At 58.5% G+C, this 119,848-nt stretch overlaps 2 protein-coding genes across 12 annotated transcripts; both read right to left on the bottom strand.

Annotated features, from left to right (window-relative positions):
• Positions 1-31,428: 31,428 nt before the first annotated feature.
• On the bottom strand, positions 31,429-76,764 carry CEP152 (centrosomal protein 152). Of its 4 annotated transcripts, XM_029070856.2 has the most exons (28): positions 76,709-76,764; positions 74,048-74,140; positions 64,424-64,527; positions 64,081-64,144; positions 63,718-63,984; positions 62,315-62,486; positions 60,902-61,042; positions 59,223-59,362; positions 58,885-59,085; positions 57,398-57,545; positions 54,552-54,643; positions 52,161-52,324; positions 48,562-48,766; positions 48,010-48,132; positions 47,493-47,602; positions 46,961-47,089; positions 45,528-45,663; positions 44,326-44,502; positions 42,732-42,974; positions 41,482-42,126; positions 39,635-39,800; positions 38,738-38,917; positions 37,883-38,134; positions 35,503-35,587; positions 35,005-35,108; positions 33,007-33,163; positions 32,693-32,796; positions 31,429-32,459 (listed from the first exon to the last, which is right to left on the bottom strand). In XM_029070856.2, exons 2-28 carry the CDS (start codon positions 74,132-74,134, stop codon positions 31,705-31,707), a joined length of 5,151 nt encoding a protein of 1,716 aa, XP_028926689.1. In that variant the 5' UTR covers positions 74,135-74,140; positions 76,709-76,764; the 3' UTR covers positions 31,429-31,704. The 4 variants fall into 4 exon arrangements, with proteins under 4 accessions (XP_028926689.1, XP_039768795.1, XP_039768794.1 ...); XM_039912861.1 differs by lacking the exons at positions 37,883-38,134; positions 76,709-76,764 and having other exon boundaries at positions 45,543-45,663; positions 74,048-74,632; XM_039912860.1 differs by lacking the exons at positions 37,883-38,134; positions 76,709-76,764 and having other exon boundaries at positions 74,048-74,631.
• A 7,732-nt stretch (positions 76,765-84,496) lies between these two features.
• On the bottom strand, positions 84,497-119,546 carry SECISBP2L (SECIS binding protein 2 like). 8 transcript variants are annotated; one of them, XM_029070480.2, is made up of 19 exons: positions 119,497-119,546; positions 108,834-109,033; positions 108,361-108,513; positions 106,835-107,162; positions 105,374-105,506; positions 103,116-103,348; positions 102,427-102,451; positions 101,780-101,895; positions 98,428-98,562; positions 97,269-97,352; positions 96,061-96,228; positions 95,726-95,867; positions 93,432-93,601; positions 92,521-92,638; positions 90,360-90,522; positions 89,600-89,820; positions 89,070-89,224; positions 88,496-88,715; positions 84,497-87,921 (listed from the first exon to the last, which is right to left on the bottom strand). In XM_029070480.2, exons 1-19 carry the CDS (start codon positions 119,533-119,535, stop codon positions 87,188-87,190), a joined length of 3,537 nt encoding a protein of 1,178 aa, XP_028926313.1. In that variant the 5' UTR covers positions 119,536-119,546; the 3' UTR covers positions 84,497-87,187. The 8 variants fall into 8 exon arrangements, with proteins under 8 accessions (XP_028926313.1, XP_028926312.1, XP_039768767.1 ...); XM_029070479.2 differs by lacking the exon at positions 119,497-119,546 and adding an exon at positions 112,097-112,245; XM_039912833.1 differs by lacking the exon at positions 119,497-119,546 and adding an exon at positions 112,097-112,245 and having other exon boundaries at positions 101,780-101,892.
• Positions 119,547-119,848: the final 302 nt, after the last annotated feature.

Raw genomic sequence — 119,848 nt, 5'->3', positions numbered from 1 at the left:
GCTCAGCCTCTGTCTGCCCCACCCCCGGCCCCGGGCCAACCGCTGTCCGGCCGCTGCCCCGGCCCCTGCCCGGCCCCTGCCCGGCCCCTGCCCCTGCCCGGCCCCTGCCCCTGCCCGGCCCCTGCCCGGCCGCTGGAGCTGCGCCGCCCGCGACCCCGCTACCCACCGTCCGGCCCGGCCCGGCCCGGCCCGGCCCGGTCCCGCCCGCCCGGTCCTGCCCGCCCGGCCCCGGGCTGCCGCCGCCGCCGCCGCCGCCGCCGCCGGTCCAGCTGTTGCAGCTGCGGCCGCCGCTCCGGCTGGCGCACCCAGGCTCTGCCGCCGATGCCGCCGCCCCCTCCTCTCCCCCCTCTTCAAGTATCGTCCGCGCAGACGTTTCTCGCGAGAGAAATATTAAAAAAAAGTAACAGAAAATGACACCCGCCCCTCCCCGGGTCTGCCCCCCCAACCCCCACCCCGCCCCCAGCCCCCCGCTCCCCTCCCCTTCCCTGCCCTCCCTTCCCTTCTCCTCCGCCCCCCGGTCTTCCCTGCTTGCCCTGCCTCTCGGCCTCCCCGGCCTCCCCGGCCTCCCCGGCCTCCCCTGCCCCAAGCCCCTAGCCCCGCTCGGCAGCCCGGCCCGAGAGAGGGGGCGGCCGGAAGGGAGGGGCCGGGGGCGCGGGGGGCCAGGGCCCGGCTCTTGCCCCGGGGAGGGACCTGGGCAGTGTAGACGGACATGACCCACCCGGGACCCCCGCCTTGTTGGCCCGAGCCCCCCGCGCCCGGGGATGGGGACACGGGGTCCGCAGAGGGGCGACTTGGGCCTCGCTCCTCCCTCCCTCCCGGCCGCACCGCTGGAAGAGGGGAGGGGCGGCCAGATGTGCGGGCGGGGGAGGAGCGGGAGGTCGGGCTGGGGGCTGGGGGCCGGGGACGCCGCCGCCTCCAGACCCAGCGCCCCCGGCCGCTCATTCCCGCACCTCTGTCTGGAAGCACTTCACTCCGCCCAGCTACCTGTGTATCTGCGTGGCAACCGAATAGGCTTCTGAGGCCACCTTGGGCGGGATGGGGCGGTGGGGGGGGGGTCGCTTGCTTGGGTTTGCCTAGCGGGGTTGCCTCTGACCCCTGCCCTCCTGCGCTTCTGACCAAAGTGGATGGAGGAATTGGTGCCTCCCCCCACTCTCCGCCCAAAAATACGCTCCTGAGGTCGATTACCCAAGCAGCACCCTAGCTTCTGGGCACCAGCGGACGGCGAGGTAGCACACCAGATCGAGAAGGTCGATGGGAGACAGAGGATGGAGTGTGGCGGTTGCGGGGTGCCCGGCTTCAAGTCAAACAGGAGGGCGGGCCTTCTGGAGGGCGGTAAGGCTGGATCCGCTGTAGAAGACATTCGGTCTCTTGAACAATTGCGGCACCGTCGTTTTAGTGCGGTGGTCCAAGTTGGGCCGTTGGGAGGATCACTGACGGAGAGGGGAGAGTCAGGGCTGTCGGATGGTCCACGCTGGGTCACTGAGGGAGAGTCAGGGATGAGAAGAGGAGAGCCGGGAGTGTTGGGTAGTTCGTGGAGGGTCACTGCGGTCAGGGATGGATAGGGGAGTCAGGGATGAGGGACAGTCCATCCCTTACACGGGGGTGAGTGTCCAGAAGGGAAACCAGCACACGGTTCCTCCTATCGTACTGGGTCCCCAGATGGAGACGAATCCCGGGCCGGGCGGACCGTGGCGGTGGCCCAGGGGGCACGGGCCGGAGGCTGATATCCTAATAATAATAATGTTGGCATTTGTTAAGCGCTTACTATGTGCCGAGCACTGTTCTAAGCGCTGGGGTAGACACAGGGGAATCAGGTTGTCCCACGTGGGGCTCACAGTCTTAATCCCCATTTTACAGATGAGGGAACTGAGGCCCAGAGAAGTTAAGTGACTTGCCCACAGTCACACAGCTGACAAGTGGCAGAGCTGGGATTCGAACTCATGAGCCCTGACTCCAAAGCCCGTGCTCTTTCCACTGAGCCACGCTGCTTCTATCCGATGGCCGGACGGGATCACCAACAACAAGGACTTGGACTGAAGTCAGCTCTCCAGCGCTGAGTCAATGGTCACGGCCACACGGCTCCATCGAGCTGCACGTGGGAGGAGGATCTGCACAGGAGGATACCCAAGCGTCTGCTGTGTGGAATACTGAAAGGAGACATGCCGGCAGGGAAGGCACAATAGACATGCTACAGAGCCAGGGATACCCAGCTGTGGTACAGTAGCAGATGGCTGGGAGACCGTGGTAGGAGGCAGATCAGTCTGGCCTGAGGCAATCAGGTCCGGGATCACTGGCCAGCAGCAGAGAGACCAGTCTGGAGCGCTGCAGTCAGCACTGGGGTTACTCTCCTTGAAAGGAGACTGTGGGGAGAGGTTGGGACTGGGGATCCCTCTTGATCATGCACTTTCCCCCAGTAAATCTTCACCGTCTCTGGACTCAAATGACAGTCGGCTTGATTCAAACACACAATCGCACATTGGGTCACAGTCATGCAGTCACCCAGAGAAATACAAATACACACAGGACAGATGCACAAATATATTTAGACACTCATAGACCAGGCACTTACATATACACATTCTCATGCTATTTACACACTATTTGCACACTCTCATACATGTGGTGTGAGTTACTTTACCACAGCATCCCAGGAAGTAGGCAGCCCCACTGGCTGACCTCTTCCTCTTCCTCCTCTTCCTCTCCCTCCTTTTATTCTCCCACCCGGCAGCCCAGAAGCCCAGAGAACTCTGAAGTTTGGAAACGGCTCGGGTGGAAGGGGCTCAGGGAGATGCAGAGAACTTCAGAATCTCCATCTGGCCCCTCGGTAGGGTGCAAGCCCGGTGACAGGATGACTGGCCAAAGAAGTGAGAGGGAAGGGAGATGGGAATGAGAGGGAAGTTGAGGGGCACAGGAAGTGGGATGAAGCAGAAGGGAATGGGAGGAAGCAGAACAAAGTAGGAGGGAGGTGGGAGGAAGCAGGAGGGAGTGGGAAGAAGGAGGAAGGAGCAGTGGGGACTGCTGTAGGGCAGCCTGGTCTGAGACAGACCCAGTGGCCTGGGGACGTGGGGTGGAGATTGGGGCAGCTCAAAAGAAGGGAAAGAGAGAAAGTCATGACTGTGACCATGGAAACCAAACAGCAGGGAGGGGAGAGGGGGGTGGCTTCATCCCCACAGTTGGGACGCAGGACGCCGGCCCCATCACCCCCACAGCTGGAACCCATGGATATTGGCTCTATCACCCCATCAAATGGAAAAACCACGGACACTGGCCCTATCACTCCCTTAGCTGGAACCTAGGGACAGTGGTGCCATTATCCCCTAGAGCCTGGGCCCCACACCCTATCACCTCCACAGCTGAAACTTGGGGAAACCGGCCCCTATCACTCCCACAGCTGGAACCCGGGGACACCGGCCCCATCGCCCCCACAGCTGGAACCTAGGGAAACTGGCACCATTATCCCCTAGAGCCTGGGCCTAGAGACACGAGCCCCAGCACCCCCACGGATAATAATGATAATAATGTTTGTATTTGTTAAGCGCTTACTATGTGCAGAGCACTGTTCTAAGCGCTGGGGTAGAGACAGGGTAATCAGGTTGTCCCACGTGAGGCTCACAGTCTTCATCCCCATTTTACCGAAGAGGTATCTGAGGCCCAGAGAAGTGAAGTGACTTGACCACGGTCACACAGCCGACAAGTGGCAGAGCCGGGATTCGAACCCATGACCTCTGACTCCCAAGCCCGGGCTCTTTCCACTGAGCCACGGATGCGACTTCGGCTCTTTGGCTCTGAGACCGTGTGCTTGTGGGGCTGGGAGACCCCGCCTGTCCGCCTTCCCATCCTCCCATCCTCTCACCCGCCCATCTGCGAGGCCGCAGAGCGGAGTGCTGGGCGAGGTTTGAGGGACTCTCGCTGTGAAATCCTGTCCATTACCTCAGGCCCCAGAGCACACGGTTCCCGCCCAGAACCACCCCGAAGCCCTCTGCCAGACCCACCCTGAGGGGTTCAGCTCCAGTCCCAGCCACCAAGAGGGTGTGGCCCGGGAGCCCGAGGGTCTGCTAGGGGGATGGAGGCTCCCTCCCCCACACTCATTCCACCCACTGGCCAGCATCCAGGGCTACAAGGCGATGGCAGCACCTCTCGACCCTCCCCACTCGCTCCCTCCTCCATGGTCCTCCCAACCGCCCCCAGTCCCTCCAGATCCCCCATGGACCCCCCAACTCTCCCAACCCCCATTCCCCCCAGTCCTCCATACTCTCCCCCGATCCCTCCCTCCAATAGGTTCTCCTGGCCACAGCCCAACTGGGCCCATGATGAGCTCCCCTCCAAACCCCGTCCCTCTTCCTCCCCGGGTCCCGACCCAGCTCGAGCCAGATGCCGACCCCGCAAAGGGAACAGTCCAACTCTTGGTGCCCAGGGCCCTCCCATCTCAGGGCAGGCTGCAAATGGGATGCCTCCGGGCACTGCCACCGGTTCTCTCCAAACGTGGCAACTGCCACATCAGACAGAGGCTAGGAAGAAGGCCAGAGAGCCTCCCCTTTCATATATTGGCAAATCACCACTCACCCCACCTCGGAGCCCTCCTAAAGTCACATCTCCTTCAGGAGGTTTTTCCTGACTAAGCTTCCATTTCCCCACCCTACATTTCCCCACCCTATTCGTCTTCTCCCATCTGTATTATCTGTGCTCTCAGATCTGTAGCCCGTAGGCACTTGATAGTCACCCCACCCTCAGCCCCACAGCATTATGTAATTATACATTCCAAGCGCTTAGTACAATGCTCTGCTTATAGTAAGCGCTCAATAAATTATTGAATGAATGAATGATGTACCTGTCTTTACACTCTGCCATTTTCCCTTTTAGTAATTGATTGTAATGTCTGCCTCACTCTCTATACTGTAAGTTCCTTGTGGGCAGGGATGGTGGTTACCAATTCTAATAATGTTGGTATTGGTTAAGCACTTACTATGTGCAGAGCACTGTTCTAAGCGCTGGGGTAGATACAGGGTAATCAGGTTGTCCCACATGAGGCTCACAGTCTTAATCCCCCTTTTACAGATGAGGGAACTGAGGCACAGAGAAGTTAAGTGACTTGCCCACAGTCACACAGCTGACAAGTGGCAGAGCCGGGACTCGAACCCATGACCTCTGACTCCCAAGCCCAATTCTATTGTATTGGACTCTCTCAAGTGCTTAGTACAAGGCTCTACACACAGTAGGTGCTCAATAAATACAATGGATGGATGGATGGATTATTATTACTACTATTATTATTATTATTATTGAAATGGTGGTGTTTGTGAAGCACATAAACCATGCCAAGCACTGCACTGAGTGGTGGGGTAGACATGAAATAATCAGCTCCTACCTGGGGCTTACAGTCTAAGTAGGAGGGAGAACCGGTATTGAATCCCCATTTTTGCAGATAAGGGAACTGAGGCACAGAGAAGTTAAGTGATTTGCCCAAGGTCACTCAGCAGCTAAGTGACAGACCCAGGATTAGAACCCAGGTCCTCTGATTCCCAAGCCCATGCTCTTCCCATTAGGCCACGCTGACTGAAGGGGGCCCCAGGCAGGGGTCCTGGATCGAGGCTGGGAGGGAAGAGTTCCATTATGGGGACAGAACTTGGGGTCTCAGAGCCAATACGCATGGGGCGCTCAGTTGAGGGACGGACGCAGAGGTGGTCAGAGATGCCCGGTCATGACTGGACCTGGGGTCTGAGGCCTTTGGCTCGGTTCTCTCAGCTCTTAGGGCAGGGAGATTGGTCATCTCTAGCTCCCCATTCCCAGAACCATAGAGGACCAGAGGTGGGGCCAAGATGGCGGTTTCCCACCGGAGACTAAAGGGTGGTGGGAGACTCTACTAGGCCACCCTGGAGCCCTGAGGGAGGAGCGGTGGTCCTGCTTCATTGCCTGCCCACCCAGTGGTCCAGAACGACTCAGGGTGGGGCCGGGTGTCAGTGTTCCAGAGCTGCTGCGGTCCTCTCCCATGGGACCACAAAGGCACTGGCATCATCAGACCAGGATCCACGGTGGCAGCAGCACCATTCTGTGGGAATCGCGGCATCTGGTCATGGTGGGTCATCTCTAGATCCTTGCCCGAGCGCCAAGGTGCTGGAGCGGGGTTGCGATGTGCCCATCACGGCCACCCCCACCCCTGTGACATCCCACCAACCTGCTGGTGGCTCCCCAGGGAAGCAGACCAGAGGCTGAAGCCATCTCCACCCAGCCCGTCCGCCGCTCGGGACGGCCAACTCTGAGCCCTGCCCAGTCCTGGCTGGGGCTCTCTGCCCCCTGGGGAGTGGGACCTCTGTGCGGATGGATGGATTCCTGACCGAGGACTGAGGCCCCTTCTTCTGCTGTGTGACACAGGGCAGACATCTCAGCCCCTCTGTTTTACAGTTTCCCGCCTATGAATTTCGGGGGACAACATCTGGGTCTCGACAGTCCCAAAAGTCAGCGAAGGACTCTGAGCTGTGGGAGCTAGAGGCCGGTGAGGTCGGCAACCCTCCCGGCAGCTTCCCACCCACCATGCCACCTCATCTGATCAATCTGGCATCGCAGCCGCTGAGTGCCTACCGAGAGCTAGGCAATGAACCTCCAGAGTACAACAGAAGCAGAATGTGGCCTAGCCCCGGCCCTCAAGGCGCTTACAATCTAATGGCGAGGGAAACAGCAGGAAGAGGAGGAAGAACTAGACGAGGGCAGGTGAGCTAGCTGGTGGGGATAACGGGACTCTGTGATTAATGGACTGTGTAGAGACATAGGGCTGAAGACGGAGGAAATCCACAAGTCCTAAGGGTGCCCTTTGGGGTCATGTAACTTTGGGTGTTGTGTGACCTTGGATGAGCCACAGCTTCTCAGTGTCTCAGTTTTCTCTCCTGTAAAATGGGGATTAAATTCCTGTTCTCCTTCTCCCTTAGACTGTGAGTCCCATATGGGATAGGGATCTGATTATCTTACATTTACCTTAGCATTTAGTACAGTGCCGGTCACATAGCGCTTAACAAATGTCACAGTTATTATTATTTAGTGGGACTATGTGGGTCAGGAGATCTGTGGCCTGGCAGATTTGGAGGAAGGGGAGGAGTCCCAAGTCAGAAAAACAGCTTGGATGAGGGGGCTCATTGAGGGGGTGTCGAGAGGGAGGGGTCCAGTGGCTGGGGACTGAGAGCAAGGGGTCAGAGGAGGGGGGCTGAGAGCGAGGGGGTCCAGTGATTGGGGGCTGAGAGTGAGGAGTCCAGCAGGCAGGGGACAAGAACGAAGGGTCAGAGGTAGGGCAGATGTGGAGAGCGAGAGGCAATTAGGGGTGGGGCTCGGGAAGGACAAAGAGGGGGAGCTGGGGGCAGTGCTGAGGAGATTCAATGTTTTGTGGGATTCAAGTTAGTCAAGGGGAATCCAAAGAGGGAAGCCAGGCTGACGGGTTCCCCTCCACCCTACCAGGGAGGAGCCTGGGAGCGTTCCCAGGATGGGGAAAGAGTAATGTCGGTGGACTGTCCACGGAGGGCAGGCAGGGTGGGGTTTGGGCCAGACCCAGGCCAGATTCCGTCATGAGAAAATGTTCTCAACTGTAAAGCCCCTAAGCATGAAGAACAGATTTTAGCACAATGAACCACTCTGGGCGTGTCCTGCTCCTGGAGAGCGGACAGCGAGGGGAGCAGGGTGCAGGGTCCCCGTCCGGCACCGGTGCCGCCACCGGAGAGCCGAGCCCGGTAAGGCCCGCAGGGATACTGATCCCCCGGGGACCCTGCATGGCTCGCGGCCCGACCGGCACGTGGCCCCTCTCCGGATGCTCAGAGAGATCACAGTTTCTAGTGCCGACAGCTGCCAGTGTGGCCCGGATGCATTTCCCAGTGAGCTCCGCGCCATCTTCATCACCTAGTTTTGTTGAGTACCCTTGTGCAGAATAATGCATCGGCTATGTGCACAGCACAGTTCTGGGTGTCCAATGTGTGCAGAGTGCTCTACTGGGTGCTTACTGTGTGTAGAGTACAGTTCCAGGCGTGCACAGTAGTGTACTGGGCATCCACCGTGTGTGCGAGTGCTGTACTGGACATTTACTGTTGGCACATTGCTGTACTGGGTATCCTTTGTTTATAGTGCTCTACGGATATCCACTACGTGCACAGTGCTGTACCGAGCAGCCACCATGTACAGAGTGCTGTCCTGGGTGTCTCCTGTGTGCCCGGTGCTGTACCGGTGCTCCATGGTGAGCCTACTTTCTGCAGAACGCTGTACTGGGTGCCTATTGCGTGCAGAGCATTCAACAGAGGTAAAAGGCTTTGTCCCTGTCTTCAAAAAGCTTATTCTTCCAATCTTCCCCATACTTTCGCTTAAGAAGAGCAACCCCTTTCCTGGTTACCTCCCACCAGGCTGGTCCGGCTCCTCACGCTAGCTCCCAGCAGCCTCGGCTCCAGCACAGTGTTTGAGATTGTGCTTCATTGGGCCTTCAAGAAAATCTGCTCTGCAACCTCACCTGCACCCGTCTAATTCGACCCACCACACGGCAGCTGTTTGGGTATCCAGCTGCCATCCATTCTCCTCATACAACCTGCCCAGGGGTCCGGTGCTGTTGTGAGCATGGATTCAATACCGGTGAGCTGCTAGTGTCCTGGGACCTCGACCCTGGTGAAACTGCCCAAAGTGTTCTGGGTTGTGTGGTAAATCCAGGTTGCACAGCCTTGAGGAAGTACTGTGTACTAGTGGATAGAGCATGGGCCTGGGAGTCAAAAGGAACTGGGTTCCAGTACCGGCTCCACCACAGTCTGCTGTGTGACCTTGCGAAAGTCACTTAACTTTTCTGTGCTTCAGTTACCTCATCTGTAAAATGGGGATTAAGACCGTAAACCCTCTGTAGGACAGAGACTGTGTTCAACCCAATTATCTTGTGTCTACCCCAGTGCTTAGTACAATGCCTGGCACATAGTAAGCACTTGACAAGTACCACATTTATTATTATTACTATTAAGTCTGGATGGTGGCACAGCTCTTGAGACCTTCGGTCTGGAACAGAGCTGGACTAACTGTCACCACCCCCACACTGTCTGACAGTCCCCCAGAGGACCTGGAGCCTTCTGGATTTGGCACTCTATCAATTAATCAATCAGTGGTATTTTTTGAGCTCTTACTGTGTGCACAGCACTGTGCTAAGCACTTGGAAAAACACTACAACAGAGTCGGTAGATGCTTACAGCCTACAGGGGAGACAGGCATTAAAATAGATGAGGGATAGGGGAAATAATAGAGTATTCAGGATCCTGAAGTTGGGCCCTACCATTAGCCTGCCCTGGAAATCCATGCTTTAAAGGAGAGCTCAGAGCTGCAGGCTGGGAAAACGGTTTCTGGAAACCAAACGGGACTCACCACCTCCATCCCGCTTAAAGGCACTGATTAGTCTCCGCTTCTTTGTCTACATTTGCATTGTTGGAATGTGCTCTGCCAAGGTAGCAGAATCCGCTGTACCCTTAAGCTCTGTGTGTCAGTGAAAATCTTTGTGTCAGGTAACCCCGATGCATTGCACATACAGTCATCATCAATGACATCATCTCAGATTACACATTTGCTACGAATTCACAGCAAGCAAAGCCCTTGACGATGGAATAGCGCCTGTGAACACTCAACTGGATGAGGGCCCAGCAGGGATGCCAACTTTCCATTGTGAGCGCAGAGATGAGGAGAGGAGGGGATTTTTAGAGGGGGATGGGCACGGGGAGGGGGCAGGCTTCAGAGAGCCAACGGGCCTGAGAGAGCTGCCATCCTGGGCCTTTCCAGGCCTGAGCGGAAGCTCAGTGGTCTGGCCAGGGAGCTGGGATGAGCAAGCCTGGGGAATGTCTGGCTGGCAAACCCAGTGCAGGGGCAACGCCTACCCCCACCCCACCCCCTTCACTCCCCCCACCGCTCACCTCACCCCCATGAAGTGGGCACCCACACTTCCAGAGGCAGTCTGGACAGCCCATTGCTGCCTCAATGCTCACTCACCTTGCCCGCTGCTGGTTACAGGTGAGGACCTGGGTGGCCCAGGCTCAGCCCCAACCCCCTTCCCCACACCAACGCTGCTCAAACCCCACTGCAGTCTGACTGCCTGACAGCAGGACTTCCTCTGAAACACCCGAAGGGTGAAGAGCGGAAACAACTTTGCGATGGGTGGCAGAGGGACAGGGCCTATCCAGTTAGCCTGTCCAACTCTCACTTCTCCTGATGAGGGGTCCCCGCCCGAGGCCATCTCTGAGCACGGAAGACGGTCTCTGAGCATGGTAGATGTTCTCTGACCCCAGAGGATGGTCTCTGGGTCTGGAGGACGGTTTCTGAGCATGAAGGACAGTCTCTGAGCCCAGAGGATGGTGTCTGAGACTGGAAGATGGTCTCTGAGCCCAGAAGAAGGTCTCTGAGCCCAGGGGATATTCCCCAGCACTCGGGGGCCCTTCAAAGGCACCAAGGCAGACCTCGCTGGCAACCCGGAGTGCCACCTGCTGCAGTGCACTGGCGGGGTGGAGGGCGAGCGGCCGGAGAGGCAAGAGTTTGCTCAGCAAGGGTCTGCCGATCCTTGGCCCCAGAATGCCCTTGGGCGGCCCAGAGCCTGCAGCCTCGTACAATGACTGGAAAGGGTCTGCAAAGGAAGGGAACCGGGATTGGCAGCTCTCCGCTATCTAGTGGGACATTTATGATGGATTTTATGAATCTGGCAGAGAGTGGAAAGATGGCTACACTGGATGAGGTAATGCGCAGGACGCCCATTAATTAATACACAGAAAAATGCAACACCAAATCCCCACTGGTTTCACGCAGCTCCTTAAAGGGCCGGCAGACCTCTTTGGAGCAGGCAATGGATTTTTCGTTCAGGACATCTGAGCTTGGAGTTACGTGAATTCAAGAAGAGAAGCTGTCGTGCCACCCCCCCCCCCCCCCATTTCTCCTCAAGAGTTGAATTTATCAACAGGATCACAGAATGGGTTTTTCCTCCTCCTGGAGCTGGAGGGGTGGAGCCCGCAACGATCAGACCAAACCCCGTCTGCTTGAGATATTTGGGGGCTGGCGGTAGCCAGGAAATCTGAGGCTCCAGCCCCAGGCAAGTCAGGCTAACCCTGACTCTCCGGCTGTGCGTCTGCACGGGGCTGGCGGGTGGGCAGGCTGCCAGGAGGGTGGGCGCGGGGAGATTTGGAAGGAATTGTTCTCACTGGAAAGATCTGATTTTGACCCAAATCTGCATGGGGCCAATGTAACATCAGGCACAAAGCTAGCTTTAGTGGGGAACTGCCCTTTGCAGTGATGCAGCCCAAACCCGGGTCTCGGGAGTCGTGCAGCGTGAACTTCGCCTCCGGCCTTCCGGGGGAAACCCTCATCCGGCAGACAGATGGACAGACAGACAACCAGGCTGGCAGGCTGACCACATCTTCTCCCCAGTCTGCCTTTCGACTGGCTGCTGCCTGGGAGGCTCTGGGCCAATCAAGACTACCTGATCGAATGATAGGCCACCCCAGCCCCATCAGCTCCCCTTCAGTTCGAGATGCTGCGAGTAGGAGCGGTGTCGTGGATTGGGGGTTTGGTGCTGGAGGTGAGGTTGGGTTGTCCAGGGTTACCTGTGTGCCCCACACAGTGGGCACGAGGATGCTGTTGGGGAGTCTCCTGCCTCCAGGAAAGCATCTCGACTGAACCAGAGAAGTTCCAGGTCCACCATCAGGGGGATGAAAGTGTCAAACCTCGCTGGAGACTCCGCCGCGGACTCTCTCGGCGTGCCCCTCCCTCTCCACGATCCCCTAGCTTTTATTATTAATCGTATTTATTGAGCCCTTATTCTGTGCAAAGCACTGGACTAAGCGCTTAGCAGAGTACAATAAAACACCAAACACATTCCCTGCCCACAACAAGCTCACAGCTTTTAAAATGACATGCCCATTTCCCCTGGGCTCATGGGCCCTCCATCCTAACTCAAAATGCCCTGAGTCAAGGATGACCTGTATTACCAAAATACCAAAATGGAAAACTAGGGCAATGAGGATGCAACCTCCTTCATCTCCTTATTATAAAGAGTTCCTACCTACTGGGGACAAACCACTGGCATTGGAATGAATTAACTACAATAACAATAATAATAATTTTGGTATTTGATAATAATAATAATTGTAGTATTTGTTAAGCACTTACTATGTGCCAGATACTGTACTGAACACTGGGGTAGAAACAAGATAATTGGGTTAGATACAGGCCCTGTTCCACGGGACTGTAAGGGCTAACGGTCGTAATTCCCATTTTACAGATGACGTACCCGAGGCACAAAGAAGTTAAGTGACTATCATGGGGAAAATAAATTGCCAATAGATTGAACAAATGAAAAAGAAAGCAATCGGGTTTTTTTTTTTCTGTTCTCACTTGGCTCCATAGCAAGAGAACAAATCACAGTCACAAAATTAAATGAAGTCTAATGCTTCTTCAACGACTAGGTGCTGAGTACATGGAATTAATTACCACAGGAAGTTATGCAGACTGTCAATACCACACAAATGGTTAAACATATTTATGGAGGAACAGTACATGCTGGGTCACTGGGAGAGAGTCAGGGATGGAGAGGAGAGAGTCAAGAGTCTTGGATGGTCCGTGCTGAGTCACTGAGGGAGACTCAGTGATGGAGAAGGGAGAGTCTGGATGTTAGACGATACGTATCGGGTCACTGGGGCACATTCAGGGATGGAGAGGGGACAGTCAGGGGTGTTGGGTGGTCCGGGCTGGATCGCTGGGGGAGAGTCAGGGATGGAGAGGGGAGAGTCGGGGTGTGGGATGGTCCGTGCTGGGCTTGAGGTGAATGAATAAATACGACTGAATCGATGAATGAGTTGAGCACCAAACTCTCAGGGGACAGACTCCTGCAGCCCCAGTGTGAGGGCAAAAGTACTTGTCTGACTTCCTCTTGGGAGACAGGACCAGACGCTGCTGGCTCACACACTCATCCTCACATCCGTACACATACTTGTTTGCCCGACTGCTCTCACAGTCAGTCACGCTCACACTCGCTCACGTGAGTCCATCGCCGCGCCCGCCTGTGCTCTCTAGCCGCAGCCAGATTCGTAGCCCCAGTAGTCTCCTCTGCTCCTTGGGCATGGCCAGCGCCGCCTCCCCGCTCAACCTACTCCTGTGCTCCGGAGCAGACTGGACTGTCTAGCCCCAGGCCAGCTACTTTGCAAGAACCTTGACCAGGCGACCGAGGTCACCCAGCGCTTCCTTCCTCGACTTCTCCCTGGCGAGGGTGGGGGCCTCCTGGCAGCCACAGCAGGAAAGGAAGATGGGATCCTGAATAATCCACTAAATGGAAAACCGGCCCCTGGATAACGGAGAGCTAACCCGGGCTCCTTCCTGTGGCCGGGGTGGGGAGTGGTGCCCAGATCCAAGGGGCCTCCACTGCCCAGGGAGAAGAAGACCTCAGTCTAGAGCTGGGGCGGGACAGACTACATCCATGGGAGAAGGCTTCAGCCAGGAGTCAGGGGCTGGGGAGGTCTGGCCCCCACTGCCCCTGCCGTTCGGGGTGTGCCTGGTCCAGGGCTTAGAGACAGGTCATAAACTCGCTCAGAGCTATGGGGTCAGGGGCTCTGAGGACAACCCCACCCTCCCCAACCTTCCTCACAAATCCTGATATTGTCTGCCACTCCCTGCCTCCTGGGGGTAGAGGAAATAGAAATTCTGTCTCCTACATCTACTGTCCCCTGCCAAGACCTTAGTCCAGCTCAACATGTCCCAACACTGAACTCCTCATTTTCCCACCCAAACCCTCTCCTCCCCCAAGTTTCCCATCACAGTTGACAACACCACCACTCTCCCCGTCTCTCAAGCCCACAACCTTGGCACTGTCCTTGACTTCTCTCTCTCTTTCTGCCCCAACACTTAGTCTGTGGCCAAAGCCTGCGGCTTCTAACTCCTCGACATTTCCAGAGTCCGCCCCTTCCTCTTCATCCAAATGGCCACCACGCTGGCCCAGGTACTTGTCACATCCTGGCTTGAATTCCGCATCAGACTTTTGGCAAGTCTCCCTGCCTCCTGTCTCTGCCCTCTCCAGTCCTTACTTCATTCTGCCAGACTTATTTTTTTAAAACATCATTTTAGACACATCTCCCCATTCCTCAAAAACTTCCCATGCTTGTCCATTCCCCTTTGAATCAAGGAGAAATTTCTGACAGCCGGCTTCAAGGCCTTCAATCAGCTCTCTCCCTCCTACTTATCCACTCTCTTCTCCCACAACACCCCAGCTCTCTCTCTTCGTTCTTTCTCACTGGGCCTTGTTCTCCCTCTCACTGCAAATGTCTTGCTCAAGCCGTTTGCCCACCGGGGAACTCCCTCCCGTTTCACATCCTGGCAGATCGCTGCCCTCCCCATCTTTCAGAGCCCTTCTGCAATTCCATTTTTTCCAGGAGGACTTCCCTGATCGACTTTTAATCTCCCCACCTTATATCCTCAACAGCCGTTTCAACCCTTCCCTGCCACCTAAGCATTTCAGGTCTCATGACCCCTGGTAGTGCTGAGATTTTTAGCTTTAATAATAATAATATTTGTTGAGTGTTTACTATGTGCCAGGCCCCGTTCTAAGGGCTTTATACTTTATTACTTCCACCTCCTTGTAATCTATTTCAAGGTCAGCCTCTCCTGCTGGATTCTAAGTGCCTCGAGAGCAGGCAGGGACGATGCCTTGTATCCCGGTTGCATTCTCCCAAGCGCTCGGTCCAGGGCTCTGAGCCCCGCAGACACCCACTACGGTGCTTGGCACCAAGTCGGGGAGCAGGGGTAAACAGGGTCGATTGGATTGATCGAAGGGAGGGTCAATCCGGGATCTGGGGCACGGCAGCGGGGAAAGGGAAGCGGGGAGAGGGGCGAGGCCTCCTTTCCACTGGGTCCCACGGTCGGGGGCCGTGGGGGCCCGGGGCGAGCTCCACCCTTAGGCGCTCCCCCGCGGCTCACAGTCATGTGTGGTTCGCATCCAACTCGGTTCAGCCCACGGCCCCGCCCGGCCCCGGCTGTGCGGACAGGCTGCCCCCGGGGTCCGGCCTTCCGGCTCGGGCTCCCGCCTCGCATACCTCCGGCCTGTGCGAGGGGCCGGAGGAGACCCCCGCCCCGAGGGCGGGGTGCTACCTCGGGGGCCCGCTGGGCCAAGCGGTCGAGGCCTCCTGGACCGTCCTCCCTCCATCCTTCTCCCTTGATGGTCCTCCTCCCCCCAGGGTCCTCCTCCCTCTATGATCAGTGGAAAAGAGCCCGGGCTGGGGAGTCAGAGGTCATGGGTTCGAATCCCGGCTCTGCCACTTGTCAGCTGTGTGACTGTGGGCAAGCCACTTACGTGTTAACTTCTCTGGGCCTCAGTTCCCTCATCTGTAAAATGGGGATGAAGACTGTGCGCCTCACGTGGGACAAGCTGATTACCCTGTATCTCCCCCAGCGCTTAGAACAGTGCTCTGCACATAGTAAGCGCTTGACAAATACCAACATTATTATTATGATCCTCTTCCCCTCATGGTCCTCCTCCCTCCACGGTCCTCCTCCTCCCCCCACGGTCCTCCTCCTCCCTCGACCATCCTTCGGCGTCCCCGGCGGCGGGTCCCGCGGCAGCACCGCCCTTGGCCTGGCTGTGACTCACGCTCCGCTCCGGCCGCCGCCGAGTCCAGCTGTGAGTCACCGGGCCCCGGGGGCTCTCGCCGCCGCCCGCCTTCCCGCTCCTCCATGTCCCGGGCCCCTCCCCACTCCCGATCCTCTCCTGCCCCCCCCCCTCCACCCTTTCCCCTCCTTCTATCCCCCTCCTGCCCCCTCCCCCTTCTCCTAGGGGCCTCCTCTCACCTGTCCCGCTCCGCTCCCTCCCTCCTGCCTTCCCCTACTTCCCTACCCTCTTCCCATTCCCCTCTCCTCCCCCCGCAGCCGTCCTGTGCCTCCCATAGCCCTCCGAGGCCTCGACTGCCCCCTCCGTAGCTGCCCTGGGCCTACCTGGGCAGTCAGAAGGTCGAGGGTTCTAATCCCGGTTCCGCCACTTGTCTGCTATGTGACGTTGGGCAGGTCACTTAATTTCTCAGCGCCTCAGTTACCTCATCTGTAAAACGGGGATTACGACAGTGAGCTCTACGTGGGACAACCTGATGACCTTGGATCTACCCCTGCGCTTAGAATGGCGCTTGGCACATAGTAAGCGCTTAACGAACACCAATATTATTATTATTATTAGGACTCTGTCCGACCTGATTTACCTGGTATCTACCCAGCGCTCAGAACAGTGCCTGGCGTGTAATAAGCTCTTAACAATTAATTATCATTATTACTAAAAGAGCCCTTCCTGGCCTGCCAGTGGGGAGCGCCAGACTGTGCTAGAGATGCTGCGAAGCCAGGAAGGGGCTGGGAGAGGGGGGCTGGAGGCATGGGCCTAGGCTGGGGGTCAGGGATCAGGGTCGGGGGAGATGTTATGTTGAGTGTTTGGGGCTGGGAGGCAGGGACCGGGAGTCAAGGGCCGGGGGCAGACGGCCAGTATTGGAGGGCCCGGGACGGGGGGTCTGAGGTCAGGGGGCAGGGGTAAGGGCCAGGCCTGGATCCAGGGGGCAGAGTTTGGGACTCGGGGGCAGAGTCAGGTCAGGAAGTCAGGGGTTGGGGCTGGAGGGTTAGGGGGCAGGGCAGGGGAGCAGGGGGATGGTGGGGTGGGGGTTGGGTCTCAGGGAGCAGGGGCTGGGGGATGGGGCTAGGGTTGGGGGGCACAGGCGGGGCTTGGGTTTAAGGGCCAGGCCCTGGGGAGGGGTGGGCAAGGATCAGGAGTCGGGGCCGGAGGGCAGAGGCCACGGGTCAAGGGCCGGGGCCAAGGTTAGGGCTCAGAACTGCAACCAGGGGCTGGGCCGGGGCTGGGAATCTCTGGGAAATTAGATGGCTTTGCTCCAATCACCAGGACAGATTCCCCACTGGAATGCAATCAAGGCCGGGGGGGGGGGGGGTGGAGGGGGCAGAGCCTGCAAGTTCGAGGAGATGGAAGGGAGCGGCCGAGTCAGTGACTCTCCCTGGGCCTCGGACCCGTCCTCTCTTGCTCCCACCCTTCTTCCCTCCTTAATCACCATCTTCAATAGCGACCCTTGTCTGCTTAGCCAAACTCCTCCATCAGGGTGTTTACACCCGCAGCCTCCACTTCCTCTCTCTGCCAACTCCCTCCTTGACCCTCTGCAATCCAACTTCCGCCCCTTCGACTCCCTTGAGACTACACCAGTGACCTGCTTCTCACTGACTCCATTCTAAGCTCCTCCGCCTCTCAGCAGCCTTTGACACTGTGGGCCACCCCTTCTCCCAGAAACACTATCTAACTTGGGCCTTTCTGACGCTGTCCTCTCGATTCTGCTCCTGCCTCTCTGGTGACTCCTCAGTCTCTTTTGCGTGCTCCTGCTCTGCCTCCCACCCCAAAACTGTGGAGGTCCCTCACGGTTCAGTTCCAAGTCCCCTTCTATTCTCCACAACTGTAGTGTTAAGCACTTACTATGTGCCAAGCACTGTACTAAGCGCTAGAGTAGATAAAGGATCATCAGGTCCCTAATAATAATAAAAATAATAATGGTATTTGTTAAGTACTTACTATGTGCCAAGCACTGTTCTGAACACTGGGGAAGATACAAGATTATCAGGGTGGACACAGTTCCCATCCCGCATGGGGTTCACAGCCTTAATCCCCATTTTGCAGATGAGGTAACTGGGGCACAGAAAAGTGAAGTGACTTGCCCAGGGTCGCATAACAGGCAAATGGCAGAGCCTGGATTAGGATCCGGGTCCCTCTGAATCCCAGGCCCATGCTCTATCCACTAAGCTCACCATCTAAGGAGGAGGGAGAACAGGTATTGAAACCCCGCTTCGCTGATGAGGAAACCGAGGCACAGAGAAGTTAAGTGACTTGTCCAAGGTCACACAGCAGGCCAGTGGCAGAGCTGGGTTTAGAACCCAGGTCCTCTGACTCCCAGGCTGGGCTCTTTCCACTAGACCGCGCTGCTCCATCTCCACTTACTCCCTTGTGGGGCTCAACTGCTCCCACGGCTTCAGCTACCGCCCCTTCCCGGATGATGGCTCCCAAATGAACCTCATTGGCCTTGCAATCTCGCACGTCATCTTGCCTCCAGGAGTCCTGCTGCTGGCCCAGTGGAGTGAGCATAGCTCTGGCCATCGGGAGAGCTGCATTCTAGTCTTAGTCCTCCCTGGGCTAACGTGGACCAAGAGAGCACCCGGACTTCATCATGTCTCTCTCCACATTTAAAGACCTCCTCGAATCCCACCTCCTCCACCGAGCCTTCCCCAGTTCATCTCCCGGCCCCCGAGCGGGATCATACCCTCTGCCAGTTCTAGCAGCCAGGAATTTATTTCTCCCGACTCGGCACTCGTGCATGCACGTCTACTCAATTATCTATTTTGACCATTCGGCTTGTAAATATTTCATGTCTGTCTTTCCCATTAGAGTGTGAGCTCTTTGAGGGCCGGGAATGTGCCCTGTCTTTATTCTGACCTTCTCCATCACCTAGAACAGAGCTCCATCCTCAATCGATACTACTGCTAACGGAGGCCTTGCCTCCGGCCTCGCTCGTGCAATCCTCGATCTGCAGGGCCGAGAGAGCGCGTGTGGCACCGCACGAACAACCAGCACGGGAATTGCTTCCTTTGCACGCGTTCTTGGCCCTACAAACCAGGGGTTAAGTCTCATCTGTCGTCCCTGACGGGAAACACCACCATCTTGCTTCTAGGACATCTCCCTTGTGGCTGTCCTTCTGGTACCTCAAGTCCAATGTCGTAAATCCAACACTTCTTCCCTCCCAGATCCTCTCCTCCTCCTCACTTTCCCATCATAGTGACAACCCCACCATCCTCCATCTCCAAAGCCCTTACCCTTGGCATTATCCTTAACTCCTCCCTCTCTTTCAACTCCCATATTGTCTGTTGCTCAATCCTGCCAGTTTTTCTTTTATATTTCCCGGATCCTCCCCCTTCTTCTTCATCCAAACAGCCACCACCCTGGTCCAGGCGCTCGTCATATCTTGGCTAGACTTACTGTTTCAGCCTCCTCACCGGTCTCCCTGCCTCCAGTCTCTCCCCTCTCCAGGCCAACTTCACTCTGCTGCCCAGATCATTTTTCTAAAACACTGTGTGCACGTGTCTCCTCATAAACCTCCGACAGTTGACCATCCCCTTTTGCTTTGAGCAGAAACTCCTGACTGTCAACTTTAAGGCGTTCAAGCAGTTCTCTCCCCAGTATGTATCATTGTATCATTGCTCCTTTTAATAATAACAATAATAATAATGGTATTTGTTAAGCACTTACTATGTACCAAACACTGTACTAAGTGCTGAGGTGGATGCACACAAATCGGGGTGGACAGGGTCACTGTCCCACTAGGGACTCACAGTCTTAATCCTCATTTTACCAATGAGGTAACTGAGGCACAAAGAAGTGAAGTGACTTGCCCAAGGACACACAGCAGACAAGTGGCAGAACTGGGGTTAGAACCCATGACCTTCTGACTCCCAGGCCTGTGCTCTATCCAACTACATCAACTCACCCCTGCTCTCATTCTTCATTCCTTCAAGCCAACCTACTCACTGTACCTCAATCTTGTCTCATCCCCAATCTCTGGCTTTTTGGTCAGTTTGCCTCATTAGATCAAGTTCCTTGAGGGCAGGGGCTCTGTGCATTCTCCCAAGCCCTGAGGAAGACAGAAGAAGGAGGCACGAAGAGAGAGGGAAGGGTGTTGGGAGGGGAGGGAAGGGTTGAGGTTGATGATGATTCTGGTGTTGGAATCGCCGATCGGAAACAACAGAGCAGTTCAGTCCAGTCCCAGAGACTTGCGCATTGGGAACCTGTGTAGAGGAGTTGATTCTAGCGCTGGTGGTTTGCTGGGCGCCATCTGCCCTCTTTTCCCTGCCTGTCTCGTTCCCACTGTGGCTGGGAGTGCAAAAAGTGAGTAATAATAATAATTATTATTATAACTGTGGTACTTGTTAAGCACTTATTATCTGCCCTCTTTTCCCTGCCTGTCTTGTTCCCATTGTGGCTGGGAGTGCAAAAAGTGAGTAATAATAATAATTATTATTATAACTGCGGTACTTGTTAAGCACTCATTATGTGGCAAGCACTGTTCTAAGTGCTGGGTAGTTACAAGTTAATCAGGTTTGACACAATCCCTTTCCCCCATGGGGCTCTCGCTCTTAATCCCCATTTTACAGATGAAGTAACTGAGAGGCCCAGAGAAGTGAAGTGATTTATCCGAGGTCACACAGCAGATATGTGGTGGAGCCAAAATTAGAACCCGGGTCCTTCTGGCTCCCAGGCCCATACTCTCTCCACTAAGCCACGCTGCAAAGTGACTGCAGTCAGAGAGCACTACAGGATTCTACTCCAGGCCACGGGTAGCAGCCTCGGTAGCCGCTGCAGTCTTCACTGCCCGTGTCAGCCTGTTGGTTAGCCTGTTAGGATTCCCGCTGGGCCTTCTCCACCTCACAGAACATCCCGGACGGTTCTAGGGACAGAACCTCAGGGCATAGCCCCGGGAGGCCCTCTCCTCCTTAGAGGTGTGGGTCAGACTTCATAGAGGCTTAGTACAGCACCCTGCTCTCAGCAGGTGCTCAATAAATACCACTGACTGATGGACACATTGATTAAACTGGCCCTGAACAGACCCTTTCATGGACTTTTTGTCGGGAATGCCCAGTGCCCAGAAGTCTATCCCCGTAAAGCAGTGTGGTTTAGTGGAAAGAACCCGGGCTTGGGAGTCAGAGGTCATGGGTTCTAATCCCGGCTCCACCACTTGTCAGCTGTGTGACTCTGGGCAAGTCACTTCACTTCTCTGTGCCTCAGTTACCTCATCTGTAAAATGGGAACTAAGACTGAGCCTCACGCGGGACAACCTGATGACCTTGTATCTACCCTAGTGCTTAGGACAGTACTTGGCACACGGTGAGCGCTTAATAAATACCATCGTTATCATTACCCGACATTCCGGGAATCTCCCCGGAAGCATTGGAACGGGGCCAGCGACCGCTATTATTACCGAGGACCACTGTGGTTCTCACATCAGACAGAAACTCTTGACCCTTGCCTTCAATTCTCCCGCCCAGCAATCTCCTCCCTTCTTTTCCGACGGCCGGAGAGAGACGACGCGGTACCCCGCGCCGTACACGTGGGTGTTTGTGTAGTTGTGTATATGTGGATATAGGTAAATAAATACGATACGCTGGCCTATCCCTCCCCCTCCCCACCCCAGCAGAGTATGAACTCCTGTGGGCAAGAGAGGGCTCTCGAGCTTCTGTTGTACTTCCCAAGCACACTGCATTGCATCCAGAGGGTGCTCAGTTTTAGTTCTCGGATGGCCTGGGATTAGACGGCCCTTGCCAGCAGCGAGGTCAGGGAGAGAGAGCCGGACCCTTTCCAAAGCCCCAAGTGGGCTGGGAAGAAAAGGCTCCTGGAAGTGGAGCCAGCAGGAGGGAGGAGCTGGGTGGGAATACGGTGGGGAGACGGTGGGGACCCCTCCCGGGCCTCGGCCGTCCACCTCGATCGCCCCGGCCAGGGCGGGGCGGACAGGCCAGGGAAGGCTCCGTCCAGAGACATCCGCAGAGGTCCCAGAGACGTGGGTAAGGAGGGCAGGGAGCGGGGAACGTGTGCCTCCCCCGCCCCCGCCCCCGCCCCCTCGCCCCCTCGCCCCCCGCGCTCCGCTCCCAATGGGCCGGGGCCCGGCCCCGCAGTTCCCGCAGAAGCCACTAGAGGGGAGGAGAGGTCAGAGCGGGGCGGCCCCCGCCGGGCAGACCCAGCACGCGGGATGGGGGGGCCCGGGGCCCGGGCCCGGGAGAAGGAAGGGACCCCCGGCCCCGCTGCCCACCCTGGACGCCTCCTCCCCAACTCGCATCTCCCAGCGGAAACCGGAGCCCAAGTGATGATAATAACAATGTCGGTATTTGTTAAGCGCTCACTATGCGCGGAGCACTGTTCGAAGCGCCGGGGTAGATCCGGGGGCGTCAGGTGGTCCCACGTGAGGCTCACGGTCTTCATCCCCATTCGACAGATGAGATCACCGCGGCACAGAGAAGTCAAGTGACTTGCCCACGCAGCCGACAAGTGGCAGAGGCGGGATTCGAACCCATGACCTCGGACCCCCGAGCCCGGCCGCTTTCCACTGAGCCACGCTGCTTCTCCGTCTCCCAGACCTACTATCGTTCGGCGCACGAAAACCCCGGGCCGGGCCGGGCCGGGCCGGGCCCGCCGCGCGGCCCAGTCCCCTCTATTAAGCATCCCGGCCTCCCACGCCCACCGGCTCGACCCTCTCCGCCCGGCACCCCTGCCCAGCCCCCGGCCCGGGCCTCCACCGGGTCCCCTGACCTCAGATCTCTGGCCCAGCCCACCGCTCATCTCCATAGTCCAGTCCCCTCCGGTAGGCACCTTGACCTGGAGCCCGGCCCAACCCGCAGGAGTGACAGCTGACCACTTACTCGAGGCTAAATTACGAGCTGAGGTCACAATTTACTGGGAGAAAGACACTGAAGTAAATTACAGGTGGGAGGATGTAATAGGGCCTAAAAATACGATGTAACTACGGGCCGCATCATGGTGTAAGTACCCAAGGGCACAGCTGGGGTGGATATGCTAAAATGGCAGTTGAGGATATCAGGTAGGGAGATTGGGAATCAGTCAGGGGAGCCTTCCTGGAAGAGATGTGATCTCAAAAGAGCTTTGGAGTTAGGGAGGATGGTGGTCTGTGGATGTGGGCGGAAGATCCGGACAGCAGGGAAGGCATAAGCAAGTTGTCAGTTGCAGGAGAGGTGAGAATGAGGACATCAGTGAGTTAAAGGCGAATGAGGAGTGCCTGCTAAAGTGTAGTGGGAAAAGAGTGAATAAGTAGGAGAAAAAAACCCGATTAAATGCCTTAAAGAGGATGGGATTGGAGAACGATGTTTTAGAAAAATGATCTGGGCCGCAGAACGATATATGGATCGGGGGCAGTGGGGGTGGGGAAACAGGGCAGGCTGACACAATATTCAAGCAGAGTTAAGATAATAATAATAATAATAATAATGTTGGTATTTGTTAAGCGCTTCCTATGTGCAGAGCACTGTTCTAAGCGCTGGGGGAGGTACAGGTTCATCAGGTTGTCCCACCTGAGGCTCACAGTTAATCCCCATTTTACAGATGAGGTCACTGAGGCACCGAGAAGTTAAGTGACTTGCCCACAGTCACACAGTGGCAGAGCCGGGATTCCAACTCATGACCTCTGACTCCCAAGCCTGGGCTCTTTCCACTGAGCCACGCTGCTTCAAAGCATGCTGATAAGTGCTTTGGGTCAGGGCGGTGGTAGTTTGGGTGGCAAAGCTGGGGAAGATACTGGAAATGTTGCAAAGGAAGGACTGACAGGATTTGGTGACAGGCTAAATGGGGGGTTTGAAACAGAGAGAGGAGTCAGGGATACTGCCAAGGAAGATGCCGAGGTTATGGGCTTGGGAAACAGGGAGGGTTTGTGGTATTGTCAGTTGGGATGGGGAAATGAGGTAGAGGAGGGGATTTAGGAGAGAAGAAGAGAAGTTCAGTTTGGGACCTGATGAGTGTGAAGCACTGGCAGTACTTCCATGTAGATATTTCCGGGCATGGTGTAGTGGGCACAGGCCTGGGACTCAGGAGATCTTAGGTTCTAATCCTAGCTCTGCCACTTGTCTGCTGTGTGACATTGGACAACTCACTTCACTTCTCTGGGCCTCAGTTACCTCATCCGTAAAATGGGGTTTGAAACTATGAGCCCCACATGGTAGAAGGACTTATAACCAACCCAATTTGCTTATATCCACCCCACTGCTTAGTACAGTGCCTAGCACATTGTTAAGCACTTAAAAATACCATTATAATTATTATCCTGGAAGCAGAAAAAGGAGATCGCAGATTCCTTCCCTCCTGCTTCCAAACACACCCTCGTCTCCCCTCTCCTACAAAAATAAACCTTCTCTGGACCTCGCAGCACCATCCAGTTATCCCTCTATCTCCCTCTTCCCATTCCTGTCACCAAATCGTGTCAATCCTTCCTTTTCAACATTTCCAGTATCTTCCCCAGCCTTGCCACGCAAACTGCCACTATCCAAAGCACTTTTATCTCTGCTTGCGTCAGCTTGCCCTGTCCCCCTGGTCCATATATTGCTCTGCTGCCCAGATCATTTTTCTAAAACATCATTCTCCAATCCCATCCTCTTTAAGGCATGGAGAGATGGAGAGAGGTCAAGGCAGGAGAGGTAGATTTGAGAGTCGTCTAGTAGAGATGGTGGTTGAAGCCGTGGGAGTGAATGAGTTCTTCAAGGGAATCAGCGTAGATGGAAAATAAGAAGGGGACTCAAAACTGTCTTGAAAAACCTCCACACTTAAAGCGTGGTGGGCAATGGAAGAACGAGTGAAAGAGACTGAGAAGAAATGGCCAGAGAGGCAGGAAGAGAACTGGGAAAGGATTGCGTTGGAGAAACCAAAGTTAGAGGGTGTTTTCAGGAGAAGGGGTGGTCCACAGCGTTCAAGGCTGCCAAGAGGTCAAGGAGGATTGGGGAGGAGTACAGTCAGATATATTTGGCGAGATGGAGGTCACTGGTGACCTTGGAGAGAGAGCGATCTCGGTGGAATGGCAGGAGCGGAAACCAGATTGTAGAAGGTCAAGGAGGCAGCTGGTGGAGAGGAAGTGTAGGCACTGTGTGTAGTTTGGGCAGAAATGGAAAGAGGGAGATAGAGTGATAACTGGATGGTGCTGTGGGGTCTAGAGAAGGTTTTTTTTTTTTTTTAGGAGAGAGGAGACGAGGGTGTGTTTGGAAGCAGAAAGGAAGGAGCCATCAGAGAGTGGGAGGTTGAAGATGGCAGTCAAGGAAGGAAGAAAGAAGAACATGTGTAAGTATTATCATTCATTCATTCATTCAATAGTATTTATCGAGCGCTTACTATGTGCATAGCACTCTACTAAATGCTTGGAATACAATTCGGCAACAGATAGAGACAATCCCTGCCCAATAAACGGGCTTAGAGTTTTGATAAGGTGGGAAGGGATGGGGTTGAAGGCATAGGTGGAGAGGATAGATTTTGGAAGCAGGCAAAACATCACCCTTTGAGAGACGGTGGAGAAGGATGAGTGGATGTGGGGGTGGGAAGGAGCTGGGGAGATGAGTGGGAGATTTGAGGGGCCTCTTGCCTGATAGTTTTAATTTTGTCCATAAAGTAGTTGGCAAGGTTATCAGCATTTGGGAGAGGTGAAGGCAATGGGGATCCTAAGGAGGGGTTGTTAAAGGTCTGAACCAGATGGTGGGGGTGATAGCAGAGGAGTCGACGAAGGAGGAACAGTGGTGTTTGAGCAGAAGAGAGGGCAGAGTTCTGGCAGGTGAAGATGAGTGGAGGTGGACAAGGTCGGTCCGGTGTCTGGATTTCCGCCCTCAGCGCAGGAAGCGACTGTGGGTACCACCTATGGCTGGGGACAGGTGGCATGAGATTGACAGGAGGTCGGGGGGGCAGGGAAGTTGAGTTCAGCAGAGAGGGTAGAGTTGGCTAAGCTGAATCTCAACAGCCTCCACAGCTGTCTGATCACAGTCTGACTCCCTGCCCTCAGTGCCCCGATCTGGCACGATCCAAACCTGCTCCCAGCCCCCAGCCCCAGCCCAGCTCACTGGGAATCTGCCTCTGGGGACTTACTAAGGCCCAGTAGAAGGTTGGGCAGAATAACTGGAATGGGAGCCCGTGGAGCCTGGCAGAAAAAGGCTGAGGGAAGGGTGGTCCCCTGGTACCTGAGCCCAGGTGGCCGGGCTGGCGGTGGACCCGGAGAGGCAGGTTGGTGGTTCCTTCCCTGTGGTGGTGAAAGTGGTCCCGGTCCCTAACCCTGACCCTATTCCATGCTCTGGATACTCTTACCATCCCAGCTCCCGGGGGCAGAGAGACCTGCCAGGGCCCCCAGCCCATCCACAGAAGCGAAATGGAGATGGGAGCATGAACTGGTTCTGTGGCCTGTGTAGCTGGCCCTTTTGCTCCCTGGACTATAGAGATGGTCCTGTGGCTCATCTGGTCCCTGTAGATGGATCTGTGACTCACTTGGCCGATGTCGATGGCCCAGTGGCTCAGCGCTGGAGCCCAGATGAGCCTCAAGGGCCGTCTACACTGATCAAACCACCTGGCCGGTGTTCTGGGGCCGTGGCACCGTGGGCAGCAAAGGGCCAGCTCCGGGCTCCGTTCATGGGTCCCAGAGCCAGCGTGACCGATCCTCCACTGCCAGGACAACGGGACAGGGCGGGGTGGGGTGGGAGTCTCACTGATGTCGCAGTGTCGACGGACTGAGCCAGGGGCCCTGATGTGCCCTTGGGGGTGGACACAGCGGCAGGTTAGGGGCCGGCCCAGCTCAGCAGTTCCCATCCTGCGACTGTGCCAGACAGGCTGGGACAGCCAACCTGTGCCCGTCTCCCTGACCCAGAGTCAGAGCAGCGAGGTGGCTGTCCTGTTGGGCCCTGCCAGGAATTTAGGTCGTGGCTCTGATGGTAGAGATCCAGATTACGACCAAATAATAAAAATAATAATAATAATTCTTGCTAAGTACTTACTATGTGCCAAGCACTGTCCTAAGTGCGGGGGTAGATACAAGTTAATCAAGTTGGACACAGTCCCTGTCCCCCATGGGGCTTACACCCTTAATCCCTTGAGTGACTTGTCCAATGTCACACAGCAGACAGTGGCAGAGCCAGGATTAGAACCCAAGTCCTTCTGAGTCCCAGGCCCGTGCTCTATCCACTAAGCCACGCTCCTTCACCTCTCAGCATCAGCACAGAGACAGAAAGATAACCGACCCAGAGACAGACAGACCAACTGGCTGATCGAGCCCCCATCGTGGGTCACCACCTCCATTGCCCTAACATCATCCCAGAGTCAGCCTGACCGACCCAGTTACAGACCAAGTGAGACCTAACAGATCTAGAGACAGTCAGACCCGGAGACAGGCCAACCAACTGGCCCAGAGATAGACCAACAGATCCAGACGTACCGACCGACCGACCCAAGGACAGAAAGACAGAGGCAGGCAGGCAGAGTCAGAGAGAGTGAGGCCCGACTGCTGCTCCAGTTGGGATTTTCAGGGCAGCGCAGCGCTTGGCCTCTGTCATGGCTCCAGCACACAGAGAACACATTTTGTACCGATTTAAATCAGAAACAGACCTTTCAGCTTAGGGCGTGAGCCTCAATTAAACAAACAACAAGGATGCACGCTATGGGGAAGCCTCATCTGACCAACAGAATGGACTGGGCTGCCGTGCGGGGCCAGAACCTGAGGGCCTGGAGGGTGTGGGCCCTCGGTGCTGGGGGCCTGGAGGCCCGGAGGGGTGAGGGGCCTGGGAGCCCAGGGGATCTGGAGGCCTGGGGGGCGGGGGGCCCTATAGGGAGCTAGATCAGGCAAGCCAGTGGATCTCAGCATGTCTGGGCTGAGCAGGAAACAAACCAACTGAACACTCCCTGTCCCTTCAGACCTCCCCACACCCAACCAATCTGCTCTGTCCTCAGCACCTTCCCTGCCCTCCCATGGGACCTCCATCACTTCCCTCCCTACCCCGACTCCACCGGAGGCAGGCCGTTGGGCAGATCCGGGGAGCCACTGGGTCGGGGGCCAGGGGCTGGTCCAGGGAGCCAGTGCAGGCACAAGCCCAGGGTGCGGGGGGATGGGCACAGGCCCAGGAAACCATGGGCTGGTCTAATGGGCTGCACAGCTGACCACATGGGGCAGCCCCTCCACTGCCAAGAGACTCACAGTTTCTTCTTTCCTTAATTGCGGGTCAACTGGGGAAACCCAAAGCTGAGGGAGATTCATCATCCTGTTACTGCAGAGTGCCTGGCACCAGTGGAACCAGGATTGCTGGCCTGAGATTGAGGCCCTGGGAGGCCAGCTCAGTGGGGGCGGCTACCAGGGAGGGGGCCAAACCCCCAGTGTTGGCCACCACCTGCCATTTTCCGAACATCTTCCCAAACCGGTATCCCCCATTGTCACCTGGCACCTGTCATTAGCCTAACACCATCCCAACGCTGTGTCCCCCTTCGCTATCCAACGCCCTCATGCCATCCCAACTCCGTATTCCCACAAGTTCATCCTGCTGTCAGAAAGGGGCAGTTCTGCTTGAGCTGGAGCTGAGTGAGGCTTGACAGACCAGGAGCAAACATGACGGCACAGTAAAGGGCAGGCCCCGAGTGTCCGTGTGCGCACGCGTGCGTGCACAGTGCGGCTGGTTCTGTTGTCCCGCTTTGGCCTTTTCAGCCACAACCTCGCCGTGGATGAACTTCACCATCAGAGGGGGTAAGGAGTATGAAAGTCGGGTGTTGATTCGTTAACTTGTGTGTTGATTCGTTAACCTGTATCCCTAACACTATATCTTCCCTCAATACCCTCCTTTCACTGCACACCCCTAACTCCTGCCTGCTACCACTGAATTTCCCCACCCCGGGGGTGCCGAGGGAGGGAACGGATGGGCCTGGCCGAGGGCGTGAGGTCGAGGGTCCAAGCCCTTCCCCTTCTGGGGGCCTCCTCGTCACCACCGACAATATGCACCTGGCAGTAAAGCCCTTGGTGCTCGACTAATCTGTGAGCTCCTTGAGGGCAGGGGTCGTGTCCACCGACTGTATGGTCCTCTCCATCCGGGAACTGGGTTCAACCCCAAATTCCTCAGAGGGGTAGTACAGAGGGTCCTACGCAAAGGTCCAGCTCCGCCCATTGGCTCCTAGGGTTGCCTGGAGTCGGATTGTGACAAGTTTTTAATTTTTTTAATGGCATTTGCTAGGCACTTATTGTAATGTTTATAATAACAATAATTCTGGTATTTGTTAAGTGAGTACTATGTGCCAGGCACTTTACTAAGCGCTGGGGTGGATATGAGCAAATCGGGTGGACACAGTCCCTGCCCAAGGTCACACAGCAGACAAGTGGCGGAGTCAGGATTAGAACCCATGATCTCCTGACTCCCGAGCCCGCGCTCTATCCACTACGCCATGCTGCTTTGACGTTGCAGGCACTGAACCAAGTGCTGTACTAGTCGCAGCCAGGGCTCCGAGTGCCAGGATAGACCCTCTCAGAGGGTGAAGAGCGGTATGGGAAGAACGCTGACTGTGGTCTGCCTTCCTTCTCTCCTCCCCGGCCCCTGAGCTCCAGTCCCGGACAGAGGAGCTGCCCATTCCAGGTCGGGGGCGGGGGGGTCACCTCGAGTCCCCGCAGCCCCCATGACCCTGCCATCAGGGACCGGGACCATTCTCCTGAGCCAGAGGCAGGTGCCGGGCCAAGTGGCCGCGGCTCAGGTCTCTCCACCTCAACCAGAGATGAACTTGGACAGACTTTTTATGGTGGCGGTTTCAAACCTCCCATCTCGGAGAATAAACCTTTGATAAGATCTCTGAAAGTGCTCACATCCTTCTCGCTGCCTGCAACTCTCTCAGGAGCAAAACCCTGAGGACCACAGCCCTCCCCATTCACGAATCAGTTGTATTTATTGAACACTTTATAGACTGTAAGCTCACTAATAATAATTACGGTATTTGTTAAGTGCTCACTCTGTGCCGGGCACCGTTCTAAGCCCTGGGGTGGATACAAGATAATCGGGTTGGATGCAGTCCTTGTCCCACCCAGGTCTTGAGGTCTAAATCCCAATTTTACAGATGAGGGAACTGAAACCCACCAAAGTTAAGTGACTTGCATAAGGTCACACAGCAGAGAAGTGGCAGGGAATGGGTTCATCAAGTCTGTCATATTGTACTCTTTCGAGCGCTCAGTACAATGCTCTGCAAACAATAAGTACTCAATAAATATGATTGAGTCACTGATTGAGAAGGCACTCCCAGCCTCAGAAGCACTTTAGGCACTCAGGGATTTGCGTATGCTGTTTCCTGAGCACATGTTCATTTATATCATTCAGTCAGTCAAGCTTATTTACTGACTGCTTACTGGATGCAGAGTACAATGTAATGATCTAACAGAGTTGGTAGACACTTTCTCTGCCCACAGGGAGCTTACAGTCTAGACAGGGAGACAGACATTAATTTAATATAAACAAATCACAAATATGTTCATGAGTGCTGTGGGGCTGAGGGAGGGGTGAATAAAGGGAGCAAATCTAAGTGGAAGGGTGAGGTAGAAGGGAGTGGGAGAAGAGGAAAGGAGGGCTTAGTTGGGGAAGGCTTCGATGTGCCTTCAATTAATTAGCCTTTGAAAGTGGGGAGAGTGACCGTCGGCTATGAAGAGGGCAATACAGGTTAGAGGCGAATGTGGGTGAGAGGTCAGTGGTGAGATAGACGAGATTGAGGTACAGTGATTAGATTGGCATTAGAGAAGCAGAGTGTACCAGGCTGGATTGTAGGAGAGTAGCGAGGTGAGGTAGGAGGGGGCAAGGCGATTGAGCGCTTTAAAGCCGATGGTAAGGGGTTTCTGTTTGATTTGGAGGTGGATGGGCACCACTGGAGTTTCTTGAGGTGGGAGAAACACGGACTGAATGTTTTCATAGAAAAACGATCCGGGCAGCGGAGTGGAATATGGACTGGAGTAAGGACGGGAGGCAGGGAGTTCAGTAAGAAGGCTGAAACAGTAGTCAAGATAGGATAGGATAAGTGCTTGGATTATCATGATAGTTTCTCTTCTTTTTTTGCCACTATCTGGAATTCTTTCGCGCGTACTTCCTCTGTTGGACTGTAAACTCCTCGAGGGCAGAGATGATGTCTGGTGCCTCTCCTGTTCTCTCCCCAGGGCAGGGTGCAGCGCTCTGCATATGGCAGGCTCAAGTAAGCAGGAATGACTGACAGGCAGGCAGGCAGGGAGGCTGACTGGGTTAAAGCAGACACTGTCCTGCTACCACAGCCAGGATGCCCAGCACCACTCAAGGGCACAGTCAGTCTGGGCATCCTGGGATTCCTCCTCCTTCTCGATGGGGTTCCCTCACCACTCGTGTCAGACCTCACGGGACCCTCACCTGCATAGAGCTGGCAGACACGCCCCCTGGCAAGGTGTCATTTGGCCCCTCCGGCCTCCCACGTGAAAAATCAATCCTCCCAACACTGCTCCTGGCCTGCGGAAGCTCGGCTCTGAGTGCGGTCACTTGCTTCACCATTTTTCTGGGTCCGAATCCCTGGTGGAGGAGGAGAGGGAAGGAGGGAGAGAACGGTGGCCACCTGACATCTCAGCGGCTGTCGGGGGGGGCCTGCGGGCAACCACTGGACTACCCCAACCAAACTACAGTGGGGACAGCGAGGACATTGGACATAAAAAGGTTGCTTTGGTGCAGTTGGCAAAATGCTTGGGAGCTACAGCCATCCCAGAGGAACTCGTGGGTTTTTCCTGAGGAAAGCGGGGGGTGGGGGGGGTCCAGGGTGGGTAGAGGCCCAATTTGGAGTCCACAAGCCATCCGAGTCATCTGGGGGCCTTTCTGGAGGGAATCTCCACCTCAATGGAAGCAAAACTTGCACCCCAGTTTGAGCGGGGCCAATTGTCCTTTTATTTAAATAGGATTCATAATTTAACGCTGCACAGCAAACTTGCCTAGGTATAAAAATAAATATCCGCCCAAACCCCCACCACGTACAAAAAAAAACTAGAGCCCATGACCATGAGAGCTGAAAGACAAAGGGACAGAAATAGCACACGGCGCATCAGGTTGCGCTTTACTCCCGGAATGATGGCGTGTTTTCGGGAACACCCATTTGACACGGTGGGCTGGGTCCACTGTGCCCGCGGCTCCCCCAGCCCGTCAGCGGGGCTCACCGCAGGAGCTCTCGAAACCAGCGTCCCACCTGGCCGCCAGGAGATCCAGCAGGCCACCCCGCGGACGCTGAGCCAATGCCGGTGGTTTGCAGTGGGGGGGCGTGCCATTGGATGCTCCCGCAACTGAACCACGGTGGGACGTGTGCCCCGGGACTTCGCCTGGCCGTCGGGCCGGGGAGTGCGGGGACCCCCTCCTCTCTGCGGCCGGCTGGCCCCAGCCGCCGAGGTCACCGGTACTCTGAGGGCCTGGACCCATCCGGACGGAGGGCTCTGAGGCCGCACACCTCGCTGGGCATCCGGTACCTGCCGGAGACCCGAGGGCCGACGGGTAGGAGGGGCCCGGCGCCAGCTCGGCGCTGCCAATGCTCAGTCGCATGACTCCCGGGGGGTCCCAGTCCGGGGAGCCTCTGCGGCTGCCTCCGCCGCTCCCCTCGGCCGGAGTTCGTGGACTCGACGCCCACGGGTGGGCCGGGGGTTCCGTGTGGCCAGGCAGCGCAGCACTAGTCCCGCCGGGGGGGTCTCTCTCTCTTTCCCGGCTCCTCCCAGGGCCCATCCCCGGCCCGGTCCCCGTCGGCAAGCGGCCCGGGGTGTCTTCTGCAGTCTCTGGAGGGCTGGGGGAGTGGGGTCCCTCAGGCTGAACGTCTTCTGGCCGTGGATCCCGGGGGATCCGGAGCAGAGGGCCCAGAGTCCGGCCCGCTGTGCTCGTCCCCCTCCCTCGGCTGGGCTGACTCCGAGTTGGAGCTGGTCAGGGCAGGGCAAGAGAAGATACAGTCAGAGGAGTCACTCCAGCTTCAAGACATTTTTGAATCCAATTTTTGCCGGGAACTCTCAGGCCAGCCTGTACTCTTGGGGTTTGAGGAAACGACTGGCAAGTTAGACATCTCTCCCTTTCCTCCCTCCTCGTCTCCTCCTACTTCCACCCCAGCTCCCAAGTCCTCGGCCACACTCTACAGATCTAACACGCGGGAACGTACCTGCCGGGGTGGACTCGCTCCGGGACCCCTCTGGCAGGGGCGTCTCCAGCCCTTTCACGATCGTACCAAGCTGGCTAGCCACAGTCAGTATTCTTCGGTCAGCCCTGTAGGGGATTCCAGAATAGGAAATCAAGGCAGGCTGGGAAAAATAGGGTTTCCCCGACCTCCTGGCCCTCGGTTTTCCTAGTCGTGCTGTCAACTGGGGCCCAGCCAAGCACGGGCCCCTCTCAGCCTGAGCAGCGGGTGCTTGGACGCACTGGCCGGGCCCGTCCACGGCTCAGGACAGGCAGGGCAGCCGCTGGCTCTGCACTCACCCTTCCTCGCCGCCCTGGTCCCGCAGGTGCTGCTGCACGCAGAGCAGGAAGTGCTTGTACACCCTGCGGGCCGTCTCCTGGCGCTCCCTCAGAACCTCAGCCTGCAGAATTTCAGCCGCCCTCTCACGGCTCTCCCGGATGTAGCGGAGCATATCCCCTGTGGTGCAGAGAGACACAGCCCTGATCAAAGGGCACCCGTGACCCGCGCAGTGGAGATGGGGGGGGGCGGGGCGAGGGGGCCCGGTGGCCACGTCAAGCCTGCAGAGGAGTTTGGATCTGGTCTTGGGGGCCTGTGGTGGTCATTCAAGATAGCCCCACAGAGAGGGATGGGGGGGCCCCGGGAGAAGATGGCTCAGGTCCCAGATGGCAGGGGCTCCCAGAGGATGTTGGCCCTTCCCTGGACCAAGAATGGTCGACCCTGCCCGGGTGGCAGTCATTTTCCCATCATATCTCCAGCGTGGCCGGAGGCGTCATCCTTGCGCGGGTAACCTCTCGGCCTCGGAACTTCCCCGAAAGCCGGTGTGCTCTCTTTTACCAAGGGACGCTCGCTCTAGAGACCTGTGCTGACTCTGAGTAGCTCCCGGCAAGAGACAGGTGGTTATAATTGCTTGCTCCTATCCTGGCTGAGGGCCTGAGGGTGCGTGCGCATGCACATATACACATGTACATGCCTTGGCTGGGGGCTGTACAGCAGCAACAGGAGGAGAGGAGGAGGACGAGATGTGCTCTCAGCCCTCAAGGAGCTTACAATCCAGCAGGGGAGACACGAATCAGGAATCAACAACCCTGCCCCAGCCACAAGTGAGAAATCGACCTCGCCGATACACTGTGACACAACAAATGCGAGGAGGCTCCCGTGGGGTGCTGTGGCAGAGGCAGGGTGGAATGCCCAGGAAGCGGGGCCCAGCAGGCTCGCATGGGCCTCACTCCCTCCACAAAAGGCTGCACAGCTGTGACGGAGCAAGTTTCTTGCCAAAGCCCTGAGGTGATTCAGTCCTTCCTGAGCTCCTGTCGTGCGCCAAGCCCTGCACCAAGTGCTCGTGAGATTATGCGGGAAAGCAGTCTCATTTATAAACGAGCCTGCGCCCCCGCTTCTCACCGACACCCTGGTCAGATCCAGAACCTCGGGTGGGTCCACAGCAGGTATGGCCCAAGACTGGCAGGCCTGTACATCCGGCTTTGCGGCGTCCAGCCGGGCTGTGTGATCGGGCGGGGCTCTAGCCCACACGGGAGCAGAAGAACAGGCGGGTGCGGGATGGCGGATGAGGTGGAGCCAAGGCCGTGCTTTTCTTCCTCCGGGGTGTAGCGAGGACACAGCTCCCCCACCCCCAACTCGGAGAATGGGGGCAGCAGGACCCTTCCCTTCCCCCACATGCTCCCACCTCGAGGGAGCAAGGCACCCGCCAGGCCCAGTACGATCAAGTCGGCGGAATCACCAATGGTAACAGACAGAGCCGACCGGTGGTCACTCCCGAGAGACCCTTGCTCCCAGCAGTGGGGTCGGTGATCCTAATAATAATAACGAAGATATTTGTTAAGCGTTTCCTATGTGTCAAGCGCTGTCCTTAGTGCTGGGGTAGATACAAGCCACTCAGGTTGGACACAGTCCCTGTCTCACATGGGGTGCTCAGTCTTAACCTCCATTTTACAGATGAGGTAACTGAGGCCCAGATGAGGTAAGTGAAGCAACCTGTCCAACGTCACCCAGCAGAAAAGAGGCAGAGCCAGGATTAGAACCCAGGTCCTTCTGACTCCCAGGCTGGTGCTCTAACCACTAGGCCACACTGCTTCTCCAATCACTGTCCGGGTAAAGCCTTAGCCCGGGATAAGGTCAGGCCCAGGGGGAGGACCTGAACATTCCCCGCCTCACCAACCCAGAGAGGCGACAGAGGCCTTCCCCCGATCCCGGGGCCCGGAGCGCCACCAAACCCGCTCGCTGAGGTGCGGAAACAAGGCGATAGCCATTGCCGAGAGTGGGCCGAGCCCACTGTGCCCCACCCTTGATTCTGTCCACAGCTTGGATGTACTGGGTGCGGAGCTCCTCCAAGCCCCTCCGGTCGCCCAGGAGGCCAGCGCGATCAGCAGCTCCTTCTGACAGCGATCTAAGAGAACAAGCCAAAATTACCCACCACGGACAAAACTGAAAGGGCTAATTCGTTCTGAAAACCAGACCACCAAGAGCTAAGCCATGGCTTGGTCAACTCTATGGTCCGCCTGGACCAGGAGTCCTGGGGAACCACTTTCTGGTTGTCCACGTGGGCATTCACCTTCCTCCATAGGTTTGGGTCAACTAATACTCTGACTCTGTCCTAATGGTCCTGCAAGGACCGTCTAACACCTCTGAATGTTCCCTCAGTCCCTGATTCTCCCCTAGTGGCCCAACGTGGACCACCCAATCCCCGACTCACCTTTCTCCATCTCTAGCTCCCTCCCAGCGACCCGGCCTGGCCCACCCAACATCCAGTTGACTCTCCTTTCAAAAGGAGCACAGAATACCTTGGTGGTGAGTTAAGTGCTCTCAGTTCCAGTTTCATCTCGTCGTTCTCTTCGGTCAACCCCTTCACCACTCTTCTGTTTTCTTCTGTAACACAAGGTTCATTGCCATGAGCTTATGTTGGCTGTGTGTGGCCAGTTCTCGAGGAGGAGCCAAGGGCTCTCGGGAGAAAATGCTCATCGGGCGGGTCCTGGCCAGCTGGGCAGAGGGAGGGATCGGCCCCTTGGACGGCCAGCCCGTGCTCCATCTTCTGAAGTTTGGGCAGCCCTAACACCCTGGCAATAAGGCCAGAGGGGAAGCAGGGGTTATGCCCAGAACCTGTCCTGGCCCCCTTGGTCAGGAGCCCTGGGTGGGACAGGGATCGGTCTCCTCTGTTATGCTCAGCGCTTGGCACATATCAAGCACTTAACACCACTGTGAACTAGCTAGGGAGGATGGTTTGGGTCGGGGCTTGTCCTGGGCCTCATCCACCTTCCTCCTGCTCTCTCCCCAAGATTCATTCCCTGAGCCACGAGAACTTGCTTCATCGTCTGCTTTCCATTCCTTCCTGTTCTAATTGAGTGGGGAAGGAGAAAGAAAAGGGAACAGAAAATGGTCGACCTACACTGAGGTCCGGGACTAAGCAAATTTAAATCTCACCCTGACACCTTTGTATGACTTCCTGCTCAATCCGTTTCCCCCGCGCCCCCCGCTCCAATTGTATATCATTTCCGTCGGCCTCAACCTAGACTGCGAACTCCTTGAGCGCAGGGAATGAAGGTCTTACTCCTGCTGTGCTCTCCCAAGTGCTTAGAATAGCGCTTAGCCCTCAGGGGGTCCACGATCAATACCACTGAAGGAACGAGTGGGAGTGGGACGACGGAGTGGGGGCTGAGCAGGTGGGATGGGGACGGGAGGGCAGTTGGACGGGGAACCCCGCTGGAAGGGGAGGAGAGCCACAAAGTGGGTAGGTTTTCAGGGAGCCAACTCCACTCTGGCTTGTTTGGTGACTCTTGCACCGAGAATGCCAAACCGTGAGAACTGCCCGATTCTTCTCTGTCACTATGGTGGTGGCAACTGATGGTCACTTCACCATCTTCCCCAGTTAGTCTGCAGTGGTGTTAATAATAATAATAATAATAATAACTGTGGTATTTGTGTGCCAGGAACTGTACTAAGCACTGAGGTAGATAGAAGCCTATCGAGTTGGACACAGTCCATTTCCCCCGTGGGGCCCCCAATCTCCATCCCCATTTTACAGATGAGGTAACCGAGGCACAGAAAAGTGAAGTGACTTGCCCAAGGCCACAGAGCAGACAAGCGGCAGAGCTGGGATTAGTATCCGTGACCTCCCGACTCCCAAGCCCGTGCTCTATCCAATACTTCATATCTGTGTCAAGCACCGTGCCTGGCACCGGGATGGGTTCGAATTTAGCAGATGAGGCCAGCCCCCGTCCCGCCTGGGACTTACGACTGAGGGGGCCGGAAGAGGTGGGTTCTGAGCCCGGCCCGTTCCCCTGCCCGTACCCCCAACATTCCCGGGCCCTCAAAACGCTGGAAAGGGCATCTGGAGAACGACCACGGAGCCGGTGGGGGAGGAGCCTGGCCCAGGGCTCTTTGACGAGGAAGGAAAGCCCAGCCTCCTGGCCTGGGTCCTGACTTCATTCCTGACTGGAGTGGCCAGGGCACAGAGCCAACTCTTCAACCGGAGCAGGCGGTAAACGTGGGGCGAAGCGGGAGCCAACAGAGAAAGCCAAGCATCCGTTCTAGGAGCCCAGCTGGCCCCAAACAAGCTGCGTGGCCTAGGGGAAACAGACCGGGTGACAGAGAACATCGGGCAAATCACTGCTCTGGGCCTCAGTTTCCTCAGCTGTAAATCAGGGATTCAATTACTTGTTCTCCCTCCCCCTTAGTGAGCTCCATGTAGACGGGGTCTATGTCTGACCTGATCATCTTGTACCTATCCAGCAGTCAGTCCAGCGTTGAGTTCGAAATTAGTTTAACCAATACCACAGCTATTACGATCATCAACAGGTGGGTTTCAGGGACAGGGAGTTACAGCCAGCTTACAGGGGCATAAAGAGAAGCCCCCACTCTGGGTCCCAGGGGCGGGAGGGTGGGGCGGTCCCGGAGGCCCGTCTCTTTGCCTTCCTCACTGCTTGCCTGCCTACAGAGCTCTTCCGCTCCACCCCCGACTTCCAACTGTGTATGTGTGTGGGGGGAGAAGGGGAGAGGCTTGCCCCCGTGGAACTGGCGCCCAAGCCAGAGGGAAGGTCAACTCGGGTGTTGCTTCCTTGCCTGTGGGCTCGGTCAGAGACCAATCCCATAGGGGCGTGTGAGAAAAAGCTGATTTGTAATACAACAGAAAGTAATGTTTGCTATTAAACAGCAACAGAAACCAACCACTCTGGCCATAGGTTCCAGGGAGGGGCAGAGGGCTGGGTTGGGGGCGGGCGGAGGGTCCTTGGGGCCGGGGGGAAATGGAGGGACTGGTGCAGTTCCATCGGCGAGCTGGATGCCGGCGGAGAGTGGCTCCAAGTGTGGAAACTCTGACCCCCGTTGCAGAACCTTCTCCGTTCTCAGTAACCGTCCGACCCTTTCCCCGCTTTCGGGCACAGGGCTGCTTCGGGGGGCCTCTCTGTTCACCAGCTGCTCCTGGGGGGCAGGGGGTTGAGGGGGAGGGGCAAAGGCCAGAAAACGTCTCAGGAGGAGAGGCCGTAGCCGCGTCCCTCTGCCATCGCTCCAGTTCTTTAGAGGAGCCAGCCAGAGTGGGCATGGGACCTCCTGGAGGCTCACATACAGCTCACCTTGGGCTGACTGATGCCTCCCAGACACGGGCCTCCGGAGCGGTGCCGGGCAAAAGCCCCTGGAGACCGCCCAGGCCCCGGGAGGGTGACAGGAGAGGCCGTTTCCTGCCTGCTCCTTGCCCGCCTCCGCCCCCGCCCCACCGTCCAGGGCTCTGGGATGTGGAAGCCGGGCCGACTTCAGGCCAAGAGGCAAAACTGCTCGCAAAGGGATCCAAGGGTTAGGCAACATTTCCACCCAAGCAGAAAACCACTCGGTCTGCCCGCCTCCACCGGACTGAGAACAATGACCGCACGCGGCTATTGCTCAAGATGAGAAAACGAGGCTGGAACTGATTAGCGCCGGACGCGAGCCCCGAGCCTCTCTGAGACACCTCCCCACACTCCCTCCCGGGCCGGGGCGACGAGTTCCCGCACCCCGACAACGCCTCGGGAAAACCGCTGGCCTGCTCACCTTCCAGCTTCTCCATGGCTGCCTTATGGACTCGCACCACCCGCTGGAGCTGCCTGCAGGCTTTCTCCAGCTTTCTCCTCAAGTCTTGGCACTCTTCCTTGGTTCTCGCCAGTTCTGGGAAACAGTATCCACAGCAGGAATCTTCCAGGGCCTTCGATATCTCTCGCTGGCCCTTCCGATCTGCAGAGGCAACAGTGCCGAGACCGCGATGGACTCTGTGCTCCGGAACCGGGATCCGTTTCCCTCGCTCCGGGTTGGGGCACGGGTTCGACGCTCTCTCTCTGGGCAGCCACGGCCACTTATGAGCCGGGTGGCAGAAAGGTGTCCTATGCGAGGGGAGGCTGAGGCTTGAAAGAGGTGTTGGTGGCATAGACCAAGCTTCCTTAGGATCGCTGGTGGGGCCGGGGGGGCCTGGGTCTTGGGGCTCGCATATTCTCAGACATGGTCAGGAGGGCAATCACCTACGCAGGTGACACTCCAAAGAGATGAACGAGGAAAGTTCCAGCCCCAGGAACACACCATCGAGGGTCTGTTGTTCCCTCGTGACCCCCTGCCCCTTGTTGGAAGCCAAGAGGGGTCTGCCCGGGCTCATCAAGACAAACTCAAATGCCCCACAGGGCCCAGCCTGGGCTGGCGTCCAGGATCTGGCCATGTCGGTCCCTGAGGCTGCTCACTTCCTCTCCAGGGGGAAGGGGGGAAAATAGCACCTATGAGTGACAGCCCTCAGCCTTCTGCACGGCGACAGTCTGATCCAGGTGGGAGGGAGCAGGGAGAAACGTAGCCTGGCATCTGAACCCCCCGACCACTTGTTTCAGCGTGGCCAGCTGACAGCCAAGGGCCTGCTGCCGGGAGCCCCCGCGTGTGGGTATGGGAAAGGCTGAAATGGAACCCAGATACCCCTCGGCACTTGCGTTTCCTGCGGTGGCGGCGACTTCCTCAGAGGGGTCTGGAGTCGGATTTGTTGCTCCACATTACACACGGGCAGTCTGGCGTGGTCTCCGGTTTCTCTGGGGCCATTTTGGCCCAAGGAAAGTTCCCTGGAGCTGTCAAAGTCTTCCTGGCTCTGAAATGAGCAACCCAGACAGAAGACTCGTCGACTAGAGGTTGCCCAGGCCCCATGTCCTTGGCCCAGAACTGCAAACTCGAGCCAGGGCTGTGACAATGCAGGCAGGCACAAGGTTTCAGTTCACGACCTTAGCGGGGGATGGTGGGGACTGGGCCCTGGAGAGCTTGGAAGTCACCACTTGGGTATAGGTTATACTTTATGGCCCTTTTTTTCCTGAACAGTTTCCGGCCCCCCGGTGGCTCTCACGCGGCCAATGGGACGGTCTTCCGTACCAAACGGCGGCCCGGGTACACACGATTGCCTACCTCTCAGTCACCAGGCTTCTCCTACCCTCCCTGGACACGCGCCAGCCCCTGGCCGTGGGCTACGCCTCCGATGAGTAGCTCCCTCCCCCAGGCTCGGCGCGGCCCTGGCTCCGTGGCACGGAAGCTGCCCTCTCGATCAGGCCAAGAATTCCTTCTCTGGGGCCCGGCCATCGCCAGACTGAGCCCCGCCGAGTCAGCCCGTTCTCAGCCCAGGAAGCCGACTCCACCCAGCCCAACTGCTGCCCAGAGCCCCGGGCTGGCCAGACCCCAGGATCCTGGCTTCAGGGGTTGGGTGGGAGCACTCTGCTAAGTCACGTGGGTGGTTTCACCTGCTCACAGAGCTCCCTCTTGATGTGGGGGAGAGGGCCAGAGCCAGGGGGTCGGGGAGTGGCTTGGAAGAGCCAAATTGGCTGCCCCGAAAGAGGTCACCCTGGGAACCCATCAGCCTGGTCTGCCGCTCCCCGTCCTGGCCGTCTGCCCAGGCCATGCTGGAAACAGCTCTGAGCCCGGCTCACCCCAACGTGCGCCGCGCGTGGCAAGGAGCTGGTTTTCGTGGGCGGGCGGCAGGCAGGCAGGCGGAAGGGCGGTGGGCTGGCTGCCAACAGCAACGCCTGGCACCCAGCGACTGCTCCGGGTCCCGGGGGAAGCCACGCTGGCCCGACGTGTCGAGATGTGTCGGGGGCCAATCGGGCCGGAGTTTACACCCGGCCAAGCCCAGGCTCCCCTCACCTGAGGCACCCCTCACAGCAGGTCTCACTGCCTATCCACATGCCCCCTCCTCTCCCTCCTCAAGGGCCTTTGAGCCTTAAAAAGAGAAAAACTCATCTCCACTGGGACAGCTCTCCCCCAACAACCTAAGGCGACAACTATGCCCAGGCCACCCTCCATTCCACAGAGGTCCTGGGGCCCCAGATACCGCACCGCGGGAACTCCAGTAACCCCAGTCCTCAGGACACCCTCTTTCCACAGAGACACGTCCCATCCTTCAGCCCCTTGTCCCTTGGGCTGTGGGAACAGGGCCGGCAGGCAACGGTGCCTCGCTGAGGCCTTACGAATAAACCGCTCAGTGGCCACACCCTGAAACCACTCCCTCAGCCCGACATGCCATCGGACCCGCTGGTTGAAGACGCAGAGGTTGACGAAGGCCTGAATCCTCCCACACCCCCAGGAAGGCACGAGTGGTGGGTGCTCTGGGAAAAGGACCTCCTGAGGGTGGCCAACAGCCTCTACCCGTGCACCATGGGGCCTCCCTAAGCCTGACCTTCCAGCACCCGGCCTCGTGGGGGCGGGGGGGAGGGAAGGAGAGGGAGAGCGGCGGAGACGGTCTCTGGCGCCTGGGCCTCGGTGGGCGGGGAAAGCGGAGGAGACTGTACCTTTCCTTGGTCTGGCTTGGCCCGGTGCAGCAGCTGGCGCAGCGTGCCGTGATAGGCCTTCCGGACACAGGCCCGTAGCTGCTCCAGACACTGCGCGCCGGGTTGCCGCGGCAGAGAGCGGGGTGGGGGTCGCCCGCCGGGGCACGGGCCCTGGATTCCGCCGACCAGCTCCTCGTGGATTTCCCCCAACAGAAGCTCTAGCTCGAGGAGGAACGCCTCCTCGTACTGCTGGACCTCCAGGCAGACCCTCTGGCTTTCCTGCGCGAGCCACTCTCTCTGCTTCTGGTCTAGCCGGGCCTGGAACTCAGCCTCCTTGTGGGCAACCAGCTCCGCTTTCTGCTTCGCGCAGTCCTCCTTAGCCGCTGACAGCATCTCGCTCATCTTAGTCCGCTGGCCGTCCAGAAATTCCCGGTAGTCCGCCTTGTTCTGCTCCTGGATCCGGAGGATCTGTTCCTGCTTTTCCTTGCTCCATTCAACTCGGGCCTTGGCCAGCTCGGCTCTGACCAGCGCGGGGACTTCCCCTTCCCTCAGCTCCAGCTCCCGCTTGAGCGACAGGACCTGATCCTCGAGTTCTTGGATCCGAGACCCGGCGCTGCCTGGCCTGTCCTCCCTCTGCTCCTCGGCATCAGCGGACCCAATGGGCAGCTAAGGACACAGACAGAACTGTTCACCTAAGTCTCTGTCAAGAAGCCCAGGCCGCTCAGTGACACAAACCCTTAAATCACAGGACTTTCCGGGGCGCTTTCACCTGGAGCCTCGATAAGCTCGTGAGAAAGGGTGGCTGGGGATGTCCCTCCACCATAAGTTGGAGGGCGGACGGCTGGACGGGCTGCGGGAAGCTTTGCGGGCGGGAGCCCGGGGCTAAGCACTGAGTGCACCTGGTGCTGTCTGGTGAAACAAATTGTGCCCCCCACTTCCCTGCTCCTGACCTGCCTTTTGGGTCAATGGGCCCTTTCAGCTGCAGCAACACGTTAGGAAGGAGAGAAAAGCACAGGGCCTTTTGAGTGGGTCCTCCGCCCACACTCACGGGCCTTGGACGGTCGGGTCACGTGGGGGCAGCTGGGACTCTGAGGGGGTGGCTGGGACACCTGCCATGGAATCAGGTGCCCGTGCCCGGCGGGCAGGCTGGGACCGATTTCTTTCCCCAGTCGGCTGGCCAAGGGGCAGGGGCCGCAGCTCTGTTGACCAAGCCGACCTTCACCCTCCCCCGCAACGAAGTTGGTTTTCGACGCCACACGACCACCTCTAACCTGGCGTTCTGTGGCCACCGCGTCCTTCCTCAGCTGGGCCCCAGACCGCGTTGCCAACCCCTGCTCCTCTTTCTCCTCTCCCTCCTTGGAGCTGCCTGTCGCTCTCGGATCCGCGGCCCTTAGGTCGGGTCCCCTCTCCCTCTCCGTCTGACTGCCGCGGTCAACGGTACACTCCTTCGTGCCCTCCACAGTCTGCTCCGGCCTTGGTCTCCACTCTCGCCACTCCAGGCCCTGCTCTCTGATCTGGTTGGCAAACAACAATTTTGAGGACATGGAGAATTATCTTTCAAATGAGAAATATTTTTCAAGCGAGTTGCATCGTTGAATGACAAAAAATGCTGAGTGGGGATGAAGAATCCTGACCCAGTTGACTGATAGATCGATGTCATCTTTTCAGGCTAGCTCCCAAACCTGAGCTAACCCAAATGTCCCGGCAGGGGAGGAAAAGTGTGGGGGGAAAATTGAGTGGGCACCACTCTAGACCATCACCTGTTTCCCAAGAGGCCGAATTCCCCCACCCCTCTCTGAAATTGGGGCTCCAGGCTCCCGACCCACGCGTGAGACTTGGGCCACCGAGGCCAGGGCCCAACTCTCAATCTCGTTGACTTTCTCCACTCCAAAACCCTCCAGACTCCAAGGATCAACTGAAAGACTCAGGGGCGGCCCTGGGAAATGGAGAACTGTTGCTCCCCAAATCCCATCCCACCAAGGTGAGGGGCATCCAAAGGGGCTCGATGGAGCAGTTTCGAAACAAACAAGGGAGAGAGGTGTCTTGGCTTCCGGGCGGTCGGGACATGGCATTCATTGGCATGGGATGTGCCAGCAGAAACGATAAGTGGTCCCCAGAGGAGCCTGGGGCCACACCGGGACGGTTCTGCGCTCCTTAAAGGAGAGCCGGGGCTGTGGAGGGGGTGTTTGGGGACTCCTGTAGACGGAGTGTGGGAAGTGGATCCTGCCACACGGCCAGAAAAACCAACTCTGGATGGCCAGAAGGTCATACACGGGCCCCACATGCATGGAATTGGGTGGAATTGAATCACCCTGAATTGAGGCAGGTCAGTCCCGCCTCCTGCCCTGCCTCAAGTAAGTCACAATCCTGTCAGAGACTGGATACGGTCTCTGTGGCAGCGGTCCTGAGGAAGTCACGCGGGCCAGCGGTCAGCGGGTCTGCCCGGGCCAAAGAAAACTGTCTCTGGAGTTTGGTGGCATCAAAATTACAGGCCGATCCTTCACACGGTATCGGTTGCTTTGTGCCTTGGAGGAGTTCATCGGGCAAGTCCCCTGCCATCTTACCCCTCCCCTGGACCCCGGCTGCTTCTCGGGCATTGCCTCCCCTTCCCCGGCCTCTCCAGTCGCCCCGCCCGAGATCACGAACTGGAAGTGTCGCGGGGGGCCGAACACATGAGCTCTGGGATTGGGACGGGAGCAAAGGATTGGGCATCGATCCTACCCTCTGCTTCAGAGGGAAAAGGCTTCAACGGGAAAAGCTGCCGCCCCCCCCTCCTCACCCTGCCCCCGCCACCCCTTCTTCCCTCCTTTCCCCCAGGACCTCTCTCGGCACACGGCAAGCAGAGAACAACGCAGGCACCCACACCTTTGGCTGCTTCTCCTCCGACGATACTCCGCCCTCATTCCGCCGCTGGACGTCGGCTTCTCGATCCCGCAGCCACTGGCTCCGGGCGGCCGCCAGAGCGCGTCGGTGCTTCTGCTCCAGCTCGGCCCGCAGCTGGCTCAGAGACTCTTCGTGGGCCTTTGACAGCTGCTCCTTGAGCTAACGGCAGTAGGGGCAGACGGCTCAGCCCGCGGCGGGAGACGACGGTCCGACCCTCTCGGGGACGCCGATGCGTCCGCCCACACTACCGTACTCTCCCCGGTGCTCGGTAAATCCCTTCGATCGATTAACCGATCGGCTGAGCCGAGGATGGGTGGGCGGACAGCCAAGACCCGGCGAACGGCAGCCCTCCATGCGCCGAGCCCCCCCAGCTTATGCCAGTGAGTCGCACGGCCGCGGGTGCAGCCATCCGAGACACTTGGATTTGAAACCTGTGGTTTTGTCTGAATTTCTGCTGGGCCTCGAGAGGCTCCCTCAAGCCCTCCCGTGGCTCCCCACCTCCACCAAACCCCACTCAGTGACAATCATAGCTACATTTGGGTAGAATAGAGCCACTAGCTCCCTGGAGGGAGAAAGGCGGCCCACCCTTGGGCCACCTTTCCAGAAAGGACATGAAAATGGAGGCTGGAAGTCCCCTGGAGAAAAAGGAGCGGCCCCATCAGTGCTCCCCACACGGCTATCAGAGGGTTGTGGCCCCGACATCCTCCCCATTCCCTGCTACCACCCTGACTTGTACGCTCCCCGCGGGTTGGTTATGATTCATCCCTCTCGGTGAACCAATCGACGGTATTTTTTGAGTGCTTACACTGCAAGCACTGTACGGAGCACCTGGGAGAGGATGAGAGACTGATGAGAGTACTCTCCTCCTCCATCTGAATTCATGAGGAATCACATAAACTAAAATAGGCAAGGCGCTAACTTTCCAACCCCATTCAGCGCAGTTCCGCTCCGCAGCTGGCCCGACTGTGACCAACACGCTGGGCCCCTGAGGACAGGATGATTGGAGCCTCCATCTGGGGAGGCCAACGACTGACTGGGGTCCTCGGACCCCTTGTCTCCCCCTCCCGATGGCGCTCGTGAACGGTGGCCCCCGGGCGGCCCGCCACTCCGACTACCGGGCCAGCTGGCCGATCCCGCCTCCAGAGAGGAGAACGGTGGCAGTAAAGCAACACCAGATGGCCCACCTTGTCCTCCCTGACCTGCTGCTCTCGGCACAGGCTCCGCCTCAGCGTGGCCTCCAGCTGGTCTTTCTCTCGGCAGACCGCGAGGTAACACTCCTGGACGCTGGCCATCTCTTTATTCACCTGGTCCAAGTCCGCCCTGAAGAGACCCAAAAAAGGAGAAGAGAGCCCAGTAAACTACCGTGAATCAATCGATCGTATTTACTGAGCGCTAAAAGTATGCAGAGCACTGTACTAAGCTCTTGGGGGAGTAGAATATAACAGAGTCGGTAGACACATTCCCTTGCCCACAACAAGCTTACAGTACAGAAAGTCTAGTCTTTCACTCTTACACCGTGAAAAACTCATCCTCCACAACAGGACCGGAATTCAACTCTCTTTGGAAGCAGTGTGGCTCAGTGGCAAGAGCACGAGCTTGGCAGTTAGAGGATATGGGTTCTAATGCCGGCTCTGCCACGTGTCAGCTGTGGGACTTCGGGTAAGTCACTTACCTTCTCTGGGCCTCAGTTACCTCATCTGTAAAATGGGAATTAAGACCGTGAGACCCATGTGGGACAACGGGATTACCTTGTATCCCCCTCCAGCGCTTAGAACAGCGCTTGGCACATAGTGAGCGCTTAAAAAATGCCATAATTATTATTACTCCCAAGCCAGAAGAATAGAGCCGGGATAAAGAGACAGAGAGACTCACAGCGGCAAGAAGAGAGAGAGGGACACACACTCACAGCACATAGCTGGAACCATCTCGGTCTGCAGAAACCGCTTTTGCCAAAAGCAGCCAATCGGTCAATGGTATTTACTGAGCACTTACTGTGTGCAGAGCACTCTACAAAGCACTCGGAAGAGTACAATACAACAGAGTTGGTAGGCACGCTCCCTGACCGGAAAGAGCTCCCAGTCTAGAGGGGGCCACCGGCTCTGGGAGTTGGGGAGGGCAAAGCCGGGGTCCAGGTAGCTGCAGCACCACTGAACCCAGAACGGCAGCCACAGGAGTTCACGGCAGCCGCCTCGGGACCCAGGCCCAGTGGGACAGGGCCTGTGGCTGATTTATCTTGTGTCCACCCCAGTGTTTAGCACAGCATGGCACTTAGTAAGCACGGAACCAAAACCACAATCATCACCATTATTACTACTATTCTTAATGCTATTACTACTAACACCAGCGCCAGCTGCACGCTTTAGCACGGGCCCGGGAGTCAGAAGGTCACGGGCTCTAATCTCAGCTCTGCCACTTGTCCGCTGTGTGGCCTTGGGCAAGTCACCTCACTTCTCTATGCTTGTTGCCTCATCTGTAAAATGGGGATTAAGACTGTGGGTCCCGTGTGCGACCGGGACCGTATCCAACCCGACTAGAGTGTATCCACCCCCCAGCGCTTAGTACAGTGCACGGCACACAGTAAGCACTTAGATAGCCCAACTGTCATTATTATCATTACCTGAGCTGCAGCCGCTTGTCCTCATGGGCCGCGAGCAGCCGCTCCTTTTCCTGACAGTGCTTGGCTAACAGGGCTTCCCGCACTTGGGCCTTCACCACCTCATGATGCTGTTGGTAAGTTCTCTCACACCTATGGAGAGGCCAGGCAGCCGGAAGAGGGAAAGCCCTGAGCCGCTGCCTCCGTCCTACCTGCTTTCCCCTTGCTGGTGATCCACAGCCCTGCTGCGCCTAGCTCCCTCGCCCTGGAGGAGCGGGCATTTTCCCCACAGCATCTTGAGCTTTGACTAAGCCTGAGCCCAAGACCCATCTCCACGGCCAAGGCCTTTAACCAAAGCCCCATATTCGGACAGAATTCTGGGACCCGGAGAATGGCACCTAGCAGAGGTGGTGGTCTGACCCAGTGCCCACATGCCTGCATCTCCCCCACTTCCCACCTCCAACTAACCAAACAGATAGATAAGTGGAGAAAGGCAGGAAGCTCCCTCGCTAGGCTCATTCCCTCAAACAACCAAGGCAACGTAGTGTCTACTCACCTCTCTATGGCTTCCTGTTTATCTCGATCAAAGTCATGGATCATCTGCCTAATCTGATTGCACAAGTCCTGGTTGGTAGTTTTCAATTTCTCTTCAGCCGCTTTACGCTCCTGGGGATGCAGAAAGCACGGGGTGACTGGGGAGAACATGTGTTCGCTCCCCTCGTGGATAATGACCTGCTTTCCTCTTTCTCCACTAGGTCTTGAGAGAAGTGGGGCCCGGGTCCTTTCCACTCCCCACAGTGCCCCAGGCCCCCTGGGAAGAGAAGACTTGCCCAGCCAGTCAATCGTATTTATTGAGTGCTTACTGCGTGCAGAGCACTGTACTAAGTACCGGGAAGCATATAACAATAAACCGACACATTCCCTGCCCACAACGAGCTTACGGTCTAGAGGGAGAGGCCCACAAGTTACTATCTTTTGTGGTTTCACCTCTAGAGTGCAATTCACTTCTCTTCATCCTAAATAAAGGTTCTATTAGAATGCCCACCAAATTGAAGAAAACCAACAGCACTCACCACAATTTCTTGTTGCAAAATTTGAATTTCATTCTTAAGTTGCTGATGGTCTTCTCTGATGGCTTGACTCGGGGCTGAACAGAGTCCACTAGGTGAGGAGTTCCCCTCGTCCCCCGTTTCCATCTGGAAAGGAAGCAGGGGCTGCTGGGTTGCGGTCTGCGCGTCCCAGGTGCGGCCCTGGCCCGGAACGGGACCACTGCTCCAGCACCGCCGCCGGCATCACCGCATCCCTTGCGGTGAAGGATTGATTGGGACTCCGGTGAGGGCGGGGGATTGACCCACACCCCCAGGCACTCACGGCTTCCTACCTGACAAGAGATGAGTGACAGTGGGGGCGGAAGGGCCTCAGTCAGTGGTATTTACTGAGCACCGGCTGTGTGCACAGCCCAGTATTGAGCCCTTGAGGGACAGCTCAGAGAGCTGTTGGTGAAGAGGGCACATAAGTTAGGAGAGAACTGGTAGAAGGCAATGGGTAGCCAACGGAGGGGAGGTCCTACTGAGTGGGCATGATGCTTCAAGAAGCCCAATGTTGTGGCTTTTCCCCATACAAACCTCCACCTCTCTCGTTTTCCCGCCTCTGGCCAGTGGGCCGGAATCTTCTACCGCTGCTCGGAAAGATCGGAGCTGTTGCTGGAGCTGAGACACCAAGCGGCACTTGAGCCGGTGGCTGCTCATCAACCGCTGCAGGTCGGCTCTCAGCTTCAGGACCACTTGCTCTGGAGTCAGCCCCAGGTCCAGGTCTGCTGGCTGCAGTGAGCTGTGGGCAAAAAAAAAAGACTTCCCCTCTTAATCGGCTGAGTCTTTTTTTATGGTATTTGTTAAGCACTAACTTTCTGCAAGGCACTGCCCTAGGCAAGAGGGTAGTTACGAGCTAATCAGGTTGGACACAATCCATGCCTCACGTGGGACTCATAGTCTTAATCCCCATTTTACGGTTGAGATGACTGAGGCACAGAAGAGAGGTGACTTGTCCAAGGTCACACAGTAGACAGTGGCCGAGTCGGAATCAGAACACAAGTTGTTCTGATGCTCTGGCTTGGTCTCTAGCCACTAGGCCACCTTGATTCTCTGGACAATCAACCCCAAGTCAAGCCTCTACGTGACCGGAGCTGGCTCCCAGCATAGACCAGATGCCTGCTGCGTGGTCCATCAATCAGTAGTATTGATTGAGCTCTTACTGTGTGCAGTGTACTGTACTAAGTGCTGGGGAGGGAACAATACAACAGAATTGGCAGACATATTCCCTGCCCACAAGGAGCTTACAGTCTAGAGGGGGATGAGTCAGAGTTGAGTGACAAAGACCAAGCACCACCAGGCCGCATCCACCGAAGAGGACGGAGAAATGAAGGAGTTGGCTGGCTCGGCCACCTAAAGCCAGAGGCCAGAGAGTCGGCCAGGATTTTTCACCCGCCAGCCTCGGGGGTAAGGGATTGTCCCAGCTTGGAGAGCTCACCCACAGTTTGACACTTACTGTGTCTACCTCAAAGCCGTCTCTGGAGTGGACTACCGCTCTTCGCCCCCCCCGGTGTAGACACGGCAGCATGTCACCAACACCAGCCAGCCCCAAGAACCGATCCCAGAGTCGGAAAGAGTGGCTTTCGGCCCCAGCCCGCTTCTTGCTACAATTCTTTAGCGAATTGTTCCGCCCAGGTGCAGCCCCAAACTCCCAAGAATCAATTTTCCTTGCACACAAACGTGGCAGAGAGCTGCTGCTCTTGGCTCTGCCCACTCCTCAGTGGCAAAATCTGGGTGGCCACCCTCAGCTCCGCCCATCCCACCGCTCCGCCTGCCCTTTGGCTCCGCCCAACCCTCGTCACCAGAGTCTGGGCTGTCACCTGTCATCTCCGACCTGACCTGGAGTACTAAAGACGGGTCTGGCGCACCCCTCAGAGCGGCAAAGCATAGCTCTGCTCAGCAAAGACCAGTCAGCGAAAAAGAAATGCACGGGTGCCAAGGGAATGCCGGGCACAGAGCAGAGAGAGGCTCTGGAGAGTCGGAGCCTCACAGAGCGTGCAGGGGCAGGAATCTGTCCCCATGGAGCCAGGCGAATTAAATTAGGGGCTTGGAACCAGAAAAGAAGGCGGAGGTCTAGCCTACAAAGATCATTCCTGGAAGATGACTGACCACTTGCCATCCATGCCCATCACGCCAGAGGAAACGGGCTCACACAAAAGCAGGAGGGATTAGGGTCAGACATAAATAAGCAAGACCTTCCTGGGTCATTCCTGGAGATAGATGCCTGGGCCAGTCCAGGCTCTGCACTCAACATCACGATCTGGGGCCAGAGCACGTCGGCGAGCTCCCGAGGGAGACCCAAGGCCGCCATCTTCTCCCCGCCGGGGACTGAGGCGGGGGCCCAGACAGTCTGCAGGAGCCCTTGGGGCCGTTCAGGCCCAGGCTCCCGGAGGGACCCGATGCCCCGGCCTCCAGGGGAGTCCCTGCTTGCAGACCCGCCCGAGGAAAGGCAAGGTTGCCATGGGGATTGCACTTCTAAACACAATTTTGAAGCCGAGCTTTGGCTGAATGAATAGATTGCAGGGGAAGCCGATGAAACCGTTTGAGATTTAGTTTTCCTGGTTTCACACACCCAGAGGAAATCCTGTTTCAAAGCCACACGGGGATCATTTCAGGACTCCGTTTAGCGTCCGGCTGCTCGGTTCTTAAAGCGGCGGCAACACATATCACTGATGCCTAACTTGGTCTCATTCCCACACTGTAGAATCCAAGTCCTGGAGGGCTGGGCTCAGAGCCTCTCCCCCGAGCCGGCGAAGGCACCTACGGTTGGCATCCTCACCTTTCCCGTTCACTTCAGTTTTGGTTGTTTCCTCTTTTTTTCTGCGCCCCTCCCCTGGTCTCTTAGATTGTGAGCCCCTGGGGCCAGGGCCCAGTGCGACGTTTCTCCCTGGGGTATTTCCCTCAGAGCTCAGAATATGGTCGGTGGGCAGTAGGTGCTCAGTAAGGAGTAGTAGAAGGAGTAGAGAGGTGGCCTCAGGGAGGATCACGGAGCTCTGGCTCTGCCGTGCAATAACTACTGAAAGCTCCGTCAGTAGAGCACAAAGGCCCCAGCCGACGGCCACGGAGAATGACGCGGCATGTCGAAACAGATCTTTTCCACCCTGGGGGCAGAATATCTTGCCCAGGAACTTTGGGATCACATCCGGGGTGGGTCCACGGGGTGTCCATGGAAGCCATCAAGGACCCCCTGGTGCACTCCCAGCTTGGCCATACACAGGTCTTGCCTGAATCGCTAGTTTCGCCCCCACCATTTACTGGCTCCTGGCCCCTCCTTCACTTAGTGAACCATTTTGATGCCTCCTCTCCTTCCTGCTCCCTTCCTCCATCCCTACACTGATCCTCAGGGACTTCAACACCCGCATGGACACTCCCGATGACCTTCCAGCCGCCCATTCCCTCTCCCTCCTCAGTAACAGCAATAATAATAATAATGATAACCGTCACCGTGGTAATCGTATGGCGCTTAGTATATACCAAGCACCATAGCAAGGGTTGGGGTAGCTATGACATCATCAGGTCACAGTCCCTGTCCCACATGGGACTCAAAATCTAAGCAAGAACAGGTATTGAATCCCCGTTGTACAGATGAGGAAACTGACGAAGATAATTCAAGTGACTTCCCCAAGATCATACAGCAGACAAAAGTGGCAGAGTGAGGATTGGAAACCAGGACCTTTAACCCCCAGGGTCTTTCTATTCGGCCACCTCCTGCTCCACCCTACTTCAACCACTCACCAACTGAGATCCATGTTGGCTCTCATCCTCAACAGCGACTGTACCATCTCTAACCTCATCAACTCTGAAGTCCCAGTCTCCGGCCATAAGCCTCCTGACCTGCCCTGTGGCCCCATGCAAAATCATTCTCTTGTCCACAGTCTTGTACAACCTCCCCATCTTCAATCCCATCCTCCCCAGGGGCTTCTGCCCCAATTCATTTCAAACCTCCTCTGATCCGGCCCTCCGAAATTACACTTCGGCACGTCCGGGTGCTTGACTCCGGCCCTGTTGCCGGGAGCACCACGGGGCTCTGGAGCCCACTTGGGCTGCACTGACGGCTGCCCCGAACCCCAGCTCCTGGGGCCGGGAGCGCCCCCAGCCACTGTCACCGTGGCCCAGAAACGGGTCCCGGGCCGTACCTGGGAAGCGCCGGCTCTCTCCCGCCGGCTTGCTTAATCCCCAAATCCACGTAAGAGTCCGTCAGATCTGCATTCGCCTCTGCCCCTGTATCATCTGGGAAGACGCCAAGCTTGGCAGCAGATTCATAGAGAGCGAGTTCCTCTTTCAGTTCCGTCAGCTCTTCCTAAAGCACAAACACAGGACTCGTAGACGGTTCGATTTTCCACCTGGAGCGCTCGGTCAGTTGGTGAAGGCAGTGAGACCCGCCGTGTCCAGTCACCCTCTGTCAGATGTTCCTACAAGCCCCCCAGGCAGAGGTCTGGGGAAGGGCTAGGACTCCAGGGAAAGTGGCAAGGCCGCAGGTCAGGCCCCCGTGTAGGCAGAGCCCAAGGTTCCGGTCTGAGGCCCGAAGAGATCCGAGCAGCAACCAAGAGAGGTGCAACTACGGACCCAGGTGAGTCTCTGTGGGGTGGTTGGGGGTGGACTACTTCCACCACCGATCTTTCCAGTGCCGTCCCATCCCCGGATCTGCCTCCAGGGCCACAGGAGCGAGACCCTGGGACCCCGCGGCTCCTTAAGACACGGAGCCCTTTCCCCCGACCAGACCCTGTCCCTCCCAGCCCCCAGACCACCGCCTTGGGAAATCCCCATCTCCAATAGGACCCTCCACAACATTCCAAGCGTAGGGGAGGCTGAGGTCTGAGGACTGGCATCCTGGGGTCGGGAGGGTCTGGAAGGGTCTGGAGGGCTCCCCTCTTCATCATATACTTATCGCAGTATTCTTCTCTTAGTAGTTCTCACTTGCTGATTATTCATTAGTACTTACTGAGTGCTTACTGCGTGCAAAGCTCTGTACTAAGTGCTTGGGAGAGTACTCTATAACAACAGACACATTCACTGTTACTTGTCATAGAATTATTACCTCAGTGTCCTTACTTTCTGATTATCTGTTACTTATTGTAGCACTGTGATCATATCCACCAGTCAATGGTATTTGAGCACCGTACTAAGCCCTTGGGAGAGCGCAATACAACTGAGTTGGCCTGGCCACGAGGCTTACAGTCTAGATGGGGAGATAGACGTCGCTACAGTTACGGGAAATGGTAAAGGATCCTTACATGAATGCTGTGGGGCTGTGGGTGGGGTGGGTATCAAAGTGTCCAAGGGGAACACAGTTTGAATGGAGAGGAAAGGGCATATTCTAGAGGAAGCATGAAGGTGGAACTCAAAGGATTTGGTGACAGACTGAAGATGTGGGTTGAATGAGAGAGATGAGTTGAGAATAACGCTGAGGTTAGAAGCTTGTGAGGCAGGGAGGATAGTGGCGTCGTCTACAGTGGTGGAAGAGTCATTGGAGAGGACAGGGTTTGGCTGGGAAGAGGAGTTCTGTTCGGGACTTGTTAAGTCTGCAGTGTCCGCAAGACATACACGCAGAGATGCCCTGAAGGCAGGAGAAAATGCAAGACTACAGAAGAGGAGGCAGGAGGTCTGGGCTGGAGAGGAAGATCTGGGAATCATAGTGTTCTTACAATCTATCTTTCTGCTTCTTGTTGTGAGCCAGGGATCGTATGTCATTTAATCGTCCTGCCAGTTCCGCCTTTCTCTTCCACGAACGGCCCCTTCCCTGGTCTCGGCTGCTGTCCCGGTACGTCTGGGCGAGTGGATCAGTCCCCTCACTCCCTCCCTCTCTCCGGCCTCCAGCCATCCTCATCATGCTGCCCATCCTCCACACCAATATCTGGATCATCACCAGAGCCATGCCCCTCGTAGAAACCTCCAACGGCTCCTCGTGCGGAGCAGAATCTGATATTCACCGGCTTCAAGGCTGACCGCCATCTTTCTCTACTCTTCCTGGCTCCCCTTTTAACTGTACCCCACTGTCAACGCCCCCGTCCCCATCTCCAGATCCGCCAGGCCACCGCTCTCTCCCCGACCACACGGCCTTCCGAAAAACCCACCTTCTCCAGGGAACTTTCCCTGATGAATCCACAACACTTCAAGTCAAGTGACCCCAACAGGCACCCTTAGGACTTGTGGATTTCCTCCGACCTCGGCCCTAAATCCCCAGGCACGCCGTCAAACAAAGAATCTATTTAGTCAGCTAGCTCAGTTGATACACTGCCTGCCTATCTGTCACCTGCTCCCTGTTTGTCTACCTGCCTGTCTCCCTTGCAGTCTGAGCTCCTTGAGGCGAGGACCATGTGTAAAATCTCTGAAGCACTTTATACAGTGCTCAGTGCTCAAGAGACATTTGGTAAAAACCTTCGATGAACTAAATACTATTGAATGATCTTATATTTTGCTCAGTGCTTAGCAAGGCGCTCGGCATCTAACGGGCGCTCCATCAACATGACACGGACCGATCCTCGCCCCATCCCCCTCAGGGCCTGGGCTCCCACGGCCTCACTCACCTGCAGAGCCTTGTTCATGCTGTCACTAAGGGACCGCGCGGCTTGAGCCTGCTGGAGCTGGAAGCGGAGCTGCCCCACCTCCTGGACCGGGCCTGTGGGGAGAGGGCGGAGGGAGACACACCCAGTCAGTGGGAGACAGACAGACCAAGGACCTAGCTTTAAACTCCATTTTTTCCACTGTTCTGAAGAGACCCTAATAATCGGGCCCAAAATCTGGACTTTCAACTTGAGCAATCTCCAACCAGGTAAGAACCCACATGCAGGAAAAGCCCACCAGCAGGTGGGAGGTACGGGGAGAACGCGGGCGGGCCTCGCTCCACCCCGCAGATTCCGGCCCGTTTCGGACCCAGCACGGGTTTGCGTTTTCAAACCCATTCCCCTCGGGTCCTGGAGGAATATGAAACCCCCCATCTCACTCGCCACCCATGTGACAGCCACCTACACCTTAGACCGAGTCTGGCAAGAATGAATGGAAAAGGGCCAAGGCCCCAGGAAATCCGAAGTCCGGGCCGGTAGGTAAGGGCACCTGGAGCGGGTGGCCCAAGGGAGACCACTGTAAGCCCCTCTAGACTGTAAGCTCATATGGGCGGGGAACGTATCCGCTAATTCTTTTGTACTCTGCCACTTGCTTAGTACAGTGCTCTGCACAAAGTGAGCACTCAATAAATACTATTGATTGGTTGAGTGATAAAAGAGGCCAAGGCCCCAGATTAAATCCCTCCTCGGGCCTGATGGGCAATCTACGTGAAGCGAGACAACTGGACAGATGCTCAACCCCCTCCCCTCCCCATCTCCATAATTCCCCTGGGCTAAGCAGGCCCAACCAGAAAAGCTTCCTGTGAGAGAAACATCACGGACACTGCCGAGATGCTGCTCAGATGCAGGGCCTTGCCCGGTGCCCACCTGCTTAAGTTCCTCCAGACGATTTTTAACTTCTTGCTTCAAAATAAAGGATTGCGGTCAAAATGGGTCAAATATTTACTTTTCTCTCTCAGCTCACCAGAAGCTGGAAGACAGTCCATTAAGTAGACGAGGCAGGATTCAGAGCCAGTCATGGCGGAGAATGCGTGACGAGAGTTCACCAGCAGAGGTTCTCGTCTGTGTGACGAGGGATTTAGCCCGCTCCCATGGGTGGGACAGCGCTGGGGGGCTGTGCAACGCTCTGACTGGCCTCCCAGAGGGGCTGGTCGAGAACCCTCTCTACAAAGGATATGCTTTTTCCCCATCCCCCACCTCCCCGGCTGGACGAGTGGAAGTGGCCCCTTTTGGGTTTGGCAAGCCTGAGGGAGGCCGAGCTCCTGCTCTCCTCTGGTCTTCTCCTGGGGGCCCGCTGAGCCGGCACTCTCAGTGGTCCGGAAGACCATGTGCTGGTCCTGCTGGGCTCACTTGGGGTGGAGAGACGAGGCGGACGAGGCGGGTCTAGGCCTAGCCCGACTGGTTGATGGTGCAAACCCAGCTGTAGGGGCAGGAACCCCAGCTCCCTCCGTCGGGCCCCCGACCGGTGACTCAGAAACGACAGGGACTCAGCTGCGACCCTGCTCGATCACTACTCTGCCCCATCATCTGCCTCCTTCCTCCTTGCAATGATTTAGTAATTGTGGAATTTTGTTAAGTGCTATGTGCCAAGCATTATCAGAGTGCAGGAGCAGGTATAAGATAAGCAGATAAGCAGGGTCCCTATCCCACATGGGGCTCACAGTCTAAGAGGGAGAGAACAGCAGACACTAAATCCCTATTTTACAGACGAGGAAATTGAGGCACAAAGAAGTTAAGTGACTTGCCCAAGGTCACACAGCAGGCAGGGGGCAGAGCGGGATAAAAAATCAACCGATCGGTGGGACTTTCTGAGGGCTTATTGTGTGCACAGGACTGTTCTAAGCAGTAGGGAGAGTACAGTCTAACAGGGTTGGTAGATACATTCCCTGTCTAGAAGGGGAGACAGTCATTAATATAAATAATTTGCCGGTATGTACATATCTGCAAATACTAAATGCCCAAAGGTTACAGATCCAAGTAAATAGATGAAGCCAAAGGGAGAGGGACTCATGGAAAAGAGGGCTTAATTGGGAAAGGCCTACTGGAGGACACGTGACCTTAATAAGGCTTTGAAGATGGGGAGAGCGGTGGTCTGGCATTTGTGGACGGGGGAGGGAGAGGGAGGTGTGAAGGGGTCAGCAGCGAGGCACACGAGATCGGGGCCCAGTGAGAGAGCTGGTGCTGGAGTCATCTAACTCCGTGGCTCCTCGGTTCCCTCATCTCAAAATGGGGATTAAATACCTGGTCTCCCTCCAATTGGAAAGAGACTGTGAGCCCCATGAGACACGGGGACTGTGCCTGACCTGATTTATCTTAACTTATGAAAACATTCTACTCATGTAAATATTCTTACTTATGTAACTAGTCTTATACTCTACTCTTTCCCTTATCCCTCATCCATTTTAATGTCCATCTTCCTTGGAAGATTGTAAGCTCCTTTTGGGTAGGATTTGGATCTACCAACTGCTTTATTGTACTTTCCCAAGCGTTTATTATAGCGCTCTGCACATAATAAGCCTTTAACAAGTTCTGTCATTATTATTGTTGTTACTATTACACCCGGTTCTTCCGCTTGTTGCCTAGGTCTGTCAGGGCCAGGGGCCTGGACCAGGGGCTGACTACGTTTACTGAAAGGTGTTTCAGTTTTGTAATGTGTCTCCGGCCCCTAACTGGATGGGCGGCTGCTGGGGCCCCACCTCCAACTGGATGAGGGGCTGCACCCCAGATCACCTTTCAGGTTCCCCTTTGCAGAGGCAAGTCAAGGAGGGCCCAAGTCTTGAAATCTGACCCGCCCAGGCCCAGAGCCTCACCTGTCCGCAGCAAATTGGCACACTGCTGCTGACTCTCCTCCAGACTCCGGGAGAGGCGGCTGATGATTTCACTTTTCTCTAGCTTACTCTCTTCGTGCAGTCTCTCAGCCTGCTTCACGTGAGCCTCCAGGCGACAGCAGAGGTCTTTCTAGAAGGAAAGATTTTTCGAGCGGTCATCCTGACTTCCGTGGTACTCCAAGGACCCGGCTGGCCATGGGTGCCCAGGAGGCAAGTCAACGGACATTGGATTTTTTTTTTATTGCGCTTGTTAAGCGATTACTATATACCAGGTTCTGTACTAAGTGCTAGGGGAGATTCAAGCTAACCAGGTTGGACACGTTCCATGTCCCACATGGAGCTCACAGTCTTAATCTCCATTTTATAGACGGGGCAACCGAGGCACAGAGAAGTGAAGTGACTTGCCCAAGGTCACTCAGCAGACAAGTGGTGGAGCCGCAATTTGAAGCCAGGTCCTTCTGACTCCCAGGCCCGTGCCCTATCCAGTGGGTCACGCTGCTGATTGACAGCAGGATCTGATGGACAGCAGGAAGGACCTGGCCTTCACCGCTCGGCCTCAGGAACCCTTCTACGGGAAACTGGAGTGTGATTAGATACAAAAGCAAATTACGGGCTTCCCCCGTCTCCGATGAGCCTCTCGTTCGAATCTGAGGGACTGAGGAAAATCCTCACCTCTTCCCTCCGGCCCCCTCCCCTGACAATCTCCAAGACGGTGACTGCGGGGGGTCAGTGCAGTGGGCGGAGAGTTGCGGCGTCTTTTGTGCTGCGCGAGGAGGACCTGGGCCTCCGGCTACCAAGAACCTAATTCTCGGTGATTGGCCACGGGGTGTCGGAGGCCCAGGGGAGGACCAGGGGAAGATCGTGGTGGGAAACGGGGGAGGTACTGTTGGCCGGAAAAGCCGACCCATCCTGGGTGCCGAGAAAGGCAGGCAACGAGGGAGGCCTCCCTGAGGGGGCCTGGAACATCTCCCTGCAATGCCAGCAGAGAGAGTAGGTGGGGAAGCACACTCTCCATCTCGCCCCACCCCCGACACGGAGGGGACTGGGAGATCTCGGCAGCGGGGAAGCGAACTGGCCCACTAGGAGCAATCACAAGCTAGGTTAGGTCAAGTCCACCCTTGGAGCACGTGCTGGAGAGAGCTGGCTTCCCCCCGCTCCCCGGGTCAGTCCGCAGCCCCCAACCCCCGGCGGCCACCCAGCCATGTGGAGGAGGACCAGGCTCCGACTGAGTTCAAACAAGCCATGAGAGCATTCCACATCTCATTTCTCTCCCCCCAGTCAACCTCCAGCCATCCTGAGGCCCAGCCTACTCAATGAGGTCTGGCCGGCCGGGACCTCGGGCCTCAGGACCCAACAAAGGGCAGTTGTCGCCCCACCCTCAGTCCTCTTTTGGGGCAAACCAGCACCCCCGCTCCCACGCTGCCTTGCGGGCGGACATCGGACAGCCCCTCGGGGTCAGGCCTCTTCACCTGCTCTTGCAGAGACACCCTGGCCACCTCCAGCTCCCGCTGCAGAGACGACGCCTGCTCCTCGTGCTTGCGCCGGAGGGCGGTGACGACCGCCTCGTGCCGCTCCCGTGCCCGCTGCAGGGTGTCGGTGCGGCGCAGCTCGGCCAGCTGTTGCTGCAGGCTCTCCACCGCCGCCTCGGCCGCCCCGGCCTTCTGCGCCACCTGAGGAACGGACGGACTCTGGAGCGGGGCCGGCGATTCCGTCGGACAACCCGCGGGAGCTGCGGCCGGCTTGCCCGTGAATTCCCCGGGAGAGCTCTCCCTCCCCGGGTGCGGGAGTGGCAAGCGAAAATAATCACCTGCTCCTCATTGGTCCGCAGTGTCTGGATTTCAGTCTCCAGGATCTTTACTTGGCCTTCTAGCTGCACCTCTCTCTCCTTTCCGTTCTGAAAGAGTTTCTGAGTCTCCTGGAGGCTGAGAGTCAAACCAGCCTTTTCGTCTAAGGAAAGAGAATATTTCAGTGGGCGAAAGCCCTCGCCCAGGCCGTCTCAGCTACTGGGACCCCAGTCGGCGGCTGGGGACAGACCCATCGACCCGCCCTGACTTAGGCGGCCCGTGGCCCAGTGACCGACAGACCGACAGCCGACCACTCAGCGGGGCCAGGAGGGCCGAGGAGGAGACCCTGCACCTCTGCCGGATGCCTGGGTCTGGAGAGTCAGCTGGCCCTGGAGAAGATCGAGCAGCCAATGCGGGCACCTGCCACCCAGAGATCCAAGTCCCAAGTCCCATCCTGCTCCCCTGGCCCTGCTGCCCAGAGATCCCGATCCCAAGCTCCAGCCCGCTCCATCCCTCCTCTGGCCCGGCTGCCCAGAGGTACCGCTGCTGAGCTCCGGCATGCTCTGTTGCCCAGATGTCCGGGTCCCAAGGTCTGGCCCAGTCCGCCACCCCCTTAGCTGTCCGGTCCCGATCTCCGACCCGCTTCCCTGCTCCCCCAGACCTGCTGCCCCGAGGTCCCAGGCCCCAGTTGGGGCCCACTCACCATCTCCACGGGACCTGCCGCCCAGAGGTCTCGGTCCCGAGCTCCGTTCCACTCCGCCACTCCCTGCCCAGGGAGCACTTTAACCCTCACCCGTGGGTCCCTCGCCCCTCCAGCACCCTGGGATCTCCTGCCCCCTTCTCGCCTTCACCTTTCCCTGGCACTGCAGCTGCTTTGCCTCACAGTTTCATCTGTCTCTCCCCCACCCACATCCTCCCCCTGCGCTGGAACAGTCTTCCCCTTCATAGCCAAGAGACTGCCGCTGTCCCCATCTTCAAAGCCATCCAAAAATCACATCTCCTCCAAGAGACCTTACCTGATCAGCCCTCGTCTCCCCACCTACTCGCCCTCCCTACTGCATCACCTGTGCTCTTACGTACTCCGACACTCGCCCCACCCCATCCCACGGCGCTTATGTAAATATCCTTAAAATCTGCCCTCTCCCCTCTGTCATTTATTTTTATGTCTATCTCCGCCCTTAGACTGTAAGCTCCTTGAGGGCAGGGATCATGTCTATCAACTCTACCATACTATACTCTCCCTAGCTCTGAGCCCAGGTGACTGATTGATTCACTGACCATGGGAGGGGTGAACCGACTCCCAAACCCCCAGGGACTCTGTTTAGAGTCAGAGGCAGTCGTTCAGTATTTCCACTTCATAAACTTGGTTTCCTGTTTCTCTCCAGGCAGGATGTTCCCTCATACTCAAACACTCAGATCAGGCTCGAAGGCCTGTAACTCATAGGTAGTCAGAGCAGGTGATGCCACTCCTCTGCAGACTTTGACACCAGAGAGCATCGTCCAACTAGATGCGTCATCTCAAACCTCTCTGAGATTTAGAAAGACTTTGAGAAACGTCTATCCCTCCCATCAGGTTCTTTGAAAAGGATCTTGCCCCCAGAAGTCTAGGCCAGAAACACGAAGCGGTTCCTGTCAGCCCCCAGCCCCCAACGAGGAGTCCCGGCCCGCGGTGAATCGGGAGGGGCCGCACCAACCCGCTTACCTCTGACCATTGCGAGCTGGTGGTTCAGGTACCTGACCTGGCGTCCACTCTCTTCCAGCTTTTCACCGAGTTCTTCCAGTTGCCTCCCTTTGGCTTTGTTAAGCACTTGGAGTTGAAGAACCTGCATGTTTTCAGCTGATTCTGTCATGGGATGAAGAGAAAATGGAGTGAGGCAGGAACAGGGCAGCCTGGCCTACCTAGGGGACTGGAAGCACTTTCAGGGCAGAGATCGTGTCTACTAATTACTGTACTCTCCCAAGCAGAACAAGTGAGCGCTTACTATCCCCTAAGCAATTGATACCCTATGCTCAGTCCCCCGGCACTTCCCCTATTTATATTTTAATGTCTGTCTCCCTGTCTAGACTGTAAGCTCCTTGAGGGTAGGGATCTGGGCTGCCAACTCTACTGTATTGTACTTTACCAAGTACTTAGTACAGTACTCTACACTGAGTAAGTGCTCAATAGATACCACGGACTGACTGATTGATTGACCAGCCCAAAGCGCAGTCCAGACAAGAGATTAGGACTGCTTGGATGAAATACGAATCCCAAGTAAGCGGGAGGAGACCTTGGGGAGCTCTTTCATTCATTCACTCCATCGTATTTATTGAGCACATACTGTATGCAGAGCACTGTGATAAGTGTTTGGGAGAGTACAGGATAACAATAAACAGACACTATCCCTGCCCATAGCGTGCTTCGACGGTGAGCCGGGCCCCACGGGGGCAGGGGGGACAGTCTGCCCGCTGGAAGGTCACCCTGAGCTGACCGAGCGGGTGCGGATGTAGTGGGTGAGCCCGGACCGGGGGGAGGAGGGAAGACCGGGAAAATCATCATCCGTTATCGAGCTCAGAAAAGCAATCTCGGGGTCCCCGCAGACCATCCCTTCCAACCGGCTCGGGGTCTACGAGTTATTAGTAATAATAACAATGATGATGATGATGATGATGGTATTTGTTAAGCGCTTACTGTGTGTTAGGTAATAAGCGCTGGGGTGGATACAGGAAAATCGAGTTGGACACGGTCCCTGTCCCATATGGGACTCACAGTCTCAATCCCCATTTTACAGAGGAGGTAACTGAGGCACAGAGAAATGAAGTGACTTGCCCAAGATCACACAGCAGACCGGTGGCGGAACCAGGATTAGAACCAATGACCTTCTGACTCCCAGGCCTGTGCTCTATCCACTGTGCCATGCTGCGTCTTAATTAATTAATTCATCTGGAAGCTTTCCTCAATCCATTCCCAGGGATTCTCCAATCTATTCACACAGCTCCCTGCCCAACCCCAAATTTTCATTCACTGATAAATCTGGTAAGGGAGCAATGAATGATGAAAGATGCTGCAGGACCAGACTTCAACTGGCACAACTAAAGAATCTGAGGAAGAGGAGTCTTTAAAAGTTATGCTTACGTTCAGTAAGTCCCAAAAATTCTTGTTGCAACTCTTCAAATATTCCCTTCTTTCTTGCCTCCTTGTCCTGGGTCAAAGGGCCATCGTGCTGGGTGGGGGCCGAGTATGGTCTGTAGGACACTTTATATGGCCCCAGGGGCTGGCCGCCGGGAACCCGGGACGGTCCAAATGGCTGCGGCGAGATAAAAAATGAAACCCGCGATTAAAAGATTCGTCTCACGGTCCTCCCGGGATCAACCGTCCGTCCCCTCAGGGGTTCACGGTAGGTTCAAGTGACGATTCACACAGATTCGCTGTGGCTTCGTGGGATTGTTTTCCTTGCGCCCGGTACGGACCGGGGTGTCAGCGACACCTCCGGGCCCAGGCGAGGCTTCACGGCAAGTGGGACCCCCACAGAACACCCCTCCCGGTACCCTTGAGGACGAATCCTGAGTGGGAGGGAAAGGTCGGCCTTCATATGACTAGACTTTTTAGACTCTGAGCTCGTCAATGGGCAGGGATGGTCTCTATCTGTGGCCGAATTGTACATTCCAAGGGCTTAGTACAGTTCTCTGCACATAGTAAGGGCTCAATAAAATACTCTTGAATGAATATGAAGAATGGTAGACATCGCCCCCTTCCCCTCAGCCAGTGGGTGGGGGACATAGTGCTGCTTGGCGAGTTCACAAGTGGAGAGAGGGCACACAAAAAGATCTTCTCCCAGCAACCTGAGACTCAGCACCGTCATAAGACCCTGTGTTTGACTTATTCTTTCTTGGTGTCAACGGTTTACGCTGAGCCATCTGCACTCTCTCGACCAATTCTCTGGAGCCTGCTGCTACCCGAGGGTAGGGATCACCTTGATGGTCTTCTCCCCAGTACTCAGTCCAGGGCTCTGCACACGATGGACTGTAAGCACCTTGAAGGCAGGAATTGCGTCTACTACTACGATGGCCCTCTCCCCAGTGCTCAGTCCAGTGCTCTGCACCCAGAAAACCGTAAGCGTCTTGAGGGCCGGGATCGTGTCTCCTCCCTCGATGGAACTCTCCCAGATCCGGAGGGGAAAGAGAGCGGGATGCCGGTGTGGGAGACGGGAAGAAGGGAAAGAGGCTCCCAGCAGAGGCCAGGAGGCCAAGGCTTTGGTCAGTTCTTCCGCTGGGCCAGTTCCCTCCGCACGGCCCCGGACAGCCAGCCAACGCCACCCTTACGAGGCCGGGATGCGGGCTGCCCGCTCGGCATTGAACTGGCTCCCCTTCCTGCAGTCCCTGACACAGGACTGCCCTTGCCAGGGGGCCCGCTGGCCAGGGCCTCAAACGGAAAGTAGCCCGGCCCGCCGACGGATCAGCGCCCAAGCCGACTCAAGTGTGGCCAGCTGAAACCGAGGCAACAGCCCCTCTTCAAAAGCAGCCGCCTTAACTTTGTACCTGAAATTGCTCCCTCTGAGCATCCGGAAAGTGTCCGATTGGGCTTTGTTGTCTTGGAAATTCTTCCGGAGCCCCAGTGAACGGTCTGAAGTCTTCCGGGAGGTGATACAAGTCACTGTGTTCCAGATGGACGGGTGGGCCGAGCCCACCCCCGTTCACCCCGTCCCGGGGCCTCCCGGCACCGTAGCCCTCGTGGTCACCGGGAGGCTGGGTCCAGCCGTCCACACCGCTGTCCCGCGGGTACAGATCCGGGCCGTCTTCGTAGCCCTGTTACCAGAGTACGGAGGGAGGTCTCAGGCCACAATTCGCACCCGGCCTGGGTCCCAAAAAGTCACTCCCAGCCCCACCGCTCCCAGAACTCACGTTTGGTGGGGAAGGCAGCACCGGATGCTCATTCCAGGTGATCTGCTCCCAGGACGGATGAGTTCTTGAGAGAGAAAACACCCAAACTGTACCGCTCTCCCTCTGGAATGCTTGGACACACAAGTGCATGTGCACACATACACACACACACTCTCTCTCTCTAGCTCTAGTAACTCTAGCATGCATTGCCCAAACGTGCATATCTTCCCAGTTTCACTTTTCTGATGGGACAAATGAAACTTTCTCCTTTAACACCTAAGGGCTCTCTCTGACAAGAGCAAGAAACTTCAGCCCAGTAGTCTAAAGATGCTCAAAGGAGCACGGGAAAATGTTCTTTTCTTACTGCCCGGCTGGGATCTCCTCACTGCAGCGAGAAGAGTTGAGCTCTGGAGAAGAGAGGTCATCGTCCAGCATATCATGGGGAAGATCGGTCAGTAATTGTTGCAGCTGAAAGATGAAGTTCGGAATTAATGAAATGTGTCGGCCCAAGGGACTGGAGGTTTGGGATGGCATGGAACAGGATAAGGCAAGTATCTCGAAGAAAAAAAGCTCAGCATAGAGCAGCCAAAACTTAGGTTTGGAAACAATCCTCCCCTCCCGATTCTGCTGACTCCTTCTGTGAATTCCATCAGGTCCACCCGGTGACTGATCGACTGAGGGCCTGAATGTCAGTCCACTGAACTCCAAGATGGTGGGCAAGGAGACAGTGTCTGTTCCAGTCCAGAAGGCTGTTGAAAGCCGGGGCGCTAGGAGGTTGATGGCTTCTGAGAAGCAAGATGAGATCATCTTGAAGAGGTGCACGTAGGCAGGCCCCTAATGTAGGCGGCGGGGAGCGGAACCCTCCTTTCACACTTCCGCTCACTCCCCCCATTTTCAGACCCTAACAGTATCAGAGCTAGGGAAAGAGACTTTTCAGGGGCGGGCGAGCCAGAGCAGATCCGGTGGCAGGAGGATCGGTGAGTCTGGGGGCGCGGGAGCAGACGGCGGGCTTGGAAGGGATTCTGCCAGGATTCCCATGGCGGAGGATAACAATACTAATAATAATAATGGTATTTGTTAAGCGCTTACTACGTGCCAAGCGCCGTTCTACGCACTGGGGTCGAATCAAGGTAATCAGGCTGTCCCACGTGGGGCTCACAGTCTTAATCCCCATTTTACAGATGAGGTAACAGAGGCACAGAGAAGTTGTGACTCGCCCAAGGTCACACAGCAGACAAGTGGGAGAGCTGGGAGTAGAACCCACGGCCTCTGACTCCCAAGCCCACGCGCTTCCCATCGAGTCAGGCGAGGTCCGGACTCTCACCAGCCGCCTGGCCGAGCCTAGACAGGTCAGGGTCGGAGTCTGCTTGCCCAACTCGGGGCCTGAGTTCCGCCGGCCCCTCCTGACACTCACACGGCTGGGTCAGCAGTCCGGCTGCCCCTCCGGGCAGAGCGGGGGTGGCGGGAGGGGGAGGGGGGCCAGGAGAAGCGAGGTAGAGAAAGGGCTGGAGGGATTTGAGCCACATCATTTCCGGGAAGGAGGAGCCGGCCTTCTGCAGACTCTCCTATTTCACCCGTTTCTCCGGGCAAGACATAAATCTCTTTCTTCCCACCCGGAAAGCCGCCCCAAACCCAGCCCGGGCCTCGGAAGGGTCACAGCCGCATCAGAGGGCGGAAAGCCACCGGGGGCCTCTTCCCCGGGGAGCCCGGCCTCTCCCCTCTTCCTCCGGTCCTGCTGTTGCAGAGGAGGCTGGCCGACTCTGCTGGAATTGGGAGAGAAGCGACCCAGAGGATGGGTCGGGGGTGGGGAGAAGAGCCCCGAGCCCTTTCACTCATCCACTGTCTGGGTCCAACCGCAGCGGGGCCCCCGATGCCCTAACCTGAGCCCAGCGGGCACATCAAGAGAAACAAGACCAGGGCCCCGCCCCCCCCCCCCCCAAATTCCTCATCATCTGGCGAGTGGCCTCCAGAGTAGGTAGCAGTCGGCTGCCCCTGGCTACGGCGGCAGAGGAAGACCCGACCGAGGCCCCTTCGGGTGACTCCTGCCTGGCTTGGCTTGCCCTCCGCCCTGCCACGCCCGGGAGCCCAAAAACAAAGCCGAGATGGCCACTCGGCATCCTTGTCCCATCTCCTTCCTCGCTCAGCCATGCGGAGGGAGGGAGGGCGGGTGGAGGAGGTGGCTTCGTGAGGGTCAGGCCCCCTAGGGCTGGGCGGGAGCTAGGATAAGCACTTGGACTCGAAAAGGGTGACGCGGACCCTGAGCCGAAACCCGGAGGACTTCGGCAGTTCCCTAGTGAGCGTGAGGGAAGGGGAAGGCGGGGAGAGGGGAGGAGAGGAGAAAGAGGACACCGCCCCGCTCGGCCGGCCTGGAGATCGGGAGAATCGGAAGGAGCTGAGGTCCGCCTGCCTCCTGCCGGCCGAGTGGGCAGGCGGCCGTCGGGAGGGAGGTGGCCGGGGCGGGCGAGGGCGGGCGGCGGCATCTGCCCCGGCCTGGGATTAGCTGAAAATGGAGAAGCCGGCCAGATGCGACATTATGGCTTGCAACGAAGCCGGAAGCCCCTGGGGGCTCGATAGGTGTGAGACTTCACAAGAGGGAAAATCCACAGTGCCCAGCTCTCTCGGGAAGCAGTTCCATCTGGTGGTGAGTGCCTGGGGGTTCAGCCCCCGCCCAGGCAACTGCCCTGCTCATGGGCACGCACACATACGCGCGCGCGCGCACGGAGAGAGCGACCCCCACCGACATTCCACCGTTACCTGAAGTAAGGACCGCCGGATGGAACATACGCTTTCCTCTACCCCTTCGGGGAGGTCGGGTCCAGGGCCCAAGACCTCCAGGCCTTGGGCCTCCACCTGGCAGGGGCTACAGAACCTGCCACCACTCTGCTCCCGGTGGGGGCTGCAGAGCATGTCGCCGCCGCCGCCTCTCTGCTTCCGGGCACGCGCGGAAGCTACTGGGGCCCCACTGGACTCTCCCCGGGGTCCCGAGACCTCCGCTTCCTTCAGGGTCGCTACTGCGCGGAAACGAACGGGTGTGGGACGGGCGACAGGAGCGGAAAGCCCCAGGAAGCCCACGGGCTAGCGGGCCACCCCCACCCGCGGCCTCGCAAACATTCTAAATCCACTTTGAAATCTACGGTGTACGTCCTCCCCCAACCCCGCCGAGGCTCTCGACCACATCAACTCAGCCCAGCCTCGGGCCCGGACGGGTGAAGGCGAGGGTCCCGAAGGCCACCTCGGAGTCGAACTCACTGCCCACAGCCCGGCCTCGCGGGCATAAAGAGATCCCACTCCCCTGAGATGCTGCGGCCGGGCGGGGAACCGTTCCCCACAGCCGGAGGAGAAGGGAGGAGAGACGGGACGGAGCGGGGAACCGTAGAGCTCCACATCCCCGGCCGGCGGGCCGGCCGCCCCCCGACGACGGTCGGGAAGACGACCGGGCCGTAGCTCTCCCGGAGAAAGCCAGGGGCGGCGGCCGCCAGCCCGGCCGGGGAGGGCTCCGAGCCTCACAGGTGCTGCTCGTTACAACAACCAACAACCGGACAGTTGAGGGGATGAACGGGCTCCCACGCTGAGGCTCAGGCTCTGGGATCATCCCTCCCTCTCCCCCACGCCGGCCCCGGCCCACTAGGTAAAGCCCTCCGTCGATCCTGCCCCCATTCCCCGGTTCTCCTCCAACCCTGCCCCCAGGAAGCCAGCCTCCTCCTTGGGGGTGATCGACGGAGGGCGCTGGGAAGCTCCTCCGCAACTGGGCGGCACGTTTTCTCCGGGTCGAGAGCAGAGGACGCTCGTCCCTCTTCCGACTCCTGCCCCAGAGCTCAATGGCCGGGGCGGCTGCCAGCCTCGGCCCAGGCCGGGCTGCTAAGGGGGCTAGGCCGCCAGAAGGGACTAAGGACTAAGACGGGGGGGGCGAGAGAGGGGTTCCCGCATAGAGCGAGGTCACTCGGGGCTGGGTGGGAGGGTTCCAGGGACGAGAGAGATGTGCTAAGCTGACTCTGTGGTAAAGAGGTGGGGAGGGGGAGACGGAGAGAGAGACAGAAAGGGAGAGAGAAAAAGAGAGAGAGAGAGCCCATGGCCTCCAGGATGACTCAGAGCCACATGCAAACTGCTTAGGGGCTTTTTGCTGCCAGGTTCTAAATTCCATCATGTTCAGAGCATCAGAAATATTTTCCCTTCATCTCACCAAACAAAAATCTGCAGACGGCTCTCTGGCAGAGACGTCTCCCTGAGGACAGAACAGGACACAAGGCCAGGGAGGAGGCGGCCCCCGCCCTGGGCACAGTGCCAGCTTCCGGCATGCCCAGTCGCTGGCTGCCCTCCGTGCCCCTTCGGGACCCTAACAGCCAGAGGTGACAGTACACACGAGAGAACGTGAGAGAGAGCACACGAGCGAGAGGCAAGCGCAAGACTACAGGCAAGAGAAAGGTGAGCAAGAGAGCGCGTGAGCAAAAAAGTGCACAAGCGAGCACGAGCGTATACAAAGAGAAAGCACAAGAGCACGGGAGCGAGAGGAGGGCACGAGAGAGCACGCGGGCGAGAGAGCATGAGAACATGTGATCGGAGTATGAGAACTCGCGAGCAAGAGAGCACGAGAATATGCGAGCAAGAAGACAGCATGAGAATGTGCAAGCAAGAGATGGGCATGAGAACGTGCAAGTGAGAGGAGAGCATTAGAGCACGTGAGCAGGAACAGCGTCAAAAAGCACACAAGACAGCACAAGAGTGGGCAAGCAAGAAAGTCCGGAGAAAGCACACCAGCGAGAGGAGAGCACGAGAAACCACACCAGCCAGAGGAGAGCGTGAGAGAGTACGCAAGTGAGAGGAGAGCACGAGAAAGTGCGAGAGCTGCTCTGCCGCCGAGTCTGGACAGAGATTCCTGAGGCAGGTTCCTTAATATGACAGGAGGATCCTCCCTCTCTGCCAGATGCCAGGGATGGAGGCGGCATGCGGGGAGGCCCCGGGGAACAAGGTGGAGCACCCGCGGCACCACGGGCAACTGGCACTTCTCTCCTGCCCCCCCCCCCCCCGGCTTCTTGGAAGACACGTGGCCAGAGAGCACGGAGGGACTTGCAGACCCTGAGAGGAGAGAGATGGCGGCAGCAGCAGCCAGTGGTGGGAGGCTGACACTAAAGGGGGAAATGGCCACCCTGCGCCTGGGCCTTCTGCCCTCTTGGACAAGGCTCTTATAGATCCAGGCCCACTGCTTCGGCCGCCACCACCAAACACACATACGCACACACTCACTCTCTCTCACACTCTCTCTCTCTCTCTCTCTCTCTCGCCTTTAAAACCCATCCCCCCTCAGAAGAGGTTGCCCACTGCTTTAGCCACCCTGGAGAGGCACACCTCGATCGCCTCCGTCCCCCAACGTCGGGATCCACAAGGGGGATTCCCCCAGGAAAGCATCAGAGGGTGTCAGAGACAGGAAATCCAGTAGACAGGCAAGAATCCGATGGGAGAAACAGTTCAGCTCTTTGCTACCAAAATCCACGCCGATCGGTTACCAGGAACTACTCTCAACCACGCCCTCTCCTCCGATCACATAGGGACCACCAACGACCAAGTCCCTCCCTCAATCACCCGGGGAACACCGCCAACCGCACTGCGTCGGCCCCCCTCCCAATCACACGAGGAGCCCTGTCAACCATGCCCCCTCTCATCACACAAGGGCCACAACAAACCATGCCCCCAAAACAGAGGGAGTCCTGCCAACCGCGTCTCCCTCAATCACACGGGGATGACCGCCAACCGTGCCCCCCTACTCACACAGAGACCACACCAACTCTGCCCCTTCCCCCCCAAACACACAGGGATCAGGGATCAGGGAAAGCAGGAGCAGCATTTCAGAGTCTCAGTGAACCCAAACCTCAGGGCACCCGGCGTAGCTAAAGATTTCTGGGAGACAGCAGCTGCCTAGTGAGCTGCCTAGTATGATGTGGCCCGGGGTAATCTCCCCTGGAATGTGTAAAGCACCTCTTTTCCCCAGCGCTCTCACAATGCTTACCTCATTCTGCCCTCACAATACCGCATGAGGTAGGAATTGGCGGGTTCCGCCACGCCCACTTTGAGGAGGCAGACCATGAGATGGGGAATTGGGGAAAGCCCATCTCATCTGGCAGGTCAGGGCCGGGGCTGGGTCCGGCCAGAGCCCAGCTCTCCTGCCTTGCGGAGCCAGGACCTTCCCCGAGGCCCACAGGGGCAGGCCAGAGAACAGATGCTGTCGGAAGAGGACGCTGGGGGTGGGAGGAGGGTGGGGTGGTGTGTGTGTGTGTGTGTGTGTGTGTGTGTGTGTGTGTGTGGTCGGGGGGGGGGGACCGGCCGGCCAGAGAAGTAGGATGGCATAGCGGACGGAGAACAGGCCTGGGAGCCTGAGGGTCACGGGTTCTAATACCAGCTCTCCCGCTTGTCTGCTGTGTGACCTTGGGCAAGTCACTTCACTTCTCTGGCCCTCAGTGACCTCATCTGTAAAATGGGGATTGAGACCGTGAGCCCCACGTGGGACAGGGGCCGTGTCCAATCCGATTCGTCGGTATCCACCTCGGCACTCAGTACGGTGCCCAGCCCATAGTAAACGCTTAATAAATACCACAGATTTTTATTCTTATAACACAGGGCCAGCCGGACACCCATCCAACTGCCCAGATTCAACTCTAACACTGGGCTTTTCAATCCCAGGATCTGATCTCTCAAAGGTTTTTAAACCTGAAGGCCGATGAAAGATGGCTGTCTGGCCCAGGGTGTCACTCGACGTGCCGAAAGAGACGCTGGCTTTCTTCCTCCCTCTGGTGGGCACGAGGGACGAAAATGGTTCCATCCAGGGGTGAGCTGGGGAAGGAGGGGACAGGGTTGGCAGGGGCTGGGGAAGGGAGCGATGGTCTCCTAACACTGGGGAGGCCCCTCCCCTGCCTCAGCCAGCCAGGTTGGGTGAGCTTGGGTGATTGCTGGTTGGGGTGGCGGAGAGCCCACAGTTTTGGGGGGGGGGGGGGTTTGATATTTCATTCAGTAGCATTTATTGAGCACTTACTATGTGCAGAGCACTGTACTAAGCACCTGGAATGTACGATTTGATATTTGTTAAGTGCTTATTATCTGCCAGGCAGTGAACTAAGCACTAGGGTAGATAGAGGATAATCAGGTTGGGCACAATCCACGTCCCACATGGGGCTCCCAGACTTAGCTCCCATTTTACAGATGAGGAAACTGAGGCACAGCGAAGTTAAATGACTTGCCCCCGGTCACACAGCAGAGTGATAGAGCCAGGGTTAGAACTTGGATCTTCTGAATCCTAGGCCCGGGTTCTTTCCACTAGGCCACGCCGCTGGCCCGGGTCCCCGGCTGGCAGCGGGGCCGCGAGCACCGACCCCGGACGCCTTGACCCAGAATCGATGGGGCCAGTTCCGAAGAGGAAATAGAATCCATTTGTCTAGAGAAAGTTTACAATCCGGGAAGGATTTCTCGGGGCAGGAAGCCCGGGGAACGTGTGGCCGGAGAGCATCCAGCTGAGCCGGAGAGAGGCGGGGTAGGGGGCCGCGGGGGGGATCTGGAGTCAAGATGTTTTCTGGTTTGGTGATGGGGGGTGGAGGGGGTCTCTTTCCTTCCCAGACAGCCGCTCCTCTCCTGCGGCATCACATTGACATTCCGGCAGTAGCCCGGTGCGAGGGCGCAGAGAGGACCCTGAGGACGGTAACCGGTTCCCCGCTCCGGGCCTTTCTGAGGAGACGGATGGCCACCGTGGCGGTGGAGGCCGGGGTTTCCCGGGGAAGGCCCAGGGGCCCCTCCTCCCCCGGGGAGGTCTTCTGGGCCGGGGCGCGGACCCGTGCGGCTCAGCGTCGGGCCCACCGACCATTAGGGCGCAGACCACCGATCGGGAGCAACCTGCTCAAGTTGCTGAAGCTAAAACCAGAGGCCGAGGAGCCAGGAGCGCAGGCCCGGCGCCCCTACCGGAGGCTGCCCGGGGAACACGGGGCGCGGGGCTGGAGTGGGGGCGGACAAAGCTCGCGGGGCTCCCCACTGCCCTGAGCAAGAACCATTCTGGGGGCCCCAGAGGGGGAGGCCTTGAGAGTGAGGACAGGATCCCGGGAAGGGTTCAAGTTGCAGCGGAGAATGTATACCAACTCCCAAGGGTTTAGCACAGTGCTAGGCACACAGGTAAGAGCTCAATAAATACCCTTGATGACGATGATGCCGTTCCTGCCGATGACGATGAGTCGGAGGCAGGAGGAGCCCTGGAGAGCCTCCACTTCACCAGAGCCCCGGTCCACCCGAGGGGCTGAGGTCTCGGCCATTGGGACGCTGCAGGTGGGAGAGGGAGTCGGGCGGGGCTGGGACGACGGGGAAGATGGGAGGAGGAGGCTTGACTCCTCCAGGTGGCCACCCCTTCTTTCTTGACCCCCCGCTACAGGGCCATCTCACTGGCCATGGGCCTAACCCTACACTCAGGAACAAACTCTCGCCTGTCACCAGTCCCCTTTCCCGTCCTCCACCCCCTGTCCAATTCCTCCCTGGAGCAGCTCAATCGGTCCATCAGTGGTATGGATCGATCATTTACTGTACATAGAGCACTGTACAGAGTGGTTGGGAGAGTACAATAGAGTCAGTAGACACTATCTCTGCCCTCATGGAGCTTCCAGCCTAGTTCCCGAGGGAACGCTCGTCAGGACAGCTTGGGGCTTTTGAACAAGAGCTGGGGGGTTGGGGAAAGGATAGAACGGGGGGACGGAGCCTGGTCACAGCCCGGTCTCTGACCCACGGGACTCTCGGGGTCACATCGCTGCCCCATAAAAGTACCCATCATTGCGTCACAGGAGAGCCCACCACCGTTGGCCTTATCTACCTGCTGGCACTGTCCTTCCTGCTCAAAACCGGGGAGGCCCCGAAGCTCGCTCAGGAAACCGGGCCCCGTCCCTGCCCCTCAGCGGTCCTACCCCCGCCGGCCGCAGTGCCGAGACATTACGGTGCTTTAACGCGCTCCTCTCTGCCTCCCTTCCTCCTTCCCTGCCCCGGTCCCCACCGGTCCTGGTTCCCGCTGGCTGCAGTGCTAAGATGCTACAGTACTCGAGCACACTCACACTCCTGCCTGCCTCCCTCCCTCCCTCCATCCCTGCCCTGCCCCGGGCAGGTCTTTCGGCATCAGCACCGGGCACACATAGAGATATCGATCCAAACCCGACTCTGTCCCCTACCTCTTGGGTGGGGAGGATGCTTCATCGCTAACCAACTTCAAATGCCAACCACTCCCAGCTTCACGCTTCCACTCTGTCAACACCCCAGGTGTCCGGGTAGGCGGCGGGGGGGGGCGTCCTGGCCGAAGCCCGAGGGAAGGAAGACCGAGGCCCGGAACTCCCCGTGACTGTTGCCGACCTCCCACTCGCTCTAAGTCCAAGGCCTGCGCCTTCAGAAAGAAGCTCCCCGGCTGTGCCCACGGCACTGGACCGCACGCTCGAGAGTCACGATCCCCGCCCTCGAGGAGCTCATGATCTGAATGGGGGAGACGGCAGGCTCAGGGGACTTAGAGTGAGGAGGAAAAACAGAGACAAGATGTAACGAGAAGGGAACGCCGGGCCGGTGGATAGACAAAAGTGTTTACGGAATGATAGGTTCACTGATGCTCCGGGTGGCCGTGGGGATGCCCAGGCTCCCTGCCCCCGACCCCTGGCCGAGGAGCGGGGGCAGGAACGGGGCACTGCTTGAGGAAGGGAAGCCCTCCTGCAGCAGGAGGGAGCTCGGGAGTTCTGAAGAGGGAAGGGCTGAAACCTGATAGATGAGAAGGGAGATGAAGTTTCAGGAAGGGAGGCGATGGGGAGAGGAGCAGAGATGGCGAGCGGGCAAAAAGAGCCACAGGTGAGATGAGGAGAGCAGGACCCGAGCTCCCAAATGAAGAAAACCTTCAGGATAAAGCGAGTGGGGAGGGAATGAAGCCATGGGAAGGCCAGGGGGGAGGAGCCTGGAGGCGAGGTTGGAGAGAAGGGAAGACCTTTTCCGGAACACTTACCTCTCGCTCCCGGGCATAGTCTTCTGGGTCGCTCTCTTCTTCCTCCGGCTGGGCCTGCAGGGCCATGCTGCCGAAGTCCAGCGACATGGTCCTCTGAAAGATGGCCCGAGTGAATCCCGCCGCAAGCCTTGTCACGAGAGGAAGACGGCTGTATCGGGGGACCCGAGGACATCTAACCCCGGCTTTGCCAAGGACGGCGGCCGCTGGCTGCTGCTGCTGCTGGCCGGTGGCCGGCTGGTTAAATCCCTGGCTGGATGCAAAGTGCTCAGCAGTAGCGCCCACCTGAACCAAGCTGTGACCCGCGCGGGGCCCAAACCGAGCCCATGGCGACCGGTTCTGGGCAGGGCAAGTTCTTGAGGGACATCTAGGACCCCAGGGGACGGGAACCGCTCTCTCAGCTGGCAAAAAATAGGACCCGACCTGCCCCAAGGCCCAAAGAACCCCAGCCTCGGTTTGGACTAAGGAAGGACAGGGCTGTTCAATTCATTCCACCGGCTCAGTGAGTTCAGCTCAAAATGACAGGTGGAGCCAGAGAGGATGGGGAGGGAGCTGTGAGGCACAGGAGAGAAAAGTGGGGCCAGAAAGGGGAGGGGGGCAGGAGGGATGGGGAGAGGGGTCAGGAAGAGGTTAAAGGGTGCAGAATGGGGGAAGAAGGGAAAGGGAGGGAGGGAGGGGAGGGGGCAGGAGTGGGGAAGTCGAGGGGGTAAAAGGGATAAGGAGTGGGAGAGGGGAAGAGGGCTGGAGAGGGGAGGGCAGGTGAAGGTGGGAGGGGGGCGGGAGTGGAGAAGTCGAAGGGGACAAGGAGTGGGAGAGGGCAGGAGGGGGAAAGGGGAGAGAGAAGGTGGGAGGGAGAAGGGGACCGGAGTAATAATAATAACGATGGCATTTGTGAAGCGTTACTATGTGCAAAGCACTGTTCTAAGCACTGGAGAAGGTACAAGGTGATCCGGTTGTCCCACGTGGGGCTCACATTCTTCATCCCCATTTTACAGATGAGGCCACTGAGGCCCAGAGAATAATAATAATGATGTTGGTATTTGTTAAGTGCTTACTATGTGCAGAGGACTGTTCTAAGCGCTGGGGTGGATACAGGGGAATCAGGTTGTCGCCTGTGGGGCTCACAGTTAATCCCCATTTTACAAATGAGGTAACTGAGGCACAGAGAAGTGAAGTGACTTGCCCACGGTCACACAGAGAAGTGAAGTGACTCGCCCAAAGTCACCCAATTGACAAGTGGCCGAGCCTGGATTTGAACCCACGACCTCTGACTCCCCAGCCCGGGCTCTTTCCACTGAGCCACGAGTAGGAGAGGATAGGAGACGGAAAAGGGGGCAGAGGGAACACAAGAGGGGAAGGAAGGGGGGACGGGAAGGGGGAGGGGACAAGGAGGACAAGGGTAGATGATGGGGGGAGGCCGAGGGGGGAAGACGAGACGGGCAGGGGAGAAATGAAAAAGGGTAAATAATAATCATAATAACGTCGGCATCTGTTAAGCGCTTACTATGTGCCGAGCACTGTTCTCAGCGCTGGGGGAGATACGGGGTCATCGGGTGGTCCCCCGTGAGGCTCGCAGTCTTCATCCCCATTTTCCAAATGAGGTCACTGAGGCCCAGAGGATAATAATAATAATAATGTTGGTATTTGTTAAGCGCTTACTCTGTGCCGAGCACTGTTCTAAGCGCTGCGGTAGACACAGGGGAATCAGGATGTCCCACGGGGGGCTCCCAGGCTTCATCCCCATTTTACAGATGAGGTCACTGAGGCCCAGAGAAGTGAAGTGACTCGCCCACAGTCACCCAGCCGACAAGGGGCAGAGCTGGGATTCGAACTCATGAGCCCTGACTCCAAAGCCCGTGCTCTTTCCACCGAGCCACGCTGCTTCTCCAACTCACCCAGCTGACGAGCGGCAGAGCCGGGATTCGAACCCATGACCTCCGACGCCCAGGCCCGGGCTCTTGCCACCGAGCCACGCTGCTTAGGAGAGTAGAATACAACAATACCCAACCTCCTTCCTGCCCCCCACGTTAAGTGAATGCTAATATGTGCAGAGCACTGTTCTAAGCGCTAGGGTAGATACGGGTCATCGGGTTGCCCCACGCGAGGCTCACAGTTGGGGGCGGAAAGGGGGCAGGAGGAGGGGAGACCCCCGTCGATGGGCGGGGACGGTCTCCATCTGTTGCCGAAATGTACACCCCAAGCGCTTACTGCAGAGAAGCAGCGTGGCTCAGTGGCAAGAGCCCGGGCTTGGGAGTCAGAGGTCAGGGGTTCGAATCCCGGTTCCGTCGCTCGGCAGCTGGGTGACCGTGGGCCAGTCGCTTCACCTCTCTGGGCCTCAGTTCCCTCCTCTGGCAAATGGGGATTAACTGGGAGCCCCCCGGGGGACCACCTGCTGACCCTGGATGTCCCCCCGCGCTTAGGGCAGTGCTCTGCACAGAGTAAGCGCTTAACAAATACCAACAGCATTACAGTGCTCTGCACATAGTGAGCGCTCAGTAAATACTATTGAATGAATGAAGTTGGTGGGATAAAGGGGGCGGGGGGGGGGGCTAAAGGGGGGAAGGGAGGGGGCAGGGGGGAGAGGGAGGGAAGGAGGGGCGTCCGGCGGCTCCTGCCCTCCTGCCCCCCCGTCTCCTGCCCTCCTGCCCCCCCCGGCGGGCTCACCCTTGCCCGGAGCTGCCCCGTCCGGCGTCCTCCGGCCTCCCGGTCCGGGCTTCCGGGTGACAGCCTAACCCGAGCGGGCCGCGGGCCGAGGGGCGGCCGCAGCCTCCAATCGGCCCCGGGCGTCGGGGCGGGAGCGGGTCCCGATTGGCTGGGGCGGCCCGGGGGGCGGGGCCGCTCTGCGAGTTAGGTTGCGCGGTTGCGGAGCGGCGGCTGTTTGAAAGCGGGCGGCAAGGCCGGCGGGAAAACCCTGCGCTCGCCCATTGGCGGAGCCCTCGGCCAATCCCCGCGCGCCCCGCCCCGCGCGCCCCGCCCCGCGCGCCCCGCCCCGCGCGCCCCGCCCCGCGCGCCCCGCCCCGCGCGCCCCGCCCCGCGCGCCCCGCCCCGCGCGCCCCGCCCCGCCCCGCCCCTTGGCAGCCTGCCAGCCGTGCGGCCCTTCCTCCGGGCCGAGCGGCGCTCCAAGCGCCGGGGCACCAACAGGGCCGTCAGCTCGTCCCGCCTCAGGCTCACCGTCTTCATCCCCATTTTTAATAATAATAATGATAGTAATAATGTTGGTATTGTTCAGCACTTACTCTGTGCCGAGCACTGGTCTAAGCGCTGGGGGAGATCCAGGGTCATCAGGTTGACCCACGTGAGGCTCCCAGTCTGAATCCCCATTTTCCAGATGAGGTCACTGAGGCCTAGAGAAGTGAAGTGACTTGACCCCAGTCACCCAGCTGACAAGTGGCTGATCCGGGATTCGAACCCATGACCTCTGACTCCCAAGCCCGGGCTCTTGCCACTGAACCACACTGCTTCTCATTCATTCGTTCATTCATTCATTCATTCATTCATTCATAATAATAATAATAATGATGATGCTGATGCTGCTGCTGATGATGGTATTTGTTAAGCACTTATTCCTCCCCTCCCCATTTCCCCCCTCTCCCGCCCTCTGCTCTTCCCCCTTCCCCTCCCCTCAGCACTGGGCATATTTGTATATATTATTGATCACCCTATTTATTTTGTTCATGAGGTTAGAGAAGCAGTGGGACTCAGTGGAAAGAGCCCGGGCTTAGGAGTCAGGGGTTATGGGTTCAAATCCCGGCTCTGCCACTTGTCAGCTGTGTGATTGGGGGCAAGTCACTTAACTTCTCTGGGCCTCAGTGACCTCATCTGTAAAATGGGGATTAACTGTGAGCCTCACGTGGGACAACCTGATGACCCTGTATCTACTCCGGCGCTTAGAACAGTGCTCTGCACAGAGTAAGCGCTTAACAAATACCAACGTTATTATCATGATTAGACTGTAAGCCCGTCAATGGGCAGGGATTGTATCTTTCTGTTGCCGAATTGTACGTTCCAAGCGCTCAGTACAGTGCTCTGCACATAGTAAGCGCTCAATAAATACTATTGAATGAAAACGTCTATCTTCATGATTCTATTGATCTTGATGATGCCTGCACTAGACTGCTTCTCTTTTTTTGTTTTGTTCTGTTTCGCTTGCTGGTCTGTCTCCCCCGTTTAGCCCGTTACTGGACAGGGATGGTCTCTGTCTATTGCCGAATTGTACACTCCGAGTGCTTAATACGGTGCCCTGCGCATAATAAGCGCTCAACAAATACTATTGAATGAATGAATGTGCCAAGCACTGTTCTAAGCGCTGGGTTAGATACAAGGTAATCAGATTGTCCCACGTGGGACTTACAGTCTTCATCCCCATTTTACAGACGAGGTCACTGGGGCCCAGAGAAGTGAAGCGACTTGCCCAGAGTCACCCAGCTGACAAGTGGCAGAGACGGGATTAGAACCCACGACCCTCCGACTCCCAAGTCCGTGCTCTTTCCACTAAGCCACACTTACTGAGCGCTTACTGTATGCAGATCGCTGTACTAAGCGCTTGGAAAGTTCAATTCAGCAATAGGGACGATCCCTGCCCACAACAGGCTCACAGTTTAGAGGGGGAGGAGACAGACATCAAAACAGGTAAACAGGCATCACTGTAAATAAATAGAATTATAGATGTATAGATATGTACGTAAGTGCCGTGGGGCGGGGATGATAGAGCAGAGGGAGCGAGTCAAAGTGACGCGAAAGGAAGGGGGAGCTGAGGAAAAGGAGGCTTAGTCTGGGAAGGCCTCTTGGAGGAGGTGCGCCTTCCGTAGGGTCAGGAGGGTGGGGAGTCGGGCAGGGACTCGGTGGGTTCCCCGGGCCTCCAGCCGGGCCCCCGGCCCAGCCTAAGAGCGTGGGAATCGCTCCGCCTGGGTTGCCTTCCCTACTTCCCTAATAAAGCGTGCTCCCACGTCTGGTCTGTGAGCCCCTTGTTGGGTAGGGATCGTCTCTATCTGTTGCCAAATTGTACTTTCCAAGTGCCTCGTACAGTGCTCTGCACACAGTAAGTGCTCAAGAAATATGAGGAATGAATGAATGAATAATAATAAATAATAATAATGACATTTGTTAAGCATGTGTCAAGCTGGGGTAGATGCAAAGATCATCAGGTTGGACACAGTCCCTGTCCCACAGAAGGCTCACAGTCTAAATCCCCTTTTCACAGACGAGGTAACCGAGGCACGGAGAAGTGAAGTGACTTGCCCAATGTCACACAGCGGACAAGTGGCAGAGGCGGGATTAGAACCCACGTCCTTCTGACTTCCAGGCCTGTGTTCTAATCTACTAGGCCGTGCTGCTTCCTACCCATCCTGACCTACTTTCAGTAGGTTTCAATACCTGTTCCACCTGCTCGTTACACCGAGTCCCACGTCCATCGGATTTATTAATTTGTATCCACCCCAGAGTTTAGACCGGCAATTAACACACTGTAAATGCTTAAATGCTATAATTGCCGATACCGTCATCGTCGATCGTCCAATGCTGTGGGCCTGGGGTGAGGCGAATAACCGATACTTTGAGGGGTACGGATCCAAATTCATAGGCTCCCTAGAAGGGAGGGCTAATAGGGTGAAGGGGAGAAACGAGGGGTTAATCAGGAAAGGCCTCTCGGAGGAGGTGTGATTTTAAGTAGGGCTTTGAAAGAGGGGAGAGTGGTCGTTAGATCTGAAAGGGTAGTTCTCCCTGAAGAAAATCTTCACGACAGTCAGGGGAAGAATCAAAACTAGGAAATGCAACTGCCCGAACGTTGGGCCCGGGGGTGGGCGCAGGGTGGCGAGAATGGTCTGGGCAGGAGGTGGAGAAGACAATGCGTCCTTATGTCGGTTTAAGCTCTATTAGGTGCCGAGCACCGAGTAGAGACACGGTGATCGGATGGGCACCCGCAGGACTCGTAGTCTAAGAAGGAGGAAGAGCGGGGAATCTTATCTAAGAGGCAGAGCGGGGAAGAGAAGCCGGACCTACCGCCGCCCAGGCTTGCGCTCTTCCCACTGGGCCACGTTGGCGGGCAGGGCCGCAGGGAGTCGGGGGCCGGGCGCGGGCGCCACCGACGGCGTGGGCACGGGGAGATGCCAGAAGCTGGGAAGGGGAGCGGAGGAAGCGGAGCAGGGATGAGGATGGTTGGATCGTGGGCTCTGTGCGGGGTGGGGGTAATAAGGGCTTCCTTCCTGGTGCTGTAGAGCGGCGGCTCCCCGTGGGGAGGAATCGCATCTCACCAAGTCTGTTGTACTTTCCCGAGTGCCGAGGACAGTGCCAGGCAAACAGTCGGCCCCCAATATGTAGCACAGATGGGTGGATTGATTGATCGCTGTCTCCGTGCGGCAGCGAGAGAAGCAGCGTGGCTCGATGGAAAGAGCCCGGGCTTGGGAGTCAGAGGTCATGGGTTCGAATCCCCACTCTGCCACTTGTCGGCTGGGTGACTGTGGGCAAGTCCCTTTACCTCTCTGGGCCTCAGTGACCTCATCTGTAACAGGGATTAACTGTGACCCTCACGTGGGACCACCTGATTCCCCTGTATCTCCCCCAGCGCTTAGAACAGTGCTCGGTACATAGTAAGCGCTTAACAAATACCAACATTAGTATTATTGTTATTCGTGGGTTCCTGGTGACCAGATCAGTGGTGGAAGCCAGTGCTGGCCCGTCCTCGGGCTCCCCAGCCCGCAAGCCCCTTTCAGCCGGGGTCCTTTCAGAAGGAGCTGTGGGGCGAAGCCTTCCCGGTCCGGCGGCGGGCAGGGTGGGCAGGGTGGGCAGGCCACTTGGATAAGATTCCCCGCTCTTCCTCTTCCTCAGACTAGAGAAGCAGCGTGGCTCAGTGGAAAGAGCACGGGCTTTGGAGTCAGAGGTCATGGGTTCGGATCCTTGCTCGGCCACATAGCTGTGTGACTTGGGGCAAGTCACTTCACTTCTCGGTGCCTCAGTTACCTCATCTGTCAAATGGGGATTAAGATTGTGAGCCCCACGTGGGACAACCTGATTCCCCTGTGTCTACCCCAGAGCTTAGAACAGTGCTCGGCACATAGTAAGCGCTTAACAAATACCAACATTATTATTATTACGAGTCCTGCGTGTGCCCATGTGATCATCTTGTCTCTACTCCAGCGCTTGGCAGCTAATAAGAGCTGAACCCAAACCAAGAGAAGGACGCATTGTCCTCGCCACCTCCTGCCCAGGCCATTCTCGCCACCCTGCGCCCACCCCCAGGCCCAACAGTTGGGCGGTTGCATTTCCAAGTTTTGATTCTTCAGATGCTTCACGGTCCGGATCCGGCGGCTTCCCTGCAGCGCCCCCGGGAAGCCACCAGGTGGCGCCCTGGGATAATAATGATGGGATTTGTTAATAATAATAATAATAAATGTTGGTATTTGTTAAGCGCTTACTATATGCCGAGCACTGTTCTAAGCGCTGGGGTAGACACAGGGGAATCAGGTTGTCCCACTTGGGGCTCACATTCTTAATCCCCATTTGACAGATGAGGTAACTGAGGCACCGAGAAGTTAAGTGACTTGCCCCAAGTCACCCAGCTGATGACGAGTGGCCGAGTCGGGATTCGAACCCATGACCTCTGACTCCAAAGCCCGTGCTCTTTCCACTGAGCCACGCTGCTTCTCTAATATCAATAATAATAATAATAACGTTAATAATAACGTTGGGATTTGTCACGCGCTTACTCTGTGCCGAGCACTGTACTAAGCGCTGGGGGAGACACAGGGGCATCAGGTGGTCCCACGGGACCACAGTCTTCACAGTCTTCATCCCCATTTTCCACATGAGGTCACTGAGGCCCAGAGAAGTGAAGCGACTTGCCCAAGGTCACCCAGCTGACAAGCGGCAGAGCCGGGATTCGAACCCATGCCCTCTGATGTGCAAAGCACCGTTCTAAGCGCCGGGGAGGAGTCGAGGTGATAATAATAATAATAATGTGGGTATCTGTTAAGCGCTTACTCCGTGCAGAGCACTGTTTTAAACGCTGGGGGAGATACAGGGGAATCAGGTGGTCCTACGGGAGGCTCACAGTCCTCGTTCCCGCTTTCCAGATGAGGTCACTGAGGCCCAGAGAATAATAATAATGATGATGTTGGTTTTTGTTAAGCACTTACTCTGTGCAGAGCACTGTTCTAAGCACTGGGGTAGATACAGGGTAATCAGGTTGTCTCACGTGAGGCTCACAGTCTTCATCCCCCTTTTCCAGATGAGGTCACTGAGGCACAGAGAAGTGAAGTGACTTGCCCAGAAGTGACTTGCCCACGGTCCCCCAGCTGACAAGCGGCAGAGCCGGGATTCGAACCCATGACCTCTGACTCCCGAGCCCGGGCTCTTTCCACTGAGCCACGCCGCTTCTCCGGGGTCGAGCAGGCTCCGCGCGGGGTTGGGTATTGAACCTCCAGAGCGCCGCGGCTGGGAGCCGGGTTCGGCCTGGAACTGAGGCCTGGGCCGGGTTACAGAGGAGGGGTTGGGGGGGACCAGAGGCCGGACTGGAAGGGCTTGGGGCCTAGGGGCTGGGGCACTGCTGACACCGTGAGCCCGCTGTTGGGCGGGGATCGTCTCTGTTGCGGAATTGTCCATTCCAAGCGCTTAGTACAGTGCCCCGCACACGGTGAGCACTCAATAATACGATCGAATGAATGAAACGGGGTCGGAAACGGATAGGCGCTCTGACATCTTCCATGACTGCGCCCTAGAGCGGCCCCCAGCCGCAGCAGCGAGCAAGGGGAGAGGGGAGATGCAGGGAACGGGACCTTGGCCGTTACAAGGGCTCATAATAATTAGAATATTTGTTAAGCGTTTACTATCTGCCAAGCACGGTTCTAAGCACTGGGGGGGGGGGGATATAAGGTAATCAGGGTGTCCCACATGGGGGTCACAGTCTTAGTCCCCATTTTACAGATGAGTTAACTGAGACCCAGAGAAGTGAAGCGACTTGCCCAGAGTCACACAGCTGACAAGCGGCGGAGCCCCTAAGGGGCCAGAGGGTGACGCGGATGAACCTCAAAGCTTCCTGAGGACGGGGATGTGGGGATCCCGCAGATCGGGGATGGGAGTTTTGGGGCACAGTGGAGGGTAGGGGGGACTGGGGTTCCGACGGGACACTGGTGCAGAGCAAAACTCCAAAACGTCAGGGGGAGGGAGGAGGAATCAGCCCCGCGGGGGCAAGATCGGGAACGGGGCCTGCCCCAGGGCAGGGCCGCAACTGGAAACAGAGCAGGGTAACCGGACGGGCTGCGGGATGGAGGGGCAGAGGGCAGAGGGCACGGAGCCGCCCCGATGAGAGGAGGCAGGGTTACGTCTTAGAGAGCTGGGGAAGGGGGAAAGGCAGGGAAATGCCATTCCTTGAGTACCACTCTCTACTAGGAGCTGGAGGGCGGCGGGTTCAGAACAAACAGCAGGAAACACTTCTTCCGCCAGCAGCGGGGCGTGGAGCGGAGGAAATCCCTTACCACAGGGAACTATGCAGCCAGAAACCCCCTCAGGTCCAGAGGGCGTTGGACAGGACCTCGGACAAATGTCTGGGCGGGGTCACAAGGGACGGTCGGGGATGGAGAGGGAAGAGTCGGGGGGTTGGACGGTCCCCGTTGGGTCACTGAGGGAGAGTCAGGGGTGTTGCTGGGTCACCGCGTTTAGAGTCAAGGATGGAGAGGGGAGAGAGAGGCAGGGGTGTCCAAAGGTCGATCCCTAACCCCGAGGATGGGCGTGGAGGGAGGCGGCCGGGACCCCGTTCCTCCGGGCGCCTCGGTGTCCGTGGTCCACCGGGCCCTCAGGCGGGCAGGCTCTGGGCTGAGCCGGGGCAGCGTCACCTCGGGACCGAAGCCACGGGTGAGACAACGGGGAAGCCTGAGGCGGCAGCTCTGGGACGGGGGCTACCGCCGTCCGTGGCGACGGAGGGGTTCGAGAGCCCCCCCACCCGCGACCCCGAGGGCCCGGGCGACGTTGCCTCCGTCGGGACCGGGTCCACCACGGTGACTGGGCTGCAGGAGAGGCACCGTCGACTGAAACCCGGCCCGGCGCTGCTCCTCCAGACCCAGGAAGCGGCCGTGCCAAGCCCAGGCTCCCCGTGGAGACGGGTACTCGCGAGGCTGCCGGTGGCGGGGGCGGGCACGCGGGGGGGGCAAGATGCCGCAGTCACATCCGGCATCTGGTGAGTCCTCCCTCGGCAGCCCCTTCCCCCCCGGCCCAATCACCATCCCGTCGCCGATCGCCCAGCTGCCCCAGCGACTCTGGGCCCAGGGGCCTGGCAGGGGCAGGCTTGAGGCCGGCCGGTCCAGTCCCCCGCCTCTCCCGTCCGGCCTGACCGGTGGGCCGGGCCCAGCCCGCACCTCCCCGGGGGGGGGGGGCGGCGGGCAGCGGGGAGGCGAGGACGGAGCCGCCGCCGCGGAGCGGAAGCCGAACACAAGCGCGGGGACGAGCCCGGGGCCGGGCGGAGACGACGGATCGAGAATCGGTTTATTAGTTCTGAAAGAATCCCCACGGTATGTACATAGTGCAAAAGCGCTGCTGTTCTTCCCGCCGTGGTCCACGCATCAGACTCCCTCTCTCCCGCCCGCCCACCGGGAACGGAACACGCCCAAGCCCCGGCCCCCTCTCGCCGCCGGGGCGCCCGCCGCCCCGAGAGGAGCCTGGGGGTCGCGGGTCGCACGCTAAAGCCGAGTGCCATGTCACGGATGGCCGGACCCTCCGGCAGCTCGGGGAACTCCCCGCGCCCACAGCAGGCCGGAACCGGTCTCGGCCCCGTGGCCGGAGGATCCGGGCGCCAGCGGGCCGGAGAAGGCTGGCCCGGCGCGGGTGGGCGAGGCCGGGGCCGGAGTGGCCTCGGGAGGCTTGGCCTTGCGTGGCGGGGGAGGGGAGGGAGGGAGGAGAGATGTGAGTGGGAAGGGGTTCTGGGAAACAGATCTGAAGTGGAGAGCGAGTTTTTAATCTTTACAAACAGGGTCGACGCGCAAGGGACTCCAGAAACATTCGAGTGCTTGGCACACAGTACAGGAAATACTTAAAATGACACTTTGGAGCAAACAGCAGCTTTTCAAAACAGTAATACTTTTGCCTACACATAGTCACATTGGATTACGATTTCACACCTTCACGTCCAAGACCGTACGTACTCCCCACCCCGACCCGGCCCGCTTCCCCCGGCCGAGGGAAAGAAGAGGTGGCCGGAGCGGAGCGGCGTACGGTATCATCGAGCCGCCGCCGGGAGTTCCTTTTTCACTCCATTTCCTTCTCTCCTCACCCTGCCCGAGGCCTCGGGATGGGAATGGGCTGGTGCCGTTTCTCCCGGCCTCTTCCCCGGTGTCGCAAACCAGTCACCGACACGGCCACCCGACCCCCAACCACCCAACCTGAACGCGTGTCGCTTGGGGCAGACGCCCTCCCACCGAGGGACCCACTCAACCAGAAAAGTCCAACTACGGAGCGTCCCGGCCCCCCGTGTCAATCGCCTATGTACACATGGAAACGGAAACCCAACTTCGATTAAATAAAGAACTTGCCTGTCGCCATTGCCCCGGCCCCGCCCCAGACCCCGGGTCCCTCTCCCCGTCGCCTCGGCCGGGGCCGGGTCTGCTCTAGCCCCGAGCCTGGAGCACTTGGAAAAATCTGCAGCGACCTCGCCGGAAATTGGGATGCCACGCGCCACCTGCCCTCAAAGTCCCTCAGAGAACAATGTGAACTAGCGGGGCCAAGAACAAGGAAGGAGCTGGGCTGAGCCGGCCCCTCTGGGTGAGGCGGCGCAGCAGACCCGCCGCCGGGGATGGGCACGCACTGGAAGCAGCCCAGCTTAGCACTATCGTTTTCCCTCACGCTCGGCTGGCCGGTATTTTGGACCCTTGCCCTTAGCTAGCCCAATGCCCCCACGCCAGCCCATGGGGCAAGAAGGCTGGAGCGGCAGCTGCCCACAGGGACTGGGTGGCTCCTCCTGGAGACCCCGGCCCCGGCCCCGGTCACGCTCGGTTGGGCTCCCACGGCCCTTCCCGGCCAGCCTCGTCCCGCCAGGCTGAGGCCCCCACCATCGTTCTACCGGGTCCCCGGTGACCCACGAACCCGGGCCGCCGAGACTCCCTTCGGCACCGGGAAAAGAGTCCAGGCGTGCTCAGCGGCCCCAAGGCCACGGCTCCCGGGGTCGGAGGCAGCGGCTCCTCACCCCACCACCGGGGTCGCCGAAGCCCCTGCCCGGGGCCGCTCCCCTGGAGCGGCCGGCAGCACCGACCCCTCCTTCCGCCGTGGCCCCCGTCTCACGGGCTCTCGGAGCCCTTCCCTAGCACCTGACCCCCGGCCCCCGGCTGGAGGGGCGCCGCAGACAACAGCGGGCCCACGGACGTCTCCCTCGGGGAGCGCTGGGACCGTCCAAGGCCGCGCGCCGCCCCGGCCGATTCGGCCCCGGGCGGGGAGCCGCTCGGGAACTCCCTGCGAAAAGTGCCTGAGTTGGCCTAGTTTGGGGCCCGGATGTGGCTCCCGGGGCCGAGTCGGGGAGCTCATCCCATCGCCCGCTGACGGGCGGCGTGGAATCCCCGGGGACAGGGAGGGGCTCAGTTTCCCCTTGCTGAGGTTTCAGAGGGATGAACCCAATCTACCCCAACTCCCGCCTTCCGGAGGGCCTCGGTGGCTCTAAAGTCTCAGCCGCAGACCGAAGAGAACCGCATCTACCTCCGCTCACCCTCGCCACCGTCCGTCCTCGCCCGCCTTCCCGAGCGCCCGGCCCCCGCTGGACCTGCCCGGAGTAGCCAGAGCCCACAGAGACGTCAGGGGAGGCGGGACCGGGCCACCCCCCCCCCGGCCCAGAGCCGGCCGTCGGGCCTACGGCTCGGCCCCAAACACTCCCATCTTTGAAGAGTTTTGCTCAGGGTTGGTCTTTCTGCAATACTTTCTTTACAAATCAGCTGAAACTTTGCCACCGGAACTCGCTCAGACAGTTCTGACAGACACTCGGATGCCAATTAGAAGCTAAGCTACAGATCATAATTAAACGAGTAACAAAGACAGCTACAAAAATATTTCTATTGGGAATTAAATACACGTATTAAACATCCGACAGTGCAAAACGTGGAGATGAAGCTGCGAGGGGGAGGGGGCGGCGGCCCCTCGCACAGTTAGTCGGTGGGTGGGTGGGTGCGGGTTCCTGAGTTACTGGTTGGGCGGGGCGGGGCCGGGGCCGGGGCCCTCCGCACGGGGCAGGCCACCCCCGGGGGGCCGCCTCCGGGCCCCACTCGTGGACTTCTCCGCCGTGGCCACGGTCCACTCGGGTCCCGGCTCGGCCTGCTCGGGGCCCCCGGCCGCCGCCGCCGCCGCCGCCGCCACGTCCTCCTCCTCCTCCTCCTCCTCGTCCGCCTCCTCCTCCTCCTCCCCGCCACTCCGCTCAGCGCCATCTCCCTCCCCGGCACGGAGGGTCTTGCCCAGCTGAAGGGTCTCCATAGTCCTCTGGGTCTCCGAGACCCAGGACTCAATCCGGCTGGTCAGCTGGACTTCCGCCGATATGGGGGCGCGGGGGTAGTCGTCGTCGTCCTCCTGCTCCTCCTGTTCGTCCTCGTCCTCGTCCTCCTGCTCCTCCTCAAGCATCCCCGGGACCAGGGTGCTGGTGGTGCTGGTGATGGACGAGTTGAGCAGGTCGCGGCAGCTCCCGTCCAGCGACCCCGTCTCCGTGCTCTGCTGCGACGCCCACTCCAGCTCGTCGGGTCTCGCTTCCTCCCGCTCGCCGGCCGGGCCCTTGCCGGGGCCGGCGGCCGGCGGGGGCTTACAGGCCACGGTGCCGTCCTGCTGGACGGGCCCGGGCTTCTCGGGGGTCTGGCCGGCGGCCTCTCTGGCGACGTCTGCGGGGTCCGGGCCGTCGCAGGTCTCCACCATGTTCCTCCAGTTGGTCTCTGCAAAGTGCGAGGAAAGGCTCGCCCGGGGCCTCGGGGGTCATGAGGCCACGAGAGGGGAGTGCGGATCGGGCAGCGAGGTCACTGGTCCGGGGCCAAGCTCCAGAAGGATGAGGGGTACAGACAGAGCCCGGCGGCCCTAGGTGGGACCAGGGGCCACGAGCACCTCTCCTGAGAAACGAGACCCCCGGCCCGCACCCCGGCACGCGTGGTGGGGAGCGAGGGGCTGTGGCAGGATGGTCGGGTCGGAGGGTGAACAGCGGGCCGTGCCACGGCCCCCCAGTTCCCGCCGGACCCGGCCGCGCCTACCCAACCGAGCCTACTTCACCTAGCAGCGAGGGGGGACGTTAGTCCTTGCCGAACGAGGAGCTGGGGGAGTGGGGACCGGGAGCGGCCGCCACCCCTCGCGGGACCGCTCGGATCGTCCCCACAAGTTAGTACCTACAGTGAGTGCGGGATACACGCCGCACCCTTTTACCCCACAACCTCACCGGCGGCATCGAGGGTGCAGGTGGGTGGGCACGGCCTGAAGTTCGGCCGCTCGACTCCCAACCGGGGGGCGGCCGCCACTCACCGTATTCCTTCTCGTTCACTTCGGAGATGGGCTCGGAGATGACGCTGCAGAAGGAGATGGCGCTGGCGGCGGAGGGGTTCCGGGAGTGCCCCATGTGGTGGGGCGCCTTCTGCACGCTCCTGAGCGCCTCCTCGGCGTGCTCCTGCTCCAGGGCCGCCACCATGTCCCGGTAGGCCTTCCTGGCCTCCTCGGTCAGCGCCACCAGCTTGTGGAACAGACTCTGCCCCGGACGGTACGTGACGTCAGGATCCCCGCCTTGGTGCCCCCCCCCCCGCCCCCTCCGGCCCGGGCCCCCCAGAATCCTGCCTCGCTGCTGACCCCAACCCATCTAGTCCAGCGCCACCCCGGCCGGACCCCGGGCCTCCGCTCACTCTGATGAGGCAGCTCCGCTCGGCAAGACCCCAGGGACCCTCCATCGAATCAGGGTGATGACCTCACTACCTGAGCACTCTGACAGGTCACTAGGATGGGATGGGGCTGGGCTGCTTTTCGGCCCCTGGGCCCTAAACGGCGGCGCCCCGCGGCCGGCCCTCGGCCGGCCCGCCGGCGCTCCCCGGGCCAGGCTGCCCCTCACCTCGGCCCCCGAGTAGTTGAAGATGCCCACGACGCTGACGGGCACCAGCTTGTTCACGCAGCGGCCCAGCGCCTTCCTCCCGAGGGCGAATACGAAAGGGATCTCCTGCTCCCGTGCCATGGCGATGACGTTGCAGAGAGCCTCGTCCAGGCCGCCTGCAGAGGCGGGACAACTGGGCTCAGACCCCGGGGACGACCGCCCAGCCCCCCCGCGAGCAATGGGGGCCCCGGGATGCGCCCCCAGGCCCCGCACCCGACAGCGGGCCTGAGCCCCGGCTGGCGGAGCATCCCTGGTGATCCACAGAGGGCACCGAGGCCTGTGGCCAAGGAACCCGCTCGGGCCACGCGGCCAAGGCGCTGGGCCCGGGGAGGAGCCTCACTCTCCCCCTTCGCTTATCCCTCTCAGGCCCCGCCCCCTCCCCCAGGCACACCGGAGGCCCTCAGGACTCGGGTTCGGCGCCGGGCGTCCCGGCCTGGGACACCGCGCCCCTACTCCCCCAAGCCGCCGCCCCCGGCGGGCCTCGCGCACACCTTTTGACTGGATCTTCTCGCAGTTGGGGGAGATGATGACGCACTTGATCTTGCTCAGCTTCATGTGCTTGGTGACCTCGCGGAGGCCCATGACCAGCCGCCGCCGGGTCTTGGCTCGCACAGGGTCCTTCTGGTAGACGCGCTCCTGGAAGCTGACCAGTTCCTGCAGCAGCAGCGTCACACACTCGTCGATCTCCTTGCTGAGGACCTGGTTACAGTACCTGCAAGAGGCCGGTGTGGGCCGGGGCTGGAGGATGGGGCGGGGGCGGGAGGGCTCTAGGGGCCCCCGCAGGGGGTGCTAGCCTCATATCCCCGGTCCAGCGTTTTCCAACTTTACTGCTATTTTCTAGTGGACTGAATATTTGACTTGAATGCAAAAATGCTTGACTCCCAATAAATAAAAAGGGAGCCTTTGTGAGGGTGAGTGGAACTCCTGACCTTGCACTTTAAAAAAAAAATGCTTCAAGCACCCTTTCCTTCTCTAGGAGCAAAGAGAAAACAGAACAACAGTGTTTCAGAGCCACCCAGAGAAGTGTCTGGTGTATGGGGGGGGGAGGGGTGAAGGCGTGGGATTAAGCAACCCGCAGTCCATGCCGGGACACCGGGGGACAGTCGTGTGGGGTTGGGATGGTCCGTGCCGGGTCGCCGCAGACCCGGCCCTCTTGGCAGCGCGCACCGCCGGCTCCGCGGAGGAGGCCGCCGAGCCTCCTCGGGGGCGCCCCCACCCACCCCGCGACCGCCAGCGGCGCCCGAGCCTTACTCTCGGAATCGTTTGCTGTGAATCTTGGTGATTGCGGACGATGCCATTGGACTTCCGATCCCGGAGCTGGCCGGAGAGCCTTGGGACACGGGGGTCATGCAGTATGGAGAATTCTGGCTGGCGGGGGACAGGGACGTGTCGCTGGGCACGCTCAGCCCAGTTTCTGAGGAAGGGGAAAAGGGCTACCTTAAGACACCGATCACAGATGGGCACGCCCATTTCACCCGCCGGCCCGGCGGTCGGGTTTCTGGTCGGTCTGCAGGAGAGTAGACTTCAAACGTGAAACGGCCCAAACGCCCACCGCCCCGCTCTCTCTCACTCCATCCCCGCTCCTCCGGCTAGCCGCCGCTGCCGCCGCCCTTCTTGAACCACGACGGTCTAGATTCCTCTCCCCTTCCCTGGGCCGAGCCCGTCCTCTCCAACGTCCCCAGTGACCTGCTCCTGGCTTAATCCGGCAAACTCTACCCCGTCGGAGCCTCCCCGACGTCTCGGCCACCTCCGACGCCGACGCCCCCTCCCTGCCCCGGTCTCCCGGGAATGCCACGCGACCCCGATCTGGCCGCCACGGAATCCTCCCGGTTCTCCTCCCGCCTTCCCGGTTCTCACTCGCTGGCTCCACCTCAGAGTGCAGGTGGCGAGCCCCACCTCTCCCCGACTCTTCTCGCTCCACGCTCACACCGCGTGGAAAGCTTCGGCTCCCTCCTCTCAGTGTGGGACTTCCAGAACCACCCCGAGTCCCAACCTCTCCCCCGCTTTCCAATCTGACATCTCCTCTTGCCTCTCTCCACTCGGATGGCCCACTGGCACCTCGGGCTCTGTCTGCCCACCACTGAACTGCTTGTCCTCCCTCTTAAGACCTCCATCCCCTTCGCCCAGCCCCCTCGTCTCCGGCGAGAATGCCGCCACTCCTTCCTGTCTTCCGCTCTGCAAATCTAAGCGCTCGATAAATAGCTCTGATTGATTTCGGCTCTCACGTCCGATCGTCCCGCCGATCCTCCCGCCGCTACGGTCTCCAGATGTGTCTCTTCCCCCAGCGCCATCATCAACGGCACTTATTGAGCACATACTCTATGCGGGGCACCGTACTAAGCGTTCGGGGGAGTACAATGCGACTGACTTTGTAGGCACATTCCCTGCCCAGACAGTCACTGTCTTACTTCTTGGAGCCACCAGGCTAAGGATATTAGACCCCTACCCACTAGCCTCTTCACTGGCCTCTCTCAGCCCCCAGCCCACAACCCACACAGCCGTCCAGACCCTCCTCAGGGGACGTCACTAGACTCCGCTCCTCAGCGGTCTCCATCGGGTGTCAGACTCCCTCCGCCTGAAGCAGAAACTCCCGCGTGCTTGTGTGGCGGGGCTGTGGCGGGTCTCTCCCTGTCTGGCATCCGCTCCCCTCTCCCGCCCATCCCCGGCTCCCACTCTTCGTTTTGCCCAAGTTCACCTTCTCGCTGCTCTCCTCTCTCACCTCATCCTCCCCCAATCCCTTCCTTTCTCAAGCTTTTCTCCCAGGCTGGAACATTTCCCGCAGCACCGTAGCCTCCTCAAGCCTGCCAAACCTCAGCCTTCCCTACCTTCAAACCCCACTTCCTGAGCACGTTCCCCAGTCGATTCATCCCGCTGAGGTCCCAGTGGCCTCCTCTGGCACTTTGCTTTTTTGCCTGCCTGTCTCCCCCTTTAGAGTGGAAGCTCCTTAAGGGAGGAGCCTGCTTCTGTTGTACTTTCCCCCAAGTGCTCTGTCCAGTGCGTCCCCCTAGGCCCAACAGCAGGTGTCCAGTAGACCCCCTCGCCGCTCTAGCTACTACCTCTGGATCCCCAGACAGACCTCCCCTCTGGAAGCGTGAGGTCTGCAGTCTGCGCCACCTTCGCCGCCCGATTCCTCCTGGACAAAGCACACCCGAGGTAGAGGAGCTCAATGGAGAGACCGCCCCCACCCGCCCCTGGGCTCAGGCCCCAACTCACTGCCCAACAGGACAGAGTGACTCAGCTGGCCCGGCATGGAAGCTGCCAGTTACGGAAAGCGAGTGAGGCACCGAGCGGGGGCCACCCGTTAAGGCCGCCGCGGCCCAGGCTCGAGACTGTCCCGGGGCAGCTCCCCCGCCCGCCCGCCCTCCCGGCAGACCGGCGTGGCGGCTTCGGACGACGCAGCCGAGAAGCGCACCTTCCGGCGACGCGGCCGCCCCGAAGCCCGGTGGGGTCTCCCTCGGCTCCTCGGCTCCCGGGAGAGCAGGGTCCGCTGCCAGACGCCCTTTCTTCTCTTCTCGCTCTTTCAGGATGATCTAGAAGCAGAGGTTCACGGCCCGTCACCTCACCTTGGTTGTGGGATTCGTAAATGCCCCCCGTCGACGAGGCTGCCTCGGCCTCCTCCCTCCAGGAAGTGCAGCTGACAGACGGAAGCGGACTCTGGCTCGAGGAACTCGGCGGTCTGGAGCTCAGCGTGGGAAACCCGGCGGGCAGAGACTTACCTGCCCGGCAGTGACCAGTGACCTGAAGACCGTGCCTCCAGGGGCGCGGCACCCTGGGAAGTTCCCAGTCTGGCCCCGCTCGGTCACCCTCCGCCTCTCTAATAATAATAATGATGTTGGCATTTGTTAAGCGCCTGCTATGTGCACAGCACTGTTCTAAGCGCTGGGGGAGATAGAGGGTTGCCCCACGTGAGGCTCACAATCTTAATCCCCATTTTACAGATGAGGTAACTGAGGCCCAGAGAAGTGAAGTGACTCGCCCACAGTCACACAGCTGACAAGTGGCAGCGCCGGGATTCGAACCCATGACCTCTGACTCCCAAGCCCGGGCTCTTTCCACTGAGCCACGCTGCTTCTCTCTAGAGACAGCGGGCTCCTTGAGAAAGTCACTCTATCAGACCGGGGAGGCAGTTCCTGGGCCAACCCTCCACCTGCCCACCCACCTCCAAGCCCTGGAGGTACCCCAGCCAAGAGCCACCACGGGCACGTCTCCGTCCTAGATACCCAGAGCAGCGCGGGCGGCACCGCGGGCGGCACCGCGGGCTCTCGGAGAAGCCAGGTCCCCGCTTCCCCGCTCCCGGCAGCCGAGGCGGCACCTGGAACGTACCTTTTTCAGCGCGGTGGGTCTCTTGAGTTTGGCGATCTCTCGCTCTTTCCCTCTTTTGACCCTGGGAGCAGTGGAGTCCAGAGGATTGAGGGACGGTGGGGCGGGCTGGCCTCGGGCCGGGGGCTTTCTGCCACCGGAGTCCTTTGTGTGGAATGGGGCTGCGCTGACCACTGAAAGGGACAAGCCTGTTAGTCCCCTAGACTGGACGCATGTTGTAGGCGGGGAATGTGTCTGTTACTCAGTTATACTGTACTCTCCCAAGTGCTCAGTACAGTGCTCTGCACTCAGCGCTCAATAAATACGATTGATTGATTTCACCTTGATCCCGCCAAGGCCCCGACGCTGGCCGCTGCCCGGTCCCACGGAGAAACCCTACTAGGGAGTGATCCGGGGGAGGGACCCACCGGCGGGAGCGGTCAGAGAGCTGTGGCCTCTAGACTCAACACGCCCGCTGGTGCCACTTACTTATTCGCTCCGTCGTATCTATTGAGTGCTTACTGTGGGCAGAGCTTGGGAGGGTAAAATACAACAATCGACAGAAACGTCCCCTGCCCACAGTGAGCTTACCCCTTCCATGAGCCGAGGGCTGGGGGGAGGGAGCGTCAAGCCAGCCCGGGAACACCCCAGCTGCAGGGTGGCAGCTCGAGAAGAGGGAGAAAGGGGAGCCCCCCAAGTCCCAGGGCTGGATTAGCTCTTTGGTGGGGTTCGGGACAGCTGGGAACTGGGAGGCAGACCCCGAAGAGCCCAGCAAACTTAGAAGCCTCCTCCCTGACCATCTGCAGGCTCCACAGGCCTTCTCCGGTCCTTTCCTTCCTCTTCCAAGAGCACCGGCAGTCTCTGCCCCACCCTATCCTTGGTCCCCGAGCAGGGTTTGTGCCTTTCTTGGGGGTACACCCCGGGGGCCCTCAGGAAAGAGGGCCGACGGCAGCCACGGAGGGAGGAAACGGGGCCGAGCTCAGAGACGCCTGGGGTGGGGGGCCGACGGGGTCCGGTTCTGTTCAGTCAGAGGAAGCCGGCCACTGGGTCTGAGAGCCCACGTCTGTGGCCCCCCGAGGTCCAGATCCCAGCAAGACAGATGTGAAGGAAGGAGGGAGCTCTCTCGTGTCGAAGGCTGAGAGCCTCGACTGGGGCGGGGGAAGGGATGGGGAGTGCCGGAGAGCACCAATAGTAATGATAAAGATGATATCTGTTAAGCGCTTACTATGTGACAGGCACCGTACTAAGCGCTTGGGGGGGGGGATACAGACAAATTGAGTCGGACCCAATCCCTGTCCCACGTGGGGCTCACAGTCTCGATGTCCATTTTACAGAGGAGGTAACGAAGGCACAGAGAAGTGAAGTGACTTGCCCGAGGTCACACGGCAGGACAAGTCACGGAACCGGGATTAGAACCCGTGAACCTCTGACTCCCAGGCCGGTGCTCTATCCACTACGCCACGCTGCTTCTCGGGAACCCAAGAGCCAAAAAACACAGAGAGGCCCCGGCTGAAACGCGGTAACCGGAAGGGAGAACGGTGCCCCGAAGGAAGGGTCGGAGGGGGCCGGGGGGCAGAAAGGGGGTGGCGCACTGTAGCCTCCCTCCTCAGAAACTGCCTAACTCTGACCATTGGCTTTAAGGCATTTGATCAGTTCTCCTCTTCCACTTAGTCCCGCTCATCCCCCACTACAACAAAACAGGCATACTTCGCTCCTTCAACCCCAACACACTCTCTGTACTTGGATCTTATCTGCCTTGCTGCTGACCTCCCCCACCCTGCCCACATAATAATAATAATGATGGCATCTGTTAAGCGCTTACTCTGTGTCAAGCACCGTCCTAAGCGCTGGCCTGGAATTCTCTCCCCCTTCCTAGCTACCAGACCGCCGCTCTTGCCATCTTCTCGCCGTCCCAAAATCAGCTCTTCCAAGAGGCCTTTCCTCACCTCTCTTTTCGTCACTCTATTCGCCCATCGTTCTGGCTCCTCCATGACCTTGGGTGTGTAACCATTAAGTAGTTTGTTACTCACCAGTCCCCCAGCCCCACAGCACTTATGTATAGAGCCTCATATCCTGCCTCTTCCGTTCTCTGTAACCTACTTTTATGTCTGCCTCCCCCTCCAGACCGTAAGCTCCTTGGGGGCAGGGATTGAGTCTACTGTGGTGTACGCCACCCCCCAAGCGTTCGGTACAGAGCCCTACACAGAGTACGCCCTCGGTGAATCCCAGTGATTGCCTCGCCCCCCAACCCAGCCCCATCCCCTCCCTCGCCAACCCAGACGCGAGCGGCTCCCCGGGTAGGATGGGAGGAGCCTTACCCGTGTAGGACAGGGGCCTGGTGTTGGTGATCTGCCGCGCCTTCATGGCCTGCTGCTGCTTCTCCAGGGCGGCCAGCATATCCCCCAGATCCAGCTGCACCGGCGTCTTACTCTTCTTCCCCGCCGCCTTGGACAGGGCCTCCTGCCAGAGGGATTGGGATAAGCTGGCCACGCCACCCAAGCCGCCTGCGCCGAAAGCTGGGGACCAGCACGGTCTCCCCGCCCTCCCCGCGGGATCGCGCCCCCAAGGACTGGTGGGCCCCCTTCCCCGCTCCGCAGCACCCTGCCCGTCCCCGGCCAGGGCGGGTCCCCGGGCCACTAGAACTCGCCCACACCTGCAGCTTCCTCTGCTCCATGCTGATTTCGGAGTACTCCTGCGCTGTGGCGAGGGCTGCCGCCAGAGCCTTCTTCTTCTGGCTCTTGGCCCGCTTAGGGACCGACGCGGTGATGGGGATGGGAGTTTGGACTATGCTGATGGGGGAATTCTCCGGCAAGCCGGCCAACTAGAATGCCACAAAAGCCAGAGATGAGAAGACCGAGGGCCCGGGACGCCCGGCCCACGAAGGAGAGATCTGGCTGGGAGAGATCCCCTCCGACTCAGAGCGAGGAGCTCCCACCTCCAGACCTTGGCGACCCTTCTCCGTCAGGTCCTACGTACCGAGGGGGGCGCAGGGAGCAGAGGACTGGCTCCCGGGAGGCGGCGTGGCCGAGAGGAGACGGCACATGGGCCCGGGGGTCGGGGGTCCCGGGTTCTAGTCTCTACCCTGCCCTGGCCCGCTGGGTGACTCCAACTGGGCAAGTCCCTTCACCTCTCTGGGTTTTGGTGCTTTCCTCTGGAAAATGGGTAAAAGATCCCTTCTCTCCCTTTCTGTGTGCGTCCCGTCTAATGATCTCATATTGACCCCAACCCTCAGCAGAGTGGCATGATAAGAAAAATGATGATGGTAATTTTAAAAAGCACAGAGTACCATTATGAGTGCTATTTTTGGGCATCGCTTCCCCCACTCCCTTGTTTTGATGCTCAGTGGGAATTCACAGACCACTGTCACTAGGGCGGTTGGTAGAGCTGGGGAGAGGCAGGTGGGCAGGAAAAAGCCCTGGCAGGAAGGTTGCTCAGAGGGCAACCAACGGATGAGCCCCACTGCCAATCGACTTCCCTACATTCTTCAAGAGCTAGAGCAAGAAGCAGCGTGAGCCAGTGGAAAGAGCGAGTGCCTGGGAGCCGGGTGCTGTGGGTTCTAATCCAGGCTCCGCCCAACACCTGCTGGGTGACCTCGGATGAGTCATTTAACTTCTCTGTGCCTGGGTTTACTCATCTGTCAAATGGGGATTCAAAACCTGTTCTCCCTCCCCGTCAGTCTGGGAGCCCCATGAGGGGCAGGGACTGTTTCCTACCCGACGATCCCGAATCCACCCCAGTGCTTAATACAGTGCGTGGCACGTAGCTCACTACTATTATTTTTATTATTATTGTCAGAACCAGATTAGAGATTCTGCTAATCTGACAGTTATGTGGCTGACCGAGTCGCTAGTTGTAACGTACCACTTTTGTGGAGATTTTTCGTTGCCCGCTCTCGTCTTTAGCATTTCCAGTGTCACTGTTCAATTCTGGGAACTCATCTTCGTCCTATAATTAAGTTGTACACTATAAGAATCAACAGAATTGGCTTGTAGTTTTCAAACCGGCTTATTTGGGAAATTTATTTTTACACTGGGCTCGGGAGCATCAGATGGAAGCAGTGATGTGAAAGCCTGAAGGTTCTGCAGAGAATTAGGACCGCCTTGAACGGGAAGACCGATTGCCTGCTGAGCGGTCGGCTCTCGAATCTACGAACCCGCTCTCCCTTCCCCTTCGACAGCGACAGACTGTGCTGTCTTTCCTTCCCATGAGGGGCAGTGGTCCCCGAAGAGGGAGCTCGGGGGGAAATGAGAAGAAGGCACTCTGAGCGGCAACTCACGCCGGTCAGAGAGTTGGAAAAGAGGCTTGAAGCCCTTGAGCCAACCGAGATTCCTGGATTTCCGTCGATGAGCCTGATCTATACTGACCCTTGCCTTTACCCTGGTTCTCTGGGGGCCAGAGTTCCAATCATCGCTGGGCCCTGCCCAAACTCAGGCAAGGACCCAACTTCCCCTCTTTGCCTCCCAGGAAGCAGGGCTGCTCCACAGCCATTTCCTCCCAGTGGGCTGAGTCCCCGGCAGGTGACCGTTCCCACTCTGTGCTGGGCTGGACCTCACCAGGACACATGGTCTCCCCCAAACTCCATGAACTCCTGGTTGGTTTCACTCCTCACATGCCAAGGGAACGCTAGAAGTTACAAAATTCTCAATGAGCAGAAGATAACCAAGGGCCGAGGGAGAATGCCAGGATTGGACACGAACGGTGCCACTTGGAAACCGTAGGCTGAAATCCGCCTTGGTCGAAAAGGTGGGCTCTTACGTGGCTCTGTGCTCCAAGCCGCCGCGCAAGAGCGGACACCACTTTGACCAAGTCAAACGCCATCCGCTCTGGGGGCCGAGCTTCCGAGCACCCTCCCAGCTACGTCGGGGACCACTGGAGTGAAGCAGCGGCCCGGCAGCCTCCGAGGAGGGCCCCGCCGAGTGGCCCGTGCCCATCGGCGGGAAGCTGGGTCCACCCTGAAGGAAAACTTTCCCAGAGCACACTGGCTGGACCCGGCCCGGGTCTTGCCCGGGCAGGCGGCTACCTCAAAACAGAAGGAGTCAGGGCTCGGCTCCGCTCTGCTTGGCTGGCTCGGGGTCGACGGCTTGACGTCCGGTCTCCTCTGCCCGCTCGGCTTCCTCTCTGAGCTCGTGCTGTGCTCCCGGCACCTGTAGCTAGCCTGTGGGAGCCACGGACCGGAAGGGTCAGTCACACATCCCGGCGACCCAGCACCGCACAACAACCCCCTGCTTTCCTCCACCCCCTCATCCCCAGGGTGGCGCCGAGGCAGAGGGCGAACGACGCCCACGTGAACCCGACGCGGCCACCGGAAGCTACGAGGTTGACAGGAGACCATAAGGAGCCACTCGAAACCCCATCGGAATCAGAACCGCTTTCGACGTTGGCTTCGTAGCAGTGTTCGAGCAGACACGGGATACCATAAGGCTTTCGAAGAAAACTCTTTCTAACGTTAATCTCCGATAACCTCAAGACCGTTTTCACCGGGAGCCAGTCAGGTCCGAAGTCCTCAGGCAGAAGGAGCTGAAGGGACCGCTCCGGTTGCCCTCGGTGGGGGTGGGGAGGGGCAGGAGGAGAGGCTCCATCCGACCTGAGCAGTTCCTCTCCTACGGCAGCGGCCTCGGGGAATCAGAGGCAGCTGGCTAGTCTGGCCAAGACAGGGGTAAGTCCTGCAAGCCCCGAGGGCCAGAGTTAAGTGGAGGAAATGCTCGATAAGAGCACTGTACTGCGAGCTTGGCAAAATTTAATGCAACAGAGTAGGTGGGCAGGCTGCCTGTCCATAAGGACCTTACAGTCTGGTGTAAACTCAGTTGACACCTCCTTTCTCCGGAGGAGATGGGAAACCCCTCGAGGGCAGGGATTGCAGCTATTTCTTAATAATAATATAATAATAATGTTGGTACTTAAGCGCTCACTACGTGCAGAGCACCGTTCTAAGCGCTGGGGTAGATACAGGATAATCAGGTTGTCCCACATAACGCTGAGAGTCTTAATCCCCATTTTACAGATGAGGTAACAGGTACAGAGAAGTTAAGTGACTTGCCCACAGTCATACAACAGACAGGTGGCAGAGTCGGAATTCGAACCCATGACCTCTGGCTCCCAAGCCTGTGCTCTTTCCACCGAGCCTCGATTTCTTCCTCTGAATGTTCTAGACTGTTAAGTTCCTTGTGGGCAAAGACTGTGTCTACTAAACTCTAATGTATCACACTCTCGCAAGTTCTCAGTAGGGTGCTCGGCACAAAGTAGCCCTCAACAGATGCCACTGATTTACTGATAGCAGAGTGCTGAGCGGCCAGGCAACAAGTGCCACTGATTGTTAAGAGCGTGGCTCAGTGGAAAGAGTCTGGGCTTAGGAGTCAGAGGTCATGGGTTCTAATCTCGGCTCCGCCACCTGTCAGCTGTGTGACTGTGGGCCAGTCACTTGACTTCTCGGTGCCTCAGTGACCTCATCTGTAAAATGGGGATGAAGACCGTGAGCCTCAAGTGGGACAACCTGATTACCCTGTATCTACCTCAGCACTTAGAACACTATTCGGCACATAGTGAGCGCTTAACAAATACCAACATTATTATTACTAATACTATAAGAGGCTCTCAAATACACTGGCATCAGTCCTGAAGGGGCTTGACCTTCTCGGTCCCGAGCGGACATGGCTCCAACCCCCGTGACCACCCGGCTTGCCCTTCTCTGCCCCAGTTCGTCTGCCCTGCCCGCTTGGAGCGGCACAAGGCAGCTGGACCACGTGTGCAAACAAGTCCCCATCCCACGGGATCCTGCCTTTCTGGAGCGGCAACTCTCGGTTTTGGGCCTGGCTCTTGTCTCGCCTCTGGGGCGCCCGGCATTTTGCTGGCCCTTTTGGAGCGCTGCCGCCATACACGACGACCCGAGACGAGAGTGTGCCGCATCCAACTTGGGGGTCAGCCCCGGGGCCCCGGGGCCTCGGCCCGGCAGCGGGAGGGTGGCTGCTGGGAGCGCCAGGCCAGGTGCCCTGTTTTTTTCATTTGCAATTGATCTCTCAACTCAAGGCCTCCTGGCACAGAGCAGAGAACACGAAACCAATTCCAGCTGGACTCCGAGTCCCCCGAGCATTTCCTGACCATGAAGAGGTCGACCCATTTGGCAGTTCCCTGGTTTAACGTGGGTTGCGAGTTGACTCCGACAGTCTCTGCGCCAGGGTGGAGAGTCGCTCTGCCGGGCTCTTGGCACCCCCCCGTTCCGGGCCCACTCGTCCACGACGACGCCGGAGGCCACCCGGCTCCCTGAACTACGGAGACGGGGGCCCCGAGCGACCGACGGGAAGCCAGCGGCCAACGGAACCTTTTTTTTTTTTAGCGTCGGGGGCCCAAAGCCTCAGGCTGGGCTGGAGACGGAGGGGTCCCCGTCCAGGCTGGGTCGGCCATCCTCGTTCCGCTCGCTCCGACACCCGGAAACCTACATTCCGGCCTACGTCTACGGGACGAGGCCCGAGCCTCGGCCTGACCCCGGCTTGGGTCCCGACCCCGGAGAGCCGCCTTCCGGTGGCTCCGCCGGGAGAGGACTTCCGTGACGGGTGGGCATCCCTGACCCCGGAGGAACTCCCAGGATCACCGTGTCTCCCGGGACGGCGGGCGTCCCTGAGCTGGCGCAATCTGCTCTGTGCTCTGTTACCGGGAGTGGGCAGAAAAGCAGAAGCTTGAGGAGCAGAACGGTGTAGCGGATACAGCGCAAGCCTGGCAGTCACAAGGACATGGGTTCTAATCCCGGCTCCACCATTTGTCTGCTGTGTGACCTTGGGCAAATCACTTCACTTCCCTGGGTCTCAGTTACCTCATTTGTAAAATGAAGATTGAGACTGTGAGCGCCACATGGGGCCGGGACTATATCCAAACCGATCTGCCTGTATCCACCCTTGCGCTTAGTACAGTGCCCGGCACCCAGTAAGTGCTTACAAATAGTAGTAGTAGTATTTGTTAAACACTTACTATTGTCATTATTATTATTTTTCAGTTTACCCCAAATATTTCACTCATAAATGAGGGTCTAAAGACTGAGTTTAAAAAATGTTCAAGCAAATATTCCTTCCAAAACTACCCAACAGACCCCTTCCCTTGAACACCAGGAAGCTCACTCAGGCTGAAACAATGTGTCCGCTCGAGTTTTTCAGTGAGGCAAGGCCCAGCATCCAGACCAGGGCTCCAGTTCGGTTTCTCGGTCCCCGGCGCGTCCGGCTCGGGCGGGGGGATTCCCAGCCTCTGGTGGGGGAGGGAGGTGCACCTGCCCCCACCGGGGCCCCAGGCCGAGGGGCCGCACCGACATCTGGGTGGCAGGCAACGGGGTTCCCGGGCTGGCGGGGCGGGCTCCGGGGCTACGGAGTTGAATCGCGGCGGCCGCCTACCTGGGCACCGCTTCTTTCCTCGATCTGTCTTCCGCCTCTGGAGGCCACCTGTGCTTTCTCTGGCCAGGGTCTCTTCTGAGTGGCCGGGCCAGCCGACTGAGGCCAGCTCACACCTGCTGCAAACGAAAGACCCTCCGTGAATGGAAACGGAGAGAAAGCCAAAAACTGCTCCGGCTCTCATCCGGGGGTCAGACGCTGTTGCATTTGGTCAGGGTGGCCGAACGAAAGCGGTCCGCGGGATAGAGATGACGCGGATAAAGATTACGCTTGTCAGTCGACGTTCCCGACGCCATTCAGCGAGCTGGGAAGGAAGCCATTCAGCGGCAGCCGGGACTGAAGCTCGGCTCTGTGGACGGCCCGGGGCCCCGCGTCCCCGAAGGGCCATTACCAATTTGCCTGACAAACAGGCGTGGGGGGAGTGGGGGAAAACCGACAGAGGGGTCCTGCGCGGTCAGAGCCGCTGACTGTGGGGGAGGGGGCCGCAACTGCACAGAAAACCCTCCGGGTGCAGCTCGTTGGCCGATCCCCAGGGGCTTGGAGAGAGCAGGGGGAGGGCAGGCCGAAGGGACGGACAGAACCGGGAGCGTGAGAGCAGTGAAAATTAAAAGAGTGACAGCTTGAGGATGAGAGATTATGTAAATAAGTACCTGAACTCAGCGATGGCTCCCCGAGCTAAAATTGAGAAAGACATTGCAAAACATGAATAATTTCTACCTTTGCTGAACTCACTGAATTTGGCCAAAAGCTTCCCACACTCCCTCCCCTGGAAGGAGCACAGTCATTGCAACAGGAGTGCAGGCTTCCCCCAGCCCCGCTTCGCCCACATATACGCAAACACACCACTGCCCAGGATGAGGCCCCCGCCCCCGGGCGCCGTGTAGAACAGGCCCCGCTCCGGCACCCCGCGACACCACCCGTGGCCCGGCCTCCCGAACCCTTGGTAAAACGGGCACAAGCCAACCCGGGCCCCCCCCGAGCGTGTGCAGGGGTTGGGAGTGGCAGACTCTGACTGGAGTCCGCGCCGAACCGCTCGGCAGCCGGGCCGGGCCTGCTGTGGGCAGTGTGGACGGCCAGGCGGGGCAGCGGGCTCTGCTGAACGCCTTCTAAAGTCTAGGGGGGTCAGACCCTGAGCTTTATCCGGGTCCTCGGGCTCCATCAGATTGGACTCTAATCCCCTGAGGGCGGTGGCGGAAGCCACCCCACGTCCTCCCCGTCCCCGCCGAACACGGGCGGGAGAGTCGGAGGCGCTCTGCTCTCCGTGCCCCATACCCGCCGGGCAGCCCAGCTTCCCCGCCGAGGCGCAAGCGACCCGAGACCGTCCCGGCGGGGGACGTACGTTCGCCGGGCCAGAGTCGGCGCTTCTGGCCGCCGGGCCCGCGGCCTGGTTGTTGCCGTGCTTGGGGCTGCAGTAGCCGCTGTCGCTGTCGATGTCGGCCTCGCTGGCTCCCTGCTCGCTGGACGACTCGGCGGCCGGGTGAGAGGCCCTTCTCCTCCGGCCCTTGGACTTCCACAGCACGGTGGCCGCGCCGCTCTCGGACAGGGACTTGTTGGCGATGTCCAGAGGGAAGTCTGGAAGGCAGAGAGAGTGGCCTGACTCCTGGAGACGCAGCCTGCCCGGAACGGGTGCAGGCCGACCCGTCCCCTGCGTCGGCCTCACTCCCGCGACTCCTCCAGAGTGGCCTCTGCCCGGCCCTGCCGGGAGGAGCACCAGACCCTCAGCTCCAGGGGAATCTGCAGATGCAGCGGGGATGGGGCGTCCAAAACAAACTGTGGTCTTCCGTGATGTCCCCAAACTGGACTTCTACAAGTTGGCCAGCAAGACCTCCGAGCAGATTCCCTGACTCTGCTCCTGCCAACGTCCCCTCCAGCCGAGGAATGGCAGCTGACCCCGACCGGGCGGCTCGCCACACCCCAGGTGAGCTCCTGGCCGGGCTCCTCATCCCTGACCGGCTTTGGAGGGAGGTGGGCGGGCGGGGGTGGCAGGTGCCCAGGAAGGCGCTCAAGGTAAGGAGCTGGGGCTAAATGAGCTGAAGCCAAGAGTGGTGTGTGCTCACACCTGGCTTCCAGCAATCACCCATGATGACACGGGAACGACGAGGACATCTATCTGCTCAGTAAGGCCTCAACTGAGCTTAGAGGGTTTGAAGAAACAACTTGGTTAACAGGCGGCAGCTGCCAAGCTCTCTCTACTCATGACGACCGTAGGTCGAATTTGGGGCTGAACCTAAAAGCAAAAGCAACGCGGAGGCCCAGAGGTCCAGCCCAGGATCCGGTTCCTCACGGAGCACTTGGAAAAACCAGGAACTGACCCTTCTGGACCCCCATCCTCACAGAAAGGAATGGACCATCCAACTCCCCATCCCTGACTCTCCCTCCATTCACAACCATAAGTCGGGGACTGAATCCTCTCCTCGCTTTCATCCAAAATGGAAGCGATGGGAACCGTGACTACAACGATGACGACGAGGGACGCCACAGTGTGCGGCAGACAGATCGGGCCGGTGGGGGGGGGGGTGGGGGAGCACGGCTCCTCCCGGGTAGGAGTGGGGTGGGGAGGGCAGAGACTGTTTGGAAAATAAAGAGAGCCCCAGCAGACGCTTGAGCCTGAAAAAGACAATCTTCTGGGGAAGCCAGTAGGGTGGCCTGCCCTTCGGCCTTGGCAGCCAAGTGCTCAGCGGGTAACCCGACCTCGCCATCGTCAGCAGCACCGCCTTGCCGAGGCCACGCTGCCCCATGGAAAGGGCCAGGTGGCTCCAGATCTGCTCCTAGGTCTGCCACGGGGCCTCGGCTTCTGCATCTTCACGATACGGTTTAAGCCGCGCAGGGAACATATTTCCAGTTTCTACGGTCACTATGGTACAAAGGGCATCCTTCCAACACCTTTCCTTACGTTTGGGAAAAATCCATCCCGGAGGTGATTTCATATTTCTCTTCTAATCCCCCTATATAAATCACCTCAGGTGCTAAGCAGGTTGGTGGAGAAACCCACGGCCTTTTCCCAAAGAAATGAAATGAGAGAAGTGGAGGCTGCCAGCTTATTGCGTTAACGCCCCGGAGAGGGAAGCACTCTGAAAAAATGACGCCAACAGGTGCCGGGGGAGTTTCAGTAGGTGGGTGAGAGGTGGGGAGACAGAGGCTTGGAACATTCGATCCCTTGACAACCTGGTTTGGAAACTGAGCCCTGGGGCCATTACAGGCCCGGGGGCAGCCCGGCTCTGGGGAAAGAGCCCGGGGCTGGGAGGCGGGAGAACCCCGCACCACCTTGCGATCCTAATGCCAGCCCTGCCCTGCGTGGGCCGGCTGCGTGACCTCGGGCAAGTCACTTTACCTCTCTGAGCCTCAGTTTCCTCATCTGTCAAATGGGGATAATACGCCTGCTCTCTCTGCCTCAGACCGCACAGCCCGAGTTGGGCAGGGACCGCGTCCGATCTGATTATCGGTACCTAACCCGGCACGGTGCCGTGGCGCGGAGGAAGAGCTCAATGAATACCATCACTAATGAATGAATGAGGCAGAGGGGCCCCCTGCTTGAGTATCAGGATTCAGAAACCCTTCTTCTTCCCCCTACCCACGCCCACACAGCTTTCCTCTCACCTGTCTGCTGCGAAGCATCTACCAATAGAACGATTTTGGATCGGGGATCGGGCCCGGATGCGCTGGTCTCTTTCTGGGTAGCCACGCTCTTCGCCGGGGGCCTCTTGCTTTTCATATGCTGCGGTAGAGGCTGCTGCGGATTTCGGGAAATGGATATTAAAACTCCGTTCGGCCGGAAGGCTGCACTAGCGAGTGAAGCAGGGGCCTGGCTGCCTTTGATCGGGCCCCGGTGTAGAGCCTGCATCAGAATTCCCAGTGTCACGAGGCCACCCCGGTAGGGGAAGGAAGAAGAGGCGCCACTACCCCGCGGTTGCCGTCCAACCAGGCAGGAGGCTGCTCGGTCGCCGCATGGAAACCGTCAACCCGTTTCCTGCCCATCCTGAGTCTCTGGACCCACCCCGTCCCATCCCTTCCCGTCGGTGACACAAGGAGACCCAACCGGGTGGGCAGGGAGGGACGAGGAGAACGGAAAAGCAGTAAACACGAAAGATACCATTCGCCGGGAAAAGTGCAAGAGAGCGCTCCGCTCGGACAGCGGCGGCCTCTCCTGAATCTGTCGGTCTGAGGAGGCTACACCCCCGCCCGGGCCACCGAGGCTCCCGGGCACACGGGCGGCGCGTGCCCAGGCTGAAAATCCGGAACGACGATGGCAGCGGACCTCAGAACTGTGGGTGCCCACTGCACGCAGGTTGAGGATGGGGAACGGGGGACCTGGGTGGCTCCCAGCGCTCGGTGAACCGGCCGGACTGCCAGTCTCGCTCATCTCAGCTCTCTGACCAGACCGTGGAGCTTCCACTCAGGGTTGGAGAAGCCCAGAATGGTGGCTCTTTGAAGCCTGCCCCCTCACCGTGCCCATCCCCCTAAAACCTTCCTATTCAGAGTGAAAAGCCGGCATCCCTGGTCCGTCAACGAAGGAGGCCCGGGATTCCGGCTCCGGCCCCGCCCACCCAGCACGTGCTGCCCAGCGGGATCAACCGCGCCCCGGGCATTGCCGGAGAAGTCCCGGATTCCACGGGTCGCTGTGCCCAGAGAGCGACCGCTGTTTCGGGGAACGGCAGCGGGGCCGAGAAGACCCGTCTGGGAGCCGGCCCGCCGGTCTTGGCGAGACCCGCTAGCCGAGCCCTCGGGGCGAGCCGTGGCACAGGCCGCGCCAACGAACCTTCCGCTGGGAGGGCTGGGGAGCACCCTCCCACCCCCAAGATGGAGGAGGCTTGCCCTCGGCCAATGGACGCCACCGCTCAGGCAATGCTGAAGTCCCTCTGGCAGGGCCCTGCCTGGGAGCCCAGAACGCTGGCAGCCTCCACCCCACCTGAGCGCCGTCGACGGTAAGCTCGCTGTGGGCAGAGGACGTGCCTACCGGCAGCTAGATTACACTCTCCCGAGTGCTCAGTACGGGGCCCTTTACAGAGTAAACGCTCAATAAATACGATCGATCGATTCCGCCGCCGCGGGGTGACTCACTTTCAGCACTGCCGGTCCTCTGTTTCCGCTTCGTCCCCGCTGACTGGCGAGTGGGAAGGCCGGGCCGGGCTGGCTGGGGCGATCGGGGCACTCGGCGGCCACGGGGCTGACCGGGTTGGCCGTCTGGAAGGCGGCGGAGTGAGGGCTCGGGAAAGGATGGTAGAAACCCATGACTTGGGCACACGGCGCAGGCATCAGCTGGTAGTAGGTGTATTCGGCGGCAGACACTGGCGGCGGGGCGGAGAGGAGGGGGTAAGCCAGGTAGGGTCCGGCGGGGCTGGGGCTGGGGGGCTGCCATCGAAGGTCGTTGTTGTACAGTGGGAATGGTCTGAAAAGCCAAGGAAATCTGCTGAATCGGCCTCCCGGGTAACAATGCGCCCGCAAAGTCTAACATTTACTTTGGAATTGGAAAAGAATCGCAAGTCAAAGGGAATTCCAGAATCCAGAAAAATGACCCAGTTGTTGCTGAAAAACTGCAATCTCTTCACTCAAATTGATCTCTGTGACAACTTACTGTGCTGGTGAATTCTTCGGGACAAGGCAGCACGGTCGCTGACTACAATCGCGGCTTGTTTGCAAACTCTTATGGAATTCCTAGCGCTCGGCCGGCTGCTCGGTAAAGCGGAGAAGCGGGCGGAACCGGCCTCCCGGGGTCGTGTGCCCCGCCTTGACTGCTGCCCGCCCCCCAAGCTCCCCCTCCACGCTCCTCCGGGGCCAGGCCCACCTGGTTATCGGTGACCATTCTACCGACAGACCCCCTGAGCCTGGGCGGAGGTTCCCGGGCAGCAGAAGCAACGGGTTGACACGGGGCACGATTCTGAGACGGTCTCCCCCCCGCAGGGAGCACCGGCTCGGTACCTGGTTCGGGACAGACGCCAGTACACCGGAGCACTGGACGGGAGGTGGGGGAGCGTGCCAGAGCCACAACGGTGGGGACCAGCACCCGGCACCCCGGACCTCAGCTGGGCGACCGGCCCCCGGCACCTGTCCCACGGCCACCTTGCCCCCTCCTACCTCACCTCGTTCTGTGTCGCTCTGATCAGCTCCCTTTATTCATCCCCCCTCCCGGCCCCACATTTATTGATATATTAATGTGTCTCCCTATCTTGACTGTAAGCTCGTTGTGGGCGGGGAATGTGTCTGTTATATAATAATAACAACGATGGTATTGGTTAAGCGCTTACTATGTGCAGAGCACTGTTCTAAGCCCTGGGGTAGACACAGGATGATCAGACTATCCCATGTGGGGCTCACATTTTTTTTTTAATACCCATTTTTACAGATGAGAAGTTAAGTGATTTACCCGAGGTCACACAGCAGACAAGGGGCGGAGCCGGGATTAGAACCCACGACCTCTGACTCCCAAGCCCGGGCTCTTTCCACTGAGCCACGCTGCTTCTCTAATTGCTGTGCTACATTCTCCCAAGCGCATAGCACAGTGCTCTGCATACAGTAAGTGTTCAAAAAATATGACTGACCGACAGGACCAGGAACGTTCCCCGGGTCAGCGCGGGCTTCTCACCCACCTTCGGCGCTGACTCTGGAACCAGCTCTCGACGAAACCACCCGGGGACCAGCGTTCCACCCCAGGTGCAAAAAGGCTCGGTCCGAGGTCACCCCACCCGGAGAGCGGACCGTCTGGGCAGCTGGCAGCCTGGCGTCGGGCTCCAAGGTGGTGGCTTGGGAATGGGGTCGGGGGAGATGTCAGAGCCCCCAAACGGCCCAGTAACGGGGTGCGGGGGGATGGGAGGGCTCTGAAGCGGCCGGGGAGCGTGGGGGGAGAGACTCTGGCGTACAAGAGGCTCCCCTTCCATTCGAGCAGAGGGAGGGTCCCTGACACGGAGGACTGATCCCTCACTTCTGAGAGGAGGCCGGACCCTTCCCGAACACCCCCCGCCCCACCCCGTGTCTCTCGAGGGTCAGAGGGGGAACATGTGATCAAGCCCCGACCTTCCACGAACGCGAGGTACTCCCCCCCGCCCCCACTTCCCCGCGGTACCTATTGGACTGGCTTTCCTGGACGAAAGGGTAGCAGGTAATCAGGTAGCTGGGGATGGGAGAAGGCTCCACGGCCCCCGCGCCCCCCATGCCCACACCCACGCCGCCTCCATCCCCGGGCAGGGCCATGGGCATCGCCAGTGAGTCGGGAGTCTTCTTCTGAGGAACGAACGGCTCCACCTCAGCTGACAGCTTGACGTTCTTTGGGAGAAAAGAAAAGGAGACACCGCGTCAGTAGCTGGGCAACATGGAGGCAGCCAGAACGCCCATCGGCCTAGGGTGGCCAGGGAAGCAGCCGTCTTTCAGAACATCCAAGATTTTCACTGAGTTCCAACGCGCCGCGGGCACTGGGGGCCCGGAGGGCTGAGGCCACAAGGATCGCCTAGACCCAACCGGCCCCCTCTCCTCTTGCTCCCTGTCCTGATTCGGCCATGACTGGTCCAGGCTTCGACAAGAGCAGCACAAAGAAGCCATGTTTCAGCCACTCTAACTGCAAATATTTTTCTGTTTCTCTCCCCTGCTAGCATGTAAACTCCTTTAAAAAAAAAAATAAATGGTATTGGTTAAGCACTGGTCTAAGTGCTGGGGCAGATACAGGTTAATCAAGTTGGGCATGGTACCTGTCCCACATTCAATAGTATTTATTGAGCGCTTACTATGTGCAGAGCACTGTACTAAGCGCTTGGGATGAACAAGTCGGCAACAGATAGAGACAGTCCCTGCCGTTTGACGGGCTTACGGTCTAATCGGGGCTTACAGTCTAATCGAGTCCCACATGGGGCTCAGAGTCTTAAGTAGGAGGCAGCAGAAATGAATCCCCCTTCTACACATGAGGTAACTGGGGCACAGAGAAGTTTAGTGACTTGCCCAGGGTCACACAACGGATAAGTGGCAGAGCTGGGATTAAAACCCAGGTCCTCTGACTCTCAGGCCCGGGCTCTCTCCACCAGGCCACGCTGCCCAAGGGCAAGCAACACGGCTCAGTGGCAAGAGCCCGGGCTCGGGAGTCAGAGGTGGTGGGTTCCGATCCCTGCTCCGCCACTTGTCGGCTGGGTGACTTTGGGCGAGTCACTTCACTTCTCTGTGCCTCGGTTCCTTCCTCTGTAAAATGGGGGTGAAGACTGTGAGCCCCACGGGGGCCAATCTGATCACCTTGTATCCCCCCCCCAGCGCTTAGAACAGTGCTGAGCACAAAGTAAGCGCTTAAGAAATATCATCATCATCAAGGCACGTGGCACTTCATTCCGTAGTTCGTTCATTCAGTTGTATTTATGGAGCGCTTACTGAGCAACCAGCAAAGTGAACCACAAACGTGCGGTCGGTAAATGCGATCGCTCCTAATGCTACTGGCTCCTCCTGCTGTTATTACCACCGCCTCCAAGACCACTATGGTGACTCACTAGGAAGTCCTCCAGCTGAAGATTTGTTCTCAACAAGTCACAGAGCACCAGTGGAAAGGGTCCTATGCCGCGCTCTGCGCTCCAGCTTTGACCGCAAACTCTGTGACTTGACAAATTTGAGAACTTGCGCTAAGGGGAGGGGAGGGACAAGGATGGGGGGAGGAGGGGCGCGTGGGCCCGGAGCGTCCAGACGCATCAGTGTCTCCCACCCAGACGAGAGACTGGCCGAGCAATCAATGGTATTTACTCGGTGCAAAGGCATCGTCAACCAGCGGCAGCCGCGGCATCGCTTTGTTTTTTTAAGGGATTCGTTGAGCGCTCACGATGCTCCCGGCACTGTAGTAAGCCCTGGGGTAGATACGAGCTAATCGGGTTGGACACGGTCCCCGCCCCGCATGGGGCTCACAGTCTTAATCCCTTATTTTACAGATGAGGGAACTGAAGCCCAGAGAATAATAGTAATAATAACGTTGGTATCTGTTAAGCGCTTACTATGTGCAGAGCACCGTTCTAAGTGCCGGGGTAGATACAGGGTAATCACAGTCTAAATCCCCATTCTACAGACGAGGTCACTGAAGGCCAGAGAAGTGAAGTGACTGGCCCAAGGTCGTACGGCAGACAAGTGGCAGGGCCGGGATTAGAGACCAGGTCCTCCTGTGCTTCACCTGTCCTTCCTGCAGAGAGAGGTCGGTTTCCTCCGGCTCCCCTCGTTCTCGCTCGGCTCCGGGTCAGCCGGCCGGCGCCCGGCCGTCACTCCGGGGCCCGCGGCGGTTCGACAATCGGCCCTCACACGGCGGGAACTCGCTAAAATCACCCTTTGTTTTACGCGAAGAGAAAAGCTACTGTAGGGGCCCGCAGCTGCACAGCCAGAAGATGACACTAGCGGGAACAGACGGATCGACTTTCCCCGACCGCGCCCGCGGCGCGGACCTCATCTCAAGAACGTCTTGTTCTCCACGGCCGCGGGGCGCTCGGCGAGCCGCTCCACGGTCGCGCCACGTTCCGCCACGCTCGCGCCACACTCTGCCACGCTCGCGCCAAGCTAGCGCTCTCTCACGTGGCCACAGTGGGATTCATTTAGCGCTTGCCGGGGCAGAGCGCCCTATTCAGCGCCGGGAAAGAAGACCCACCCAGGCGAAAATGAGACGGGGCCTCTCGGCCAGAGCGGCGGGCAGCGGTTACTGACGGTCGGGTCTGAAGGGTTCTGGCGTGTGTAAACAAACACCAAAAAAGGACCAACCCAAGGCACGTAAAAGATCATTTAGAAAGGCAGCCAAGGAGAGTCTGTTAAGGGGGAACAACTACGGGAAGGTTTAAAAAACGAAACGAGACCGAAACCACAGGCCGCTCCAGGATTTCACTGAATTCTTTGGGAGAGTTCCTCTGTTTTTAAAGATCCCCGCTTGAGCATCCAGACCTTTCTGATGAAAGGTCGGTGCCTAGAAAATATGAGAAAGAACTACAGAAACGCAATATGGCCCAACTGGACATGGGGGGGGGGGGTCGGGGAGGGGGGACGGAAGGTGGAGGGGGCGCCCTGGCCAAAAGCAGGAACCAGGGAAAGGCCACCCTGCGGTCTCGGGGGAGACGGACGGGCAACGGACCGGCAGCGGAGCCGGCGATCCGGCTTTTGGGGGTCGGGGGTGGGCCCGTCTAGCAAAAGAATTCCAGACTCGGTTTTTTAAACAAACGCTCACCAAGTCAGGGAGAGCTGAGAAGCACATTGGACCGAGGAATTCTCTTCTTATCTGGAGGACAAGCGGAAAGGCTAAGACTGGTTTTCATCAACGGCCTGCGGTCCGACCCTTAGCTTACAAGGACCGAAAACGGGTAGGGCCCGGTCCACCGGGAACCGCCTCCTCACCAGGACTCCAGGGTTCGTCCAGCCTCCCCGGCGGGACTCGGGAAGAATCCGGACCCGGCCCTCGTCCGGAAGTGGAAAATTCATTCCTAGCCCAGGTCCGACCGGGCGGAACCAGCGACGGCAGGTCCCGGACCCACACGAAACCCGGTGCCCGTGGCGGACCGATGCTCCGCCGAGGAGGACGGGAGAGGACAGGTTCCGGAGGGGACGCCTCGGCTCCCATCGGGGAATCCAGCTGTGGGGGTGGCTCGAGGCCCCACCCCTCCCAGAGGAAGCCCCTCCCCCCCTCCCCCCCCCCGGACCACCGGCTGGTCTTTCGAAGGCCAGGCCGCCGAGGACCACGGTTCCCCCGGGACACGGCCCCGCGGGGACAGCCGGTCCGGACCGGCCGACCTGACGCAACCCCGGCCCTCTGCCAAAGTCAACGCCGGGGCGGTTTTCATCTACGGAGATAAGTGTCGCAACCTTCACGGGACACCGAGCGTGCCACTTGGAGGCAGAAGAAAGTCGAGTCTCCGGCCTACACGGTGCACGCCCGATCGTTTTCTTCTTGCAAAAGTGTGCAAAGAGTAATCCCCTTCGAAACAGGTAGAGGCTGGGAAACGGGGCTAAAACGGGGAGCCCTCCCCGGCCCCCGCTCTCCAGGCGAGCAGAGGAGACGGCATCCCGGCCATAGCCCGGCCCCACCGCCGCCCCCGCCACACTCCCACACGCACTCCCACTCGGACGCTGACGCGCCGCGCTGGACGCCTGCCTTGTAGGACCGACGCTCCCCAGGACCGCGGGCAAGGGTTTCGAGGGCCCGGGCCGGGCCGGGGCCGAACCGAGAGCCCGCTCGGAGCCTGGCAGGCCGGGAACACGTCGGCCCCGTGGCGGCACATGAGACGGGCACGCCGGTCTTTAGACCCCCCCCCCGCTCCGGCGGGCCAAACTCTCCTGCTGGTCCAGTACGTTCGCTTAGGCCACGTCAGTCGGGGCACACGCTGGCTGTGAAAACTGGAACCGCGGGCACCGATCGTATTGGCCGCCCTGCCCCGGTCCCCCCGGGACCCTTCGGACCCCGTGGCGGGGCTTGGCTGCTAATTCAGGGAAGCAGCATGGCCTAGTGGAAAGAGTCCAAGCCTGGGAGTCAGGGGACCTAATAATAATAATGATGTTGGTATTTGTTAAGCGCTTACTATGTGCCGAGCACTGTTCTAAGCGCTGGGGTAGACACAGGGGAATCAAGTTGTCCCACGTGGGGCTCACAGTCTGCATCCCCATTTTACAGATGAGGTCACTGAGGCACAGAGAAGTGAAGTGACTCGCCCACAGTCACACAGCTGAGAAGTGGCAGAGCTGGGATTCGAACTCATGACCTCTGACTCCAAAGCCCATGCTCTTTCCACTGAGCCACGCTGCTTCTCCACTCCGGTCTCCACTCCTGGCTCTGCCGCTCATCTGCTGTGTGATCTTGGGCAAGTCGCTTCACTTCTCTATGCCTCGGTTTCCTCATCTGTACAATGGGGATCAAATCCCACTTCCTCCTATTTAAACTGGGAGCCCCATGTGAAGACCTATCTTAGTCGGTCGTATTTATTGAGCGCTTACTTTGTGCCAAGCACTGTACTAAGCGCTTGGGAGAGTACAATATAACAACAGATACATTCTTGCCCGCAGTGAGCTCACAATCTTGGAGGGGGGGAGGTGGGCAGACATTACTATAGATACATAAATAAATTACAGATAGATATAGATGGGGAAGCAGCGTGGCTCGGTGGAAAAGAGCCCGGGCCTGGGAGTCAGAGGTCGTGGGTTCGAATCCCAGATCCGCCACTTGGCAGCTGTGTGACTGTGGGCAAGTCACCTCACTTCTCTGTGCCTCAGTGACCTCATCTGTAAAATGGGGATGAAGACTGTGAGCCTCACGTGGGACAACCTGATGACCCTGTATCTACCCCAGCGCTCAGAACAGTGCTCTGCACAGAGTAAGCGCTTAACAAATACCAACATTATAGAGATATATACACGTACGTATACGTATGTATGCGTACATGGACACGTATGCGTATTCAAGTATCTATCTCGTACCTACCCCCGCGCTTAGCACAGTACCAACCATATAATAAGCGCTTAACAAGTACCAAAAAAAAGCACTGCAACCCCACCTTTCCAGGTGAATTTCCACCTACATTTACGAATGTTTAAATTCAGCAGAAAAAGAAGAGTCCAATTTGAGAACCAGGTTGCCGGTCCCCGCCGACGTTGGCAACCGGACGAACCGCCGTAAAGACTAGCCGCTTTCCGTCAGCCGATCCCCGGCATCGGGCTGGAGCAGTTTGGGGAAGTTTTCACCGCCGGCAGGGAAGGAGCTAGGGGACGTCGCTCCTCACCACCCCCGGAGCAGCTGCGCCTGCTGGACCCAGCCCTCGACCCCGGCCTCGCCCCCGCTTGGAAAAATCCAGCCTCACGCCCCAGTAGACCACGGCGCTAACAAGTCGCCGGCCATTCGGACAAGTCGCTGACCGTTCTCCTGCCCCCCTTTTTCTTTTTTTTAACTTTTTTAGAGCAGAAACGTTTCCGTTGCGGACGGTCGGGCAGACACCTGTCAACACCCGGTCCCGCCGCTCCGGCTGTCTCCCGGCTTTCACTTCTGGGACCAGAGGGGCTTCATTGGCCTTTCTATCCCCAAGCGAGGCTTCCACCGCCTCTGCATTCTCCCCCCCCCCCCGCTCCTACGTGCGCGCACGCACAGAGAACCCTCTCTACAGAAGGGAAATGGTTCACAAACGCCCGGATCGCGCACGGTTCTACATCTGCGCCCAGGCGGCCCACGGCCTGGTCCAGCTTCAAGGGCCTTCTGCAACCGCCCCTCCTCCGGGAGGCCTCCCGCGATCCATCTCTCATCTCCGACCTTGCGGTTCCCTGACTGCCACTTCAGCGGCGCGGCGCGGCGGAAAGAGCCCGGGTTTGGGACTCGGAGGTCGCGCGTTCGAATCCCGACTCTGCCACGTGTCAGCCGTGTGACCGTGGGCGAGTCACGGCACTTCTCTGGGCCTCGGTGACCTCATCCGTAAAACGGGGGTGAAGACTGTGAGCCTCACGTGGGACAACCCGATTGCCCTGTACCTACCCCAGCGCTTAGAACAGCGCTCTGCACATAGTAAGCGCTTAACAAACATCAACATTGTTATCAACATTATTATTATTAGTTTGCCTGAGCACTTGGGTAAATAACAATGGAGATATTGATGGAATTTGCGAAATGCCTACTCTGGGTCAAACCCTTGGGCACGTTCCCCCCCCCCCCCCCCCCCATAACACTTCTTCGGTCCACATCTTTCGACTCCCTTGCTTATTTCTACCCGTGATTTATCTCGGTGTGCCTCGACGCTAGACGGTAAGATCCTCGACATCGGGGAATCCCGCTCACCCATCCCACTGCACTCACCCACGGGCACGGCGCACCAGCGCTCTGCACAGAACGGGTGCTTGCTCGGTAAATGGCGGGGATCGGCCGACCTGGGAGAAGGGCCGAGGAGCCGCGGCGCGGATGGGAACGAGAGACAGCGGGTGCCCCCCGAACTCCTCGGACTTTGAAGCCTAGGTTTCAACTTGGAAGGGCCCGGCCCGAGCCACGCCCCTCTCCGGTACCCTCCCAGGCGCCCGGCACAGAGTAAGCGCTGGGGAAATACCGCCGACCGACTGATCTCCGAGTCGCCGAAACGGAGGCCCGCCGCGGGCCCGCAACCCCTGCGACTCGCCTTCCCCCCACATTCCGAATCCCAAGTTCCAAGAGAACTCTAGAAGAATGTCTCTGGAATCTTCTCCTCGTAAAAGCTGCCGCTGCTGGAGGAGTTTAATTGACCTAACTCCCCCGGGGATGAAAGGGGCCCTAAGTACAGGGTCACCGGCCCGGGTCCTGCCCGGGCGGAGGCGGAGGGACCACGGTCCCTTAACCCTCTCATTAGCTCCCGTCCCACGCCAGGAACCGGGAAATGCCTGGCCACGGGGCACGCACGGGCTCCCTCCTCACCCATCCCCCGGTCGGCGCGGACACGGCCGCGTCCCCGAGCGGGGAGGGCCACCCCGTCCTCCGTCCGTCCCGGGGTGGGACCGACCCTCCTGGGATGGGCTCACCGGGCCCCGGGTCTGGAAGCGGCGAGACTGAGCGGGAAGGGCCCGGGCTGGGGAGTCAGAGGTCGTGGGTTCTACTCCCGGCCCCGTCACCTGCCCGCTGGGTGACGCTGGGCAAGTGGCTTCACTTCTCTGGGCCTCAGTGACCTCATCTGGAAAACGGGGATGAAGACTGTGAGCCTCACGGGGGACAACCCGATGACCCGGTATCTACCCCCAGCGCGTGGAACAGCCTGGCCACGAGAAGCAGCCTGGCTCAGCGGAAAGAGCCCGGGCTCGGGAGTCGGAGGTCACCGGTTCTCACTCCGGCTCCGCCAACCTGTCGGCTGGGGGACTTTGGGCAAGTCACTTCACTTCTCGGTGCCTCAGTTCCCTCATCTGAAAAATGGGGCTGAAGACCGTGAGCCTCACGCGGGACAACCCCATGACCCTGGATCTACCCTAGCGCTTAGCACGGTGCTCGGCACGTAGTAAGCGCTTAACAAACACCAACACTGAGTAAGTGCTTAAGAAATACCGACATTATCAGCGTTATCATCACACCTAGTGCTCAGAACAGTGCTCAGCACATAGTAAGCGCTTAACAAACACCAACACATAGTAAGAGCTTAAATACCAACACATAGTAAGCGCTTAACAAATACCAACATTATTATTACCCCCAGCGCTTAGAACAGTTCTCAGCACATAGTAAGCGCTTAACAAATACCAATACATAGTGAGCGCTTAACAAATACCAACATTTTTAGTATCATCATCACACCCAGCGCTCAGAACAGTGCTGGGCACACAGTAAGCGCTTAACGAATACCGACACATGGAAAGTGCTTTAACAAACCCCAACATTCTTAGTATTATTATTACGCCCAGCGCTCACGTCGGCGCTGGGGACTTGGTAAGCATTTAACGAAGACCACCGTCATTATCATTACGCCCGGCGCTCAGAACAGTGCTGGGCACATAGTAAGCGCTTAAGAAATGCCATCATTATAATGATTAAAACCACGTGCGGGGGTTGACTCACTCGACTCAAAGGCTATTTGGGCAAAACAACATTTGGCCTGCAGAAAGTGGGTTGGGGTGCGGGGCTCGGCACGCTTAGACCCGGGGGGCCGGAGAAGACCCAGGGCCCGGCCGCTCGGCGGGCACGACCGCCTGCCAAACGTCCAGCAGCCCAACCCCTGTCCGGGGCCCTTATCCGGGCACCTGGGGGGGCCTTCTTGCCCACCTGCGGTCTCCCCCCGGGACCGGGGGGGTCGACAGTCGAGGCCCCGCCATGGTGGCCTCGACTGTCCCCCCCCAGGGTTGGCGGGGAAGGGGGGGGTGCGGGGTGTGTGTGGGTCTGAGCCCGTCATTAGGCCGAGAAGCAGCGTGGCTCAGTGGAAAGAGCCCGGGCTTTGGAGTCAGAGATCATGGGTTCGACTCCCGGCTCTGCCCCCTTGTCAGCTGTGTGACTGCGGGCGAGTCACTTCACTTCTCTGGGCCTCAGTGACCTCATCTGGAAAACGGGGATGAAGACTGTGAGCCCCACGTGGGTCAACCCGATTCCCCTGGGTCTACCCCGGCGCTCAGAACGGTGCTCTGCACAGAGTAAGCGCTTAACAAACACCAACATTATTATTATGGTCTCTGTTGCCCAACTGTCCATTCCAAGCGCTTAGCGCAGTGCTCTGAACCTAGTAAGTGCTCATTACCTACGACGCAATGGGTGAATGGCCATTTTATTGCCATTGTTCTTGTCTGTCCGTCTCCCCCGATTAGACCGTAAGCCCGTCAAACGGCAGGGACCGTCTCTATCTGTTGCCGACTTGTTCATCCCAAGCGCTTAGTACAGTGCTCTGCACATAGTAAGCGCTCAATAAATACTATTGAATGAATGAATGTGAGCCCCACGTGGGACAACCTGACTCCCCTGGGTCAACCCCAGCACTTAGAACAGTGCTCTGCACATAGTAGGCGCTTAACAAATACCAACATTATTATTATTATGTGTGTGTGAGCCCGTCACGGGGCAGGGACGGTCTCCGCCTGTTGCCGAGCTGTCCATTCCAAGCGCTCAGTGCAGCGCTCTGCAGCTAGGAAACGCTCAATCCCTACGACTGCACGAAGGCGTGTGTGTCTGCGTGCGTCTGCGGGCGTGAGTCCGTCGTCAGGCCGGGACGGTGTCCCTCCGTTGCCGAGCTGTCCACTCGAAGCGCTCAGTCCAGCGCTCTGCACCTAGTAAGCGCTCAATCCGTACGACTGAACGGACGCGTGTGTGTGCGTGTGTGAGCCCGTCACGGGGCCGGGCCGGTCTCTCTCCGTGGCCCAGCTGTCCATTCCGGGCGCTTGGTGCAGCGCTCCGCACCTAGGAAGCGCTTCCCGGGGCTCAGTGGAAAGAACCCGGGCTTGGGAGTCAGAGGTCACGAGTTCGAGTACTGCCACTTCTCAGCTGTGTGAAAGGCACTTCACTTCTCTGTGCCTCAGTTCCCTCATCTGTCAAATGGGGATGAGGACTGGGAGCCTCACGGGGGACAACCCGATGACCCTGTATCCCCCCCCCCCCCAGCGCTTAGAACAGTGCTCTGCGCAGAGTGAGCGCTTAAATACCAACATTATTATGAATCAGTCGATTGAATATGTGTGTTTGGTGTGCGTATGGAGTGGAGGGGGCGGAGAGAAAAAGGAGAGAAAAGGGAGGGGAGTGTGTGTGTGTGTTGGGGGGGGGTCAGAGGTCATGAGTTCGAATCCCGGCTCTGCCACTCGTCAGCCGGGTGACCGCGGGCGAGTCACTTCACTTCTCTGGGCCTCAGTTCCCTCCTCTGTCAAACGGGGATTACCTGGGAGCCTCCCGGGGGACCCCCCGATTCCCCCGTCTCTCCCCCAGCGTTTAGAGCAGTGCTCGGCACCTAGTAAGCGCTTAACGAATACCAACGGTATGAATGTCCTGCGTGTGTGCGAGCCCGTCATGAGGCCGGCCCGGTCTCTCTCCGTGGGCCCCGCGGCCGTCCCCGGCGCTCAGTGCGGCGCTGCGCACCGGCAGCACCCATGCAACCAGGCAGTGTGTGTGTGTGTGTGTGAGTGTGTGTGTGTGCGGGGGGGGGGGGTGAGAAGCCCCCGGAGAGGCCGAAGGAAAAGACAGAAGGAAAAATGGGAACGAAGGCCGCCGGGGGGGGGGGGGGAAGGACCGGACCCGCCCGGCCTCGCCCCCGGCCTCGCCCGGGCCGCCGTTTGCGGGACGGACGGACGGACAGAGAGAGAGAGAGAGAGAGAAAGGACCGGGCGGGGGGGGGGGGGGGTCTCACCTGGTCGGCGGGGGCGGCGGGGGGGTTGTTTGGGTCCATGGCGGCGGCAGCCGGGGGCGGGGGGGAGGGGAGGGAGGGAGGGAGGGAGGGAGGGAGGGAGCCGCCTCAGGCCGAGCGGGGAGCGGCCCGGCCCGCTGCCCCCATCAGACCCCCGCGCCGCCCGCCCGCCGGCACCCCCGGCACCACCACGACGAGGAAGACGACGACGAGGAAGACGACGACGAGGAGGCCGGGGAGGGGAAGGAAGGCAGCGGAGAGCGGCGGAGAGCGGAGAGCGGCGGCGGCGGGGGGGGAGGGGGCGGGCGGGGAAATCATCTGCGACGGAGGCCGACGAGGCGCAAACCGCCCGCGA

The sequence above is a fragment of the Ornithorhynchus anatinus genome, chromosome 8 (genome assembly GCF_004115215.2).
Source record: "Ornithorhynchus anatinus isolate Pmale09 chromosome 8, mOrnAna1.pri.v4, whole genome shotgun sequence".
Lineage (NCBI taxonomy): Eukaryota > Metazoa > Chordata > Mammalia > Monotremata > Ornithorhynchidae > Ornithorhynchus > Ornithorhynchus anatinus.
This window is presented reverse-complemented; position numbering and strand designations above follow the sequence as displayed.

Bases quoted from the DNA above. Each gene is read 5' to 3' on its own strand.
- CEP152 (XM_029070856.2), bottom strand. From the start codon at position 74,134: ATGTCGCTGGACTTCGGCAGCATGGCCCTGCAGGCCCAGCCGGAGGAA. The intron at 64,145-64,423 runs GTAAGAAAAGAA...TTCTCTCTCAAG, and splicing joins GAGGAGATCCCAGCCGGGCA to AACTCATCCGTCCTGGGAGC. The intron at 42,975-44,325 runs GTGTGGGTGCCT...TTTGCCAACCAG, and splicing joins CGGAGGAGAAGCAGCCAAAG to ATCAGAGAGCAGGGCCTGGA.
- SECISBP2L (XM_029070479.2), bottom strand. From the start codon at position 112,180: ATGAATTTTCCACTTCCGGACGAGGGCCGGGTCCGGATTCTTCCCGAG. The intron at 98,563-101,779 runs GTAGGCGGCCGC...TGGCTCCCACAG, and splicing joins AGGAAAGAAGCGGTGCCCAG to GCTAGCTACAGGTGCCGGGA. The intron at 95,868-96,060 runs GTGTGGGCGAGT...TCCCTCTGGCAG, and splicing joins TGGAGCAGAGGAAGCTGCAG to GAGGCCCTGTCCAAGGCGGC.